The sequence below is a fragment of the Lonchura striata genome, chromosome 2, assembly GCF_046129695.1.
Source record: "Lonchura striata isolate bLonStr1 chromosome 2, bLonStr1.mat, whole genome shotgun sequence".
NCBI lineage: Eukaryota > Metazoa > Chordata > Aves > Passeriformes > Estrildidae > Lonchura > Lonchura striata.
Window position 1 is genome coordinate 70,437,146 of NC_134604.1, and position 136,844 is coordinate 70,573,989.

Genomic DNA, 136,844 nt, shown 5'->3' on the forward strand with positions numbered 1-136,844 from the left:
TCAAATGACAGCGAGGGGGATACAAGGGCACTCAGGTGGAGGAAAGGGCTCTGTGACTTTTTCAGCAAGACGAAGTTTCTTCCCATAAGCCACACGCCGCAAGTTCGTATTACAGAAACACCTAGACCGAAAAACCATTTTAAAAGGGCCTTGAGTTTAACTGGAGAACGTGTAGGACAGGTACCAGCCGGCAGAGCCCCGGTGCGGGGAGTCAGGCGCTGGTGAGCCGGGAAGCGGGGCAGACCGGGGAGCGCCGAGAGCCCGGGGCAGAGGCGCCGGCAGGCTGAGGGGCAGCCGGAGCCCGGAGCTCCGCCTCGCCCCGCCTCGCCCCGCCTGCTGCCGCCGCTCCTCCCCTCGGCGCGGACGCGCGGAGGTCGCGGCCGAGCGGGGCTCGCTCCGCGGGCCGCGCTGCGCTCCGCCATGCTGGGCGGCTGCCGGCGGGCGCTGCCCGCGGCGCTGGGCCGGGCGCTGCGGGGCCGGGCGGCGGGGCAGGGCGGCCGGGCCGTCAGCACCAGCTGGTGCCCCGTGGGCTCCGCGTTCGATGCGAGGCAGCGGCAGCAGCAGCCGCTGCGCGGCGGTGCGGCGGGCAGGGACACGGTGAGCGGGGACGGGAGGCCGGGCCTGCTGCGGCAGGAGCCCTGGTCGCCGCCAGCGTCGTGCTTTGTTCTGCTTGTCTGAACTGTTGTAAGGGAGTTTTTTGGGGGCAGTTTTTCTCTTGTGTGTATTTTTTTTTTTTTTAAATAAGTGTTTATACTGGTTCTAGCAAACCCAAACATTGTGGCTTTCGGACACAGAAGCGTTTGACAGTGCGTGGGAACGCTTTGAGCCTCAGTGGTGCCCATAGGTCCCTGAAGTGGGGTTGCCCCTGCATTCCCCCTCCCCTGGCAGCCTCAGCGCTCCCCGGCCGTGCCGCTGCCGTGCCGCTGCCGTGCCGCTGCCGTGCCGGTGCCGTGCCGGTGCCGCTGCCGTGCCGCTGCCGTGCCGCTGCCGCTGCCGTGCCGCTGCCGTGCCGCTGCCGCGCCGCTGCCGCGCCGCTGCCGTGCCCCTGCCGTGCCGCTGCCGCGCCGGTGCCGCTGCCGTGCCGCTGCCGTGCCGCTGCCTCCCGCGGTGCTTCCGCAGCAGCCGCGCTGCTCACATCCGCCTGCCTGGGCGGTGTACTTGGTTGTCTTACCTGTGGCGAAAAGAGGATTTCTTTGCTGATCTGATCACTGTTGGGTTTTCTGACGCGTGTATTTTTAGGATGAGTCAGGGATGTTCGTTGATGTGTGTCCAGGGAATCAGCAGGCTCCCGGAGAGGGTAAGGTAGCACAGTGCATACAGAATAGGTGCAGCTGTAAAATCCAGGTGTTTGTCTGCTGACTCAGCTATTCCTGCCATGGTGCCCAGCCTGGCTGAGCTGTTGAATTTCGGGTTTTAGAGAGGACAGATCTCCGTTTATAATCTTGGCACTTGTTTGGGAAACCTTTCTTCAGGTTCTCATGCCTGTGCGAGTACACTGGTGTGAGTTTTGCTTCAGAAAATAATCCTCGCTTCAGGAAATATTGTCCATTTGACTGGTCTAGGGAATGTGTTCCAGGTCATTCACTTGGCCCACTCTTCTTTTGGAATAGAGGTGCGTATTTCAGGCTCACAAAGAGGCTGTGCCAGGTAGGATGTAAATGCTGAGACCACGTGAAGACAGAAATGTTTCAGCCATGCAGCCAATGACATTAAAGAACAGAGAGAACTACACCAGGCTTCATTTTTTGGTGATTTTTAATTTTTTTATGCTAAACCTGATATCATATGTAAGAGGAGTTCTGCAGCTAATTTATCTCTAAGAAGAAATACATCCTGGCCACAGAGCACTACATGTGCAGGAAGAGCTTGCTTGGGAGGATGGGTGATGATGTAGGACAGCAGAAAGACCTGGAGCTCCCAGGGATATTGCGGGACACTGCATCGTCTGGCTGAGGATCTGAGTGAAAGGGCAGTCTCGAGCATTTTACACAGCAAACATTATTCAAGAGTGCTGTGATACAAGTATATTTATATTTGTATGCACATGTGTAAAAATATAAAAGTACCTTTTTCAGTGTTCACTTCAGTCCTGTTCCTCTTCCCAAATAATAAATTGAAACATGGGAAGTGTGAAGAAAGGTTTTCTTTTGTTGCCGAAAACGAAGTTGGTTTTAGTGACAGTGACAGAAAATAGGACAAAGCAAACCAAAATGTTCCCAATGTGTACTTGAAGGGTAGCTTTTGCTTCAGAATATAAACTTGGACAGATGAGCTGTCAATTTGTAGTTTTTTATTTGAATAAATACTAGCAAGCTGCAAACCTGCAGCTGACTGCAGTAATACAAAGAGTTTGCAGGAAGTGGATTATAAAATGACTGGACTGCAGATTTGAAAATGCAGATTGTGGTTTTTAGGTACTGAGGTTGAATTTGGAAGGGATAGATTTTGTGTGAAATCACATACCTTTCACTGTTTGATGCTGTAGTCAGGGAGTGAGGAGATGCTCACGTTGTAGTTGGGCAGTTGCAAAGGGAGTGTAGTGCTTGAAGAGATTTTGCTTTTAACGTAAATGAAATTAAGGAATTACTAGGATAAGGTTTTTCACGCAGGGGGTGGTTGGGCATTGGAGCAGGCTCCCCAGGGAAGTGGTCACAGCACCAGCCTGACAGAGCTCAAGAAGAGTTTGGAGAGTGCTGTCAGACACACAGTGTGACTTGGGGAGGGTGCTGTGCAGGGCCAGGAATTGGAATTCGGTGATCCTTATGGGTCCTTTCTTCATGTGGAATAAAACACAAAGTTTTTCCAAACAGTGTTAATATGATAATATAAAAGCAAATCTTTAATTGAAAGCCTTCATGTTGCACAATTGGTGATATGTACACGTGATACTGTAGTTCTACATTTTTATAAGGTTAGTTGGTTAGTATATCTATCAAATATTGTCCAATTAGAAGAGCATCTGGTTTAGATAATCTCCCCTCTGGGTTTAGCCCCTTTGGAGCTCCCCCCTGAGCTCCCCTGATCTTCTAACTGCATTTTTTTATGTTTATGATACATGGTGCAAAATAAAGTGTCCTTGCTAAACTAGCAGGCAAGACTAAACAGAATTTCAAGAATGCATCAGTAGGAGTTTGTCAACTGTGAGAAAGAGAGCTGGGAAAGTACTAGAAGTTTTAACTATGTATTAACAGTCTATAAAGCTACAAATACATGAGGAATAAATAAAACCCAAAAATCTTTAGGCATCACTTCCAATTCAGGGGATTTTGTGATTCTTTGAAATAATTTTTCTGTTGTAGGTCTGTACTGTGGAACTTCTCTATCTGCTAGCATTAGTGATTTTGTTTCATCAGTGGTAGAACCTCTCTGTCTCTTCCACAGATGCAGAACATAAGTGCCATCTGCATTTACCCGGCACAAATAAGTGTGTTTACCTTGTCCTGTGGGACAGGGCCAGGCTTCATAGGAACTTCAGGACTCCACAAGCATTTTCAGTTATTGTTGATTATTCCTTTGAGGTCTGCTTCCAGTATTGGTGGCTCATTTAGTAAGCGTGAAACAACTGTCCTGTTGCCTGCAATCTCTTGATACCTGGTGCTGCTGTCCAGTGAAGTGCTGCAGTGTACTAGCTGGGGTCATTTTGGTAAAATTCTGTAGTGATAATTCAGTCTTGAACCAAAGGTGCAGAAATCAAGGAGGGCTATAGTGATGTGTTTTCACTGTGTTTTGCACTGCAGGGTCTGTTTGGTGTTCCAGAACTGAGCTGTCCAGAAGGATTTCAAGAAGCACAGGACAAAGCATTGCAAGAATCAGAACAGCTTGTCCAGAAGGCATGTTCAACACCACCTGGGCCTGAGACAGTAATGATCTTTGATCAGCTTTCAGATAGCCTGTGCAGAGTAGCAGACTTGGTATGTTATTTCTTTTTATTTTTGCATAAATGCTTTTAAACTGTGTGAGCTTACACTATGTTCCATTTTATGATTTTCTACAGTGCAGTAATAGCAGTGTAGAAATAGATCAGGCCCATGAAGTTTTGTGTTAAGACAGAAAATAAAATTAATTGACAGTGAATTACAAAGGCTTTTACCAAATGATAGCAAAGTACAAATCCTGTCAACTGTCCTGTTATTTTTAAGACAGATACAAAAATAGTGTAGAAGCCACAAGAAGAAAAACAACAGTGAAATCATACTGGTGCTTCTGCTGCAATATTAATACATAAGCTCTCCAGCATCACTTATATTGTGGAAAAGAGGGTTTTGATTTCAGAGTTAAAGTTGGTGTGGCAATGCACATGTTTTGAGTTATGATCATTTATAGGTGAAGGTCCATAAAGAACTTCCAGAGTAAGGGCAGCATTATCACTTTTTTATTAACACAAGAAAAAGGCAGCAATTTTTTAGATTGTAGTTTTTGTCGTCCACAGATTTAGATACTTGGTCTGATATTCTGCATCACTAAACTTTAAGTTTGTTAGAGCATTTCATATTGCTCTCTGGAAGTTTGCCCAAAGTATATCTTTTATCAAAGCATCATTCTTTGGTTGGAGGAAGCAGAACCAACCTTCATACTGAAATCAGTTCTTAGTTTTTTGAGGCCACATAGATTTTCACATTTGAATGTCTCAGTGTGTTTTCAATTCTCCAATCTTGTTTCTTATTCTTTTGTAGATTTAAGACATCTTTTGTGCACGTTTTCATTCTGAAAGTACTTAAAAGATGTGTCATTAGTTCTTATGTTTTGTATAGACTATGCCTAATTCTGCTTAATCAATCAATATCTAAGTAAACATTAATGTCAGAATTCAATGACCATAGTTTTGTATAAGTTTGCTGAGCTAAAATTATCTCCTTTGTACTATATTCAGGTTTTTTATGTTCATAGATGCACAGCTTGCAGAACTGTCTGGAAGTTATTTGGTGATTGTTATCTGTTGTTAAGAATTTTTGATATCTGTCATTCAGCACCTTTTCTGTCAGTATTATACAGGATTTTAAAAAGGAATTCTAAGAAGTAAAAATTTTAAGTGTGTAACATTTCTAAGGTTGCCTTTTCAATGGAAATGCAATAATATTTTATACTGTCTGCTTGTTGCATGTACTTCCTCAAAAATCATGCTTAATATCTTCAATATAGTCCTAGAATTATATAAACTCCCGATATTTTAAGTCTTATAATTTCAATGCTAAAACCACCCTGAATTCATGTTGGCAGTTGTGGAAGCCCCTGGCTCCCCAGCCCCTTCTAGCATACTTCTAGCCTTATGAACCCCCTGAAGGATTTGGAGATTTACAAAAAAATCAGTGTTTCTTCCTATTAGGAAATATGCTTTCTTCTTAACTATAAAATTTAGTTTTAAAAATCTTTTTTAATAACATTCAAATATGTTGGAGTAGGTCTGTATTTATAAGGCCTCTAAGATACACACTGCTTAAAACGTTTTAAGAAGGATGTGAATTAATAACTTTTTTTGGAAGGACACAAGGCACTGTGCGGTTTAATAATTGTCAGCAAAGTTTTACAGTCAGCTTTATATTTTAGATCAAAAAAAAGGCAAATGCTACAAAATGATTGCTTAGAACTTTAGAAATAAATGTTAATATAAATGGAACTGCTTGAATGCAATTTATTTATAAGCTGAGAGGTTTTTTATTTGTCTTTTTGCCTCACTATTTTCTTCTTCCACTGTATCAGGCTGATTTTGTAAAAGTTGCCCATCCTGACTTTGCATTCAGAGAGGCTGCTGAAGAAGCTTGCAGGAACATTGGTACTATGGTAGAGAAGTATGTTTTCTTTTTTTCTCTTCTTTTTTTTCTGTTTCCATATGCAGTTTTAAAAATTACTGTATGATCATCTATGAAAACAGCAATCAACAAAAAATATTCATGCATGGGAACAAAGTGTCAGTCTTCTGTTACAGATATTTAAGGGTTTAGTGTTGTTACGGTATCTCATGAAAGTTTTTTCTGTTTTAGTTGCAGTTTATGACTCCCATGTCACTGAAACCCATCAAAGGCTCAAGTGACATTTTTCTAGGACTTGTGACAATTCTCTAGTGATTGTTAAGTTTATGTACAAAATGCTTGAAAGTGGATTTCTCAGGACTTTGATTAAGCATACCATATATAACAATATGACTTTAATATCTGAATACCACTTCAGGTATAAAATTAGTAGAAAGAGGAAATTGCTCATATATTATCTTGAGAGGCTCATAAACTGTTGTGTGCATGTGTTTCCTTGTCCACCATATCTCACCTGGGAGTGCAGGATAACATGCCAGCAGATCCGATGGACACAGTGTTGTCTGTGTGGGGACAGTGCTTGGTGTGTGGAAATGTTCTGGGGATGATAAGCTCTTAGTCTAGCCCAGTGGCAGTCAGCAGCACATTTATCTGATGGCAATCTTGAGCACAGGTTTTCCTTTAATGGAGTCCTTTCAAAGTAAAGATTAGAAAACTGTTCTCCCACCTCTATGTTCTCACCATGATTATCTTTGTTCATAAAAAAATAAGCAGTCAGTGTTAGATTTGCTCATATTGCCACAAAATACTGTCCAAAAGTATTTTTCTGTCACATGCACAAGACTTGTTTCCATGCTGGTTTGTCTACACATGCTCTGTATAGAAATTTTCTACATTTCAGCTGTGATTGTGAACCAGAAAGCACTTTGAAAATACAGACTTTGACTTTTACTGCTGTTTTCACTAAATACTGCCTTTGAATGAGTAATACCAAGAAACTGAAATATTAGTCTGTTGTTGATGCATGATTCTTTTACCCTGTGTCTTTTCAGATTAAATACAGATGTTGAACTGTGCCAGAGTCTGAGACGTCTGCTAGCTGATGAAACTGTAATGAGTTCCTTAGATCCAGAAACCAGGTACTTATTAATGCTTATAGATCTTTATAGATTATAAATAGGATCTTGTAGACTTATATTTTTAGATGGTTTATATTGTTCCTTAATGTACTTATATTTTGTGTTTTCTTAAATAAATAAATGTAACTTTTGGAAAACAAACCCCATCTCCATTAGTAATTTATTAGTTACTACCAAATTACCTGCACAGGAGTTAGGAATTTTGTAGTTGTGTAATCTTGGAGAATGTGACTATAGAGAACAATATATATTTATGCTGAATAACTGAGATATTTAAACACCAAAAAAATGAAAACGTAAGATTTTTCTTCAATAATACTCTTTTGATTAAAATTATATATTGTACTCTGGTGTATATATCAATGTTCTTAGGAATAAAATTAGGAACAGACTATATAACTTGATTTCACTTTATAGAAGTTTATTTATATTTTTCAAAATCAGATTAGCAGTATATTTATTGAAAGCTTACTTTATGATTGCTGTAATAGTTTCTGTTAGCTGTTTATGCAGTTACAGTTTTGAATTATTTATTCATTGACATGGTTAGACAAGCTTAATGTGTAAATTATTTCCTTCCTTTTTACCATGGTCAAGGATGTTAGATTTGGAAAGGTATTTTTCTGATGATAGATTAAATGAAGTGTGAAAGGAAATTAAAATGGTAATTTGCACAAATTGTTTGAACATCTAGATTAAGGCACTGAAATTATTCTGAACGATATTTTCAAAGCCGATGACTAAACTAAGAACAAAGGACAAATTGTTTCTCACTGAGTAAATTGTTAAGGACCTAAAACATAGGAAATCTTTGTCCCTAATAAAAATATTGATATAACTGTGATGTTAATCTCTGTGAAAGACATGGAACATAAATAGCTACTAAAGGCAAGATCTGTTAAGAAATGCTGCTTACTATCAAATGAGGCTGTTTTAACAGGGATTTACTGTATTTTTAGGCGAGTGGCAGAACTTTTTATGTTTGATTTTGAGATCAGTGGCATTCATTTGGATGAAGAAAAGGTAATTTCTGGCTAAAATGTATGAACAGAAATTTGTCTGTCTACAAAAGACCAGATAATGAAACATGTGGGATGTAAAATCACGTGATTCTGGGTCAGTTTGTCCTCTGTGGAATTTTGTTGCCTTAGAAGTGATTAGTTTTGTCTATTTAAAATCACTTCTAAAGGTAGTTTTTAGATAGTTGGTTGTTCTTCCTAGTTTGGACCTCATAATTCCTTTCTGTTCTGAGGAGTTATAAGCAAGTCCTGGGATCCTATTTTTGTTCTTTGGTGGCTGCATCAGATATTTAAAATAGCTACTCAGTGATCAGAACAACATATTTACAAAGAGCAAAAAGCGGCACTCTGTGCACTTTGATGACATGTTAATCAAGTGGAGTGTGTTAGAAGGGTTCATGTGCGTGTCCAGGCAGTCCTGGGGTGCTCACATAACCAGAAGTTGTAAATCTTGTTCAAAATTGAGTATCTGGGCATGGTCTGATTGCCTGTCTTGGAGTTTTTATATACTTTTGCAGTAGTTAGTGATGGATTTTTCAAACCTAGCAGCTTACACCATACTTGGTGGTATGGATGATTTGTCCGTAGTTTATGTCACTGTATGAAGTTAATTCCTTGTTTATCTGAGTCATCCCCTCCAAAAAGATCTGTGCAAAAGGTCTTCTATCAGATTGATCTATAGTGTTTTTGAAGATCATGGTTTTGGTGGTGTTTTGTGACCTAAAAAACGGTTATAGAATATATTTTTACAATTAACTTTGTCCAAAGAACAGCCCTGGAACTTCAGCTCTGGGGTTTATGTCTGATTTGACTATTGGTTCTATGGTTTTTCATCTCCTTTCAGTTACAATGTCACTTACTTTTGCATATTTTCCTCTTCCTCCCCTGCCTATCCCACTTTTCTTGCTTGCTGCTCAGTGTTTCTTTTAAATTCTCATTTAAGACTTTAGAAACCCTTCCTGTTGTAAGTTGAAGTTTATTTCTGCTACAAAGACTTCCTGCTTTTTAAAATAAAACTCAAATATATATTTTCAGGAGAAAGGGGGAGAATGGGAGGACAGAGATCATACTGTGTCTTTCTTTGGACTTTAAAGTTATGTTTTATCTGTACCCTCAGCCTTTTTTCTTTTGAGCTGTGGACCCAGAGACAATAAGAGACCATACTCTACTAATGTGAGCAAGTTCACTGAAGCACATCTTGCATGATTAAGTGTATGAAATACTGCGATGATGATAAAACTCTAAATCACAAACTCCTAAGAGAAGGATTGAAATACTTTAAATAGTTAACAGTTTCCAGGAAACAGCACAATACAAACAGGAAAAAAGAGAATTTTATTCTCTATCTGTTTTAGGGTATCTCTCTAAAAGATGCTTCTTTTTTTTTATTCAATGTTTTACATAGCAATCAGTTACAAGTTGGAAAAAGCTTATGTAATTTCTACTTGAACACCACTATACATTTTCATACTACAGAAATGTGGGCATTTCTTTGAAATTTCAGTGCTTTATCAGCATCGGATCTTGTTGACTTGCCCTGCATTATGACTGTTGATTTTGTAGGTATAATCTTAAGTGTTGTATTTTCTGCTTCATATTTGAAAGAGTCCTTTAAGATTCAAAAACCTTGAGTTCTGCTTATAATCTGTCTGAAGATATTGTTTTGTGCTTTTATTTTTCTTACAGCGTAAAAAGGCAGTTGACCTCAATGTCAGAATATTGGATTTATGTAACGAATTTCTGATAGGAACTCACGTTCCCAACAAGATTGACAAACATGTTTTGCCAGAGCATATTCGGTATAATTTCACAGCTGAAGGCAATTACCTACGAGTTGCTGGTCTACATGCTGATTGTCCTGATGATCTGGTTTGTATTCCCTGACTTTGGCATCCTTTATATCAGAAGTGCATATTGGTAATTTGACTGGTTAGTGAGGCACATTTGTGTGGTTTTTGATTATGCTGTAATCACTAACAAGGAAAAAAATTGGTAGAATGTCATCAGTGGGGTATTTGATAGTAGCAGGTATGAAATAATCACTCTGCAGATCCTGAATGGCTGGAAGAAGAGGAGGGGCAGAATCCAGACTGAGAGATGAGATTATAGCCCTGCTCTTCAGGAGTTTCTTCAACAGAGGCCACCAAGCTGGGCAGTAACTGGAGTGCTTGCACTGTTAGGAAGAGCAGAGGGATTTGGGCTTGTTCACCCGTAGCAGAGGTGGTTTGGGGTGCCCTTGACAGCACCCTGCCAGTACCTGTCATGGAGAAATAGAGCCATGCTCTTCAGCATGGTGCCCGACAGGAGAACAATTGTCAAAAGGCACAGGTTGTGATGGGAAATGTCTCCCATGTGTGCAGAGTTTTAGGACCAGACTGGAAAAAGCTTTGTGTGACTTGTCTTAGCTCTTAGCTGTCTCTGCTTTGGTTGGATTAGAGACCTCATAAAATCCCATCCAGCCTGAATTATCCTGAAAAGAACCCTTTAGTTATAGTTAATGTTGTTTTTCTAAAAAATAATTTAGAATTAAAAATTTAAAGTTAATTTAGACTCATTGAAAAGTGGCAATGGCTTCCTAGACTTTTAGATAAAATTCCAAGATCAGGAGCATATTAAAACATTCCAGGGTTCTTTCCTCACTATGTATAGAGAAGCTTAGTTCAGATGAAGGCAAGCATAAGTTGTTGATGGATTCCTTGAGTTTATTCCATATGTAGAAATAAAATTATATGTAATTGGTTTGTGAAACATTTTATTAAATTTTATGAGTCTTCAGGTAGGTTTTTTCTTTTAGAGCTATGGAGAGACCCAAACTTATTAAAAATATGAGAAAGGAGAAAGTTTGTGGGCAAATGGGCAGACTAATAGTTTTCTACTATGAAAGAAATAAGGCTTTTCTCTTCCTCTCTTTTTTCTCCCTGACCCTGTCTCTTTTCCTTGTCAGATCCTACTATAAGCAAACTGAACTGATATGCAGAGAACAACTTGGGTTTGTTTTCAGAAGTTTTAATGAGTTAAGACAGCCCACAGAGTGGTCTGAAAAGCACAGATGTTGGCAGAAAGAGGGAGGTGATGAGAGACTGTTGACAGGAGTAGAGAACAGGACCCTTTTTGGCAGTCTTGATCAGTTAGGTTGTCTCATTGCATTTCTTCATTCCACTTTCAATAGGTAAGAGAGCTGTAATTCTCAGGCAGTTGTAATTACTATTTTTAAAAGGCTTTAGGCGTTTTCCCACCAATATCAGTGAAATACAGCTGTTGAGCCAGATCTTCAGTTGCATCACTTGTTTCTGTTAAAAATTACTCTGTAGCAATGTGACTTTTTTTTTTTCTTGTATTAGGTGCGAGAAGCAGCTTACAAGATTTTTCTCCACTCAAACTCCCAGCAGCTGGCTCGATTGGAGGAGTTGCTTGCGAGCAGAAACAGCCTGGCACAGTTGGTTGGCTATGACACCTTTGCCCACAGGGCTCTTCAGGGAACAATGGCCAAAAATCCAGGTAATAAGGCATGTATGGAAGGACATGTTGAGAAGTCAAACGTGTAACATATGAGATCAAAGGCTGTTGGTTTCTTTAGCTCAGTTTACACGTACTTTTTATAGTGAAGGGTTTTATTGCAGTTGCATTTTACTGTATGCCATACTCAGTGGTCACTGTAAATAACAGTACTCACTGAGGAGGATCTGGTGTTTTAGTTCAGAATTGATGCTCACTCCTTAGATTATGAAGGTTTCATTATCTCAGCACATGACAAAGTTATTGGAGTACTAAATGCTCTTGAAATAATATCAATGGGGTAGTTTGTTAAAAAATCTAATGGAATTTTTGTTTGGAATATTCTCATGGAAATTTAGCATCCTTTAGGGAAGAATAATTTTAGTATTTTTTCCTTCCTTATAGAAACAGTAAGACAATTTCTGGAGAAGCTTTCTGAGCAGTTGTCTAAAAGGTATGTCTTTTTCACTGAGGTTTTTTTTTTTTTTTTTTAACCATACTCTTTATTTCAAGAATAGAGGGACTTGTGCAGTAATAAGTTAGTCATGCTGCTTATTATGTGCTCTGATGAAACAAAAACCAAGAGTTCCCCAAAATATTAAGAGAAAGAGAAAGCTGTGTGCTTAGAATAAATTCTGTGTTTGTGATCAGAGAACACCCAGGACTGAATGCAAGAAGTGCAGTTAACAGCAAACAAGAAAACCAAGTTGAAGTGTAGAACACCTCTCCTGGTCTTCTTGCCATATGCATAACTCCATATATTTTGCATCTATCTGTCCTTCTTGTCACCCTGAACTCCACACAGCACAAAACAGTTTCATCACTGGGTGTAAATGTGGTGTATTGTAAGAATGAAAATGCTTTTGAGCTGTACAACCACAGGAAGAGGGACTGAATTTGAAAGTACCTGAATGTCAGAAGCAGAGTGAAAAGGTTTTTCTACTGTTGTATATGGGCCTGTCATTTTATATAGTACTATAAATCTCTGATGATGGACATTTTATTAGGATACAATATTATCATGTACTGTTCACTGCTCAAAAATATTTTTATTAATGTTTTTATAATAAAAATATCTTTCAGAACTCAAAAAGACTTTGAAATGATGACAAAAATGAAAATGAAGCTCAATCCCCACAATTCAGTAAGTTACATTTCCATATATGATTGTCTGTTTTGTTTCTTTTGAAAAAATATAGTATAAGGTAATCATGTTCTGCAATTACTTCTACTTTAGTGTACAAAATGTAGTAGAATTAGAAACATGCTCTCTTCTGGCCTCAAATGCTCTCTGACTACTTAGTTGCTGTATTAAAACCAAATACTGAATATGAGAGAGCTGTTGGTTTATATGAGGTTATACTGAGATAACCAAAACATAAAGCAGTGAAAGGGAGTATCACTTTGCTTTGAATTAATTGACTCATTTGGTAAATAAAGGCTTTACTTTAGGTTAGATTTAAGCCCAGTTAAGACTGTATCTTAATGCTGTACACAGCTAGATTTATCTTTTTATTTGAACCAAGTGTATTTCTTCAAATCTGGTATGAAGTCCTATCACATAGTTGAATAAGGAGACCAATCTTCAAGAAATGTTAAAGAAGTTTTCAGTTTAAAAAGTTATCATATGTTATATGATGCTATTTTTGGTTTGAGCCCTGTTTCACATTACTTTTCAAAATTCTGTGACTTACTGAAACTGCAAAAATATGCAAGTGAAACAAAACTTTTACTTAGGGTTCAGTTGTTGTCTGTTATTGTACTTATAAGCTGGAATTCTCTTTCAGATGCTGATGCCATGGGATCACCCCTATTACAGTGGAGTCCTTCGTGCTGAGAGGTAAGCTCCTTATGTTCCTGATTGTAATGTAAATGTATGTCCTTGAAATAAAGACAAAGAAGGTCCTTAACATAAACAGAATTTCTTTTTCTGAAGATGTACCTCATTATGAAAAAATAAATACTATCTGGTGGGAGAGTTGTTTGTAACATTTTTTAGTTACTGCTGGAATGCCTGTACAAGTTTTTGTCTCCTGTGTTGTTTTGCAGAGAAGTATTGGTCCTCTTTGAAGATAAAAGAGGATGAAGCAGTTTGAGAACAGATAGAAAATCCTTATTCTTGCTTTGTTTTTAGTTCTTAGCTGGGCTGTAGTAATGTTTAAAAATAAATTTTGAGCACTAAACAACTTCATATTTTAACTTCATTGTGCTTCTTAGTGAATGTCCAACTTCATCCTCTCTTGCAGACTTGAACTAGGAACTTCTTCTGTAAATCTTTACTGTTTATGGATAGAATTCATTCTTTCTTGCAAAGACTGGGAAATAAATTCTTTACACAGACTTAAATAGTGCACAGGGCCTTTGCACATAATGAGATGTCAGTTCTGAAAGATGTAAGCCCTGCATGTTGCCTTTATTAGATCAGCAGCAGTGACCTTTGAGGTTTCTGTTGGAAAAGATAATTGAAAGACATGCTGTTCTCCCAAGGAGGTTTAGAAAAAAAAATCTTCTTCACTGCAGATTTACAGTTTTTTTGGTTTTTAAACAAACATAGACTGGATGTATCTGATTAAAACAGTAGTTTACTCTGGGTTAGAAAACTGTGGTAGTATAGACATGGCATGAAAGGATTGGGCAGCTGGCCTGGTTGTTTTCAGAATTGGTGTGTGCCATAAGGGTTAGAGCATTAAGGTGTAGAAGGTGCTGTGTTTGTTACTTCTCCTGGAAGAGTGTCTTCTGATGGGGAATGTCCTTAGTCTTACTGGTCTTATGGTCCTTCTTAGATCTCCTCATGAAGCTAACCATCTCATGACTGAGTTGCTGATGATCACAAGTAGATTATTCTGCTCTTTTTGGTATTAGAAAGAAAAATATTTCCTTTCCCTGGGGGGCTTTGTAAGAGACCCAATTAAGTTACTTTAAAAATTGCATGGTGTCTTTGTGAAGGAAGAGCAGGTAAAACAGAGCTAGACATTGGCAGTGTACCTTTGCTATTTTTTTTTGTATTCAGGCACCAAGTCTGGAAGTTGGATCAGTGTGAAGAGTTTCCTGAATCTGTGTAGGGCTTCCCTGATTACAATCCAGGATTGGGGCCCTATGTTTTTCTCCCTCCAGCTTGGGTAGGACTATTTGTTTCTGGCAGATATAGAAGACGGGGGAAAAAAGTAATTTTCCTTTCCATTGTGTACAGAGCTGCTTTTCTTTAACACAAGAGTGTAGAACTTTCACAGTCCTGTTTTCTGGATAGTTGCCTGTCTTTGGAAAAAGTGTTTGATCTAACTGCCTGAACAAGGCTTTACATTTATTCTGCTCATATTGTGAGTGGTTAACAGGGTACTGGACACTGGGTAGTCAGCTCTGAAAAGTAAAACTTACTTCTCCTCTGAATAGTGACAGGGACTGCTCTATGAGTGAAACTCGGCAGGAGTCAGAGTATTCATACAGCAGCTAGAGGATGGGAATATACTTCGTCATGTTTGTACCCTAAATGCCCTGTTACCCGAGTAAGAATCTCCTATCCTTTTTCTTGTATTTGTACTTACTTGTTTGACCACATCCCTTCTTGAATGCCCTGTGCATGCTATGGTATGTTCAGTTCAGCACTTTTGTAACTGAAAGATGAGAACTGTATCTGTCACACAAACCTTCATGCTTGGCTGGAGTTTGTTGGCTATTGCTTTTTGGCTATTTGTTGTTACTCTTTTCCTAACTGAGCCAATTCTCTCATAGTATTAAATTATTCATCTAAGGAAAAGTGATATTTTTCTTGGTTGGTTTTTTCCATGGGAAATGATGGAATTTTTTTTTTTAATATTTTCTTTTTTTTTAATTTATAGGCTGAATAATTTAATTTTACTTCTATTTTATTTTGCATTTTTTCATCTTGGAATCACGAAATATGTTTTCAAACAAGATGCACTCACCTATAATGCATTTCTCCTGTTCTTTGTTTAGTCTTATATTTTTTTTGTTCTCCAAGGGTTTCTTTCTTTTGGAAGAAATTTACTTTTAGCTTTAGGTCTTTAACAAAAATGTCAAGGTTGTATTTGTAGTTCTGTGCACAGAGCATGGCTTATGTATTTCTCATGTTTTGGGACTCAATAGTAGTTTGTGTGGTGGGTTTTTGTATTAGGAATTTCTCTTCTGCTTAATAAAACATTTGTGTTGAAATGGAATATATGCTTTTAAGTATTCCTTTTGGACTACTGTTGTCACTGTGGCTCAGCTGAAGTACAGAGCCATAGTTTCCTAGGTACATAGGATGCATAAGAACACATTGTTAGGTACATAAGATGCAGACTGTCTTTACAGATGTAGGTATAAAGAAGGAGACTATGGAGATTCAGTTCTTGATTAAGTAACTCAGCACTAGGGGGTGCAAGAAATATTTGATGGGATGGTGTGTCTGCTGAAAAATGGGTACTGTTCTTAGTTTGGCCTATTCAGCCATTCTTCTTTAGTCCTCCAGATTCTGACCAGCTACATCTCAAATTAAACTCATGACATATTTTTAGTGTTCCTATTTTATATTTGCAGTATGTTGTGTATTTTAAATGTATTTCTGTATTTTATCTTCTAAATAACAATTAGTCTTTACTGTAGCAGGATTAAATAAACAAATCCTTCACCGGGTTTCTAATAACTAGTTTTAAGATGTTTACTTCTGAAGGATGCAGGATGCCCTCATACGTTTGGACTGTAGAATTTTGATGTTATTTGCTGTCGCATTGGGATGGTTTTTGTCACTTCTTTCCACGGCGTTGCCGACCGTTGCTGCTGTTCTGGCCCTTGAACAGCAGGAGGCGCTCCAGACTCAAGCCACAGAGTTGCGGCTGCTCTAAGCCCAGCCACAACAATTTTGTTTCTGTCAGCTTTCACCAAGTCTTTTCCCTGGAAACTTGATCCTACTTCAAAAGTGTAAGCCTCCCGTTGATGGGAACAGGATATTTTACTATTTTTTTTTCTCCTAGACTATGTTAAGTAGCCTCTCTGTCTTTAAAACTACACTTAAGACAGTGTGATGTTTTTGTAGCTATAGTTAAAGAGGCAGGGAAAAATAAATGTCAGTATAAATGTACTTTTAAGAGAAACAGGAGACAAAAGTCTGAAATTCATGGTAGTAGTGTCTTAAAAGAAGATAGAGTAATTAAGAGAACCTCAAGAATTTTGGCAGGGTAAGGGTAATAAACCAGTGAATGCTAGAACATGCTTCAGCGTCTAACAAGAAGATGTCTAATATGTATATTATAAAAATAATAATGTTGCATTTTAGTGCAGACAAGTACCCAAGTGTTAATTAAATTGCATGAATTCTCAGTAAGTGCAGCTGTAATTCTCAAGGCCCTGATCTTGCAAAGATGTGGGAGTCTTGCTGACTTCTTCCAGGTCACAGAAAAAAAACACAAAAGAAAATCACAGCAAAATGCTGTGATAGACTTTTTGAGGTCAGCCATTTGCCTTGAAGGTAGGATTTGGTGTGCTTAGTCACTTATGACAAAGGTGCAGAATTGTTCTTGAGAACCATCAGCAATGAGTTTTGTGTACTTGGTATTGACTTCTGTTTCCTTAACCTGTGGTTCTTGTCAGGCTGGGTTGACTTCACTGGCTATAATTCACTATTACGTTTTTTGCCAAAATGTCCCAGATTTTATTCCACTTGAAACTGTGATGTGCTTGCGGAGTACTGACTCTGTGCTAGTCCCTTGCTTTGGGACTGCAGAAGGAAATAAGACCAGCCTTGAGGATGGCAGATGAATGCAAAAATAAGTTTGTTTCCTGATGTGTAGGAAAGAGAAGTCACCATGACAGCTGCAGGCATTTTGTAGAAATTAGGAATAAATCAACTCCTTTCTTGTTGGGACTGTATATAGTTTGCTGGCTTCAGGGTTTTTTTCAGAGGGGTACCAAGGTAGGAAAATGTGACTGGATGTTTCACAAGTTCCTAAAAGCCACAATTAATGTTGAGGTTTGTAAAAGAAACTTGTTTGTGACTGCTCTTTGTAAAATTATTTTTATTTTTATGAAAGACTATTCTCTCTTGGGAATGCCATATGGAAATATAGCCCAGATCCTTTGCAGAACATGTGAGATAACTGTCACACTGTTCAATTTGAAAGCTGAAGTGGAAACATAATGCAAAATATAACTAGGAAGCCTTTCAACCAAAGTGCTCAGAGAGGAGGACAACTTTCTGTAACAAACTTTGTAAGAAAGGTAAGGTGTGCCTTCTGTTAAATCAACTAATGTAGGTCTAGAAAGTCCACTTTAACTTACCAGTCACTAAAATTAGTGGATTAAGCTTTTTGGAGGTAAACCTGAAAGTTATTGAAGAGCATTGCTGTAAAGCAGAATTCAACTTTCAATAATTATTTCTTTATTCAAAATGCTGTGGAAGAACAATGAAGTTGTTGATTTGAAAACTAAATCAAATCTAAAAGTTGTGTGCAGTGTTGATACCAATATTCTAAAGTACCCCTTGACCTCCTCCAAGATATTGTAGGAAGTACAATTAACAGAAAGAAAAAAAGGAATGTTAAATTCAGGTGCTATCTTATGGTTGATGAGAGTACAAAGGTATTCTGTTATTATTATTATTGTTATTATTTTTAAGAAATCCAGAGTCTTCTATAAATCATGGTTCAGAGCCTCCCTTTAGGTAAAGAATTAAGTTTCGTAGTCTGGCATGTAGTGAAAATTGGAAGGGGTTTTCCTTGTCTTGATCTCTTCAAGTTAACCTGAGGGGTTCATCTCACTTTTATCTTCACTAACAAGATCTTTTCAAGTTTCTTTGAAAGTTTTGACAGGATCTGTTTTATTAGAGATAGTTAACTTTGTAGTCTGTATTTCTGTGGATGTCAACAGGATAATAATTTTTCTCACAAAAACCCCCAGAGAGGTCAGGATATATCAGGGACTACATATAATAGCCACCGATAAGAATTTTTGCCTGGCAGCTAATTTGCAATTGTTAAGTGTCTGAATGCTTGTGTTCTGAAGAACAGTGATCCTGATTCAAATATCCCTTATGTTCAATTTTATAACAAGCATTCTTAATAGAATAGATGAAAGTCATGTTGCACAAAACAGTCTTAGCCTCGTTCCACAGACACAGCTTAAATTAAAGTGATTTTAAGAGTCTGCATTTTATTTAGACTCAGTGAAGTCATACAAGCTTAGAAATAATTATTTATAATCACATATTACATCTTTGTTTCTCACAGGAGCACAGTCTTTTTGTTTGAAGCCTGCTGTTCTTGAAGAATAACCAAACCTCATTGTGTCAGTTAACTTCTTTTTATAATTGTTTTTTTTAATTGGCTTGGCTACTTTGCTTCTCTTAAAAATACTGTTGGGCTGCAAACTGTGAAAGTAAAGTGCCTGGATTTCTTAAATGTAGTTTATCCTTTAATAAGAAGTAGGTATTTACATTAAAGAAACTACAGTTTTCTTTGATATTTCTGCTTTTGTTAGGAGGCTACTGAGATTTTTGTTTGTAAAGTTATGTAGCTCACATTCTGACATAGAGTATGTGAGAAAATTTTCATTCTTTCCTGGGCTTTGTTATAAATATAAATGCTTTGGCATTTGAAATCAGATGTTCAGAGTGAATTAAGTTACTGGAATCTGCAAAATGAATACAGAGAATACCTATTATGTTCAAGTTTGTGTCTCAGTTTTTTGCAGTTTTTGACAGATAAGCATGAGAGTTATGCAATTCTACAGGAGAAACAAAGGGACCTCTTTGAGCCTTGATTTTTTATCTTTCTTAAGTCAAAGCAGCTTAACTGAAAGTTTGGCACAGAAGAAAATACTCTTTTCCACCGTAGAGGAGTTCATGTATATATTTGTTGATGCTGTTACTGATTTGTGCAGGGCGAATGTGTGTTGGTGTCCACTTCTTTTTACATAAATGTTATATTTCCTACATCAAAACTAAATGCAACCTTTAAAATGAAATTATTAATATCTAGGCACATACAAAATCCTTGATTTCAGGAAGTCTTCTTTTAGATTAATCATTGTATTTTCTGATGGGTGTGTGTATGTCTGTAATGGATAGCAGTTTTGATATTTCCTTTTCCTGTTCTTCCAGAATTACATTCAAATCCTTTAAGTTTCACATAATGGCTTAAAAAAATTTATGTGCTCAAGTTCAAGGGTAGTTGGGAAAACCTTTTTATAGCAGTGCAAATTGAAAATACCAAAAATCAATCCATACCTGCATTTTTTTAACCGGGGATGCACTAGAGGAAATGACACATGGTAAGAAATCTTTTTGGCTGGAGTATATAGTTCTCTGCAAAGTTAACACTATCTGAGATCCTTCTATTTTGCCTGCATTTTCAAAGGCATATTCCCATAGAAAATACTGTGCTCTTCATCCTTTTGGTTTTCAACTAGACAACGTGCAGTCCAGTCAGGGAAGCCTAAGTTCCAGCAAGAAGCAAGAGCTCATAGCTGAGCTCTAGACTTGTGCTAGTTACCTCTAACTGGTACCTTATTAAGCTTGAAAGTGTCATAATACTTGTGTCCACCCTTCTTTCGTGACATGGGTATCCTAAGGCCCAGAACTCACATTTTAAGTAAAAGAGTATCCAGACAGGGTGTTTGATTCTTGCCCTGGCTTGCTTAGCTGCCCTGAATCCATTTTCTTCCTTAGGAAATGCTGTAACTGTGTTTGCCAGCTTTGGAGACAGCAGTACAGTGTTTTTCTGGTGATCTTACTCTGCCATGTGCAGAAGAGTCTGTCTGCTCTTCTGAGGCTGCAAATTACAGCATACAAGAAAACCTGTCTTCCAGCTCTCTCATTTAGTTATTGTCACTAAATGTTGTCTGTCTCCAGAACATTAACCTTTCTTCCTAGTAGCAGTAACCCTTAGCAGAACCCTTACTGGTAGCAGAGTGCCTGTTGCTGTAGTTCAGTGTGGGTCATAATTTCCTTTCTGATTTCTTTTCCCAAAAATATTTGAGTACACTTCCTGTTGGAGATAAACTCCTAAGTTGTCTGAATAAATGTGGAGGCCACTTAACAAAGAGTGTGCTCATAATGAAGCAGCTGCTTCTTGCAGTTTTATTTTAATATTTTACTATTTGTTTTAAATAGAAGGCACAAAGCTGTACAATTATTCAAGCTCACAATTGATAAAGCTTGAAAATTGTGCATAAAGTGATTCTTAGAATGGTTATTGCTTTAACATGTAGTATAATAAAAATAATTATATGTGCAGTAGGGTCATCAACATTTTTTAAAATGTAGATTTTGAAGATAGCTTGTTCTGGCTAGTGAGCATTTCAAGGGCAGGCTAAACTAAATCATTTTGGAAATTCTGCTCCTTTTTTATGTAGAATCACTCAGTATCAGTTAATTCATTGACTGAAGTTATACTTTCATTCTGTTGATTGAAAAATAATGTGCAGTGGAATCCCAGAATGACAAAATTGTCAGGGTTGAGAGAGACCTCTGGAGATAATCTAGTCCAACCCCTTGCCAAGGCAGGAATGCCTTGGTTTTGATAGGGTTTTGTTGGGAGGCTTTAGTCTGCATTTACAAATACACTTGGTTTCTTGTTTAAAAAAAGGGATCAAAGAAGCACCATACACCTGGGATAGAAGATGGGGAATTTTGAATTTTCCCTTTAGCTTCAGGAGATATTAATTTTACAGTCTTGGATCAACCCTCAAAACGGCTCTGCATCCTACACATACAAGTTTTGTCTTTGTTACTGCGCAATTTAAAATGCTAAAGGAGTGTATTGAGAGAAGTCTTAATCTTAAAGCTTTATGTAGTCTTTTACAAAATTTGGCCCAGGTCAGAGTGTGCTTTGAAGATATAACCTGAGACCCTTTAACAACATGAGAATTTTCTTTGAAAGGACTGAGGGAAGAGAAGTTTTGTTTGCTGTCACAATCACAGTCCCCATTGCTGCCAAAAGTTGAGCTACCATGTTTTTACATTGGTATGAATTTGAATGCCAAAATACTGTGCCTGGGAAATGTGTTCCTGTAGTCCCACTAACATCATGAAGCTGTCAGTAACTGAGATTGGGTAATCATTTGCTAGCTAACAGATGCTTTTTTTCTTGTCATCTGGAAACAATGAAGTTGCTAATGACTGCTACCATTTGAGTGTCTGAAATCAACCAAGAATCTTCAACAAGGGAGCATCTACTTTGTAAACTCTTCCAAATACTTTTCTACCTCCACCCATATGTCAGATTTAAGTTTTAGAGATGTAGTAGAGATTTCAGCATTTCCTGTTCTATTCATTGAGTATTTTTATTTTTGGGGAAGGTTCAAATCTTTCCATTTGTTCCCTTTTCCCCATTGTCATCTAATGTTACCTAGTGTTACACCTTTTATTTTTCAGTGAGTAGCATTCAGCCTTGAAGGTGGGGGCTCAGAAAATAGTCAGTCATATGCTTGCTCTTGCCACTGAAAGGCAAGATCATTTATCAGTAATAATTCCAGGAACTGAGGTTTTAGTTATAGAACATCAGTTTCAGATATCTGAGGTTTTGGCATATTGCTGTTCCTAAGTAAGCCCAAAGAGAAAGTTTTCCTGGAATCAGTGCAAGTTTGGGGTTAGGTTTTCTTCACTTAGGTTGTACTTAATTTGTGAAGATAAAGTTCATGTATGGAGGTAGGACCAAATTCAAAACTTGGGAATTGAATCAGTCTTTTGGTGTCTGGAATGATTCCTGCTTAGCGGTATAGACTGGTATTTAGGCAAAGATTTTTGAAGATGTATTACACACTTTTTGGAGGAATAGCTTTTTTGTTTCACTACCCAGTACTCACTTTGAAGTATTTTGGTTATTATAATCTGATTGTAATAATTGCACTATATTATGGGTTTTAACCCCTTTTTGCATAACTCCTAGGACATTGGCTAGCAAACAGTGGATGCCAGATAACTCAAAGTATAATAATCTCTGCTGATTGCTGCCAGGTGTGTCCAGAAGTAAGTTAAGTATTGAGTCTGGGGCATACAACACTAGTGGTATTTGAGGGTTTTTCAAAATCTTCAGCTTTGATTTTTTTTTTTTTTTCATGCTGGTGTAATAGGCAAGGCAGAAATGGACAATTGAGATCAGAAGTAGAAACATTTTCATTTTGACATTCTGTATAAAAAAATGCTGTTTTTCAAAACTTTTTTCAATTTTCCATTGGCAAGAAGAACATTAACACACATCTTTCATTAAATGTGGGAGAGATTTGATCCTGGCAATGTTCTACCAGAAGGGATTGACATTAACTTTGTGTAGTTTCTATTAAAGTGATTGTTTAGTCAGGACCTCATTGTACTCAAAATGTCAAGATTGTGACATCTTCAAACATTAGCCAGAGTAGAGGGCTATTTCCTCTGGGGAGTCTGCCTTGAGGTATAATAGTCTGGTACTGCTATTTTTCTGGGGGCTTGGATAAGTATCATGCTTTTTTCAAAGGACAAAACTATTTCAGACTGACTTCCTATAACCACCTTACCCCCTCTCCTCATTTTGGACAGTGACAGTATATTACAAAGTATTTATCAGAAAGCCTTCTTCCCATACTTTTCATCCTGGGGTGGGGTCATGGGGACATTGTGCATGTTAAAGGAGTGCTGAGAATGAGAAGTAGGCATTAATCTTCTCCCTGCAATATATTAGTGCCAGCTGATCTACCCATGAAGAAATATTATTGCTTTGTCCCTCTAGTACATATCTGTGTATTTTACTGAAATGAAATGAAACTTAGTTTCAGAGGTTGTTTTTTTCCACCCCTCGAACAAACACATTTATCCAGTATTTCAGCTGGATGTGGTAATCCTTTGTGATTAGTATGAAACATTGCCTTCCTCTGATAAAGCTGGAATCTATCTCATGCTGCAGCTGTGTGGTCTTAGTCCTAGGTTCCATATGACATCTTCACAAAATAATTGGAGTTGGAAATTTTCTCTGGCGGTCATCTGTTCCAGCCCCCTGCTAAAGTAGAGTCTCCTAGAGCTCAGTGTCCACGATCATGTCCAGGCAGCTTTTCAGTGTCTCCAAGTTGCAAGACTTCGTAGCCTCTAAGGATAACCTGTGCCACTGCTTGCTAATCCTCACTGGTAAAACATGTTTGCTTATGTTAAGATGCAACATCTCATGTTTCATTTTGTGCCCATTGCCTCTGGTCCTGTCACTGGGCAGCACTGAGAAGAGCCTGTCTCTGTTGTCTTTGCATGCTCGCTTCAGGAATTTGTACTCCTTATTAAGATCCTTCTGAGCTTTCTCTTTCCCAGGCCGAACAATGTGGCTGTGTCTCTTTTCCTGATGAGCTGAGCACTGGGCACAGCACTTCAACACTGGACACAGTGCTGAGTAGAGTGGAAGGGTCACCTCCCCAAGCCTGCTGGCCATGCTCTTCCTATTGCACTCAGGTTGCCAGTCACCTTCTTTGTGGCAAGGGTTCCTTGCTGGCTCATGTTTAACTTGTCTACCAGGACCCCCAGGTCCCTGTCTGCACAACTCCTTTCTTGCTGGGTCTGGGTGTTCCCCAGCACATACTGGTGCCTGGGGTTGTTCTCCCCAGCTGCAGTGGAGAACTTTTTGAACTTCTTGAAGTTTCTGTCAGCTCATTTATCCTGTGAGCATGTAAACGTCCCGCTGGATGGAAGAAAGACCCTCTGACATATCAGCCATTCCTCCCAGTTTGGATGATAATTCAGTGTTATCTGCCAATGACTAGACAGGACAGGACTGGACCTAGTACTGACCCCTGGAGCACATTGCTAGTCCTTGGCCTCCAAGCAGCCATTGTGGCACTGATCACCCTCTGGGCCCTGCCATTCAGCCAGTTTTCTGTCTGCTCTTCCAGCCCATACATTGACAGCTTCTCTGTGATGGCTTTATGGGCTCACTCAAGTCCAAGGAGGTGATATGCACTGCTCTCCCCTTTTCTGCCAGGCCAGTTATTTCGTCATATTGGGTTATCAAGTTATTTAAGCATGGCTTGCCTTTGCTGACTCTATACTGACTGCACCTGGTGACTTTCTTGTCTTTCATATACTTGGAAAGGGTTTACAGGGTTAGCTGATCCGTCAACAAAAAAATTATGCTCTTAATTTTGAGCAGTCTCTACACCTTTTGATTTTTCTTATTTCTTGTGAAAAAGTTATCTAATTTCATGAAGTGTTTTCAAGGGGCTGTTCTTTAATTTCTTAGTATTTTACTGTTGGGAGTAACATGTTTTAATTTCCTTCAGCTGTGAAAATCTGATGTTTTGTTATGAATGTGAGCTGTTGGTAGTGTTAAATTTTGATTTGCTGAAGTGTGTGTTTGTAGTACTCTGTCATATGTTTCTTTCTTGAAATACTTTGTATGCTTGTCTCTCTTCTCTCACTGGGCAGGGAGGAAATAGCACAGGAATCCTGGATGATACTGGATTTCTGAGGGGTAGGAGGGTGTGCAGGCTTTGCAAATACGCATAGATTTGGCAGGACTGATTGAAATGCACTTGGCAAAAAAGCCCTGCAAAGAGCCCTTGTGCAGTGAAGCCACTTGAGCTTGTCCGTGGTGTGTATTGAGACAGTTCTTTTGTAGATATTAGTTAAAGAAGCAATTCTTTGAATTACAAATGGAAAACTCAGCTTACTATTCATAGTGGCATGTAGGATGATAGTACAAAATTTTAAAGTGATATGACAAAAACCAGTTCTAAACTATTGTGGAGGTTGTTATGATTTGCTCTCAAAGAAGGATTGTTTTAACAGCTCTTGTAGTCTGTATGGAGGGAGAGCTTCAGAGGAGAATCAGGAGGTCTGAAGCACTTGGTGTTGTGTTCCAGTTTTCATGGTAACAGTCTGGCCAGAACACAATCACTGGACAATTTAATGAAAGTGTGGAGACATCTGAGACTTACCTGCTAAAGCTTTGCAAAAAGAGCCACTGTTGAAAGTATTGCAATTCTTAGGAATTACTGAGTTAAAAATTCTTAGGATATTCAACACAGACCCTTTATGTCAAAGTGGACAGGGGAGCTCTGTGTGTCAATCAGTGTCCTTTGTATCTGAATTTCTGTGGCTTATATGAAAATTACCTCATCTTTTCTGCTTTCTTTAAGAGACTTGCTTTCAGTCTTTTTATCTAACTTGATCTAAAGCGATTTATATCATGCTTATTTCCTTGGGTGTAACGACTTTTTGAGTAAGAAGGAATATGTGTACATGGAAGCATGCATTGTATGAATTTAAGTGTGAAATTCTTGAAAAATTGTGTCAGTGTGGTAGAGGCAAAATCTGCTTTATTTTCTATGTTCTAGTATAGTTTAAAATAGAATGGAATACACTGACTTTCTTGCATTTGTGGTGTGAAAATAAGCAAAGTCTTGTACCTGACCATATTGTGGCTTAGAGGAGTAACCACACCCTGCTGTGTCTCACAGCTCAGTGATGCTCATCAGTGAATTGGAGCTGCAGTTGTCAGCAGCACTTTGGCAAATGAAGTATCCCTAGGGGGCTTCTTTTTCAGGTCTTCTCTGGGGGAGTGGGAAGGAAGGAAGGGTAGATATGTAGGTAGGGACTAGCTGGTTCTGTTCACAGCTGGTCTGTGACTAAGCCTTTTGATCCCAGGTCTTAAAATAGCATGGTTCTCATCTTTGGTGTCAAGCTATAGTAGTCTAGCTGATGCATGTTTAAATTTCAGTGACTGAGATTGTCTAGACTTAAACAGTCTTTGCTCTCAGACACTAGAAAATGGTATAAAATAACACTTGGGCTTTGTATGTGAAATGAGGCAAGAGTATTTTTTGCCATTTGGGGTGCACACATAACTATAAGCAGATTCCATTTCTGATTTTACTATTGCCTCAAAAGAGTTGTGTGGTGCTAATCAGCTTCTGAAAGGTGTAATTTTGCAAAGCATTTATTTGCTTGATACACTTGTAGTGTGTTTACTTTTTAGAGTCAGTCTCAGGGAGTGTAAACCCTTCTACAGACTGCATACATCACTGAACTACTTTTTGAATTTTTTGTTCATTCTGTTTATGTGCATGCATGCAGATGTATGGTTTCTTCCTCTCTATGAGTGTCTTCTGTACTACAGCATCTTGGACATTATTGGTTGAGGTTAGGCTCAAGAAGCTATGTTGGCCATATTTGAAATCCGTGTCGCATACTGAAATTTCCAGGTGGCTTGCAGCTGTAAGATATTTTCTGCATGGTTCAAGAGAGTCCCCAGAGCTTGAGGTGTAATTTTTGTGTGGGAGGTGATTGTGTGTACTTGGTGTTTCTGTTGCTGCAGTGAAAGGCAAGATTGCAGAGTCAGCAGTGCTTACCAGTGGGTTTCCTGCCCTGGCTGGGGATTTGGCTTACACCACAGCCAAAGCCATCTTGTTTTTCTGATCAGTCACACAATGCAGCCTTGGCATGGGAAAGGCACTTGAGTGCCAGCAGCCTCTTGAGTATCAAAAGCCACTGCTTGGCCACCCATCATGTTGCTGTGGTCTGTTTAGGCTACATGTTGACCATATTTCTAAAAATCATAGTCAACATCTGTTGAATTTGGTATCCAGATTTGAATGTAAGAAAAATTGAGGTACTGCAAAGCATTGTGTCTGTAACTTGGTTTCACTATTTGAAAAATAAAGCCAGATATGCTCACTGAGGGTCTTTGGGCTGAGCTGGTATATTTTGTGGCATTCTGTAGCTTGAAGGTGAGTACTGTAGTTTATGTAGCTCTGCTGACTGACTGGTTTGGGATTCTTGTATTCCCTTAGGTACAACATTGATCCTGGCTTGTACTGTCCATTTTTCTCTCTTGGGGCGTGCATGGAAGGTTTGAACTCTTTGTTCAGTCAGCTCCTAGGGATCTCTCTCTATGCTGAACAGACAAAGAGAGGAGAGATATGGTCTGAAGATGTTCGAAAGTTGGTAAGTATTCTTGTTCCCAGCCTCTGAAACCAAAGGGAAGATAAACAAGATAGTGTGTTCCTGTGAGCTATGAATCAAACTTTAAAAGAAAATAACTTGGATACCTATCAAAAACATGAACTAGTTGTCTAATTTTAGTTGAAGTTAGACCTCAATAGCATTATCATCTCTTTAAGTGCCTTTTGGATGTTTGGTATTTTATATCCTTAATAAGAGCTCTGTGTCAAGGATGCCTGAATCAAAACCAGTTTCTGTTTGGAGATTATTGTTGCATCTTTCTGAATGGGCCCTGTTAATTTTAGTTTCAATTTGTAGATAACCATAGATGACTAGAATGCTGGAGATGTGTGTCCTAGCTGTCATGTGTCTTTACCTCTTTTTTTTTTACTCTTTAAGTCATCTTTGCTTTGAGATTGATTTTTACTTTAATTTTTCTGCCCTCTTTTTAGGGGAGGGTGGAAATTAAAACTTGGGCAGTAACTTACTCATCAGGTTACCAAGTTCCTATTTATTCATTGCCACGTTTTCTGCACTGCTCTTATATCCTCAGCCTCCAGCAAGAGATGCTGTTCTTTATGTACTGTGGGTCAATTTATAATTACTTCTTACTCTTTCTTTTATTTCCTTGGTAAATCAGCTTCTATTTGTCATTTGTGGGCTTTTTTAACACAGAAAGTACTTTTAATACTAATCTGTGACTGGCTAGTTTTGAGTGAAATGCAGAAATGTCTGTAGTTTGAGATACAAGATATGAATTTTGTCCATGTATTTATTTTCAATTAAAATTAAGAACAGATTTTATATTAATTATTCCCAGTTTGTTTGTTATTTCTTCATTATAAGTCTTGGGATTTGAATATTAGGTCTTCAGTTTGCATGTTATCAGTGCTTTCACTATGGAAATGATATTCTTTTTTTCTTCAGGCAGTTGTTCATGAAACTGAAGGTTTGCTAGGGTACATCTATTGTGACTTCTTCCAGCGACCTGATAAACCACATCAGGTAACATTTATGATCTGACTTCAGCTTGGGTTTTATATAAGTAATGACTATAGCATTAATGCTATTTGTGTTCAATATAAATTCAGTAAAACTTGCCTCATTTTAAAATAAATTTAAACAGGGAATGTGTGTAACTTCATGTGTGGATTCAGGTAAAATATTTTTTAGTGCAAGCTTTTATTAAAAAAAAACACCCCATAGGCTGAATTCAGACTCTTTGTGGTACAGAATAACAGGTGTTATGAAGTGTTTAGAGAACTCTGTTTAGAGAAATGGTTGATATTTAAACATTTGTTTTCTGGCCTACTATTTACAAGTAGAAACAATCTCACATTTATACTTTCTAATCTTTACACTCAACTAATTTTTATTCTAAATTCTCTTTAAAAATGTAGACATTTCTAAGTGGTGTGGCTCAGTCACTACCTAGTGCCACTATATTTGTAATAGGATGCAGTACAGTAGACACTTCACTCAGCAGAAGCATCTGCATATTACCACCTTTCATGAGGTGATGTATGGACAATCTTTAAATCTACATTAGTTCAATATGTAACTCTGTTTTGCTAGTATTTCACAATATACTAGTAGTTCTGTGTAGTATATTTGAGAAAGAAGTTGCTGCTGAAGGTGGAGGAGAGACTTTAATCTGTACATTATGGATTTGACACATTAGTAAATTCTTGTCACTGGTGATACTTGTTAGAAAGTTTGAATGGTGTTGATAATTCTAAAACATAAATAATTTTATTTTCTAAAAGCAACACAGCCTTTCCTTTATGGAATAAAGTAATTACTTTATGAATTTGAAGTCTATAGTAAGGATGGAGAAACAGTGTTGTCAAATGGCAGCACTGAATTCTACTCATCTAACTGATGATATGTTCAGATTTGATTTAACAGTTTAGTTTAATTTAATCATTATTTTAGTATCATTGATACAATGACATTGGCTGTCCATGTTTGCTTTTACCTTGAAAAGGACTGTCACTTTACAGTTCGAGGAGGCAGGCTAAAGGAAAATGGAGAGTACCAGCTACCTGTAGTTGTTCTTATGCTGAGCCTTCCCAATTCAGCAAGGGGTGCACCAACACTACTAAGTCCTGGCATGATGGAGAATCTCTTCCATGAAATGGGACATGCTATGCATTCTATGCTGGGAAGAACTCGGTACCAGCATGTCACTGGTAAGAAAGTTATAGTAATAAAGTGATTTTTTTGTTTTAGTCAAATGTTTAATTTCCAGAAGAAAGGAGTAGATTAAAAAAACAATTAAAAATGGACAGAACAAAACAAAAGAATAAAAGGAGTATGAATCAAAAATGGTTGTCATGTTAATAGTTCTATACTGTTGATGATTTAACAATACATTATCAGATCTGCATATATTATGTAGAACTCAACCAAACAACACTTGAATATTCTTTTTCTAATAAGAATTAGGTGTTTGTATCTCTTCTTTATGTACTGTTGATTTTTATTCTGTTGGTGGTATCCACTCTTTCAAGTTTGTCTTATGTGGAGTTTATAATCATTGGAATAGTTGGAGGTTGGGAAATAGGTTGTACCTACTGTAAAACCACATGGAATCCTGGGTTGGAAATTACTTAGGAAAATGAACAAAGGAAAATTAGTGAATTAGGTCTTTCAGAGAGTAGTGAGGGTATTGGCTGGCAGATCTCTGGCTTCTATTACCTTCTGCAGCTGTGCCAAAGAGGTCAAAGACCCATGTTGGCTAAGGCTGCTTGGTATGCTACTTTTTTAACCTGTGGACAGCTTGGTACATTCTTTTCCATAATAATGTGCTGGAACTCTCAAGTGCAGTAGACATTTACGTATTAAAAAAAAACAAACTATGAAACAGGTGAAATTATGAATCCCTTGTCTGAAAAATTATTTTTTAATATATTTTACCATTTTTATGCTAATGATACAAAGGGGTGTTAATGTTAAGTTAATGTTTTATCAGTAGATACCTTTGCACCCAGTAGCAAAATACTCTTTTTTTTAAGTTGTCCATTTAAAGTTAATGTTGGCTGAACTATTTTATAAGTCTGTCATTACTGGACATAGTTAAAACAGATGAACACTGCATAATTCCTTCAGTATAAGTTCTGTATAGTCTTTGGGACAGCTAAGGGCTCTTTCCTACTCCTTCCACTCATATAGCCTTGCTCATCTTGAGCTACAGAAATACTTATATGCCCAAAATAGCTGCTTTGGTGTGAATTCTCCTCTTGTGCTGAATCATGTGTTTCTGCATGTCAGACTCTTGAAGGGGCAGGAAGTGGCTAATTGTGAGGCTCAGATTTTCCAGGAGTCCCTGTGTATGGTTTCTGTGTTGCCTTAGCTCCAGGCAGTCCTGCATCCCAGGGGATTTCACTCCAGATCTAGTATTGCAAAAGCAGCATTGGAGGTTGGAGGTCAGTGGTGTTGTTTCTGCAGAGAATCCTTTTTTAATGGATTTGGAATGTGTAAAAATCAAAGGGCTTGTCCCAGGGATGTCTGTTAGGGGCTGTCTGCTCACATGGAACATGAGGGTGGTGAAGTATCGAAACAGGCTATTGTAAGCACAAAAAAATTTGACATTCTAGTTGAGATGAGCTGAGTAATTTGGCATCTTTCCTGCTCTCTCTTGCCTTACTTTTCTTTAATTCAGAACTACACAGTACAGATCATGCATTTTCAGAATACAAGGAGAATTTTTGCTACCAAACGGATTTTTCAGCAGTGGTGGACAAAAAAACCACAGTTTTATGTATCAATGCAGAAGTCCATATAGCTAATGTGTCTGTGAAAAGGTTCAGGGTGATTTGAAATTACATCAGAGCTATATCTAACAGCAGTAAGTATTAGAATGGTAAAGGTACTGGTGAAAGTGTTTGGGCATGTTCATTTTGCATGTCTAGTCTGAAGGTGAATTCAAACTGCAGCAGGTACAGAGAACTAGAATGCATAGTTTCTTAGACTTTATCTTGCCTTTGGATAATGATGGCTCAGAGAGAATACAGTTTCTCTTAATTTAGTAGGTAAAAACTAGTATGATAAATGCTATTTATAAAGAGCAGTATCAGTCTGAATCACTGAATGTAAACAGATTATAAGTTAAGATTAAAAATTAGAGAACATTTGTAGAGGTCAAAGGAGTGATTTTAAAAACCAATCTTCAAATAAAAGTAAAAGCAGACTGGGATTTAAGACTGATTCTGAATGTTGACATTGTCTCTGGCTGACAGGGATAGATGTGTTGACCCAGTGGGTCCACTGTGAAAGCAACAACTTTTCATTGTTAACATTATAGAAATTAGAAATTCAGCTTTGATTTGGCAATGTGTTATGCTTTTTAATAACTTCCATTGGGTAAGCTGCTGATAAAGATTAGAGTAAATAAGGTTTTTGGGAAAGTGCTTTTTGAAAATAGTAACAGCTGAGGTATTACCTCATTGCACTTACATAGAACTTGTCTTGAATCTGCAAGCGTGTTCCTTGAATGAATGACTTGGTATCATAAAACAAGGTTAATATAAAGCATAAGTAAGCTCAGCAAACAGATGGAAGCTAAAACTTGTAACTGTGAATGGGATTAAGGCAGAGTATTATTTACATTGTAGTTTAATTTAAGTTTAGGACACTTAAAGATTTGGTGTTTCATGTAGGGCCAGTTTGGCTACAGTCTGGTTTAGTTTAAAAAGGGTGTGATCCAGAGCTTTATAAGGTGCCTCACCCAGCTGTTCAAATATTTTGTTTTACTTTGTGATTTATAGTAAAATGTGTAGGATTATAATGAAGCTTTTCTGGCAGTATGTACAATAATGGAAATAAAATATTGACTTAATAAATAAAAGAACATTAAAGTTCACCAAAAGTCCAAACTAAAAGTTGCAAAACCTTTTGGGAAGAGTTAACTATTTGTTAGTGAAAATAGCAGATGCTAATGTGTACAATTATTCTACCTCTAGGAACCAGATGTGCTACTGATTTTGCTGAAGTTCCCTCAATTCTGATGGAGTACTTTGCAAATGACTATCGAGTGGTTAACCAGTTTGCAAGGCATTATAAAACAGGACAGGTAGGGAAAAATGTAAAATTTTGAAAATAGGAGTAAATGTATGTAGGAAAAGAATCATCTTTATATGTGTTATTAATGGATAATGTTTAAAGTAGAAATAAGCAATGGATAAAGTTATTTTAGTATTACAATTTCAGTTATTAAAAAATAATGTTAATACTGTCATTGCAAAAAAAGATAAATGTGATCTGTGGAAGAATACTAGATTCTTACAGCCTAGGTTCCAATTGCATATTTAAAACTTCCAGCCTTGTTTTTTCCTACAAGGTATAGTAGGTGAACAACTTCTGTGTGCATCAAGTTGATTGGAATTATTTAATATAATGACAGGTAAGTTACAACAAAAATAGCATTTGCTATTGAACTCTCTTAAGTCTGTCTTAAAATAAAGCTCAGGTAGCCAATCATGGATGTGAATGGAAATGATCTGCAGTGGTTCAAAATTTCCATTTTTAGCACAGTGTAGGGCAGTGAGTGAAATATTTTGTGATGAAAAACATACTGCTCTATTTAGGATTATATTGGTATTAGGTTCTGTCAGTCATGAATTTTTGCATTAAAACTCTGGTGCCGTTTGTACATAAAGTTATTCTTTATCAGTCCATTGCAGGATCTGCTTTCTGTGGGGTGTTTGGAAAGCAGTGCTTTTTGTAGCCAGGTGACTTTTAGTAGTCACTTTAAGAATGGTAATAGAAAATTATTTATATTTACACAGACATTTCAAAAATTCCTCCTTAGTTGTGTAGTGTTATACTTAATTGGAGGTTTTTATCCAATACTAAGCATTCAGTGCATTTCAGTATTATGGGAGTAGAATTATGTTTGCCTCCATTGAATAGTTAGTAAAATGTTTAACTTCTATTTTAATAGATACTGTCTGAAAAATTTGCTCTGTAGTTTTTTCTTTTTTTTAATAGTTTTTATTTTTTCCCTTTTTTCTTTCTTTTTTTATCTTTTTAAAATTATATATATATTTTTTTTTTTTTTTTTTTTTTGCAAGAGAGCAATACTTTTTGCAGAATTTATTGCACTAAGAAAGGTCTCTTTGAAATCTGGGACTTAAACTCAGTTCAAGAGTGTTGATCATTTATCTGTTTGAATCCGCATACAGAAATATGACTTTCTAATGTTCTCTATAAAGTTCATGTAGTGTTTAAACAGCATGGAGTTAATCTGATTGCATATGAGTTCAGAGAATGAGCTTCACTAAAACATCTGAAAGAGATTTGTGGAGCATTATTTATGGCTTTGTATTTTCAAAATGACTTGACAAATCTAAAACATGTTTAGTTTCAGTGCAAAAGCTAAGAACCAGACACTCTGTCCCATTTGGCATTTCCATAAACTACTTCTGTTTATTGGTGATGAAATCTTCCCCTTTCAGAGAGCAATTGAGAAAGGTTTTATGTAAAAATCCAGTCTTGAAGAGGGCAGGAATGGATTATGCTGGAATATGAGAAGAGGAGCCTGAAACTGCTCTGTGGCTTTTGAGAGCGTTAGATGGCTTTCTTTTAATTGCTTTTTCAAAATTTTAGAATGCATTTTTAAGCCATTATCCAACATATATAAATCTGCTTTTGCTTATTTGGTTCATCTAAGCTGATTTTAACTCTGATATCATATTTCTGTGTTTATCATTTAAATATAAATAGATTGAAGTAATCTTTTCTGTTGTGTCTATGTTATGAAGTACTTTGACTTGAAAATCCCATCTCTCTTACATTTTCAACTTCACAAAGATCTTTTTGGGGCTTAATTTCTCTGCTTGTTCCCTGATGAATTCTTCTGTTGTGCAAATCGGAAACTTGATTTTTTATTTTTGTTTCTCCAGTTTTTGATTTATTTGGAAAAAAAAAGTCTACTTTAACCCTTTTTCAAGGGGGAAGTAAGGAAGGTGGTCAAAAAAGGTAAAACATGAAAATTGTGAAACCATTGAATCAATATGTTGTTGCTGTTCTCAATAAGAGAAGTTCCATTAATTTTCTTCTTATCGATTAAGAGAATGAGCTTTTCTATGCTAGAAGGCTGCTAGAAAGCTTTTTTCTGCACCAGCTACACCAGCTGAACTCTGCTGGATGTTGGCAGAAGGTGAACTTGCTACTGACCCAGTTTGTGTTGAAGGCAATGTAGATAATTTGACAAAGCATCCTTCTTTTGTTGTTGCTGCATCTACACTCTATTTTTTGCATGTAAACTTCAGGTGGTATGGTTTCTAATACTCCTACTGAACCTAATTGCATCAGAAAAACTTGCCAGTGTGATCTCATCTTACATTAGCCATTTCTATAAAAGTCAGTTTTAGAAGGACTAATCTTTGAGGATCTGCACTTACAATCAGTGCTTACACTTGTGGGAAGAGGAGGGGAAAGAGGTGCTTTGATTATTAAAACATGTGAACGGTTGAAAATTCTATTTCAGTAGCATTGCAGGAAAATAAATTGATGGGCAGACCTTCAAAGATGAGAGTTATTTAGATGTAGATCATGAGGTTCTGGCCCAAAATATCTTGAAGTTTATAGAAAGCTTGTCTCTGCCTTCTCCCCCTTTTGAAAGGTTGTGCTGTTGAATGTTGAGCAGTGACAAAGCTTGCAAGCTCTTCTGTCAAAAGGAGCAGTTCTTTTTAACTTAGTTGAAAAAACTGGCCAGTACAAATCTAATTGTTTCAAGAAAATAGCAAGCCCAGTTTTCCTTTCATCTGAAAGATGACTCAAACCAAAAAATCCTTGAGAAAAAATGAATAAATAGAGAGGACTGTAATAATTAGTAACTAAAGTTGGATTAGTCAGGTAAGCTCATGAAATCAAGCCATACCAAAATGAGGGCATTACAGTGCTTAAGCAGACAGTCTGGTGCATGAGTGCCATTCTGTATCACTGGGTTTTTGTTTAATTTCATTTGTAAAGTGCAGAGATATGTGGTAGGTCTGAGCTAAATAATTTTAAGCTTATGACTTTGGAGCCTTTCTTGAACAAAGGCCAGTGTTTCAGCCATTCAAATTTGAACTGAGTTAATTTTTCACAGAGATGGAATTACAAAGCCAGTATTATATTAGCATGATTACAAGAATAAGCCCACAGATAGTACAGTTGTAATGTGTTGCAATTACTACACAACGGTAAGGAGTTAAGCATGCTTTGGGACACAAGGAATTCTTTTCTTTTAGCCACCCTGAAAAACATGCTGAAAAATTCATTCCAAGATCTTAAAGTTACTTAATGGAGAAGGTTAGAATAGTGGACCTCAAAGAAAGGCATGTAGTGTTTAAATTTAAAAAATGGAGTGGTTATTCAATGACATAGTTTCAGGCAAAGCTCTATGAAGTCTTTCTTTTAGAAGGAAGATGACAGTCTCATTCTGGTTTTATCAGAGAGTTAATCTTTCAGGAGAAGTAAGAATGTTGATGCCTTTTAAAAATTCATTCAGCTGCTTATTAAGCGACTGCGTGAGATTGTAATGGAGCAAGGAGGAATAGTTTCTACTGCCTGAAACAATATGTGCTCCAGTTCAACATATCTGTGTGCATGACATTCACAGAAGCATACCTTGGAGTGGAGCTGTGATCTTTGAAGAACCCTCTGGAGTCACATTTTGCTTCCCTGAAATCTTAAGTATTAAGATGCCAAAGGTGTTTTGGGAAAAATAACAGACTTCTTTATCAATTTAAATTCTTTCCATTTAATCTAATTTTGGCAATGTTTTCTGGTGCCAAATTATGCTTGGCTTGTGAATTCTGATCATAACACAATCTTTGAGCCAGGTTATTAACACCGATAGATTTAAGAAAGACATAAATGTTTTTTCCTCTTTGCCTTTTTGTCAACATGTGTAGTCATAAGAATGACTTGTACTTTCTTAATTTTAATCTGCTCAAACAGTAGAGTTTGCCCTTCAATGCAGTCAGTAGACTGGCATTATTTGTTTGACATTCATATGGCTGCAAAAAAAGTTAACAGCAATTTATTTGACACTCTTGGTAAAATTACCTGTGTTTTACTCAGTGTCAAGAACTTCCTCTTGCCATCATTTAATATGGAAGAAATATAAAATTGAAATACCATTGTGTGGTAAGAGTTGGTTTGAGCTTACTGGTAGGAGAGCTCTTTAACACTCTTTTATGACAACTTTGTAAAATATACATGCTGTTGCTGAACTTTTGGTTGTTCAGGTCTTTAACACTGACAAATTACAGTTTAAGAATTTCTATCCAGTTTTCTCATACTTTGCTCTATTTGACATAAGATGCCCCTAGAAGAAAGTTTTGTTTAATTCCATGTTGTACTAGTTCATTAAGAAAAAAACAAAGCCTGCAAAAAGCTGCCAAAACTTGCTGATAGGTTTTGTGCTTAACAAAATCTGTTCAAAATTCTATAGGTTTCCTTGTTGAAACCATGTTACTGAAAATCCAGATGCACTTCAGTTTCGAGATGAAAGGGCATTGAAGGATGCCATACTTGTGTAAGAGAATGAGGCAGAGACATTCATAGAACAGGGAGAATAATTGTCCAATCAAAATACTTTAACCAATTGTAACTCTTTTTCTACTTTACTTTCTGCCTTATTAAATTCTCTGGTTATATACCATGCTTGACCTAACTAACTTTTGACTTGGAGAAGAGGTTGCAAGCCTTAGCAAGTACTCCATAAAGCAGCTGTACAAGCAGAGAATTCTTCTTACCTGCTTCAACTTTGAGATTTTGGAGTCAACTGATAAAATTTTCTTCACTTAGGTGTAACTTCTCTAGAGCTGGGTTTTTATTCTGTGAACATTGTTTGTCTGGAATTCATATAATTTGCAAAGACTCTAAACATATGACTCTGCCATATCTGTAGACTTTCTTGGATTATTTCTTGACTGCTTCAACACACTGTAAAAGCATAGTTATGATTTTAGTGTCAAGTTTAATACCTAGCATCTTTGTAACATAGAGATGCTAGGTATTAAACATAACTCTATACACATTGTACAACTTATAGTACCTTTTTTAATTTTGTAGCAAGAATATAGTTATTTTAACCATATTTCATTTGTTGGGTTAAGGAAGCTGCTAGGGGAAAAACCAAAAATATTTGTTAGGAAAAACATTTCTTGAAAAGCTTCAGCAAGTAGTGGAAGAAGCATAAGGTCAAGCATTCATAGACAGATTTCTTAAAAATGTGGCATTAAAAAGTCTTTGGATGTATTTTCAGACATCTGGATTAAAAGGTTTTCTTATAATTACTTGAAAAGTGTTTCTGACTTTTCAGTATGTGGTGGCACGGATAATTTTATTGCCATAGATGTGGAATAAATTTAACTTTGTTAAAAATTTTAAAGGGTAGGTATTTAGTGTTCAGTACAGCTAAATATTTTTATGTGGATTAGGGTAGAAGGTCTGATGCTGTCTCAGTTGAAGTTATGAAAACCCAGTATTATTAAGCTCGGTATTATGAGTTATATGATGTGGGAGGGCTTTAACTGCCCCAGTCTGTTCTTTATGTCTAAAAATAGTAATAACATCTTTAACAGGCATATAAGGGAATGTGGAATCAGTTTATAGAAAAACAAACAGCTTTTTGCTTAGTGATTTCCCTATTGCTATGTGGATTAATGCTGATATCTTAATTGGCCATTTAATGCTTTGCTGGGCAAATATTTCCTTCCTCAGTGCAAAGAACTTCAAATGTCTTCTATTACCACCATGGATTTTTTTGTATCTTCAGGCTCTTCTAGTAATTAGCTATTTAAACACAATTTACAAATAAACAACAAGTCTAAATGTGACCTGTTTTTTTTTTTCCAAGCCGCTACCAAAAAACATGGTGTCTAGACTATGTGAGTCCAAAAAGGTGTGTGCTGCAGCTGATATGCAACTCCAGGTATGTGTTTTGCATTCTAGTTTCTACTCACTGTTCAGCACTTATGAAACCTATTTTTGTTCTTATAATTTGACCAAAATTTTTATTTTAATGTAGATGTGTTATCTAAGTGTATGAAAGTTAATTTAAAATTATTAATTTTTATATTACTTTTTTATATTTGTTTTTCTGAACATATTCTGTGTTGCCTGCTTAAACCTAGATGTTTATATCTATAGGAAAATATAATGAAAACCACAGCTTTTGAAAATGGTTGGATTATCAGAATTCCCAGATGTAGTTTAAGATCAAATTCTTCAGTTAATGGAATAATTTAAGGAGAACTTGAAGTAGAGGAATATTATGTACCTTGGATCATTAAAATATAGTAGGACTGAGAGATAGAGGCTACCATAGTAAAATCAAACCAGCACATCTATTTACTAGAATGTGATTTGAGCTCCTTGTCTTCTGCAGCTCCAGATGAAAGTGGCCATTTGTCACATCAAAATTGCTGGCTGAGCTGTAAGGATCTAAGACTTCTCTCTCACAGTGTTAGGAGAAATAACTAAATTCATAAACCTTTATTTTCTGTGGGTAGATGTGATTGATTAGTCATTTCTATAAATGATCAGTGATGGAAGGAAAGGAAATCAGATTTCTATCTAAAATGGTATTTGGCCTTTTTCAGTCCTGCAACAGTAATTCTCAGATGTGTAGAGTAGCATTAGCATCCAGCCAAGTTTTTTTTTTTATAGTAATCATTTGGCTGCTCTTAGTGTGCTACAAGTTCTTGCTGTTTGATTGTGTTTTCTTATTTGTTTTGTCTTAAGACCAAAGCATATAGTTTTTCCTCCTACAATTAACCTGGTGTTTAGGTGAGATAACTCTGCTAGTACCTTAGTGAAGGTTAGTTACTGATATGTGGAAAGAAACAAATTTACACATCTTTGGTATTTCATCCTTTGAGAAGTGGCTAAATGATCACAGCCCTGTCTATAAACATGAGCTGGGCTGGTTAACTGAAGTTGATCTGAAAGAGAAACTTCAATATTTGCAGTTTTCTCTGTGCAGTTACATAGAAGACTTTAATCAGAAGTCTGGGCTGAGGACTTGTAAGTTGTATATATGTCATTACACTAGTCAAAGCCAGACTGAACACTGTTTTCAGTGTATACATGTATTTTTCGTTGGTTAAACTTAATGGACTTTTGAATTGTGCTTTCAGCGCAGTGCTGGTTGTCAGCAGCCAGTGTTGGCTGGGCAGGTACTACTTGTGGCTATACCTCTGTGACATGAGAATATAACTGCACTGTCTCTACAGGTCTGATTTTAAAATGCACACTGCTGGCTTTGAAAGAGTCTCATACAGAGGTCTGATAATCCAGGAAGAATGTGGGCAGGAATATAAATAATTAATACAGGAGGTTTTTATTGAGCAAAAAAATTCTGGATTGAAATAAAATTTATATGCTTAATCGTGGACTTTTATTCATGAGGGCAATGCATATGTACAGATTAGTAACCACCAAAGCGTTGATCAAGTCTGTTGACATGCACCCATTCTCTTCTGATGTCTCTGTCCATAATATCAATCTGACAGATTTCTTTCACTTTTTATATGTATTTGCTATGATCTTGTCAAGGTTTGAGACCAAGTTGACATTGTGGAGGCTAAATGGACTTGGATATTGAGCAATATGTCACAGATATATTCACAAGTGATATGGCCTCCCTGTTCTGTGGTGCAGGAGAGGGTATTCCAAAAGGAGAAGTCATTGCATCACTTGCTTGTGGTGAGGCTGTGAATGCCCTGCTGTTGTTGGCCCTCAGCTGCTCCTGGGGCCTCTTTAGAGTCTGTCTTGGAGTCATTCCACACCCTCTGTCTCAAGAACACCCACTTTTGGTGGGCTCAAGTTCCCATGGGTGCCTAATGATTGACTGGTGCTGGCAGTGGTACAGTGATTTAGCAGGCTGCTTGCCATAAAATTTTTCTTGTGGAAATTAAGTTAAACTAGTTCCAACACATTCCAGATGACCACAATGCCATGCTGAATAATATTATTCATTTCCTACTTTCAGCACTATGTTTTTGGAGATGCCAGGTGTAAAACCTGCAGAAGTGTGCATTCATTTCAAGGAGACAAATTGGCAGAGCTGTTCTGTTGAATAATTAAAAAAAACATCCCAGAGAAGTTGACTACATGGCAAATACAAAGCTGATACCTTCCATTTTAGAAGTGCATATTGCAAGTCATGCAGATTAAAAAGTATAATAATTAATTGAAGCAAAATCTATTTTAATTTGCAAATGTGAAAATATATATGTACTGCTAGCTGTATACCTGAAAATACTGTGAATGATTATTCTAATACTGTTCCTTCAGACTTTGCAAAGTCTATATTCTGTATTGATGGCTAGATGCTATGTGAGCTATATTTGACCTCTAAAAGTAGAAAAAATGTTAACAAATATTCCAGCAGTGTGGAAAACACCTAGAGGTTCTTCTATGGCCTGTTCAGAAAGTAAGTCTATTGGCACATGAAAGTGAGAAATACTACTGCTTTTTCATAACTATAATACCTCTGAATTTTCTTTTAGGTCGTGTAATCAGTTACTCAGAAGGAAAGATAGGAGAAACCCCTACATCTTCTCCTAAGGCTTTTGCCAGGCAGATTGAATCCCAGTCTTTCAGTCAATAGTAACTTCACTGGAAAATGCCTAAATGTGTGCATATTAATGCTGTTAAGCAGACAAGGAGCTAGAAAGAACTGGAATCAAGTGAAACTAATAAATACCAATGTAAGTGCAAAATAGAGAGACAGTATGAAGATTAACAAGTATTGGATGGCATTTTTATATTTTTAAGTCTTTTGAGAAATGTGTTTTACTGAAATTAGAAATCATCTTCTCTCAACTGCTTGATATTAAGTATTAGTTTGCTCCTCACCAGTATCACCTAAAATCCTGTGGTCCTGGGATGTGTTTACCTTTCCCATTTCAAAGGCTTGTGTAAACACACAGAACTGTGGTTTGTAGATGGAAATGCATGTGGGTATAAAGTTCATCCAAGTTTATTTTCAGGGATGGTTTTTTTAACCATGCTGTCCAGGTGGCCTGGCTCATAGCTTTCTTCCCACACTGTACATGTGCCAGGATCAAGGGAGAGCTTATAGCTGACTTCAGTGACTCATTTCCTTGTCACCACATTGTTCTTTGGGCAGAACATTTCACTGGCCTTCAGTTGACATTTCCCCACTTCCTAGCTATGAGTTTGGCTTTTGCTCCTTGACCACAAACGACTTCACTCCAAATTTTACTATAGAGAAGGTCCCCTGTAGTGCAGATGCAGTTCCCCCACCTTGTGAAGAACACTGAAGAGCGATTGCAGACTGGTCCAAAGAAAGATGGGAGATAGAAAAAAGAGGATCAAAGCTGTGCTGAAGCTTGGCACTAAAGTCTCTTGTCAGATGCTGAAGTTCCTCATGTTTGATTTGGGTTTTGTAGACAGGAGAGGGGAAGTAGTGTGAAATGACTACTGCAGAGTTAAAAAGTTCTAAGGTGACAGGAGAAAGTGAGCTTTTTAGGATATTACATCAGGTAATTTTCAGGTCTATTCATGGTACTTACTGTGGCCATCCTTGCTGTCATAAACCTGTAGTTTTTGTTAAACTGTGTAAAAAAATTAATGGGATCCTAGTGACTAGGAATGCAAAGCCATTGTAAAGCTGCTTTCTCTTGCATAAATAAGAATGAAAAAGTATTTTTGCAGTGTTGTGTAGATTTCTCTTAATATTTTCTTAATAATTTTAGTCTGAACAGATGCTTGCTGGCTACTCTGCATTTGTAGATGGACAATGTTGGGTGCTACAGGTCTTGTTCAGTGTTGCTACCTGGGACATAAAACTTGCAGTATCATTAATGGGTGATTGTTCAAATTGAGTCTTACTGCCCTCTCTTCTCCTCATTAGCCATGGCAGGAAATCTAGGAGTAGCTCCTGCAAGTCATGGTTTATTCACCCCTCTGCTTATAACCCTCAGTTTTTCTTGGGAAAAAAAATCAGTGTGCACATTTGTTATTTGCCAAGAGAGACTGTCAAAGCATTTATCAGAATTCTTTATGTTAGAAGACAGCTTATTCAAACAGAAGGATTATACTCCTTTAGAAACAGCCACAATTTTGGTGAATCTACATGTTGTATCGAGAACAAATAAAAAGATTCTGAATTCTGATAAATTATTAAAGAGTAGAATTATTTGTACTAGAATTCCATAATAAAGAATCTTTTCAAAGGTTCAAGGGGTTGTGTTATTTAGGTAACATAAAACATACAAAAAACTTTTTTTTCCATAAAATTTCATGGTTATAGTCCCTGGAACAGTGTGTTTATTATCATTGGGGATGGTAATGCACCCTGGGAGTGTGACTGGGCCTGAATCTCTAGGTAAATTATTTACTTCATTCAATCCTTGCAAAAAGCTTATTGAGGCTCCTTATTGTCAGCTTTCCTATGAAGTGTGCCGACCATAGGATGGCCTGACCTCTTCCCTTAAGCATCTGGAGCCACCAAACTTCTTAAAAATATCTTGTGTTGTACAGCAGTGGGTGTCATCTGTCTTCCTTGCACTGCCACAAAATAGGAAATCTTCATACTAAAAAAAAAGGCTGCAATAATTTCTTCTGTCCATTCCTGTTTCATGTTGTTTGTTACAGTACCAGAGACTCCGCTTTGCTCTCTTTGCTTGGAAAGTCTTTTAAATTGTGCTGCTTTCCTGCTTTCCGAACACCTCAGTTATTTGGTCATGCATCTGCATTCTTTTGTAGTTCACATGCACAAAAATTGCTTATGGAGCAGCTCGTACTTCTGGCAAAGTACCCTCCTGGTGCAGTGTTCTGTGAGCTAACCTTACACAATTTATTGCTCTGATGGTGAAAGCTAAAATAAGGATCAGCCTTAGTACTACACTGTTGCAGGGCTCTAGCAGAAACTCAGTAGCATCAGCAGCTCTGTGTAGTGGGCATGGTGCTTTTAGGTCAAGGCTGGACTTCATAATCTTGGGGGCCTTTTCCAACCTCATTGATTCTGTAATATTCTTAACAGAATTCTTATGTTCACTGCCTAAGCCATAATTTGCCCCTGCAGGGATGAAGTGTTCTCATGGCTGCATGTACATGTCTTGAAATAGCTTATTTTGCAGTGTCCACTTAAATAACTTTAAAATAAATAACTTAAAAATATGAGTTTTTTATTAAATCTATTTAAAAATACTTTTCTTGAAAAGGGGAAGTGCTGGAGGGCCTTAGGGACAGATCTTAATTTATTTAAAAGGTGAAGACAGTTTGGTACTCCCAGTGTGCTGAGTGACGTAAACATGGATTTATGAAAGGTCATGATGGTGGTGGTTGGTGTATTCCAAAAACCTGTTTCTCTCCTTGTATAACATTAGTATGTTATACTAATTATAGAAGATTTCCAAACCATATATATTTAAACTATTCCACCTCCCTAGTCCATCTCTCATGTTCTTTACTTTGTCTTTTTTGGTTTTCCTATGTCAATAACATGTGCCAAAGACAAATGTATTTCCTCTCTTCAGGTTTTTTATGCTGTCTTGGACCAAATCTACCATGGTAAACACCCTCTAAAAAAGTCAACCACAGAAATTTTAAAGGAAACACAGGAGAAAGTTTATGGATTGCCATATGTACCCAATACGGTAAGTAGCAACAGAATAACTGTATAAACTGCACCTTTTCTTTGATAGACTAATATTACCCCTTCCTCTCCCCAACCCGACCCTTGCCCTGCACACTCGTGTATTTACTTCTGCACTGTTATATTGAAAGGGTTTTCTTTCTTTCACTCACTTTATTCAGCGAGTAGGGATGTTTTTGTGCAAGTGTAGTCTTTTAATGATGAACTTCATTACCTTGCCTTTATTTTCTTAGTAAAGAAGTCACTGGAAACAATATATTGGAAAGAGGGTTTATTTGAGCTTTTCAAAGGCTGCTTATAAAAGGCAGTGTAACACTTGTGCTTCACATTGGTGTATGTATGCTGTCAGCATGAGAGTGTGAAACAGGAAACAGAAGTGTGTTCTTCTCACTGTATTCCTGTGAACTTTGTCATGTCATTTATGCTTTCATGTGTTATCTGAAAGTGGAGAAGTCTGGAGTTCTACTGATCTTCATCACAACATGCATTTGTTCTGTATGTCATGTGACAGCCAAAAGTGTAGTTTGTATGTGGCAGCCATGGGATTTCCTATGTGAAGCTGAATTCCTGCCTGGAGCCTGGCCCCCCACCGTTTGACACTGTGGTCAGAATACTCAAATGCTTTTGCTGTTTCACAGGAAATGTACTTTTCTCATTCATTTCCTCATCATAGCTGTACTGCCCCTGCTCACACTTCTAAAAGAGTGTAGCATCTTGCAGTGAGGCTGTGATCATTTTGAAGTGGGACAGCAGGTTTTGTCTTGGAACTTAATCCCAGCAAAATATACTGTGAACTTCTGAATAGTCAGAAAGTCTGTGTTTATATTTATTAAATGTAAAATTACTGTCAAGAACTGTAAAACAGTTTAAATTTCAGTAAAACATTGTGAAAAATTGCATTAGAATAACATTAGTACTCTGTAGAGTATTTAATGTCTGTAGTTTGTCTTGCTGTCCTTTGCTGTTCCTCCTTCCAAACTTGAGACATGTTCACATATTTAATTTGTAATCCAGATAAAAAAAAACAAAAGCCTTGAAGTAAAGGTTGGGAATTTTAAGTGAGGAGAATATATTTCTTCCTTTGATTTGATTTCAGAGCTAGACATTGAAGTACAGTAGTAGGGACCAGTTTTTTAGTTTGGTTTTTATTCTGTCTGTTATTGGCTAGGTATTTATAGACCTGGCAGAGAAACAAAGTGTTTTGATTAATGATTTATGTGTTCTCTCTTCCATTATGTATTGTTAAGTCACGCTTCTATATCTTAAATTAGTGGTGTTGGATTAAGAGTATGCCTTCCTCAGTGAAGATCTTCACTGCATTAATGTGATTTTTCTGTAGCAGCATTGTCTGTCAGGACTGCAAGCATCCATTATTATCTCTTCCTGATGAACCCTAATTCTCTTACTGCTCTTGACAGGCAAGTTAACTCAGTAAATATCCTCTCAATGTACTTGGTTGGGCTTCAATCTTATTGTGCAGACTTATTTTCTGGAGTAGAGCCACAGCGTATGTCTTTAGCAGATGAATTTCTGTCATTCTCGGGCACAGATAATAGGAGAGCTCAGATAATAGGACAGTTTGCATGTGTCTTTTTGTTACAGTGCTTTCAAAATGACACATATAGACTACACCTAGTAAGTGACTGCTGCTGCACCTATGGGGTGTACCTGTATAAGGTAAACCTAAGCATCACGTGTTACGTGCCAACAGTAGGAGGGATAGTGCAAAAAAACGTCCTGTTGGAAGATGATGGAAATACAAGTCATGTTGAGATCTATATTTGCCATTCAAACAGATTTTGCAGGCACTGGGGCAGCAGGCATTGCACACAGCAGTGTTTGCATTTGGCTGCATTGACGCAGATGGGTGCAGGAGTTGGTGCCACATGCAAGGCAGGAAGGAAGTCAGATGGAAACATGGAGAAACAGCACCCCACTAGACTTTGTTTGAATAATGCAAATCTCAATTTCTGGCTGGCCATTGCTTATCTGTTCAAAAGTATACGGAGTGTACTGCTGGCTTCTGGAGGATAAAATTCCACTGGGATTTCATTGCTCTGTTACTGAATCCAGAAGCTAATGATTGCCAGGCAGGGGGCAAGGAAATATATCTGTCTGTTTTTGTAGTGTCTGGCAGTTTTGTTGCCAGAGGACATTAGTGTTACTCAGTTCGGAAAGTGAGTAGCAATTTTGTACAGGCTGGATTCTTGAGTTCTTGAGATACATTTAAAAAGCAACCAGTCTTCTTTCTGATTATTCCAGGTAAGCAAGATAAACAAAATAGTAGTGACCATACTTTTTCCAGCCATTCCTTCCTGAATATACATTGTGTCAAAATCTGTGCACTGTGGGGAATTCAGTACTATGCTTTTGCTCCAGACTTTTGTTCAAATCATGGCTTATTTCTTATCTCTTGTGAAGTCAGTTTTCATTAATTATGGCCTGCCTTGCAGTTGATGGTCTCTCCTGGTCTCTTTTACATTTGTCCCCAGGATGCCCAGAGAAGCTTTTGAAAATGTATCAGGTGACCCTTTGATCAATCTGAGACATGATCAAAGTTTTTCCCCATAATCTGTTGCTTAGTCCCCTCATGTCCCCCAAGTTCAGACTTGAAAAGTACTTTCCTTTGAGATAGTCATCAGAACTTAATGATATGCCATTGCTAGTCCTTCACCAAGCATAATAATTCCTATCTCCTACTGGGGGCTAGGTTTAATATTGCAACAGAAAATGACACACAGGGTAAACAGACTCTGCAATGATAGTGTAGTTTGCAGCCTCCTGCAGTTGCAGAAAGAGCTCTCAATAATGAAGTAGTACTACAATAAGCACCACCTGCCCAGATCATCATACCTGTATTTTCTTTGTGAAGTTTGAGTTATTGATTCTTATTTTCAGAAAATTATGGACTTAGATATTAATTGTCTGTCCATTGATGTAACCTTTTCTAATTTGGAATTCTGGTGGGAGATGGTTTGACTGTGACTGTGAGGAAAAGTGGTTTTGAAGAGTGAAGCACAAGGACTTCTGATAGGCTTTTCTTCAGAAACAGCTGAATTTCAAGTGTGGTACTTGAATACAAAGTGCAATGATGGAATTAACCCACACACATCATTATAATTCAATTTGATAGGAGGCAACATGTTGGTATGTAGGGTGCCTTTGATATTTTTTGGAACACTGAATAATATGCTGTATGCCTTTTTATTTTAACATATTAAAAATACATATTACTTCAGAAGGACCACCTTTACTGATATCCTAAAGTGTGCACCAGGTTACAGGTTTAATTATATAGTTTTGTCCAGAGTGCAAGTTTCTTTGGCAGCATGGCCTATTGTTGCTAGTGTTTGGAAAGCCCAAAACAACTGTGAGACCAAAAATGTTAGCTAGTCAAGTTTGCCAACAGAAGACAAGGCAGGTATTGTGAGAGATACCCTAGAGCAAAGATGTGTATGAAAATGGTGTATCACCAATGTGGTTGTTAGTCTGTCTTCTTCCTGCAGCTGGGAGGACTCTGCCCAGACAGGGATCCTGACCTTGGAAGGCTCCACCTAGGTACTTGTCTTAACTTGCTATGGTTGAGTCTGTCATGTTTCTGACAAAGGAAATCAATGGATGAGATGCAACCTAACATTTGGAGTGCTTGCTCAGGGAGACTGTCAGGCACTATGGGAAGATGTTGCTTGCCATGGGAGCTGAAAACACAAGTTTTTCATTAACAGGGAACATGCAGAGGCATGGATGTTTGGTCAGCTGAGAAGAAGTTGATGTCAATAGGCAGAACTGGCTTCTCTACAGAGAGAAAATAGTTTTTGCATCACACATGGTTGTCATGAGCCAAAGCCTTCTGTTTTGTTGTTGAAGAAAATCTGTGTGGCAGAGAGTGTAGTTTTAACAGGCTTATTCCTCAGCCTACTGAGGGCTGGTTGGCAATTCGGGTGAAGTATCTTGTTACAGAATTTGCCATCTGTGTCCTTGTGGCGTCTGTTGTATTAGAATTCCTTGCTGGATTCTTGGAGTGGCTACTAATGTGCAGTTATATATAACTCTGTTTTTGTATAACATTTCATGTGAATATGAGTAATGTATATAAAAAGAATAAATAGTCAGATTGAGCAAGCAATAAGGCAGCTGGCTTAAAGTAAATAAGAGATAACTTTTAACCTCTGATGGTAAAAGTGGTTTTGAATTCTGAAAACTTAAGTGGTGAACATAAATCTTAAACTTATTGATAAGGAAGGCTAAGTAGTGGACACCTATTAAATTTTAAACTTCACTTCATATTTATTCTGTCTAGAACCTTCCAAAATTCATTTTAGATTTATTAGGCTAAACTGTGATGTAACCTAAGAACCTAAGCAAAACTGAAAGCCAGATTAAAGAAAATGTAAAAAAACCCAGTTAAAAGGTAGAATGGGTGCTATTGGCAAGTGCTTTTAAAAAAAAATAATTCTAGGTGGCAGAAGAGGGAATAAAATTGATGGTGCTAATCCATAAGACACTAAAAAGAACTCAGTGGGAGAAAAAGCCTGTATATCTGACTGTCTGAGAAAGGGAAGTTATTAGAAAAGTAAAAGCCATATAAAAGTGTGAAAAACAGAATGCATGGTAAGTTCTAATGAGCCAGAAGTAAAACTGTGGAAGTTTCAAGCAGCTTAGAAACCAAACCCAGCAATAATAATTAAAAACAATGCATCAAAAAGAGGAAGGCTGCCAGATATTTGCTGGAACTGGAACATAGCTAAGTATGATGATTCAAAAGACATTATGTAGTTATCCAAGAGACTGAACCAAGGATACAAACCATCCTGATGCAAAAAAGATTTGGCAGTAAAGGACCAAGCCCTTTAAAAACTTTATGAAGATAATAAAAAGTAGAAATCATTATATGACTGGAGGTAATTACTTAAAGAATGCAAGAATTCAGAACAAAAAAGGCTAGTTTCTCTACTTGCAATTGGCTGAGTTGCCAATTGCAAGTAGAGAAAGTAATAGAATTCCAGAATTACTCAAGAAGAGGAGAGTGGGAGAAAGAGCAACAATAAATGTCAGAGAAAGCAGTGGTATTCTATTCTACCTCAACATTTTTTGAACAATAAGTGAATTTTGATTAGGTAAGTAATACATGCAATTTTTGAGATAGATTAAAACAGTAGTGAGATTACAGAATAAAATAGAATAATATATTAGATGTAATCAGATTGTCAGAATATTTAAGCTTGTCAGAACAGTCAATGACTTGGAGGAATTATCACTCAAAAACACATGAAAAACTACTAGTGTTATGATAACTGATCTTATGAAAGGAGAAGAACTTGGGAACTGTAGACTGATTAATTGCTCAGATTTTGTCACTCAACAAGTACTAGAAGCAATTATTAAGCAGCTCCAAAGTACCTTGAGAACAGTCAAGTGAGCAAAATAACCCCAGTTTTGTTAAGAACTGCCTCTTGATTGATCTTGGAAACAGGATGTAAGTAATTGATAGCATAACTCTATGCATAATAAGCTTTCTAACAGTTGCAAACCGTAATTGTACAACCAAACTGTGTATTTGTGGCAGAATCAACACACAGAAAACATGCTGACAAAGCAGGTGGAAGCTTAGTTTCAGACAGGGATATTTTAAGTGGGCATCACCAGGAACCTGTCCAGATTGGAAACATGTACTATGAGAAAAGTTAAGGAAATCCAGTGTTGGGCTAGCAAAGAGAAATTTATATAAGCACACATGAATGGTATTGAAAACCTTTATGAAAAAATTATTTGGAATTGAGGCTGTGATTATTTGTTTCTTATTAATGAGAAAATAGTGGGAGGGGAAAATTATGTAATTTATAGCAAATGTGACTATGGGTAGTATCTAATCTTTTAAAGTATTGTTAATTTTTTCCCTCATTTGTTGAAGAGGTAATCAGACACCCAGCATGTCTTGCATCTCTCTTATAGGCAGTTTTAAAAAAACCACTGTTGTAGATCACAGAGACATAAGTTTCATTGTAAAGCTAGAGAGCCTTCATAGAGGAGGATGGCTTTTCCACTTCTCCCTCTGCAGTCACTTGAAAGGTACTGATGTTGTTCTTATTGCACTTTTTTGAGTTTTCAAGAGAGATGAAGTCATATGTTATTATTCAACCCCTTGAAGTTTGTGTAACCCCTTCAAGGTAATTTTTTACCTTGCCATGTTGGAAACTAAAGTTGTTTATACAGAGTGCAAGTCCCTGGATTAGTTTTCATATGAGCCTTTTCAAAAGTATACTGTAAAATCAAGTTGAAGAGTCTGGGTCTGAGGAAAAGATTAATAAAGGAGTGCACAGTGAACTCTGGGGAAGTGATAGTTCTATAAATAATTAATAGCTAAAAGCCATTTCAAGAAGATTGGTGCCCTGCTGAGGTCAGTATTAAAGTAGATGCTGTGACTTTCAAAAGCTCTTAAAGTCACCTTTCAAGGTTTGTTTAGGTTTCTGTCTTTGTGGAGTTGAGTTCATTTTATGATAAAGAAAATGCTGATAGCAAATACTGTGAAGATTTGTTTTCCAGTGGTTGTATGACACTATTCACTGGGCAACTATCTACAGCAGTAGAGTGTTTACAGATATCATAAGATATGAAGCACTTTTAAGGAAATTCTTTTGCCAAGTGTTAGCCCCATGAAACTCAAACATACTTTAGTGATAGCATTTGCCATATTTACCATGTGGTAGACCATGTTAAGGAGCAGTGCAAGAAGTAGTTACATACATCTCCTGTTAAAATTCTGAATATATTTAGATGTATTGTACATATATATGAAAGCATAGATAGCTTTATCCAGTTTGATGTACTTCTGTTTTCATGGCTCACATGTTCTTTTTCCCCCCTGAGATTGCACTACTGGAGCTATATTTGACAGTGATAGATACAACTACCTCATTGCCATAAACACAGCCTAGAGAGTCTGAAATGAAATTCTCTTCAAGTGCAGTGGTGGACTGTCCTTTCTATGAAAAGTCAAAACAGAAAGGAAAAGACAGAGGAACTATTAGCACCCTTACTTCACAGGAGATGGCTGAGATGGGGTGAATGCAATTTCTTTAAATTCACACTGCACTTGTGGCAGATTAAGGATTAGAGTCATGATCATTTCTAAATGACTCTAGTAAAAGATAGTAAATAAACAGTACTGTAAACAGGTAGTGATTTAATCTTCCAGTGTTTGTTCAGATACTTTACTTGATTAAGTTGCACTTGAAAATATATTTTGCAGTTACCGTGTTGCTTAAAGTATTTCTTGTTTATTGTAAGCAATGGTTATTTTAAGCAATGTGCTTGATGTTTATTTTAAAATAATAGGTCAATACTTAAAATTAGGTTTAATTGGAAAAGTAGTGTAAAATATTAGGGCTTCAGTGCAAGTCTGTACCCAAAGGAAACAGTGACCTGATTCTGTTTATCTCAGGCTTATGAATTTAAAGCTTAGGCAATAATAGAAAGTGATAGTTATAATTGAAGAAGGGGAATTGCATGTGTATGTATATCTGTGTAGAGTTGCATGGTATGACATGAAAATTTGTTTAGAAATTATATGTTTTCAAATTTTTTATATTTTACTTCAAAGACTAGCTATAATGTTTACAAATAACACTTGTCCAAATAAGATCAGTTAAAGGACACAATAAAGACTCCATTTTCATTTTTCTGTTTCTTTTAAAGATTTGAAGCAAAGCAAATCATACATACAGATTTTTTATGTCAGTGTTCTTTATTATGACCCACATCTTCTTCCCTCAGCACACTTCTGTGGAGAAGAGGATATAGACTAAATAGTTTTTAATGATTTTGCTATAAGCAGCTCAAATTCATGAATAGTTTATAAATAAAAAGGAAATATTTTTCTTTAAGCAATTCAAAGACCATATGGTATGTATCTAGAATCACCTAAGTGGTTAATTGCATGTTAAATTCCTTTCCTCTTCCTTAGTGTAAACAACTGCAAAAATATTTACATTTCCTGCCTTGCTAGATTTATTTATCATTTTATAATAAAAACACGGAAGTGTTATAAATTGAAATCTTAATCTCTTGCTTTACTCAATTTCTGAAATGTCAACGGTGTCTCTGGTTTGGTTTACTTTGTGTTCTCTCCATTCCTAACACAGAAATGCACAGCACTGGAAAACTGAAGAGTACTGATCTTAGGCAAGTTAGAGGTGCGGCACAAGATGAGGTTTCTTGAAATTAATTTTCTGTTATTCTAAGCAAGATTAGAAACTGCAGGAAAGAAAGTGGTTCTTTATTGCATTTTATTATTATTGTGAAACTGAAGAATAATGATGTTATTCTATAAAACTTAGAGGGGTTGAGGTCAAAAATGCAGATTGTAAGTTGACTGAGCAAGCTGCTGCTGACCTATGGAGAGAGTTGTTTCTACAGTCAGACAGTGCTACAGCTTTTCTCTAAAGGTAGCTGCTGGCACAAACAGTTTGCAAACTCTGCACTCTGATACTCATTAAACCATTTCAAAGCACTGGCCAAAGTGTGCTTATCTGCATGGCAGAGCAGCGTTGTCCTGGATTTCCACTGGTGCTGATAAACCTCGGCCTCAGCAGAGGGAATAGCCTGTGCTGATTCCCACTGACCGCCCTTCTCTCCTGGCTCTCAGGAACCAAAGCCTGCAGCCTCCCCTTGCCCCACCAGAGTTATCCACCCCTGCTGACAGCTAAATTCAAGGGCTTGAGCAGCAATAATGTCAAGTGAGTGCCAGACACAAGGGCTTCTCCACCCAGTAGTCCCTGAAGGAGATAAGTTGGCTGCTCCTTTGTTGGGTTTCCTGCCAATATAAGATTTTAATTAAGAAGGGGGAGGGCACCAGATATCATCTCCATGAAATATTGTTCTTCATGGAAACAATTCAACAATTTGCTCATTGATGTAATTATTGTAGCACGGTTTTTGTGATTAGAAGTCTTAAATGACAAAAGTACTCCCCTTAATTTAGTATTGGGTGTTTTCAGGTTCTCACTTGTGTTTTTTGTCTTAAGATGCAAAGCAAAATAGACATAAATGTCCTTGAAAGTACCTAAAGTTACAGCAGAAACTGCTGGAAGAACGTCCAATCAATAGACAAGTATTTCTGTAGGATTTGTTTTCAAAGATGTAGTAGGATTTTGTAGCACTGATTGCTGATGAAATTAGTGAAACCCTCCAGAACCGTGTTTACCCACTCAACCAAAAGCTAGCTTAGTATATATTAAGGTACCTACAGATTTCTTCCAATTTTGTCTTTTTGCCATCACATATAAAACTTTTTATCAGGTTATTTTTTGTGACAATATTAACAATTCTAAATTTAAAATTCAAATAATTGAATCCTAAAGTAATGTAGCCTGCAAAATAGTTTGGTTTAACTGATCCTACTATATTGTTAACGTGAATGAAGGGGCTTAACTTTTGAATAGAAGATGGAAGGTGTAGTAAATTATTCAAATTTCTCCTAAAGCAGTAATCCTATCCTCTCAAAAGATAACCGGTTAAATATTTCTGTCCTCTACTATAAAGGAGGTCTATGTCACTAGTTTGGGCAAGACACATAGTTTAAGGTAGCTAAAGTAAAATGAACTGAATTTTACCCTAAGAATATATTCTACAAGGACTTCAAAAAAAGTCCTGATAAGGTGTGAGAATCAAAAGTATCAGGAAGGTATTTTTGTTTTTACATGATGGGATGAAAAGCCATTGCACATGGAATTTTGGAAATTATTCAGACATGGTTATAAGAAAAGATTGATAATGTTGATGGAAAAAAACCCTGTTTAATAACAGCAGTGGATCAGTCACACACCTTTATTGCAGTCTGTTGTGCTGAATAAAAAGCAGGCATGAACATGACCTGTGGATGGCATATTATCATAACCCATGGGCAATGCTGTAAAGTGCACTGTTTTATAAACTGCTGGAATGGGTTCATGGAACTTTTTGAAGTAAGCAATTACTTGCAGTCTTCATTAACTTTCTAGCTGCTTACCAAAAATGTAACATTTAATAAGGAGAGTGCTCTAGTTCTACATGTCTAGCCTTTACCTTGTCCAAAAGGGAATTTGATATGTCCTTTTTTCTTTTAATGAAGAAATGACTCCTTGTTGGAAATGACACAAGAAATCAAGTCATCATATAGCTGAATTTTTTAAAATGGAGAAATGGAGTTTTATGCTACAAGGTCATTAATTTAGTTTTAAATATTTGTGATAATTTTTAATGTCTCTTTTTTTTGGTGATAAATACTTTAAAATGTTATTTGTGATAATCACCCCAATGAGAGAGAGTGTCTTTGTATTCATCATAGACCTTTTTAATGGAGCAGCCTATATATTCTTGTGGTTTTTGACCATGTTATTGCCTAGGTCATAATCTCTGTATGAAGTAGGAGGAGAGGAAGAAATTTTTTTATGTGGGCAGGTAGCTCCTTGTGAATGAAGCTAGAGGATGGGTGTTCTAATGTTTAAATATATTTTTATAGGTAGCTAAGTCCAGTCTTGAAAAGTTAATTGTTAGGAGAAAACAGAATCAGAAATGTACTTGAATAATGTAATGGGTTCTAGGTAATATTGAAGATTGGGAGTTCCAGATCAGGAACTTTGTGTGAGGACTGGGACAAAAGTTTTGACAGGAAATTATGACATGATAGAGTTATTCATGCTCTAGAGTGGAGAAAATCTGATTTAAAAAATAATTAAATTCAGGCTTCAAATTTCAGTAGGGAATAGTGGGAAAACATTCTTAGTTTCAGTTGGACTCATCCTCCATTTCTGTTTCTTGTTTTAGATACTGTCCTGCTCCAAATGAATTTTTAAAATTTCCACTTCCTCATATTTTCAAGCCTCTCCAGATGTAGTGAGGGAGATGAGTAGTGTCATTCCTTGGTCTTTCTGTACTTTCCTTTTCCCTTATGAACAGAAACAATGTGACATTTGTTAGTAAAGCTTAGCAAAGACAAGGTCAAACAAAATTGAGCAGGGCGTACTGAGGCCATTTTAGGTGCAGACTTTGAAATCAAGCTTTTGGTCTTGGACAGATTGCTGAGAAGTTGTTCTTTTCTCCTTGCTTCATTGTGATGCAGAGTTTCAACAAACCAAATAAATGGAATAGTTGATCAACCTGGAAATGCAGATTATCTGATTTAGGTGCAGACCATTAAATGCTGAGAGCATTTGAGTGAACAGTGTAATCTGAGGTTTCAAGGAAGACATACTGCCTTAGTTACAGCTTACATGATTATCAAAGTAATTCCTTTCTGATGGGGGAGGTAGAAATATCCTTCACTATGCCAAACACCTGGAAATTATTTCTGTTTGTAGCCTAAAAACCATTTCTAAGTATGTGAAACCAATTCATCGGTAAAGTTTTCCACATTCCAGAGAGTAGAAACTTCTAATCATAACTTAAAAAACTTATTATAAAAGAAACTGACATGCTTTCCTGCTCAGTCTTCTAAAAATGTAGTCTCTCTGCTCTGTTTCAAAATGTGCTTTTAGTTTAATGATTATGGTTATAATTAAGGGACTAGTTAGAAAAAACTACAGCTATAAAGTATAAACAAGGCAACCAAAGTACCTTTCAAAGCAAAGAGGAGACTGTGTCTGAGATGGATGTTGTAACACACTTGCATTACAATGAGATACAGTACGGTGCTTTACCTTAAAGAGAAAAAAAAAATTATTTTAAAGTATTTGTACCATGCATCAAGACTCATTGGAAAATTGAAGACTGGAGATCTTTTTCCATCTCATTTAACCTTGCTACTTGTACTTTAGTTGTTGTGTAGGTCACCAGTACAGGCTCAAGTGCTCACCCATGGCAAATTCCATTTGTTTGGGGCATCTGCCTTAGGGTGGAGGTAACTATCTTGTAAAAAGTAGTTTTTGAATGGCTGAACTACAGCTAGCTTTGAGAACTTTATTTGTACATGTTGCTCAGGAAAGGTAGCATAGCTAGCAACTTGTTCAAACTGATTTAGATTATGAGGTATCGTTTGTTCCCTTTTCTTTTAAGAAAAAAAAAGACTAAGTAAAAACCAAATACTTACTTTTTTCCTCCCTTTCAGTTGGTCTTTTTTTTTAGAATACACATATATCTTTTTGGGTAATGGAGAATAAGGTAATAATCAGGACTTTCTTGAATAAAGAAGTATAGTTTATTTCAGCTGTAAAAAAGGAGTTTGTTAATTACCGTGTGCTGAAGAGTCACAAAGACAAATAGTTTTGGAAAATTATATATGTCCTTTCACTTTTTTGTTAGACTTCATCAGAATTTCAGCCATTTACTATAGGATAAGAACCAGCATCTCAGAGCCCATGGATTTAAATTTAAAACATCTCTTACACTACGTTATTGTTTATCTTTTAGTACTTCTTTGAAACTCTATTTTTTATAGTACCTGCAAAAATCATGACGACAGACATATCACAAGAATGTTAAGAGTTTCAACTTTGGATAGGAGGGCAAATAAGATAGGGCACTTGTTTTCTCCATGGAGTTTCCTCAGAGCCAAAGGGCAAAGGAAGTTTCATACTCCTTCCTTTCTACAGTTGTCCATTCTCATTTCAAAAGCTTTGCCCGAATCTGTTGGGAAACACCATTTCAGTTTGGATCTACTTGCTTTACACATCACACTGGAGAGGTGATGAAATTTTCATCCCTGGAGACCTTAGATAGAGCCCTGAGAAATCTCTTCAAAGCTGGCTTTGCTTTGAGTGAGGATTGGACCAGGTAGCTTTTGGAGTCTGTCACAATTTAAATTATTCTGTTGCAGTCAGGAAAATAAAAAGAAATAAGTGTTTTGATTTCTGTGAAGATAATGCTGATAGTTTGGATTTTCTTTGCTAAGAAATCATAAGGAAACAGTCAACACTAAACAGCATTAAACAAAAGTCTATCCTCACTTGAATGAGTCACTATGCGAAGTAAAAGTCCATAAATGAATAGCTATATAATTGTGGACTATAATCTGCTATATATACACACATTTAAAAATGTGCAGACAAATATGTGAATTATGATGTTGCATGTGGATGGAAGTTGTGTACCTCTAAGATGATTACTACATGGAAAGATGTATTTTTTATAGTATTAAACACAAATCACTTTTGCCATTTTGTTTCTGACAAAAGTTATAAATTGAACTTTTCTGAGTGTAAGACTGCACTTACCCACATGAAAAATTATAAAATATTGTGTTACTTATAACAAGGTAATTGTGGATTTTGTTCAATACCAGTAGAACTACACAGCTATTATCAAATATGAGTAATTTCTTTTCTCCCCTTCTGATCCCCTTCTGTTATATATAGTTTCCATCCTGATGATCAGTGTATTAGATGTACAGCATTTAGATTGAAAAATGCTGCTTCTGATAAAGGATTGTTCATTCTGGAATTTATTTCTGATGGCTATTTTTTTTTACTTTATTTTTTGTTTGTCATTAATAGGATCAGGTTTCTTCCATCATACATAAGAAAATGTTGAACAATATAAAGAATTCAAAAGATAACATGGGGTTTGGATTCTTTTTATTTTTTACAGGCCTGGCAGCTGCGATTCAGTCACCTCGTGGGCTACGGTGCCAAATACTACTCCTACCTCATGTCCAGGGCTGTTGCTTCTATGGTGTGGAAACAGTGCTTTGCTCAGAACCCATTTGATAGGTAAAAACACAGAAATCTTAAATAGAATGAAATGCTAGTTGCTTCTGAAAAACATGAAACAAACTAGGTTTGGGCTTTTTTGACACAAATTAGTTTTTAGTCCTTTTCTTGATTCTAAGAGGACTACAAAGCAGGAAATAACTATGGAGATACACACACACATATATATATACACGCACACACATGTATATGTGTGTATATGTATATACACTTTGGGTCATGTTCATTGGTGCAAAAAAATTGTGTTGGTGTTGTAGAATACAGGTGTGTCAGTTGGAAGGCACTGAAATCCCTATTTAGATGTAATTAGAGAGCTTGAAATTCATAGATGCCTAATGACTTGTAATTTTCTATTGAAATCAAAGCAACTGTGGGTATTAAACAAGCTTCATGTCACCAACTTCAAAGCTCAGTAGAGCTATCCTAGTCATTTTGCTTTGTGAAATTACAAAAGCAAATTGTGAGGTCACAGATTGTAAGCATTCTTACATCTATGTTGAATGTTCAGGACCTTGTAGAAGAGAAACTTTTACCTTTGGCACAATGAAGCCTGAAATGTTGTTTGCAAATTAACTTCTATAAGTACCAACACACACTCATATGAATAAAATTTGTCTAGTTCGGTTCCTCATAGTGGGGCTTTTAAAATGTAATTTGATTTTGAGGAGCCAGCATGGCATTGGCCATTGTTTTGGGGTGGAAAATTTAATTTGGTTTCTGTCTGAGTTCTGTGGAAATGCTAGAAGCAAACTTGAGTGAAGGCTGGACAGGTTGTGTTTGCAGATGGCTCTAACACCTGTGTTTCTCCAGGGCAATGGGAGAGCGCTATCGTAGAGAGATGCTGGCACACGGCGGTGGAAAGGAGCCCATGCTGATGGTGCAAGGTAGGAAATAAATTATATCTCTTCTATTCCCCTGCAAAAGGAAGGAACTTCAACTAACTGCATTTCTCAACTTGGTGTTTTTACTTTTAATTATGATGTTCACTAGATTTATGAAAGAAAAATTCAAGTGGACTGGTCATCACCTTTTTATCATAGTCAGTAGAACTCCTTGTGGAGTACACACAGCTGGGCTGAAGTGTTGAAAGATTTGTATTACAAGGCTGACTAAAGAATTCAGAATAAACTTCAAGGAAGATAGATTACATCATTTATTGGATACAATAAAGTAGTAACTTTTCCATACATGGAATTCATAAAATCTCTGGTTATTTTGTAGAGAAGTTGAACTTGTTTTGGCCACATCATTTCTGTGTCATCAAAATATCTTTGGCTGTATCAGTACTTCGAGTGTACATTTTCGTGAAATGCAGCTCTGACAGCTATAATAAACATAATTCATTATTCATGTCACTACCAATATTTACCTTTGGAATCTAGAAAATAGCTTTTAAAAATCATTCATACCCATAGCAAAAATACTCTGTGTGTTCATAACTTAAAAAATAATGCCAGGAGAATGAAACAAGTTTGAGAAACGGTTGACTTTATCTCAAATCTATGAAATCAGGGTAAAGCCTTGCCTCTATAATGTTGCAGAATTCACACCAAACATTATTTTTGCTGTTCCTTAGGTGAGCACTTGCTACATCTTTCAATTTTCTCTGAAATTCTTAGTATTAAGAATGAATATTAATTCACTGGCCTCTGTTCACTCCATTTTAGCAGACTGGAACTTGTGGGACTTTTTTCTACAGATAAGGAAGACAGTGGTACATGTCTGTATTTCATCATGAGATTGGCACGGTTTCATGACTGGAGCATTTCAGTTCTTTGACCTATCTGTTTATATTTGAGGCCATGACCTCTGCTGTCCTTAGACTCATCATATATTAAGCAACTATATATTCTTTAGGTTGTCTATTTACGTTTCTGATTTACAAGGTTACTTTTCATTCAGTATGACTACCCAAACTTACTTCTCTTTACTGTTCTTGAAGAGTTTGTGTTTGTAATCTTGAAAAACTGTAGCCCAGAACTGTGGATTAAGAATTTGCAAGACAGGAATGTGCATCTCTGCAAGCATATCCAATTTTTACTTTGTAAGTCATATGGTGGAGAAAGAAAAAATGTTTTTAAACACCAGATACACTTATGATCTCTTTCTGGGATATACTCTTTATTTTACTGAACATGGGATTTTCCTGAAATGTTCTGGAAGCTATGTTGAAGTTGCTGGCAGTATGCTTCCATGAATCAAATACTATTTAAATGAAGTTTCAAAATTCATCTGTGGATGGTGTTACAGAAAAACTGTGGAAGTAAAACTATCTTTCCCCCTTGCATGTGATAGGATCTTGTGGGAAAGAGTGTCAAAGGGCTCACTGAGGTCCAAGCAGGTGGTGTGCGCTTCTCTCCTCTTTTCTGCCAGACCAGTTATTTCATCTATAAAATTATCAAGTTATTTAATCATGCCTTTGGTGAATCCATGGTGACTATTCCTGATTATTTTGCTGTTCATAAGTCTGAAAACAGTTTCCAGGATTAGCTGGTCCAGAACCTTTCTAGGGACTGAAGTGAGACTGACCAGCCTCAGTTCCTCGGGTTCTGCTGCTTGCTCTTCCTGAAGATAGACATGACTTTTACTTTTTTCCAGTCTTACAGTACGTCTCCTGTTTTAATACATTGCTGAGAGTTTCCTAGCAATGCCATCTGCTAGCTCCCTTAGCACTGAGGGGTACATCCTGCCAGGGCCTATGGGCTTTTTTATGCCCAGTTTTCTTAAGTGTACCATGATCTAATCCTCTTCCATCAAAGATACACCTTCTTTGCTTCAGATTATCTCCCTGGCCACTTTTGTATTCTGAATTTCACTTTTACACTGTTTATTCAGAAATCCTAACTGATATTCAGGATCGTAAAAATAACCAGTGTTTATCAGCAGATTCTTTGTGCGTATCATGATGTTCATTTGTACACAGTAAAAGTAAGAAACCTAACAAACATGCTTGAACGACTCCCTGAAGAATGAAATCAGGGTGACTCAGGTGTTTTGACAAGACAATAACTTGATTGCTGATTTGGAATTATTGAAAGCTAAATCATAGAACACACCTGATGAAAAAAGTTATATTTGTACTTGATTTGTCTGTATTTCTTACAAAAAATGAGAATGTATGGAGAAAAGTAGGAATAATCCAATTTGTTTAGGTTTAATGAGCTGATTCCTCTTGCTGCTTTTTTCATTATCAGTATTTCAGACTACTTGATTTCCGTCTCCTGTTGGTTTCCATCGGTTGCAAAACTCTGCTCTCATAGCAAATAACAAAACATATCTGATTAAAGACAGATTCCACTTTAAAGCTTGTTGATTTTACTCCTCTTCAGAGAAACAGTCCAGAATCTGTGCTAACTAGTGCCCTATTTCATAAAAGTTCTTTAGGTTGTTATTTCAGGTGGTTTTTATATGGGCTTGCACATGTCTGGCTTTCGGATGCACATCTGCAGCCTCACCCTTGAAGTGTTTCCATACCTCATTAGGAAGTTAGCCATGTTCATTGGCTGTTTGATAGCAGGTTACTTCACAAGCACATTTCATTTATGCAGTTTCTTTGTTATGATTTTCTTCTCAGAAGCTTTCTATTGTTTTTCCTTTGTGTTTGGATATGACCCGAGCTTTTCATCTTTTTCCAATATGATTCCATAGATGTACTGATTAGGAAAGATAAAGGATCTGACCTGTGGAGCTGCTCACAAGGTTCCTGTTTGAACTAGTCTTTAATTAGGAAACACAATATACTTTTTGTTGTTGTTGTTTGCATTTGATTCTCTTGGTATTTGTTTCCTTTAAAAAAAACCAAAATCATAGAGGTTTTTTGAAAACTTTTTAAACATTTTCTGAAATGACCCATTTTATCTTACCCCTTTGATATTCAATGAAATACAGAAATAGTCAAAATATGTATATCAGAAGCAATTAAAAATCAGTGGATGGTGTTTTGTCCAAGAGGCTTAATTTTTCCTTAGAGAAAAAATATGTTTTGAGAAGAACTTGATTCCTCTGACATTTTGTGTTGACTATATGACTCTTGCAGATTTTCTGCTTCCTAGGACTACATGGCATTAGGGATTGCAGATTTCTTTAAAGTTATATAACCCAGGTGTCCCTTCCAGGTCCAGTTGTGTCTGGTTACAGGTCTGAACAAGATTTAGGTGTGCGCCATTCCTCCCTCTCTCCCTTTGCACTCTCTGACTGGAAAGAAACCCAGATGCATAGGCAGAAAGTGAATTGCAGTGTGAAAACTACTGGGTTGGATGTTTTGGGAGCTAAGAGCATGGAACATATCCTGGAGTGCACTTCTGCTGCCTTGGTGCAGTCACATTGCATGTGGGGTTTCTGAAGAAGTCCTTGTGAGGTTGTGTTCTGGTTTTATTGATGCTGTGTTGCATTGCAGACAGTCATACTCAGCTCTGTGCCCACATAGTAACCAAACCAACTGACTGTATTTATATAAACACCCATTTGCTCCAATGCTGTTTGAAAATTTGCTTTTCCGTGCCTCAGATCATACTTCATGGAGTAATTAGAAATTGAAGAGGCTGAAAAAATCTTCATAATGATTGTACATCTCTTTGAAAGTGTAAGAAGTATGCATAAATCCTAGAAGGTGATGTGAACAGCAACATATGTTAGCTCAAACTACATGGATCCAAAATAATTAGTGTTCCAGGGGGCCAGAGGCCAAATTTTGCCACAGGCTTTGTTCTTCTCTCAATTTTCAGTGATTGTAGGTTATAGCTAACCATCTCTCAAAAGGGTGTGGTTAACCACAGTGCTGTAATGTGAAAGAAACTTCAAAGCAGTGAAGATAAGCTATGCAGTTGCCTTAGGCTTGGGAGAGACTGAGCTGAAATAGGAGTTGGGCTGAACGTATTAAAATACACTCCTAAATTTAAAAACTGCAACCATCAGACCTTGTGGACATCTTACTAAATCATTTAGACTGAAGTGCTGAGTACTTACACTATATCAAGGCTGATCTTGCTTTGATATATTTTAATGGGGTTTGAAGAGAGACATGACCACTCTTTAGCACATCAGTGTAGAGTAAGAGGTTAAAACACAGAAATACCATCATTGCCTGTTTCTTTTGGAGCTGCCTTACTCTAAAATCTGTAGTTATTTATTTAATGAGGGCATGATCATTTCACTGCAGTAGGAGTTCTTTAGCAATGACCTCAGTTACTCTTCATCCCTTCTATGCAAAATCAAAGTCTTCTGGTGTCTGCTTTTGATGTCAGTGTTGGGAAAATAGGAGTGCACTAAACTACTAATGCAAAAAACCTGAAATCTGTTTATATTGTCAAAAGCTGGAACTACTGGATCGGAGGTCAGTTGACATCACCATTGCCAGAATGATTTTGGAATCTCCTACATATTTAAAGCAAACTTGGTTGTAATAAATAAATACAATTTGTAACAAGTTTTGAGTGATATTTGAGAAGACTGTATTCAGCTGCGCTAAAATACATCCAAGTATACTGTAATTAATTCTATTTCCCTTATTCATTTTGTAAGATTGAGGGTTGGAATGTTTTTGTTATGATTTGCCATTTTTATGTAAGAGGGGAAATTAAATCTCCTTGAAGATAACTCCAGCTTCAGTTTCTTCTCTTCTGCCTATCATTATACTATTGGCTCTTGGATTTTTCCAGTGTATTGATAATAGGCAGAGTAATTGTTAGTGTGTCAAAGAATTGGCTGAACATCATCCAGACTGGCTGTTTTTTATAAAGTCAGTATTGGAAGAGGAGTTTTATATAATGGGGCTAATGGGTTATGTCTATTATGACCATCTTTATGTAACAACTGTGCAGTATTTTAGTCATCTCTCCATACCGATGATATCTGGTGAAAAATGAATGACATATGTTCTGGTGGGCTGCTATCCCTCTCACCTTCTTAAGGCACTCTCTCCTCTTCTGTGAAAACAGAAAATATCAGGTTAACTGGAATTTTTCCAAGGCTGTTAGGGAGCAAATATGTATGTTCCCCAGCCAGGAACTGGAGAGAGGGAGTCTGCAAGAGGCCATGTCTCTCTGGGGAGCTCAGATCAGTAGCTGGGTATCTGCACACATCTGTTTCTCAGCCCAGCACATAGCAAGCCATTTTTCATTGTGACCTACAAATAATTCCACCATGATTTTTCTAACATTAGAGTAGATGACAAGTTTACCAAGTACTTGGAAATACTAATTCTGTTCTCTTTCATTTTGAAAATAGCTTGATGCAAACTTATTTTAACGGCATTTTAGTCAATCTGTATATAGTGTGAGATTTGTTTTCCTTTTAGTGCTTGCTATTAATCTACTGGGCCATGGCAGTTTGTGTTGACACTTGTAACATGTGTTTAAATCAGACTGAAATGGAATTCTGTAACGTCTTAGCGAGAAAATTCATTTTGGCTGCTCACTTCAATTTACTTTGAGCTGGCCTGTTTCCTGATCGGTTTTGAATCATTGTGTCATAGTAAAAGATTATAGTATTTTAGCAGCATGCAATTATAATTTCCACCAAAAGCAAATATTGTTGAGGATGTGAAAGAATATAAATTTATGTTCAGTAGGTACACTGATCAGAAAGGGTAGAACAAGGTTATATTTACATTGGCATATGCCAGAAAGATCACTTCAAAGAAATACAAAGATTAAATTTTACATTATTTGGCAGTTGTGCTGTTGGATTTTTTTTGTTGTTTTGGTTTGGTTTGTTGTTTTTTTTTTTTTCCTGGTACAAGTTATGCAGTAAATTTTCATGTGCAGTCTTGAAAATGTTAATAACAGTGAAAAGACCAACTGAATGTGATGTTAAGTACAAAGAAACATCTGGAAATAATTTAAAGGATAAATAAATAATATAAAGGGTGGCATGCATCTCATGCCATCTAAAAATTCAGATTCTGGAGAGGAAGGGGTGTAATTTTTAGCTTCTCTGTTTATAGAATTACCTGATGAAGTACTTGGGCATGATTCTAATTCTAATTCATTATGCCAATTTTCATGTCTGTTATCATGTAGCTAAGTGCTACAGGTAACAGATGCAGTAATTTAAATTCTTAAGAAAAGGTAAGTCCTAGTACTGTAAAAAAAGAAAAGCAAAATTAGAACTGCATTATGCTAAAAATGCTTTTGTTTATGTCTTGTGCCTTGTCAAAAATTCCAGCTATAGCTGTATTTTATTTAATGCTAAATTAAAATGGTTCTAAGGTGTGTGTAATGCTTTGAGAAAATATAGTTTTTTTCTGGCTTGGTCAGAACTGAGACTTAGCAGATAAGGATTTATATACCTGCTCAATCACTAATTTGTTTCAGTCATTAAGGAATGACTGAGTCTGCGGTTACATTGCTTTAAAACAGATATGATTCCCTGCTTAAAGAAAGTCTTAATGACAAAACTCATTTAACATCCTTGAAACCTGTCAATTCTGTGACAATGCATAACAGGTATCTTGAAGAAATTAAATAATCCTTCTGCACTGTAATTTTACTTTTTTCTTGACAAAGAAATCTGATAGCTGTTTCTGTTATATAGCAACATTCAAAGTTAGTTAGCAGTAAGTGCTATCACTGACAAAGCTGTCAAGGTCATAGCATCCTGATGAAAAGTGTCTTGTCTTGCTTTTTTGTAGGTATGCTGCAGAAATCACTTTCAGTTGAAGATTTTGTGGATGCCCTTGTTTCAGACTTAGACCATGACTTTGAAACATTTATCATGGACTCATAACAGCAGAACTGAATTATTTTAGGGAAGATTGTGTATGTCTTCATAATTGTGGATAAAATATTGTTGTGACTGTCTTTGCTTTTTGGTGAACACTTTTAGAGTTTGACTGTTCATGTTGGTGGAATGGTAATAAATACTTTCATTAGATCACCTGGTTGAATTTATGACAATGACTGTTTTCCATTGCATAGGAGATTAAGCATGAATATGGGATTCAAATTCTCTAGCATGGTCTGTTAGAAAATGTTATCTTGTTGGAAGAGAGTAAATGGGAATTGCACTCATCTTTGGGGGTGACTGGAGAGGTTTGAAAGATCTTTTGGTACATGCATTGATTCACTATTAGGGTTTACCTCTTAATATTATGGTCCAGAACTGCTCACAAAGGTCTTTCTCACGTGCTTATGGATTTTCTTTAACTTTGTTTAACCATATATTTTGTAGGAGTCCTGCATTGGTGAAGAGCAAATTGTGTTTGAAACAAAGGGAAAATTAGAAAGAAAGAAACTAGGAGCTGTATTTGATATAGGGAAGAGAAAGATGAGAGAGGTAAATCTGTGGTCCTGCTGGTCTGTAATGGAAAATTTTAGGTGAGGGAGAAAGAGATATGTTGCAACACATAAAAGAGACAAAGGAGTAAAATAGATACCCTACAGATGATCTGGTCCCTGCATGTTTGTTCACAGAGAGTTTCCTTTTAATGATGAATGGACGAGTTTGGGGAGCTGTTTAAAGTACATTTTGGGTGCATTTTGGAAGGGAAACAATTCAGAACAAAATTTTTTTCCAGGATAGGCTGGAGCAGTTTGGTATGGTTGCATATTATATAGCGGATGATGAACAAAGGGAATGTTATCAATGGGTTTTTCTTCTTCCCTCTAAATAAATTATGAAATGGTATTTGAAGGTGTTTTCAGGGGAAAAAAACCCAACCACTAAACAAACAAAAAAACCTTCCAAAAAACTAAAAAAACACAAACAAAAAAAAAAAAAAACACAAAAAAAACCTGGTGATTTTTTTTCTGTAGGAGTGGCCTTGTGTAGAGGTCCTCTGTAAGTTGTTAGAAAACATATTTTAAGTGTTCTGCTCAGTGGAAATACTGTGAAAGAAGCAAGAGAGGAAGAAAACCAAAGCTAAGAGATGTGGACAAATAACAGAGAGAAGCAAGTAAAGATAAAAGAACTCAGCCAGAAAAAGTGGGTGTTCAGGAAGGGATAAATAAGCATGAGAGATGATGGGATTATTTACCTTCTTTTTAGCAGAATCTGTGCAAAAGGGTATTGTTTGATATTTTACCCTATTTTTCTTCACTGCCATGCTTTTTTGCAAGGTGGAAGTTGCCTTGTTGAGTAGCACTGTCATTCTGGTGGAGCTGGGTTTAGACAATTTTAGATGCTTTGGTTAAACCGTAGTGCATTTTCAGACTTGTACCACAGCTAGGCTTATTTCTTGTACCACTCACTGATTCCTCTGTGTGTCTGCAGTTGGTCCCTGAGAGGAAAGAATTAATGGTTTTGCTTAGCAAACTAGGTGGGCATTTTGCTGCAAGTAAAGTCATTAAAAAACCCACAAAGTAAATGTCAGTTTAGGTGTGAGTAAAACCACATTGTGAAGACGGGAAGGCCTGTAAAGTATACAATAGCTGATGAATGTAAATTTAAGAATCCATAGTGGGGTATTTAATGGAAGTGTATTTCAAAGGGAATTCAAGGGTGTTGCTAAGGGAGCCTCTCATTGTTTGTTGCCTGGGTTTTGTACTGGAACAAACTAGCGATTATGTTTATCTGGAGCTGGCACATGTTGAAAGATTCATTGTGACAAAAAGAACTGAGCAAACGGAAATCCTCGTGCTGACATGGCTCTGGAAGCGCTGCGGTAAAGAAAATAAAGCATCATAATTGGCGGAATAAGCAGAGCATTTACAATTACGAGGTTGCCCCTGCATTTTAATTTGAAAGAAATTCAAGTGATATTGGATTTAGCGTATAGATACTCTTTCAAACTATATGGAGTAGTCACATTGCTTTATGCTCATGGCTGCTCTTACTTCCTTAATTCACATCTCATTTAATCCTTCTACAAAGAACAGTCTTTTCAAGGTTTTATCAGAGTGGCATTAGACAATATCTTCCTAATATGAAATCAGATATCAACAAAGAAAGGAAGAAATCTGGCCTTTTGTCAGAGCATGGTGGCTTGCAGCTTATTGCTGAGATTTATAACTCGTGAGATGTCTAACAAAGATGAGAGCTGGTAGAAAAATAAATACATCTCAGAATGACAGCTTCAGGTTCTTTTATGAAGAAGCTCTGTTGACTTCACTGATTTTTTTAATGAAATAACCTTTGAGGATTGAACAGTAGACATGATTAAGCCCCTAGGGAACATATTATATACCACCACCATGAGGCTTACTACAGAAGGGGAAATATTATTCTAAATTTTTTCTCTTTTTTTGATAGTTTCTAAAAATGCTTCCAGCTGTTCAAATGTCTGATGCTTTTTCCTTTTTTTTTCTCCCCTGCTTTTCAAGAGACTTTTATTTTCCAGCAAATAATGTGTATTCTCAGTAACACAAGACCTCTCTTGTGACCAGCAGTGTAGCTCTTCATAAATGTAAAAACCACTGTAATCCTTTTCCAGCATTCCATGCTTTCCCACTGGGGCTGCTGAACCAGCTATCCAAAAGTTTGCTTTATAATACTGTAACTCAGCATCATGCTTTTAATCTGAAATTTTACAATGTTTTGGATTTTAGCTGCTATGGAAAATAAGTAGTGAATATCTTCAGAAGAAATTATACCCTTATGCAATCCTGAAATAATAACGCATAATTATAACACATCAGAAGAGCACAGGTGGATTACATTTGAAAGTCTGAGGTGTGAACTTTGCTGCTTTTGTTTTTTTTTTTAATGTTTGATGTGATTATTTTTCTGATTCACTTAGGATAGACTGCAGTATTGTGTAATAATTGCTTTCAGATGACATAAATACAGCGGGTGCTGGATGAAGTTCTCTAAACCCTGAAGAAGATAACAGGAGGAAAAGGAAACAGTTAAGAAGTCAGGGAAGAGAAGGGAAATCAGACAGAGAAGAATTGAATATAGATTAGAAACCCACCCATGGTAATGGGTTGATACAGAAGCAAAAATACCTTCCTGAATTAAAAGCTTGGGCAGAGAAAAAGAGAGCTTTCTTTGCACAGCAGTAAGTCTGAAATGGAAATTACAGCACTGCCAGTAACAGAAAAGGCAGAGGTGTTAAAAAATACTTCTGCTTTGTGTGTCACTGGAATGCCAGATGGAAGAATGCATATCATATGCTGATAAAAGCTTTTCTGCAGATGTTAAATAGCTGCTTGTACAGCGAGTCAGAATCTAAATCATTGTGTAAAAATAAAAAAATTAATTTCTGTCAAAGTAAGAGACTTTACTATTATAGATGGCATTAAGATGGAAATGAAGAGATTATTGTAATAATATTTTTTTTTATATTAAAGCAATATTGTTGGCTTAGAAAATATGCATCTTAGTCTATCAGAGGAATTAATGTAATGATGATACAGAAGCATAAATTTGAAAGATTGAACATTGATCTGAAAATAAGTGTTTAACAAGAGCTGGTAGCTAAAATTAGACAAAGTTGCACCTGATTTCTAGTTTATATATTGGCAGCAGGGACAACATATGAGAAGAGCTGGGGTTGACTGATCAGCACCAGAAATGTACATCAGAACTGGACTGTTTTCTGAAAAGCCTGCCCTAATTCAGAGAAGCTCTGTAGCCTACACCAGGGCAGAGCCACCTTTTGTGGTCCAACAAGCTGTGAGTGAGCAGAGTGTCTTTAGAAGGAGGTTTTTCCACAAGGGTAGCAAGTCCATGCTTGCTGGATAACTGTCCTACTGGCGCCTTCCCCTTGTCTTCCATGGAGAGCTGGAAAAGCAGTGCCAACCAAAGCACCTCCTCTGCTTGCTGTGAAGTGGGAGACACTGTGTGTCTGCTATTTCATATTGCTTCTGGGCAAAGTATTGGAGATTTTGTGTTCTCAGAGTCAGGGATTTATCTGTGTGCTCTGATGAACAAGTTCAGATTGGCACTTTGCCCCAGCAGGTTTGCATTGTACCAAAAGGAGAATATTTCATTAAAATTAGAAAGAATTCAAGAGTTAAAGAACTTGAGAATTGAAGATGCACAATAGCAGAAGGCAAGCGCATGGTTTTCCATGGGAGAAGGACCGTGGGAGAGCAGCTAGTGTGCTCGGGGAGGAGAGGGAAGGAGATAAAAGATAAGGAAGTATAAATCAGCACCAGTAGGGCTGTCTGTCGGTGCTTCTGATCTTCCCTGGGCTGAGATTTGTTTATTTTCAAGTCCACTGCGGCCGCTCCTCAACAGCTGGCATGTGGAGCTGCAGGGGTGTAGGAAATCATTACGACTTCTTGTTTGGAGGTGGTATCCAGAAAACTTCTTGTAGACAAACTACTAAAACCAGAAGCAAAGTGGTGATACAGATCTGACAGGATGACTGGTTGGTGCTCTGCTGCTGTGTAGATTAAAAATCACAGAGGGAAGGGAGTGGGATGCCTCTTGCTGGCAGTTGCCAAAAAGCCAGTAAGTGGCTGAAACTTGCCATTCTGGCAGCATTCTTTATGAGAAGAAACAGACATCTTCAAAATGGAGTATATCCTACCAGTCTAAGGATGGGGTTGAACCAGCTCTTTTATGTGCCTTTTGTTGCTCCAGTAACTAGAGAGAGAGAGTACAGATGGCTGGAATAGAAGTGTCAGGAACCCTGGTTTCTGTTCAGAACACCTCAAAGCACTGGACTTTTTTTTTTTTTAATGTCACAATTTTTCAATTGTCAGATGCCACCATTTTTTACTTTAGCTGCCTGTCATACATGACCGAGTTCACTGTTCATTAACAGCATCACGTAGTACAATACCAGAATAGCCACAGAAGATGCTCTTAATTAATCTTCAGGACATCTTGGGTTCTGTGAAGTGCCTTTTGGCCCTTGTCCCTCTGACTTCTTATGATCCTTTCACTTCACTCCTTAGGCACCTCTAGATGCCCCCATCTCCACCTGCTCTTACAGCTGCACTGGGACATGACCTAGATGGTAGGAGGAGGCGAGGGATGCTTTGGGCTGTGACTGACCCATGGGTTGTGATCATGTCAGAAAAAAAGCAAAATGGCAGCATGGCAGGTTCTTCCCACCCTGTCCACAGCTGCTGCTGCCCGTTCAGTCTGGAGACTGTATCGTGCTCTAGCAGCATTTCTCATCTGCCTTCCCTGTGCTGTGGGAAGGCTGGACCTTGGAGAAATGCCCTGAATGTGACCCACTAAGAAGGTGAAGCGTTGCCAAGCTGAGCCAAGTTGGGATGGATGAGTCCCTTTAGGTTGCAGGCCACAGGACAGCAGCTCTCAATACACTGCAAGCAGCTGCTCCTCATGAATAATTTGTCAGGTAGGTGTTTGAAAATGCTTGTCTCTTGGTCAGAAGCCAGTGTTTGGCTGATGTTTGCAGTGGCCCTTAAACTCATCAAGCTCCTCTGGCATACTCACAGCAGATTAGCAGGGCAGTTGTTCAAAATAACCTGTTCATTAATGGTGCTCTTCAGAAGTAGCCACAAGGCTCAATCACAGCCTACTTTCAGTATTTAAAATACATATGAAATAAAAAACATAAGATCAGAAGGGCTTGCTGATTCCACTTAGTGCACTCTCCTACCAGCCCCACTTTTCTTTCTCACAAAGATGGAATCCAATTAACTCACCTTGCAGCTTCCTGCACAGAGACAAATCCTCATCTCACATATCTTTCTGTAGCTCAAATGAAGTTATTAAAGACTTGTGTTATTTATACCTGTTGAATGTTTTTCCCCAAGGTCATTTGACAGCATCCCAGCTCCTGGGTTGCTGAGCTGCAGCATCTGCTGTGGGCAGCCACGGGCTGTGTGGAGGCGGCTGAGTGACAGCCTGGAAGCAGAGGGTGTCTTCAGCTTTGGGCAGCTGATAGGGCTGGAGCCCACAAGTGCCTGCATTTCTTGACGTGGATGTTAGAAATGAAAAAGGCATTAAAAGTGCCTTGTATGCCTTGGCTTGCAATACTTCTGACATGCAGATGTGCTCAGTTGTCTGCAATTCATTTCCAAGGAGAATATGGTTGTAACAAAATCATTTTATAAGAGAGCCCTGGGGGAACACAAGCGATAGAGCAGCTTTTATAACATACTAAAACTTCTATAAAACTAATTATATGCGTTATCAAAATGATTCATGCTAGCCAGAGTAAATCCTACTCATTACAAATGAGAGTTGAAGTGACAGTTAATATTTGCACAAATATATTGCCTTTTCTCCCTGTGCTGTCACAGGGAGGTTGAGCAAGGAATTCCCCAAGAACTGGAGGTGCCACTGCAAGAAAGAGGCAGTGCCAGTGGGGCCCGTGGCACCTCAGCTGACGGTGACAAGGTAAGTTCTGATCACACCTGATTCCTCACCATTGTGGCAAATTCTCTTATCTCCTGTGAGTTTATATTGTTGTCTTGCCCTGAAGCCTGCTCAACAAACGTGTCCCTCATGCATGGAGAAGTGCCCTGTGTCTGTTGGTATTGCTCTCTTTGAAACTCTTTAACATTGAAGGTCTTTTGCAAAACGGTGCTGAATTGCTGGCTGTGTTTTCCCTAAGTAGGGATTTAGATAACTTGTTCTACTTAATCAAATTAGCTATCTTTGATTTAATCTGGTGTTTAAGCCAAATTCCTGAGACAAAGAGGTTTTAATAGTCTGTTCAGTTTGTAATCTCTGTTTTCCAAGAAAATCAGCTTTTATTTATTTTTTTTGTTTGTTTCTGACAGGCTCAAATGTACATTAAAAACTGATGTAGGCTGGCTGAGTACAGGGAAATAGCTAATTTGACATTGTTTCTTCCTTTGTGAGCTATCCCATTCCCCAATGTCTTTCCCTCAGTTTGTCAGAAGTGTCTGTCAGCTGGTCTGGCATCTCTGCCTCCCTGGCTACAGCCTGTATTTTTTTTCTTCTTCCCTGATTCATGTTTGTTTCTCATCCCATCTTTCAACTCCAGCTTTTTCTCCTTATTTGAAAAAAAAAAAATTGCAAATTCAAGTGTGTCAGTAAAAGCAACAACCCCCCATTTTTAGAACGCTCTCTGCCTGTGCCAGCTGAGACCTCTGCAGATTCCAGTCACCACACCCTATGGAAAAGGTCACTTCAGAAGTGCAGGACTTGCTGGAGCAAACAGGAGCCTTGAGCTTTGCTCTTCCTTTTCCCTTATTCACCTGGGGTTTTTGGCTGGAGCAGAGAGGCTGTGCACCTCTTATCAACATCTGGACTGGGGAAGGTGACCCTCAGCTCACACTGTGTTCAGCTGGAAGTTTACAGTATTTGAATTACAGTTCCAGGTCTGAGTTCCACACTCAGACCAGTGAGGTGGGATCAGCTAGCAAAGGAGGAGGTAATTAAAGGCCATTACAGCAGGCTGGTCCCAGGGTGAAGCTGCTCAGGCGGGCACTCAAGTCACAGCTCAGCTGCCTGGCTGAACCCTGGGCTCGGGAAGCTCCTTCTTATGGGTTGGTTTGAACTGAAATGTGTACGGCACAGCTGTGCTCATTCAAAAAGAAATTCACAAAGTTCTAAAGAGGGAATTTATACCTTGCTGTGAGGCCTGCCAATAAAATGTTGAGATTTTTTATTTTGACTGGAAACATGTAAATCACCTGAATACCTTACTTAGACTTAAAAACTGCTTTCAGAAGTGTTCATAGAGAGAGAGCCCACTGTCGCTGTCTTCACACAATCCCAGATGGCATGATACAAATTTACTCTTCTAGGATCTGTTTTGTACAGCCTGCTTTCCATCTAGATTTTCTTCCCCTTTGGCAGTGCTGATGAATATGTGTCACTTTCCCATGGCTTCTACTCCTCAGTGCGCTGCCAGCCATGCCAGCTCTCTGTGTTGTTTGGAATCCCCCTCCTTGTCCTGTTCAGCCTGAGACTTCACTTTTGCTTAATTAAAGCAAAAAAGGAGCAAAATATCCCCATCCAGAAGAACACTGGAAGAACTTACACATGGTAGTGGCAACATCTTCAGACAGTCCTAAATCTGAGCTTCCACACACCACAAACTGATGGATTAATTGCAGACAGAAGTACCTTTTTCAGCTGCTGGAGGTCCATGAGTAATGCTAAGAAAAAGGCTCACTCATTGATGCCAGTTTGCAGTTTCCCACTCCATCACCTAATAAAGAACTGGAGACAAGTAGGCCAAGTGCAAGCACTCCTTTGTGGCCACACGTCACAGCATGGCAGGACATGGCAGTGGTACATATGTACATGTTTCCTGTGTAAAAACCATTCACCCACTGGAAGACTTTTGAGCAAACAACGACAAAACACTTTGCAAAAGCAAAGGGAGGGCAGATGCCAGGATAACACAGGATTGCTCCTGCTGCAGGGACAGACAGAGGACTGCTGTGAGCCATGGCCATGGCATTGCTTCTGTCTTCACAGGGGGCAGGTGAGGAGCTGCAGAGGGACTGGATCAGCCAGAGCTGAAGGGGCTCCTGAAAGTCCCTATTTTAGGGCACTGTAGTTTTTTTTTTCCTGTAGAAGTGTAAAGATTGTAACAACATAATATAAAAAATATATAATTTTGTCATTTACAGTGTACTTGTTCACCGTCAGTAGCTGGGGAGGTTGAAGAGATGAGCACCCCACAAGTGGGGTGCTGCCAGTGAGCCTGCAGGCAGTGGGTGTTTCCCTGCCCAGGCATCCTCTCCCGGTGCCCATGAGGACTCTTGCCTGTTTTGGCCAAAATTAGATTGGATTCTTTCTTCCACTTCTTCCATCTGGCTGTTCTTAAGTTTTTGAAGTGTTTTAAAACATTAGTGTTAAAATAATTTCTGTTTAACTGAGATGTGATTTGGGCTGATTAATAATTAGTAGTTCTAAGCAGGAGACTAATTTAACTGTGTCATCCTTTCTGCTGTAAGTCCTTTGCTCTTTGGTGCTGTTTTCCACCAGCCTAAAAGCACAGGAGGGAATGCCCTGCTGTGTCTTAGCTAACGGGTCAGCCCAACCTGCTTTGACTCACCCATTTAGGAAAGTGAGGTGAATACCAGGTGTGCAAAGTAGATCTGATATGAAGGATTATTTGTTTTGCTGTAGTATTTCATGGTAAGATTATCTCAGGGTAGAGAAAGTGAATGTTCCAGGCCAAAAAAGAGGGCAGCTTTGTGTTCCTAGTCAGTTTAAACCATCACACTTCCCAGCTGACCCGTCTAATCTTTTCTACAGATAATTTTTTTGCAGCACCTGAGGGTAAGTCCTGTTAATCAGCAATTTTAAAATATTGGGATGGATAGCTCTAACTCCCTGCTGTGACCAGCTCTTGTCCCTAATTTTCATGGAGGGTTCTTGCAGAAAAATCCCAATCAGGGCGTGTGCTTAAAAATCACCATTTTAAGCACTTTATGATTCTCTTCCATTTCAGAAGCAGCTGTTCACAGATAGGAATCCAACCAAATAAATCCTTGGGTAGACTGGCTTTGAATTTGAGCTCTCTGCCTTTGTAAAGGCAAGCTTTACCTTGTGCATGTGTTACATCTTCCTAATTAATTGATTTAAACCCCCAATTCTATTTTCCAGTGGCAAGGGAAGATCAGACCAGGCAGTTGAGGAGAATGGGAAATGCAGGTCTGGAGGAAGGCAGGCAAACAAGTACCTGACAATTGCAGCAGTGATAAATAAGGCAGACAGCCATAAAACAGGAGAGGGGATAAGAGAGAGAGAGACATTCCTTTCCTGAGTGGAAAGAGTCTTCAGTGTGTTACTATTTCTGACACGGGGCAGGGGATGGGGAGGACAAATCCTCCTGTGTCAAGAAAAAAGGGGTAAATGCAGCATGTCTTCTTCACAAACTGGATATCTTATGGAGACTTAGAAGATAAAATGTCTGGTATGCTTGAGGGGCAGGGTAATTCTAGAGAATACAAGAGTTTTCTTTCCTACTTGTTTTCCCATGCAGCCCAGGGTTATTTAGCTAAACTTTTAATACACAAGTAGGAAGTTGTGTATTAAATCATTTGCTGAATGATTCTCCAGTACAACTTTCATGCATTTTTTTTCTCCTGTTTCTTCCCCCCCACACCCCTTTTTGTTTTCTTTTGTTTGAACTACCCATAGACAGTGGTTCCAATAGCAGACTTTTAAAGAATGGGTTTTTGGTGTGGGTTGGGGTTGATCTGGTCAAAGATGTGGTTGTTTTGCTTTTTTTCCCTGGCCTGGTTGCCAGCCCAGAGGACAGAGCAGCAGTAGCAGCATGAAGCAGTAGCTGATTCCAGGGCCATTAAGATTCTGGTGGCATTAGGATATCTGCCTTGTTTTGGTTTTTATTCACGAGAAAATGTAATGCAAGTTAAGCAAAATCTGAATACAGTCTTTTTTTTGTTTTGTCCAAAACCTGAGGTAATTAGGAAAAGAACAGAGATTGTCAGGCATTTAAACCCTCCAGCTCTCACAGCATGGAGTGTGACAAGGCTGAACTGAAAGCCAACTTCTCTTCCCTGAGATCAGGTAAGAACCACAGGGGTATCCTCAGAGGAGCTGCAGCAGCTGTAGACCTTGGACTGGATGAAAAGCAAACATCAGAAAGCAGATCCAAGGAAGCCTTGAATCCAAAACTTCGAGTTGTTTTTGTTTCACCCCCTCAGCTAACAGATGATAATTGAGTTTTACTTACCTCTCTCAGCTGTTGCAGTTACTACGCTGATACATGTGCAGAAGGTGCAGTATTGCATCTTTGGGGATTTTTGGGCTTCCAAGCACTTTAAAGCTTATGTCTGCCCCTCTAGACTTGCAGAGGGAAATCAGCTGCAAGAATGTGTGCTGGAAATGCCAGCACTGCTCCCTGTTCTCCCCTGCCTCCTGCAGCTGTTGCTGCTGCCCCCACTGCCCAGAGTCCCCTCGCTGCAGAAAGGCAACTAAAAGGTTTCTTCTCTAGGAAAAGAAAGCATCTGGGCTATAAATGCCACAAGCCCTCCTCAGTGACACTCTGTGTATTAGGAAACATCATCTGTCACTCAGATATTTTCCAGGACTTGCTTCTACAGCACTTGCCAACACCTTGAGTAAACTCCAGTGCTGTCTATTTGTTGTTGAAAGCTGCAGGAGATGTAATTTATGGCATTCTTGAGCTCTTCCCTGCAGATCCCACAGCTTCTCTCATTGTATTAATGAGAAGGCTGAACCCACAGGGCTTGCTTCTATTAACCCATCAATACAATAGGCATTTTATCACCTAAAGGATTTAGAGTGTCTTCTGCCTGAGTCCATCTGTTTTGACAGTTTCAAAACAGTGTATGAAGATAACTTTGAGGTTGTTCTTGACCATAAAAAAATAATTGGTCCTCCTTTAGTAAGCAACAGATCCTCCAAGGTTTAAAGTATATTTAAAGGTATATTTAAATTGAGGATTTCATTAGACTGAGGGTTTAACATGGAGTAGCTGCACAAACCTTCCCACAGAAAACTTCCTTATGTAAATTTTCACAGCATTTTGTCAAAGTGTATAGATTTTTTCGATCAATAATTTTTTTGTCTCTTTTTAGTCCCAAAATATCAAAAAAGTGTGATGAATTTTGACAAAATGCAAGTGTTATTTGCTAGAATATTATGAATCTGTTTTGGTATGACACTCAGAAAGATATTCGCATTCTTGCACTGGTGCTGTGTCCCCTTAGCTTTAGTTGTTGAACATCCTTAGGGAAAAGGTTTAATAAAGCTGAAACTGATAAAGGAACACAACCTCTGTTGTATCTAACAACATAAATCAACACCAGGTTGGTCAGAAACTTTCTTTTTTCTCTTGCAACAGAGAGACAACAAATGGCTAAACAAATGGCCAAGCTGATACTTGCTGCTGAATTTCTTCATGCTAAACTCAGCTTTGCTGGAATCAAGATCAATATGCAAGAAAGCACATTTGCAAGGTATGGACAAAACTGGCATGGTAAATGCTGTTACTCTGCTGATTCCAGATCTGCCTCATTTTGCTTTGGGCTGCTGCAGAGTTTAGGTGTGTTTAAGTGAATGTGAAATTAGAGAAGTAAGGTGGCTGTAGACTAGTGCTTTACTTTGGCTTTTACAATATGTTTTGCAATGGAATGGCTGCTTTTGATCTTTCTTTTCTTTTTTGGTGCACTAAAAGCTAGATATTATTTTCTCATTCCTATTTTAATAGCAAATAACCTCTACTGCTGCCATTTTGTTAAATATTGGTCTGTGGAACACCTATTGTGTGCAACTTTCTCCCCTGCCTAAGGCTCCCATATTGGCCTGTGAAATGTCTATGGTGCTTGGAGACCTGGGCTGAAAGGCATTTTAAAAAGCTGAAACAGAATCTTTAGTATTTTTTTTTTATGTTCTCAGTTCATTTTGTAATCTATGCCACATGCAGAATAAATGCTTGGGTGGTGTGTGTACAGGCCTCCTCTGAATTGGTCCACAGTGTTCTGTAATTTCTTCAAGTTTAAGGATTTAGGAATAAAATTACTAACTGACCTGGACAATGCCCTGCCTCAGGTCATGTGCAAGGTGACAAGTTAATTATTTTGCACACATTCTGTATTTATATATGTTTATTGTCATGTTCCAATGAACTGTGTGATACAAATCTGGGGCAAATCAAAATGGTCTCTGGAATTCCAAGGTTTAATATTTTTTTCTAACTTGTAAATCAGTGCTCTCCCTTAAACTGTTGGTTACAACCATATTTTGATATATTAGCTGCTATACTTCAGAGAATTTTTGCATGTGAAATAGCATGTGAATTATCCATCCATAAACTGAGGCTGAAACTTGGGTAAAAGAAATGGAAAACTCCACAAAGGCTCAGGGAAAGCACTTTCTAAAAGCTGCTTTCTCTTTTTGTCTACTTTTCCACCAATGCTTTAGAAAAATGTCATTTATAACCTTTTGAACAAGCCAAATCTCTTTTTGTCAGATCAATCAAAAAAAAAAAAAATTCCAACTCTGGTAAGGATTTAGAAAATCAAATTATGGGAAAAGCCCCTTGGTCCTACTCGGCTGACCCTGCTGTTGAAACTGTGGTGCTGTGTAGAAGCCTCAGTGTGCCCCCAATCTGCCACCTTCTCCTTCAGTTGGCTATTAGAAAACATTTCCTCTAATCCCATCATTCAGTGCTGTTGTGGAAACCAGCAGGCTCCCCAGCAAATCCACCCACGATTATTTTTGGACTATTGAAAGCGCCACCTTATCGGACATAATCGAAATGGCTCATGTGCTGCTATGTGAAGAGCAAGTGGGTTTTACCATCACTCAGGCCAAAACTAAATATGGATTAAATTGCACCCTGCCAGCACAAAGTGTGTATTGTGTGGCTCTGTTCTGCAGTGCCCAGCCTCTGCTTGCTCCATGCCTGATAGAACACTGCACCCTCCTTCAATCCCCCCTTTTTATAAGGGCAAAACAAAGCAGCAGTGTCTGCGCTGGAATGTGCTGCAGGTACTGATCTAAACCTCCATCACCAGAGACAGTGAGAGGATTAATTTAATGCATGGAGGTTGTTGCTTGGAGGGACTTCATAGGAATGCAAACCAAAGGCCCTCAAAGAGCCCACAACAAAGGGAAAAGCCATGTGATCTCAAACTCCTGGTAGGATGAGGAGGACTGGATTAAGGGCTTGTCTACCTTGTAGAAAAGGCAGGAAATACTGTTGTACTGAATAGGAATGCAAGCAGGGAAAAGATTTTGGGGTGGGTGGATTTTTTTGTAGACCTTCTGGAAAGCTTGGATGGAAAATTGCAGCCTTGTTAATGACATTTATATGTTAATGACATTTATATACTAATTGATATGAGCAAACATTATGCAAATTTTGTGGTCATGTATGTCATGTGTTCTCAGTTGTACTTAGTTTCCAGATAGAGTAAATATCTGATTTTCAATTCCTGTTTATTGATTATATTTTAAAATTTTTTTGCTGGGGGCACTCCATTGCAATCCTGGCAGTGCTGAGAGTCATGAAGATCCTTGTCTTGGCACAAAGTGACCTCCCAGACATGCCATGTGCTGCTGTGCAGACTTGCAGACCTCCAAGTGAACTCCAAGGACACTCAGGTGGGCTGGGCATGTGGCAGTCAGAGCAGAAAACAAGGAGAAGACTGCTCAGAAATGCAGCACATGGACACAGAGGTAATAAAAAGTCCTCGCTATTCTGGGCAGGAGATCCCCAGTTAAACTCTGGATTATGTACTTCAAAGAATGTAGAAATAACAGCATTACATCAAGAAGAACCAATGTGAAATTTGCTCAACTAAACCAGAGACAGGGACAGAGCAGCTTTTGAGTCTCCCCCAAATTTCCCCCCAAAAATCACACACTCCAGCACAAGCACCCTGGTTTTATGTTATCTGCAATCCCGATCTGGATTCAGTTTCCAGTTACTGCTTATGGCTTTATCATAAGAACCAATTTTATGCAATTATCAAATCTCTCTTTCTTCTCAGTCTTCTGCCATTCCTTTTTTTATCATTTAAATTGGGGCCATGACTCCAATCTTGCTTCAGAAATACAGCTAGTCTCATTATTTGCTTATCTGTCTTGTCTGAAACAACCAAGTGGTGTGGAGCACCAGGTTCTCTTCTCTAAGACATTGTAAAGACAGCAATCTGACTTTTTTCCTCCATCTCTTTTTTCCCCCCTCATTTTTTGGGAAGCAGAATTTTTAAGCAGTTTTGAAGCACTATGTATTTAAGGATTGATGTTAATTTACTGCTTCTTCACGGTCCTCCTGCTTGAAGAATGATGTTACTGCTAAACTGCAAACATCTCAAGACAAAGACACACCAAATTCTACCATAACCTTAATACAATTACCCCATTATGGAATTCTAAAAGAATTAGAAGAATTCATCACTAAATTTGTACAGAAAGCTATTATTAATTTGAGGTCAACAAACCAAGACTGGTTCACATAACATTTTATTCACAAGTAGAAAAAGTATTACAAAACAATTTATACAAGGTTTTAATTTACATTTGTTAAAGGAGTATTTAAAACAGCACTGTTAAGTCCCTAGACATGACATGTGAGCAGTCTAAATGCAGTGATAGTGGATGTTTTCTATTGGCATGTACAACATTGCTTGCCACAGGCAATATACAAAAGACCAATTTGGTTAAATTAAGGAAAAAAGTATATACAAAATATACACATACATCTAAAAAACACTCTCTTCATTTTTTCCTCCCAATTTGCTATCAAGCTTTCACTCATTAAAAAAAAATCTTTCTCTAGGGTTGCTGAATAAAAAAATTATACAAAGTTTAAATTCCAATGAGAAAACACACTGTGGCAGATGCTTGCAAAATTTTTGAACATTGCTTTTTCAATAACTGTTATTAGTGAAAAGTTAAATCTCTATATGTTCTGGAAATATTTTGCCATATACTGAAATGCACATTGGATTTTTTTTCTATTTACAAAGTATATACAGAGGAGCACACATCTCTTCATGCACATGTAGTGAAAAATAATGTTTTGTAACTTCTTAAATGTATGAAAGTATACAAAGAAATTATTCAAAACTACTCATATTTAAATATATATGTGAAAGTATTTATCTGAGTAATTGTACTGTATAACTGCTTATTATTCCATCAGTGACCAAAAGGTGGTATCTACTACTTAAAACACCAAACCCAACAACAGCAAAGAAATCACTTGGGTAGCTTGTTCAGTTTGGCTTGAATTTGGGAAGTGTTGTTCATGGCTTTTGCACAAATGAATTGTCTCATTGGTGAAGAGCTGGAGTGTCTCTCTGCCATGGCTGCCTGTTCTGTTTTTAGCTATCTTTGTGCAGGTCCAACCTTCTTGTGTGTGCTTTAAAGCAAAAGTCTTTTTCCATAATGGATTCTGAATATTGTCTCAACCTTTCCATTGCCACACAAACCATGTGTGGAAAGATGAGTAATATTTATTGCCAATTTGTTGGCATCTGCTTTGCTGATTGCTTTGCTTTAGTCAAGGCACATTGGGTACTTTAAGGAATAATTGCTAGAGTTCATCACAGACAAGTATGAGCCTGTTGAGTGTCATGAATCAGTGGAGGTTATTGTCATTATCCACAAAGCAAAAACTATTTTAGGGATGAAAATGCTGAAAAAAAATATTAAGGGGTGTGATAAAGCAAACCACTTCTTATGTTTTGTGTGGAAAATTTGAATTGACAGTAAGAATTACAGTAAGAAGAACAGAGGGTCTTGATTCAAGGTGACTCCTAAAAGACAAAATTAGTTCACCACAGAGCTTGACCCTTAAAAATAATGCATTAATAGAAAATCTTGGTAACAGTCTCACTGCATAAATACTTTCATGGCATACCTGCTATAGTCTGACATTTTGATTTGACAGTTGATTATAATTATTTCAACATTCAAAATTATAAGCTATAACAAGAAGTGCTTTATTCCAATACTTAGACTACTAATTAAATGTCCTTATCTATATGTCTGACCTTCATGAAACTAAATCTAATTTAAAGCTAATCTCCTGATACACTTAACAGAACAATGCCACCTCCCAAAAATGTAATAATTAGATGGAGGGGACTTCAACCACACATACTGTAACATGCTAATTCTCTAACTCCCCAAACTAGCTTATTGACTATAATGTAATACATAACAAAAGCTTCAGTTTATTAATAGGTGATCCTTTTATAAACATAAATGGATTTTTTTTTCATCCTTCAATAGCAAGAATACTATTTAAAATTAGAACCAGCAGAAAAAAAAAAAAATCCTAATGCATGCACAAATCTGCAGGCAGAGTAACTGGCACCATGTTGTCCCACATCTTCTGACATCTATAGCCATATTTGAGACCTCCCCCCCTTAAACAAACTGAAATATTTTTACTTCTTACTGTATTTACATATACTATTAAGCTCACTCCATTAGATGTTTTGAGACTCTGAGGAATTAAAAATAAAGATTGAAAAGGTCATAAATCCACTTTCAGGGTCTTCACAGGATGCTTCTTTAAGTTTAACTTCACAGCTGTTACAGCTCAGACACAACTGCTCAGAAGGTGTGAAATGATGCCATTTTTTTTCCAGATGGATTGGAAACCATGGAACACTGAAGACCAGAGTATGTTTGATGAGAATCAGCAGGGGAGTGTAAGGCAAGCATTCAGCTTTACTGCTGAGAGAAACAGCTCCAGTCCCTAAAACAAAGAGAGAAAAGAGTGGTTACATAAATTTGTAAGAAACCTATATGCACTTCTGTATTTGACTAAACAATAAAAGAGTAGAGGTATACTTACTGCCTGCTGTAAAATTCACCTACACCTGAAGATTAAACGTGTATGAAAACCCACAGTAAAAAGCTTAGACTTGTGTGTACATATATAAAATATGCTATATTCTGATTTTATGTTATTCTTTCAAAATATAACAATAAAACATTGACCTATGCAAGACTGTAATACATCCTCAGGCAGTACAAAGACCATCCTTGCCTCAAAATATTTCAAAAAGACAGGAAAGATGAAGAGCAGATGGGAAAAAAAAACTATAGACTGTGATGAAATAATTGTTTTGGAGTTTTACAGTGAGCCAGTGTTTGTTCTCAAAATACATCTCAAGTAAGTCTAGTCTTGATCCTGTCCTGTGAACACTACTGAAATTTCTTTGCCAAAAATGCACACATAATGATGCACTGTAGAGCCTGAATGGGGAGAAATTGTACAAAATTATCAGTAGGGTCGGTCTATCATAGGAAAAAAAAAGAAGAAAAACTTAACCTTCCTGAAGACCTTGATTATTAAAATGTATACAGAAATCTCAGTAGTAATAGAGGACAGTAGACTACTATCAAAGCATACAGGATTTTGAGATGCTAGAAAAGCTGTCTCCATACACATAGGAATCAATAAGAAAATTTACAGTTCATATACCATAACAAGTATAGTGAAATAAAAGCTAATTTTTGTAGCCATATTTTGAAATCCTGTGGTTCTTTTGAGCTAAGAAAATTCTTAAATAATATTAATTGCATGCCTCTGAAGTTGATGCATGGTTTGGTGGGAAAACACCCACAAATTTATGATTTTTAAAATCTTGTTAATATGGAAATGCATTCTCTTAAAACTGCTGGGAACTAGCAGTGTTGAGATCTGAAGTTGTATCCATGTCACTGTCCTCTCCTACACACAGCTACAGAATACGACTGTCACCAAATGATATTGGGCACACACAAAAATAAAACTGTCAGTGCTGCTATCTGACACATGGGCAGGTAGTGCCCAGCATTGTTACAGACAAAACTTTACACTGTAAATAATACATTGAGAGAAACATGTGCCACCTGGATAAGGCTGATGTTATCACTGACACAGTAGATGTTCAGGGTGACAAGTTCCATTGAAGTCAATGGCAAAACTATTCTTGATTTAACAGTCAGATCCCTTCCCTTTCCCCCTCTTGACAATGTCACCTAAACAATTAAGGCCGGATTTACAAAGAAACTACTGCTCTTGCATACTTTTCAGAATATGTGTGGTTTTTACTAAATACTACTTTCTACTTCATATTTAGGAATAATACAAAAGTGTTAATGCAAATCAAATGGAAGCGGATCAAAGGAATGCAGTTTTACTTCTGCAGATGGCCCAAAATTTTAATAATTACAGATAGCATAATTTTCTTAATTAAGTTTGGTGCATTATTAATATTAGTGGCAACTTCTTGTGTTCCTGCCTCTGAGTTCATGCACAGGAGACTGTTTCTTTCAGCCACAACCTGCATAAGCCTGGAGTAACAACACCACTTGCCATCAGAACACAGGCCATAATTTGGGATCCTTTCACAGATTAGTTACTTGAGGCCCCGGATTACTTCCAAAAGTAGAAAATTCCATTTTAAAAATAGGGAGCACAGCTAATATTCAAAAAGATATAATGATGAAGCAGCAGCAGTGTGACTTTTTGCAACAGCTCCATTGTTACATAGTTGAGACAATTGTTTATCACGTCTTTGCACTTTGACCTCAGACCTGTATTTTCTCTGAGCTTTTATAGATAAAGTTGCACTTTATAGACTAACTTATGTTTTATCTGATGACATGGGAATATAAATGGCATTATAAGGCATTTGAGATTCTCGTGTTTCTAGTACTACTGCAATGACTCTACAGAAAGGCTTTGTAAATATTTTTAGATGAACATTGTATGTCTTTTATGCTTTATTTGCAATAAGCAAAGCCAATTCCTCAGTTCTCATTCATAAACAAAGGCTAGCCTCACACGATGATTTGGTCACAAGACTATTGAACTGAATTTTTCTTTTGAAATTTAATGAAAAAAATTATCCTTGATAAAAGCTGACTGATGTACAGATTTACTCCTGTGTTCTGAATAATATTTCAACACCACAGTTTACGTAATTACACCTTTCAAATGTAGTTAATGGTTTAAAAACGTGAAACTGCTGGATCTCTTGTAGAGGTTTAATTTATTTCAGCAATAGCTAGGTGTAACCTATGGAGAAATATAACCCTAGAACTTCTTGCAATTTTATATTTATCTAGCTCTACATGCCTGGAGCACTTATTCTCATTCCTTTGTAGTTATGTTTTTTACCTCTTTGTCAGTCCGTAGAGTCATTTGTTGTTCCATTACACTTTGTCTTTGGCTGGCCCTCAGCAGTCACCGAGTTCTGAAGTGATGAAACTTCTGTGCATGTTCTGTGTTCGGAGATTTCAAAGGACTTTGCAACATTTCCATCAAGAGACTTAGCTGAAATAAGTACTTCACTTGGTTCCTGGTTATTATCCAATTCAACAGCGGCTGCATTTTCAGTCTCAGGGCTGCAGGATTTTGTAGATCCTTCAGCCAGTTCTGAATATGATTCACAGATAGAAATGCTGTCACAACAAGCTGAGTTTTGCATAAGAGGCCAAGCATCTGGAATGTCTCCACAAGTAGAGTGTGAAAGAGAACCAAGGAAAGCAGGAATCATTTCTCCAACAGAATCAGAAGCTCTGCAGAAGGATTAAAAGGCACATGGTTTACAGAGCATTCCAGAAAATATTATCAGAATTTTAATTACTGATCATTTGTAATTATAGGTATTTCAAGAAGGTTTAATAGAGTTACATTAATACTCTAGAGACATCCTGTACAAACTAATTCTATTGAGAAGGAATACAGTTTGTTCCTTGTCTGGAAATGACAAAAGGCCTGGTGAACACTACTTTGGACAGTGAATCCAGGATTCCACAGAACATGAACTACAGTTGGGGTTGTTTAGGGTCAGAAATATAACAAAAATATTATAGTAGTATTCAGATATAAACACTGTCACAAAGAAGAAGGATTTTTTTTTTTTCTCACTGCATTGATAGGGGAGTATTAAGACAAGATGTAACAGGCTTGAAGTGCAGCAACAAAGGTGGTTGGGCAGTCTAGCATCTTCAACACCAGGGGAGGGGTTTGGTTTTTCTTCTCCCCCAAACTGTAGATAGACAAAAAACTAATGGAAGTAAAAGTAAAATGGCTTCAGACTGGAAGAATGGAATGGGCAACAAGGCTTCTTGAAACTTCATGTTTGCTTTAAACCTGTTAAGGCATTCACTTTAGATTTTTCAGTTTGTTATGTCTAGCCTTCAAAATGTGAAATAAGGACATAATGTTAAAGTAGAGTAAGAATTATTTTTATTTTATGGAAAATGGAAGAAAGTAGAAGTGGAAACTCAGTATTATCTACCTCAAGTTTATTTAAAGTGCATCATAATAGTGACATGTGCCAAACGCTGTTGAAAGTCCAGTAGTGTTTTTCACTATATATACACCAAAATAAGTATTAACAAAACCAGGAAGTTACACCAATATGTTTTACTTCCAAAAATCTTCTACAGATTTTTAAAAATGCAAAGGCTATATTAAGTCTGATATGCAGTGTGACAAAACTTGTCCCATATCAACATGCCTAGAACAATTTTTAAGAAGCCTTACTCATTTCCAAAACATGATGCTTTAATAGCTTTGATATACACACAAAGAATTTGCAGAGATGAGGCCAAAAGTCAGGACATTGCACCACAATTGAAGGAAATACATTATTCTGGTAAAGGAAATTGGCACAAGCTCCATTTCTACTGGAAGGAACCACAGGATCTTTGATGTCCACATAGCATGGATATTACAGTTATTTTTAAAGCCTTAACCAAAAGATTCCTCAAAAAGTACACAACTCTCAATTTGTCAGCCTCAGTGGTATACAAGGATGACTCAAGCTTGTTGGTATTTAAACAAGTTGTTATAGAAGATTTAGATATTTGTACTTAGGTCGCTAAGTCACCTTGCACAAACAATACTTATGAAGAAGCTGCCTCTACATTTTTAGTAACATGTGGCCATAAGAACAAAACAGCTGAAGACCAGTTTAAACCTTATATGGAAAATCATTCTAGCTAAAAGAAATAAATACATCCTGTATTAAAATCTGTAACCGGGAAACTCTGAAGGACACCATAAATTTTATATATTTAGCTCGTGGCCCTGCTGTAAAAATAACTACTACTATACTTATACTCAGCTGACTGGGAGAAAATAAAAGTTAAAACCTGCTAGAAATTCAGAAATAACAGATATTTCAAATCTTGCCATCCTAAAGTGTTTCTTAAAAAAAAATCTTCATGCCACTTGTGAGCTGCACTTCAATCCCCCCAGATTCATGGGTTTATGCAGCAACTTGCTAACCATTAGCAGAAGAGGGGGTGGCCAAAGCCTATAAGGTACCACAGAGTAGAAGGAACATTATCTGCTTGTGAGAGAAGCCACTTCTTCAGAGAAACCCATGGATCAAATCAGTATTTACTAAGTAATACTTAATTTTTTCACCATAAACCTATTCTTGCACAATCTATTCTTACACTGTCATCTTGGGATGATATGGGTACAGCTCATCAAAATCCCTCATTCCACTTCAAGCAGCTGTTATGTCTGTATAAATATTAATTTGACTGCATAAAAAATACTTCATGTTTAATACACATTTGCAAATCTAAGTTACCTTTCATTGAGCGTGGTCTGTGAGTGGAAAGCACAACTGTGACTGCTGTGCTCCATGCTACAGGTTTCATCACAGCACAGTGAGGGAATCAAGTGAACTGGTCCTAAGGAATGAAAATTAATTTTAGTAGTGTTTAAACTATCAAAGCTCTGTATAAACTTAGTCTCTGATTTTTTCAAATTTGAGTATTATTTTGCTAGTTACATTATAATACATGGATTGAGGAAATGTTTTTACAGCAAGAGATTTCTTGCTGTAAAAACATTTTTAAAAAATCTTTATTCTTTTAAAATTGAAATTTTTATAAAAGCCAGGTCTTTCCTCTAGTAGTGACATAGAAGCCAGTCATGAGTACCTATTTTTAAAATTAATTTTCTTCTCAGTTGAATACACATAAGTGGAAGCATTCTGAGTAAAGCTATCAGGATGATATTTAAGCCAGTGCTTTTGTGTTAAACTTTGTGTTTCTTAATTATTATTATTATTATTTCTTATTGCCTTATTATTGTTTCTTAATGTCGTAACTGCATTTTTTATGACATGACTTCAAAAAAATGACAATTATTTAATTATCCAGGTTGTTAATGTCCTTTAGCATTCATATCACATTCTTAGATACTCTCTGGTAAATCCTTCACACTAATTTAAGTCTCAAAGCCATATGCAGTGCTATTTTTATCAGAAATAAATGAGATAGACATTTTAATTTTTTTTTCAAGTGAAGTTACTAAAATGAATACAGGAAGAAACAAAAAGCCCCAATAGCTACTTAAAAATCCTTTCTGCTTATTAAGAAATTAACCTAGGACAAAGGATAGTTTGACAGTGTTAGCTCTGGAGTTGAATTGTCACAACTCAAGTGTTAGATAAAATAAAGTCACCTTTCAGTAGACATAACATACCACATGTCTGTGATGCACTTCTTTGGCACTGGCAACATGTTCTGTGGTCATATTCACTTAGCCGTGGTCTATCAAAACATGATAATTCAGAGCCGTTGTAGTGAATGTCTTGTGATCTCAGAGACCCTGGGAATAAAGTGAATAGAAATCTATGTCAGTAAGTGTTACCCTCTTTCCTCCTCAGAGCTCTCTATCTTTACAAAATGTGTAATTTTCATGCTATAAAGTATGTCCATACATTTTCCAGTTGAAAGATCCATAGTGACCGTGTGGCTTCCAATAATGTAAACAATGGCTTTTGCAACAAAGCCTAGAACAGCTGGTTTAACTACAGCCTCTTCTAGGAAGACATCTGCTCTCATTTTGATGATTTGAGAGTATATCTTATTCACTGTTACATTTTTGCAGTGGTTAATGATTCTCCATGATTCCCATCTGAAATTTTCCAGAGTCAGCTTTCAGCCACTGGGATTTTGTTTATATTATCTCAAAGAGCTTTATATTAACAGCAGACTACCTTTAATCTCTATAACTGTAGGCCAAGAGAAACAAATTACTGCACTTCACTAAATGAAGTCTGAATTCAGTGTAATTCGTGTCAGAATTTTTCAAAACTCATGTCTAAAGCAAATTCTAGGTTAGGAACAATTCTTACAATGCCTCTGTAAATTTCCGCTTGTGCTGAGAGCAGCAGTAAGGTCAATTCATCCTAGAGAGTGTTCTTGTTTGGCATCCAGGGTTCATTAGATGCTATAAACACATTTTAATAAAAGTTTTATAATGGGAATTAAGAGTGCTTTTCACTTTCTTCTTTCTTAATTTAAATTAAGAGGCAGAAAAATGTTTACTATAAACAAATTACATTGATGAGCTGTTAAGGATTTAAAATAAATTTACAAATCTGTCTCAGGCATTTAATTCATCTTGAATATGCCCATAAAACCAAAACTGTTAAGGACAAATCTCTCATCTACACTGGTCATTATCTGGCCATTCATTATCTGGATGACCTAATCTGTATTTCACAATAGCATTTGATGCACTGAAATACCAAACTGGTATTTCCACATTGACATTGCAACTCTTTAATGTCCCATCATGAATAGTCCAAATGTATCTGTGCAGCATCTAGCAGAGTATGACATGGGATTGATGCAATTGGAGTATTTCTGGGCATTTACACAGCATTTTCTCAATAGCAGCTGAAATTCCCACACTGAGCTGACAAACGTGGATGGAGTCCTGGACTCTGCTACATTGACCATCTCAATGCTCAACTTGCTTAAAAGATGTAGACATTTAATTTCCTTACCTACAGAGAGATCTGCCAAACTAATACCACTCTATAAATATCACCAAGAAACAGGAAAAATTTGAAACTCACAGCTTGGTTTCTTCTCCATGAACTGCCTCTTGCAATAGATAACACAAAGGATGAGAAGAGCCAAGAGCACTGTTGCAAGTGCACTGCAGATAACAGCTGCCAGAGCAGTGTCTCGAGGGCTGGAAGCAGTTGAAGGGATCTTCACAAGATTCACCTTGGTAGTACCTGAAATATAATTAAATAATAGTTAAGGCAGACTGCAGACATTTCCAGAAAATAATCATGTAAATGAAAGTCTGGGAAAAAGAGGTGTGTGGCACAGGAAAAAAAAAAAGAGAATGTTTTTTTAAAATAGGAAAATGTCTTTATTTGTGCAACATTAGTTGCATATATAGATAGATATGATCATCGGCACCTTCAGTATGAAAAGGAATCTTAGAAAAGATATATTGCAAAATGTGCCATAATGAGCGAAGATGCACACAAACACATTTAGACTGTCCATGAGAATGGAATCAGATCCTCACCATGGAAACAAAGACATTTGAATGTTTAATGCCACATGAATTTAATATGGAGAACATTTCCTAGTGCAGAGTTGAGAGAGTGATCCACTAGAGGGAGGCACAAATACATGAACTTCCCTTAATAAGGAAATGTTTGGGCACTGAGACACCCACAGAAGTTCAAATGCTGTCAAAATTATCATCCTGCTTTGTTGCATATGTCATGATATCATGGTCACTTCCAAGATCAAACCCAGAATTTCAACTCTGCAAACTTTTTCTTCGGTGATTTTTTTTTTTTTAATACTAGATAATATCTCTAGTCAACATTAAACAGATCAACTTTATACCCAAATTAGTGAAGACTTAAGCAATGTTTCCAGCTACAAATGTTTTTATCTTTAAGTGGAAAGTGAAAAATAATTTTAAAGGATGAAAATTTTAACTACAACTGTTGAAACTGTCTTAAATTATGTATTTTAAAATTAAATTATTTTTTAAGCAACCTATGAATTTTGACAGCCCATCTATTTCAATCAATTGTGAAGTCTTCCTAAATTCAATAAGAAAAAATGAATAAAACATAGAGTACCTCTATGACAGCAAAATTTTAAGAAACCACAAACCATATTTTACTAACTTTCAAAAATAAATTACTGTGCCTATTTATCCCAGAAGATATTTGGTTAAAACCTAAAGACTATAATAACCTAAGAAATGGTCCATGCAGTCGTAAGTCTAAATTTTGAGATAAATGTCTGCCAGAGTATGTTAAAACCTCTAATCAAATTGTACATAAATACAATTGTGCAATATCATTACTGCAATTTCATAATGTCAGGAGAGAACCTCCTAGCCTAGCTAGTGGAATTGTATTACTCAGGAATAATTTTCTGGAATAGCTGTGGTATTTCCTCTACACACATCAAACATAGGCACCAAAGAGGTTGTGATACCATATTGCTTTGTTATAATACCTATAGGGATTGAAAAAACCGAGGAATTTTGAAAAATTTACTTAATTCTAAGACTTTAGACCACTTAACACCAAAGAAAACACTCTATTCTATGAAATAAAGAATCCAGAAAATTAAAGAAATAATGCACCAAATGTATTAAATAAAAACAGTTTTTGTAGCTTATAGTATCATGTAGTTGCTAGTAAATAGGGTAATATAAAAAGGTGGAGAGATCAGATCATGGCCATTATACAGAAGAAAGAAAGTTTCATTGTTCATTTCCTGATTTCAGCATGAAGAGAAATAAGTGTTGCTGCATTTACATTTGCTTAAATTTTTCCATTTACATTCAATTTGTACTATTATGTTCCACTGTCACATCAAAATCTGAAGAGCAAATTCATAGCAGATCTTTTTTACATGCCTTCAACTTGCCAAATTGTAGAGTGGAGCAACTGGAGAAAGTACAACAGAGAAGCCACAAAAATGACTGAGGAACTGGAGATTCTCTCTCCTGTGATCAAAGTTTGAGAGAGCTGGGATGCCTCAAGCTCAAGAAGGGTCAGGGGAACCTCATCAGTTTGTAGAAATCCTTGGAGGGAATGTGCAGAGAGGACAGAGCCATGCTAGTTTCTCAGTCATAGCTAAGTTCTATGGCCTCTTTTCCAAATGTCCAATGTTACTTTTAAAGAAAATGCAATAAGTGTCATAATTATTTTGTCATAACTTGAATGCTCTTGGCAGGAGCACCTCAATCTCCCACAGAAAAAAAAAAAACTTTTCATTCAGTGTCTAGGATATTGCAGCTGTAATTTTAAGTTTATAGTTTTAGCAGACTGAAGAAATTTCTGCATGAAGTTCCAGGATATCTGTGAGAAGCAGCAAATATATATAAAATCCTTTCTATATAGCAAGGTGTGCTGGTTTTAGTGTGAAGATCCGACTGTGCTTTGGTATCAGGTTTTCAATTTTAGTTAGCTGCCTGATCTAGTCTTTAGAAGATTAAAGATAGACTGGACAAGCATTTAAAAAACAGACAATAAAAAAACTGATCTGAACATCTTCAAATATTTTTATATCATTACATCTATTTTTATTAATGTACTTAAGAGCACTAAATAGTTCTTCACAATTTGCAGAAAAAAAGAATTATCAATTTTGAAGGGAAAAAAGAAAAAGCACAGGAGATGAAGCTTCTATATTTTTGTCTCTATTCATTTGCTTAAAAATACATCTATTTTCAAGTATGGTTACATATTATGTATTCTAGGAAAATATAAATTATGTATTTCTTTAATGTCCATCAGCAATATTCTAACTGGAAATACAGTGATTTCATTCTAAATAGGGATGGCAAAACGTATATTTTTTTTAGCCACCTAGCTATTTAAGATTTATTTTGTTGATTTTTTTTTTTTTTCACTTGAGAAAGCAATTTTCTATTCCTGAGAATGCCTACCACTCATCTTCACCTTCAAAGAACTTCTTGGAATAGCTACGCTGAGCAGTCCATTGTAGTCTAGCTCTAATTATAATGATAGAGATCTTCCCTGCAGAGACCAACATTTCAGAAGCGGATTGCTATTGTAGAAGTGGCCCGTTGGGCATTGCTGAACTCTGCTTTCAGTGTTACTCAGACATGTATTCATTTTCATAAACTCTTTTCACAGAATTAATGGTCCCGCTTCAGTAAAGCAAGGAGTTGCATTTTAAATTTAAACTTGTACTTACATCTATTAGATGATTACATGATTAAATTTAAATATGCAATTAAACACTTTGTGAACTGGATGGGATACATTCAGAAAGGAGGGAGGAGGTGTACACTGTTTTCTGATTGTGGAAAGCATGTGCATATTATCCATATTTTATTCAAGAAATTGATTTTCTTTTTTAAGACTTAGTTCTAACATATTCTGAAAATGTGCTAATGTTGAAGAATTACCCAAAGTGTCTCCTGCATAATTTTGAGCAGTAAACCTAAATACACATTCTTTCCTTAATTTACCAATATTACATTATAATGGCAGTATATGCAGAGGTGTGGTCCTTAAAAGCAAGTAAAGTTTCTGTGAATCCAAGTCAGTTCAACAGCAGTAACTCTAATATGGAACACATGAATCCCAGCTGTATCACTAAAATTTCTGCCAATAAACAGAATAAACAGAATAACTGAATTTTCTGCCTCTTATACCAAACAACAAGAGACAGGGCAAAATGTAAAAATACTTTCTTTGCCACTGATTTTATGTTTATTTTCTCCAACTTTTTCTTTTTCAGAACCATGATTAATTACAGTCGCTACTGGAATCAGCAAACCTAAAAGAAAGCTTTTTTTGGTACAACCATGTGAAAACAGAACTTGCAACACTGTATGTTTCTTCCATGGATACAGGAAACATATACTAACTAGTAAAGTTGAGGAGAATAAAATGTAGAATATTATGTTTGGGTTTCTTTCTTAACATGTCAAGTCAATGCTAACAAGAAGAGAGTTTACTCAAAATAACAAAGCTAATCCAAACGGCACTTAAAAGCAATAACATGGTAGCATTGTACAGAGTACCATCTGTTATTATCAGGATAGGAAGTAAGATGCAAAGGTTAAAATTTTTTATTCCTGGAATATGGGTATTCCTGGTCAAAGGGGGGAAAGAATATTTGCCTATTACAAAAACTGCTTTCCCATGACCTTTGCGTTGAATGGCCCAACTCAGTGGTATCAACCTTAATTTGACAAGAATTAAGGGCTCAGACATACCCTCAAGTTATGTAATTTTACAAGCTGCTGCCTGTCAACTGCACTGCAGTGGCTATCTGTGTGTGTGCCCTTGATCCATGGAAAAGGCAAGCCAATGTAAGGCCATGTGGCTCACTTTGAAATTCCTTCATAAAAGAAAAAAAAAAAAAAGAAGTGAAGATGTTTATATTCATGTAAAAGTTAGAAGGCGGTATGTTTACCTAGCCCCAAATAAGCAAAAGGATGTATTCTATATCCTTATATATTATATAGACAATTCAGATACTATATGTACAAGATCTGTATATATAGATTAAATATGTATGTTTTATATACTATTGAGCATCAACATAAATGGAAAGCAAGTTTCTTTGAATATATCTTTGAGTCTTTACAAAGCAGCAGATTGGCTCCCTTCTCCTGATCTTTCAAGTAGGAGGTAAGAAACTTTATTAAACATTACTGTTGGAGACTGTGGTAAACACTGGGGATGAAGTCTCCCAACATCTGTAAAAAGACAGCCTCTTGCATGCACAGCCTACACCCAAAAGTTCATCATGTCAAACCACATTTTTCAAATGTGCTCCAAGTGCTGACTATAATTTTTTTCTTTTAGTTTGTTTTATTTTGCTGGTTTTGTTATTTTTTTAATAAATGTACCAAAAAGCCCTAAGGGAGAAAATGACTATTCAAGTATTTATCCATTGTTTGGAAATTCTGAGAAATATGCTTATAAATTAAAATCTTTGAAATTTGATTTATTCATTTCCAAGACCATTTCTCTTGCACTGTGTATTTTCATGAACTCCAGCTGCTGACAGCCTTTTATGTTTAAAATAGTAGAACAATTGCACTGTGTATGTGAATTTAAAATATATGTGAACTCCACAGTACTGGATACACACCATAATGTCTATAAGGCATAGTCAACCTCTGCTATACATTTTTCTTTTAGCAATTCAGAGATGTGAAATCTTGGTATTACCATGGTGATCTAAATCAAGCCACTGTATAGGCACAAAAGTAACATTGTTTAATACACAAAACTTCCAACTTCAAGAATTGTCTAGCCATGTGAATATAAAAACCCATGAGAGTAACAGCCCAGACCACTGCTACCCTCAAATAACCTGAAAACACCCGAGTAAGCAGAAAAATACTCAGAGGAAGTGCGATGAAATCCTGACACCACTGAACTACACATTCTACCTCCCAACATAACTGGTTATTAATAAGAAAAGACAGATCTCTCCTCCATAACCTGGAAACACCCAAGTCTGTCTTCCTGTTAATGACTGTGGTGGTATCAACAATTTCCTTTCTGACTTTTGCTTCTAGAAGTCAACTTTACATCACTGACAGTTGAGGGTGGGCAACACCTATTTTCTTGAAAATGTAACTTCTTTTTTAGGTGCTTTCCTATGTTAAAACAATGTCCCATAAAGCTTATGTCAGAATATATCAGATTGCTAGATACAGCAGAAAATCTGTTTTCTTACATCACCTCTAACTTGTACTTTTAACCACATTCTTTGCAATATATGTTCTGTGAAACAGAACACGCTATTTTAGGCTATTCTCTTGTTCAAATCCAACTCTAAAATGTATCCATCCCACACAGGCTATGAAAGCTGTTTCATCTTTTCAACAGAAAATGAAAGCATGAAGTATCTTTTTTTATTTTTGTACTTTGTATTCTGTATATGCAGTCCTATTTAATCTTTAGGACTATCCAGTTAGAAAACAAAAACATCCCTGTGCAGAATTTGAGTCAGTTTAGTCTGTTTATGACAGCTTCTGCTCTATTCAGTCTCTGTACACACTCTGTTGCTCTCAGTCCCAAAACACTTAGACAGGACACTGCCCACATAAGCAGAGGTGGAGTTTGCATAGCTGAAAAGCAAACCATGTTCATGGGAGCAACTACTGCCATCACCCATTTGCTAAGGGAGGAGAGGGGGGCCATGAACCCTTCAGAATCTACCTGTATATTCACAGTTAAATGACAATGGCACGCATGTAAACAGAAGAGTAAGCATGTCTGAAGGGTGTCTCTTTAGCCAACAGAGAATAACCCACTTTCATTAATCAAAAGTGTGATTGAAGATTGTGAATCCCATGCATACAGGTTACAGATCTGTTACAAAAGGTTCAAACAAGCTCTTAAAGCTGCTGTGTGATGAGGTTGGATTGGTGCATAGATGGTTTTCAGTAGATTGAAATACTATTGTGGAAAGCTCTGTCCTGTGACCACGACTGAGGGCTGGTAGAGCAGCTAAGCCTGCCCCTGGGCAGGGAACATACATGCTCTTCTATATACATCTATGTAGTTATTTGTAGGAATCCCAGTAAAGCAAAAAATTACATGTAAATCAGTCATAAAAGAGCCTTTGTCCCCCTCTGATTCAACCAGAAGTAATTTCTAACACTTTACTTTCTATCCCAAATATTTCCCTCCTTGTCCTGGCTCAGCTGTGGTAACACAGGGAGTAAAGCAAAAGATTTCATCATGATTGCAAGCCTGTGCCCTAAGTTTGTTGACACAAATTTACATAAGCATCACTATGCAATATATATTGCACATGTCTATGCAATACATTTTCAAGAACTATGGCTTTTGTCCTTGCTTTAAAAATGCTTTGTAAAGGTAACAGTACTCAAGCTACGTCACTTCTGTTTGCAAAATAGCAGAGTATACTGTGATACAATTAATTCATAAAGTTTCTAAAGCTTTAGAAAATAGTGATTTTATATTCAAAAACAAATATATGAATAAGTGATACATTAAGAAAAATATTGAATTGAATATGAAATTCGGTGCCGGAATAATTTCTGTATTTTGGTCAAAAAGCAGCTTCTTGAATTGGCCAAATAACTTATCTTGTCCAGAGAGCTAGATGTTTCAGCAGCTACCAGAAAATTCAATAAAGTTTTAGTACCTTTCCATTGTTGCCTCCTGACCTAAAATTAAAATCTGAAATAACTGGGAAAGGAAAATGAAATCTTGACAGTTAGAAACATCTTCACTCTTCAAACTCTGTAATGTACTAATATTTTTTGTTACTAAATATGAAAAATATAAATGCTAAGGAAATTCTTCTAAGTATTAGAAATCCCATGCAGAAAGAGCCTAGTTATTAGATGTGATCAACAAAAAATCAGTACTCAAAAGATCTGGAGAGACATATGTGTGTGCAAGCATGTTCAACACTGGACTATTTATTACATTAAAATTTAAAAAGGTTATTTACAAATTGAGAGAACATATGAGAAATAAAATACAGAAGACTCACAACTTTCAGATTGCAGATAATTCAGGGTAATCTAAAAATCAATACACATAAAATATTGATGCCATTGTATTTTGGTATCCATTTTGAAAAGTGACAAAGGGACAAGGCCTAAGTATGCAAAAATTAAGCTGTAAAATCTGTTATTTTAAAATCCAAATCTATATGGGAAGCTAAAGGCCTCCCTATATAGTGTGAAGAAAAGGTTAAATACAGAAGAGAATCTGAAATATCTGTCATATGAGTAACATAGTTCCTTATGTCATCATGCTCAGCCTATAGATTCAGAAACCTAGAGAAGGATAATGTACTTTGCTCTTCCCATAAATTACTCAGAGGCAGAGAGGAGCCTCCACTTCTCTTAAAACTCTATGGGGAAAAAGAATCTATGATCTTATTTTAAAATTAAATTAAGAGACAAATCAGAAGCATGGCTTTATAATGCCTTTCAGATGCAACTCTTGAAAGAGGAGGTAATGGAGTTTCTGCCTTCTGAGAAAGCTTAAGAGCTCTTTGCCAAAATGTATGAAATGAAGACCCTCCTACCACCTTCATGGAGATTGTTTTAGCCACTAGGCTAGAAGGTGAGCTAGGTAAAATCTTATTTCTCCTCTCCAGTTGAATTTGCCCAGCTGTAAAGCTTTGTAAGAAGGAGTAAGGGCCCCTCTTTGCACAGCCGACAGTCACGTGATATGTAGACTGGAACAAAATTAAATAAACTAGACTTAGGCTTGCTCAGCATGTATATTTTTCCTGTTTACAATTAGGTTTAAATATCACTAAGTTACCTTAAATTCTCCACACAAGGCACATGTTGGGGAGAGAGATAAGTGCACTAGGGAAAACAAAAAGTATGTTTATGTAATTAAGACAGTTTCATAATACTCTGCTGAGCTACAATTCTGAATTAAGGTTAAGAGTTGCATAACCAATGCTACTAGTATTTTTAAAGTTTTTAACTTTGCAATCCCAAGATCTTTTAAACCCACTTTTTTTAGGGGCTAAGTAACACGAAATACATGGAATTAAATATAAATTTTCAGAATTCTGTAACATAGAGATTAACACCTTTAGAAGTTGGCCATGCATCCCCAGCTTGTTGTATTACTGCAAAAATCATAAATGGTGTCATTTACTGCAAAGAAATTACCTACAGTTCATCACTGTGCATGCCCATGCAAACTGTATTACAAATGAAAAAGCTGTAGCTTTCACATCAGAAATAACAATAGCTTATGAAAAGCAGTTATTAATTCACCACTTAAAGCTGTGAGGATAAAGTCAAGTTATACAGAACAAAAAGCTGCTATGTACCAGGATCCTTGCTTTCTTACATTACTTAATCTGAAACATAACATCTTTCCTCTTTAACAGAAGTCAGTAGGAAGTAGCCATAGAATACAGAAGACATTCTAAAAGGTTATCTTTGAAAAGTCAAGCTCTGCAAGTGAGATTCATCTGACCAAAGCAAAGATCTGCTTTGCAGGGAATCACCTGAATTTTCTCTACAGGGGATGGGGATGGCTGGAGGAGTGTGTGGGTACGAGAAAGGCTCTTTTAGGTTGTAATTAGTCTGATTTGTTTTAAACACCACCCTTGATCTCTACATTGAGTATAGAGTGAACTTCAGATCATCATCTCACAGATGTCGTCATTGCACATACTCACAGTCAAGAACGTGGCATCCTAGTCTAGTTTTGTCAAGAATCAGTGAAGGGTTTTGAGGGCCTTTGACTTCCTCTGTTTCAGTTTAACAGATGTTAAACATTTTTATACCTCTTCCATTGTAAAGATAAAAGTCAGTCACAACTGCAAAATCTGTAACAACTTTACAGTAGCAGAACACCAGAAAAGTCCAGCATTATTTAATACCTTACATTCTGCATGGAATATAAAAGAATGTATGTAGAAAATAAAGTGAGACTTACAGAATTCTAGGTTTTGCCTATCCTGTGCTTTAAATGAACAAAGGCCTAGTAGGAAATAATATGCAACAATGTAAATACAACCTGTATTAGAGTAACTATGTATGAGGGAATCTCATGGTTGCAGGCCTCAATTCTGGCATATTCTAACTTTAGCAAGTTCTCTTAGAATATGGGCTTTGGTTTGTAAGGCACATTTTATCAAAAGTAAAAAAATATTTTTCTAAATTTTTTGTTTGCATTTTTACTTATATAGCAGGAGTGAAAAAATTACACTAAAAAGTAATATTCCTTCTTAAAATTAATTAAACAGAAAAAATAGTAAGATCAGGTTTTAGGGAGTCAAACACAATTATTCAGCAGTTTTAATCTAATCTGATATTGGCATCTAGATGAAATTCATAACTATAGAAGTCTGAAGGTCTGAAGACAAAGCCAGACCCAGCTAGTCACCTTAGGCTCTCTCTCTAAACAAAGCCAGGAATCGAATCTCCTGAGAAGTACTTATTCTGAAAAGGCTTGAAAGACTGCTTAGTGTTAGTCACTGAAGCTTACCTTATCTGGCTTGCCTGAGAATTAGGTACCTAATTCTCACCTCTGATTGGGAGCTTGGGCTGGCAACTTCAGTGCCAAGCATTAACTTTTAGATGCCCAAATTAGGGTGCACTAATTACATGTTAAATTTCCACATGCAGACAGGGCAACTACAAATCACATTCAGTAATATGCACATAGAATCATACCACTGGACTGAAATTGAACTTTACTAAAACTGGTGGACACAACACTTCAGTTAAAAAAGCTCTGACAAAGATCTCAGGCTTTTAGGAAATAGTCACGGACTATACCTCAAAGGCACATGTCACTGCCCAAAATAACATGTGAGATTATTTTATGATCTCTGTAAAAGAGGAGTTTGGCAGTACACTGCTTTAGCACAAGGGAAACAGTAAGAGTGAGAATGTGTGAGGTCTATCACCCAAAAAATTAAAGGTGAGCAAAGTAGAGGACAATAATTTGAAGGATCCAAGTGATCTGTAGGAGCATTATGCCCTTCTATAAGGCTTCTCCAAGCTCATGAGGTGTAGAGCTTTATATGAGGTTTATAATGAGTCATTATTGCTAAAGTCCTCAGCACCCAACTCTTGTTATAAGGCTATTGCATTTTTTCCTATTTCCAATGCATTGCAGTCCTCCAGGCAATTCCAGTCCTCTGGTGTGGTATTTCAGTGTTCTTTTGCTTGACAATGATTTTCTCAATAGAGAGTTGGCAGTATGGAAAGTTTGAGCCTAGATGGATTCCATGTTTTCTTCTGTATTTTCTTAAAAACAAGAAATTTAAGTGTAACACAGCCAAATAATTTTGTAGCTGAGCAACTTAGAATCATTGAATCCTTAGAAGTTGAGAAGGATCTTCAAGATCATCGAGTCAAATAGTACCTACCAACACCAAGTAGAATAAAAGCCCCAACACAATACTCTGCACTTGTTTAGCAGTATTTTATATTCACATGCCAGCCACAGCCTGGACTCTGTACCCAAAGTCACAGCAGTCAGCATGGATTTATACCAGAGGTACCAAAGCTCAGTGCTTCTGAAGTGGTGCTAATGCAAGCATTCCCTTTGTGATTATGAGAGATCAATTTGAACCAGTATTTTCAGTCTGAATGCAGCTTAAAAGCATGATATTAAATTAATATATTTTAAACAGTCTAATGCTTCTGTAGTTGGAAATTGTCTAAAAAATACTGAAAAGCTGTAACATCTACTTTTTTTCAGATTGCCCCTAAAAACAATAAAATAAAAGTTAACTGAAATAAATGTTTTGCAACTTTACTGCAATGCATGCAATCTTGGAATAATTTTGAATAACCTAATGGCCAAGTTAAATAAGAAACTTGCAAATCCACTCCATACAGAAAATAGGTAATTGCTTATAGCTACTGCAAGCCTGGGCTGAAGGACTACCCACATTAGTAAGTGCACATAAGAAAAAAAACATAGGAAATAGTACTTATTCACTACAGGTCACAGATTAGCCCCTTCTCTGTAACTCAGGAATTTCAAGCTCACTTTAATCTAGTGTAATTGAGCTAACCAGCTCTTACATTAAAAAGTAATGATTAAGTTAAATTTCTTGCAGACTTTCTGTACCTAAAACAAACATGCAGTATGCCTCTGGCAAAGAAGGATACTAATTATAGGATTGACTCATAAGATGAAAGGTTGCACAAGTTACTACTAGAAACTGAAGTATGGTAAGCTGCTTTGAAAAAACACATTGAAATTCCCATAGTCTGCAGTTGAGAATTTAGTGTTCTAACTGTACTTAACAATGTCAGGAAACAAAACTAAATATGTTTGCAAACTGCTTGTTCATATTTTAGATGAACAAGTTAGAAGTGAATAGTGATTACTTCATCATTCTGTAATAAGGATTTTTTAAATGTAATAAAGAAGTGAGCTCTACAATGAATTTTTATTACATGAACGATGCAAAATTAAGTATTTTTGGTCATACTTAACTTTCTTTTTTCATACTAAACATGGTCTTACAATGGGTATTCAAGAATTCATTGCTTGACTTTACTCTTAATGCAACAATTCCCTAATTTAACAGGAATCATAAAAGAAACACATCTCCAAGGCTTCAGACATCTCTGAGAAAGGATATGCAAGTTCAAAAGTAATTTTGCATTTCCAGCTGCACTTTCACTGCCATTAGCAGATAGGGTTGCCAGCTGTGAGTTAGAACAAAGATACAAAATATGCCCTTATGTGTTGCCATGAACTGATCAGATAAAACCTTCTGAACACCAGATGGGTACTGCTTGTGTGAACTTCTATTATCAGCTGCATGAGCTGTGATGTGAATTCATTAAATAAATGAAATATGATTCAATTTATTTTAAAAACCACATGTTGACATTTCTACTTTCATTTTAAGATATACACTTTCCATCATATTCTAGCATGAAACAAGGAAAGTATTTTCAAAGAACACTGTGGAATACTGTATTCTCTCCAAAATACATTAATACATATCCTGGTAGATAAAAATGGATTACATATAATTAGTGCAATTCTCATGCTGAAACTAGACAGCCAAGGCCACTCTGAGAAATTCAGCTTGGTCAAACTTCACATCAACTTCATCTACTTTAAGTTTTACTGGATTATGACCATATATATTTTTTTTATATTACATTTCCAGAGATTATGAACAAGTAATGTTAAAAAAAGACATTTATATTCCTAATTTATTCAGAGACTTCCATCTGTATTTTGGAACCATTTACATTATATTTGCTCACCTGAAAGAATTTTTTATATTGCTAACACCTTACTAAGTAGGGACTGCTAATACTAATCTAGATTTTATATTAGATAGATGGTTTTCTTAAAGTTTCAAACTTTAGTATTAAAACTTTTCCATTCTTTCCCCCAATCATAATAAATGAACAGTTTCAAGAGGTTCAGAAATTATAATTTGTTTTCCATTATTTTCTTTTCTGTACATTTTCTGCCATCAACAGATGTGGCTGGAGTTTATGCCACAACCTTATTATCTCAGTAAGTGCATTACTGTGGGTCTCTCTTCACTACTCATTCATTTGTTTTTGTAAAATCTGAAAATTCTTTGTTTGAGATCTCTGTTACTCTGTCAGCACAGACAGGAAATAGTCATTGTGGTCAAAAGAATTAAAAAGGGATAAATGACAACAATATAGATACACTGTGTTCACCTAGGAAAGCAAACTGAAAAAACCCACAATTCTATTATTATCTTTAAAACTTTACAATAACACTTAAATTTACAATTCTGAAATTATTTTTAGCAGACAAAAATGACAACTGGCACACCTATGGGCCACAGGCAACATTCGCCACGCTTAAATACATAATAGTTAAAAGCAATGGAAGGCAAATTCCCTGGTCTCAGAAATCTAGCCTTCTGTGGCAAGGAAGGAAAAAACAGTTTTCCCCAAAGAATACAAAACTGGCAGGAAGGAAAATTCTTGTACAGATACAGAGATTAATGTGATGCAGGCATTAAAGAAATTATCCACGTCCTCAATAATAACCACCAAGTGCTCTGATAGGTGTTCAGTCAACAAAGCCAACTCGGTTCTTAACTCAGAACTTAAAAGAGTGCTGTAGAATGACAGGAGATGACTGAGCAAGAAAGCCTTTTGTACCTGCAGCAGTATCTGTGAGAGACAATCAGCACTGTGTGGGACACAAGCTCATCAGTTCTGAAGAGAAAACCTTATGGCTGCATCCCACTTGTGTTACATCACAAGCCTGTACAAAGTAACAGCAGGAAAGGACTAGGAAAGCACTAGGCTTTTCCAGTTTGGTATTTTTCCTCTGTTGCACAAGCTACAGCATTCTTTCATATATAGAAGGCCTTCAGTATGGAACTTTTTACCTATATTTCGATCCAGAAGAATGTGTCACAATCCATCTCACACAGCCCTAATTATGGAAACCTGTGCGAAATCAATCTAACAAACCATGTTTTGTCAAAAGAAAAATCACATACTATAATTACCATATGTAGTTAAAGGAAAGGTTTAACATTTTTCTGGGAAATTGACACACAGAAAAGGCAGATTCAAAGCAAGTTCTCTAAAGCCTCCAGAAAGAAATACCACCAATACATGTGCATTAAAATCCAAATTGTGTTTGGCTTTGTACTTCTACTGTAAACTCTGTTACTGAACCATACCCTGGTCTTGCATACTCCACAGAAATATTTATTTGTGTATCAAGGATATTTTGTCTTTTTATGCAGAAAATATTTGCATTTCAGAAGCGTAAATACAATTATAATGACGGAAAGACATGAGGACAATACATTTCTGAATTAAAAGGGGCTAAACCCACACCAGTTAACACAGAAGAATGCCTTCTAGTGATGCTTTTGTGTAGATTCATTCCCTGATGTAGAGGATTACTCATTATAGTGCATGAAAAAGTGCATTAAACCCTTGCAAAGCCTCCACAGTGTCATATTCAGCTTTTTAAGTTTTCATTGAATATTATCCACAGACCTCCTTTATGACTTTCTGGTCAGTTTCAATGCATCTAATAATATGTAGTAACAATCATAACAGAGGACTGCCCACTATTTGAAATTAAAGAGCAGAATAATTGAAAGTCTGACCCAATCTCCTGTACTTTACACACATAAAGCAGGAAGTTAGGAATAGAGTTGAGTTGATTAGTCAGATAATAATTTAAATGGAAATTCACCAATTTGTAGCCTGAACTTTACTTCAAAAACACAACTCAAATTCTTATTTGTTTGAACAATTTGTACTCAAAAAAAGAACAGTCTTATTGGTATACTTTCATCAGGATATCCAAACAGGAAACAGAGCATATATGCTTTTCCCCTCATTTTGAAAAGCTGCGAGTAGTAAATTAGATTCTATTATTTAACCATGACTGGGTTGCAGTCAGAATGTGAAAATTATAAACAGTGTAATTATCTCAGCAAGAGATCTTAGAGCCATTGAGCTGCATTGCAACTTGCTAATTTGAGAAGTCATGAAACCAGCATCACAAACAGGCCCAGGCCCTGCAGTGCCAAGCAGGCAGCACCTGGGCAGCATCCCCAGTGCTGGGAACACACCTGGGACAGAACACACTGGTGATGCAAGAACCCACGAGGAACGGCGCGGAGCAACACACAGTCAGTACACAAGATAAGGGAACAATTCTGCACTCAAAGAAGTCACCAAGAAAAGGACACACAGCCATTATCCCAACCTGCTCTGCTGAGTTTGCCATCACAAGGCACCACAGAACAGACTGTTCAGAGATGAGCAACAGAGCAATTAGCTCGTAGATCCTCGTGGCTTCGGTGGCAACTCTGCGCGTAACTGCTCAGTATTGAAAAACTCTTTGGATGACCACTGAAGGGTGCAGAGAAATTTGGAGGTGCCTCCTTAAATTCCAATTCCATTACCTCTTGGACCAGCTGTGATAGAGAAAGGGGTCTGTATTGTCCAGCTATATACCTGTTCAGAGCATCCTGCCCAGTCCATGCATATGTACTTCCTTCCAGGGCAGTCACAGCAAAGCAGATCAATCAAACCTTTTGGCCTAAACTAAAAGTGCAATGTGTCCAAGCCTCCTGGACACAGTAGTGTTAACAAGCTACATAATGAAGCACTTCCATACATATAGGCACAGAAATGAGAGCTACATGCAAGGAAAAAGAACATGATTAAATTGCAATGTATTTGAATTTCCTCTCCACTAAGTAACACTTCAGAACTATTTAAACTCATTTTAGTGGTAATACCTCTGTTTTTAAAATAAAGAAAAATCTGCCCTCAATTTTTTAACAACTTTTTTTAGAAGTGGAGCCCAACATGTGAAGTAAATTCAGAACAGCAAGAAAAGGAGCTGTTTTACTCCAAGGTATACATGAACCCCAATGGGTCAGAAACAATTCAACTACCAAGGACAATGATTTAAAAACATTTAGGTTTCCTAGCTTAACTCTCTTTATGATGAGTGAAAGAAATAAAATAGTAATATAACTTTTTAAGACATTAATAGCAATTCTCATCTCTCTTAAACACCTCATGGAATTTGTTTCAGACTTCCTGAAGATAAGTTACTCTATCATCAGGTCACATATGGAAAATATCAGACTGACTTATTTTACAAAAGTCTCCATTTCAGTTTTGAAATAATGGGAAGGCAATGTCTTTGTAATAAAATAGTATTGATATTTATAACCTAATGATGCTATTATCTATACTTAAATTAGCTGTCACTGCTTATGAATGTTGTGAAAGGTTTATGCAATATTCCAGCTGCTTTCTATCACAGTGTTCACAATGGCAAAGAGGACTATGAGAGATGCTGTTAAGTAACCTCAAATCAGAACAAATACTGAAATAAGAAGGGGATATATGTTGGAACAAAACCAAATAATTAAGAATAATTTTACTTGCTATATAGTTTCAGATGCCATTTGCCTCATGCACATAAAAGCAGCCTTCCTTGAAAGGCTGCTTTGCATTAGTAATACAAAGTTTACTGTACAAAGCAACCAAATAAAATTACAGAAAAGCTGAATTGATGGGAAAACATTATGTGGAGTCTGACAGCTTTAAAATCACAAAATTCTGTAAACAGAAAGAAGAAAGTGACACAAATAAATTAAAAATCCACTATATAAACAGTGGAACTAATGTGAAATTGTCATCCAAAAATTACTCTCAAGATAAAAATTTATGTATTTATGTTTAATGAAATAATAGAAAAAGTTTCAGCAAAGCTGAGACAGTGGGATTTTTTTTCTGTTTTACCATTAGTGAAAGTATTTTATGGAATACACATGTAGCCTGCAAGCTTCCAGCTCCCCTCTTATAAAACAATGTAAGTTATAACCCCATGGACTGAAATTTCTAGCTTTTTATCTTCTTTGTTCTGATGTTTAGTCCTTGCATTCCCCAATACCCATTACACTCACATGAAAGTTTACAAAGTCACAGATCCTAATCTTGTTAATGTAAATAAGTAGATCTTACTTTTCCAACACCATCTACTTTCAACACCAGCAAGAAGGAAATAACACCAGATTTTATTCCTTCTATAGTACTTTTCATTAGTGAAACAACATACCTTGTAAATTTGAAGAGTGACACTTAGCTCTAAGACCCTTATAATTTAGTTCCCAGAAAAAAACAATACTGTAAACCTACAGGAAATAACTAATAAAAAAATCTACACAAGAAAACTGTAAAGGGAGCTTTGTGATCAATCTTAATTAAGGCGGTCGAAATGTCATAGGGATTCCTTAAAGGAACAAAATTTAAAGTAGTTAAGGTATGGATGGCTCATGAAAATGTAATGTTTTCACATTTAATGAAATTTTAAATGTATTCTGTCTCAACCAGCCTTTTATTCCTCACCTTAGTAAAAAACTGTTTCTTTTCTACTTTGAGACATTGTTTATAATTTAAGTCAATATGGTTCATCGTGAAAAAAAGTAGCAATTTTAGACCTGACTGCCAGTTTATTTCAAATGCACATGATGTTACAATCAAACTGCAGATATGTCCACTGCTGTGACTTACTCAACAAAACATTTCTGCTTCATTGAAGCAAAGAATGTGTTTATTTCCTGGAACATGTAGAGGCTGGTTTCCCAAGCTCCACATGGAATGGCATCCCTCCCCCATCCTGTCCCCCCCAGATTCCCATGCTCCTTGATCTATGCCATGAAGACAAGCAGAAATAATTATGGAGAAGGAAGAATGAATTTGGCTGGACAATCTGTGCGATTTTTCATTATGTAAAAAATCAGTATTTTTATAAATCTAACAGTGTGGTTACTAGAGGGAAAAGTCTGTTCTTTTGGTGGCCGATTGGCTGTAAAATACTCTTTTGTATTAATCTCCTAGGTGGTAATTTTTTCATTGCCTTGACTCTCTCAATTTATTCCAAATTAACTGTTTGTACAGCCAAATTCTACATTAAATTTTCACATAAAAGGGGAATATCACTGATTTTTGAATGATACAGAAAAGAACATTAATGTGGAAGTTCTAGGAAGTATTTTTGTAATACATCTCAAAAAAGTTCCATGTCACAGGCTCTTCTGCTTAGTAGAAAGCCTGTCCAGAAACTAAACGATTCTTGTGACTCTAGGGCTTTTCCGCATTTTGAGTTGAACAATACAAAAGGAAACACTTGTAAGAATATCTGACATAATAATTCTCTTGCTTCAATTTTAATCTACCATCTTCTTATGACTGAAAGACAGTAAGTATGATTTCTAATGGTGGGGTTTTTTTGTTTATTTGCTAAGACAGACTAGCTGACAACATAATGGTTGTTCCAAGAAAGCAATGGTATCTTTGGAAAATGTGCTCAGTACCTGAATCATTCTCACATCTCTCCTTAATTTGTGCCACCACAAGTGTTGTGAGGTCAACGAGCTCATTAGATTTAAAAATAATCTTAAGAAGGGAGTTATTCTTGAAGTTATTCTATGAAGAGATTCTTTTCTATCACAGATAGATTCACAGTCTAGCTTACTGAGCAGTTTCAGTAACAGTTTAAGCATAGCCATAGGGAAAGCAAAACAGTGGCCTGAGCAGACAGGAGAGTGAACTCTGCAAATCTAAATTGGTAGTAAGAAAAAAGAATCACTGAACCATATCAATGTTACTGTTTCAACACTTTTGGACAGTGTATATTACCTTCTATTTCAGAATTTACATATTTGATATATTCTAATTCCACTCTAATTCCCAATTCAAAGAATATTCTGTCATTCAGATGAGAAGGAAAAAAAAAAGTCTTCAGGTAAGGAAAAATGTCTTCAGTTTACAAAATGAGCATAAATCAGAATTTTAAAAACATGCTTTCATTTCTAATGTTTAGATGCTGACCAAATGCATAAGATTGGTCTGTACAGTTTATTTACCTGAACTAAATAAATTAAAATATAACTATATAATTGTGTATTTAATTTTCTGACATTTTAAAAACACACATAAGTCATTGTGTCCCCCTTTAAAGTTTGCACAAAGGTGATAGCAATTCTCCTGGTCTCTAATACTCTCTTTACTTGTTCATTATAGAATCCTTTCAACTTTGCCTCCAGCAATTCACAAACTCATTTTTTCATGAGTAAATATTTAAACCAGATCTGTTTTAAAATGTCTACAGAAAGGAGATAAAAGCAAGTATTTAGATTTATAGCAAACTGGGTAATAATCAACTGCTACTAGAAAGAATTTGATCCATGTCTCAGCTTTAACATGAACCTGTAGTCCAGGTAGGGGGCTGTGAGCCTTTGTGCCCTTATGGTAATGTTCTTATGCAAACAAAAGATTGCCACACACCTTGGAGGACAATTAATTCATTGAAACAGGACATTTAAACTTTTCCTTTTCATCTGTAACATAAGAGCTAGCTGCACTAATATTTGACTTTCTGTTTCACAGTGGAAAGAGAGAAGGATAAGAAAGGCAGAGAATTAGAACTTGGTTCTCTGATCATTGAGAGCTTGTCCCACACACTTAATGGTCTGTCTCCACTTAGCTTCAAGTAATGCAGTCTTAACTATCAAAATATATCCATTTTTGAAATAGACCACTAATATTTTCAGCATTAAATGGAAAATGTTCCACACATTATTTATGTATCCTTACAGAATCATATTTTTTTACTTGGACCTAAATTTCCCCCTATTTGATGCTAAGTAAAACCCAAAAGTACTTCAGTTCATTTAGCTACTGTTGTAGGAAAAACTTATTGGGCTGCTTGAGGAAGGCATATACACTTTCCAAAACTGATGTAGCTGCTGTCAGAACCTAAAGAATCAACAAAAATTCTGAACAAAAGTCTTCTGAAAACCACAGCAACATATGGCAACTGTACTTCATGTAGCATTTGTCATTTAGGATTTTAATGGGCAGTTACTATGCAAATAGCAAACCTTTTAATGATTTCAAACCTTTTATTATTGCTTCTGTAAAAGCTATAAATACTTGCCAATTTTCACAACTTTGCTGTTACCACTTCTGCAATTGAGCCAAAGGTGGTGTGCCAGCCATGAGAGTAGGGAATGAAAATGTGTCTAATCTGGATTTACCACTTCAGCTTGTGCCAGAGAAAATGCTCTTTTCCATGGGGTTGCCTGTTGTCCATTTAAAATGAGTAATAGCTTCCTAATGGTTCACTTCAGGATCTAAGCTCAGGCTCAATTACAAAAGCCAAATCACTATAAACTAAAAAATCTGAGTTATTTCAGAAGACTTGGCAGCAGTTCTTTCATCACCTTTCCAAAATATTAATTTGTGACTTTGAAAAATATTATATACACAAGTCACTAATTACAGTCAAAGCCAAATGATAAAGGAGATAATTTCTTCTTCCTGGTCTTCAATTATGCTAGAGAACAGAATTCATGTTTGAAGATCACACTTTCTTAGAAGGGAACAAACAAGAAAAATAGGAAAAAAATGTGTTAAATGAGATTGACATTTCACTAACTTTCTTTTTTGCAGATAAAAAAAGAGTAAAAACAGTTAAAGGGGATAATACTGAATTTTCCCAGTTGAAGAAATTAAAATACATACATATATGAAATGGCCTGTCTATACTCTGTCTAGAAATAACTTCTGCAACTCATTGAATTTGAGTGATTTACTTCAGTAAGTTGAGATCAGCATTTCATTCTTGGCATCAAATCCGACAGTGTTTGATATGAAGAACATTCTTTCTAAACACTCTAAGATATTGTCTAGACTACAAAAATAGTTGCACATTTTTGAATTTACTTTCTAGACTAATGTTATACATGGGCATGAGTTACTGATACAAACATTAAAACTTATTTGACTTATTCTCTGATTTACCAGCTTTGAGTATTGCAGTCCTTAAAAAGTAAAAGTTTTTATAGCTGCAGAAAATGTTTGAAAATCTGGTTTTGAAGTTTATTACCCAAAAGGCACTAAAACTAGGATGGAAACAAAAGAAGAAAGTTTGGTTTATTTGAAAAAAAGACTATGTAAGCAATTTATGAAATGCTGAAGAAGAATTATTTCATTGAAGTTAATATAATATAAAAGTATTAAAAAGTATGGGTTTAATGCACAATAGTATACTCTTGGTTCTATTTTAATTTTACACAATTAAAAAAATATTTATAAGAAACTGTGTGTATTTATTAAAGTAGCATAAAGTATTTCAGGAACCTGATAATCTATTCTTTCTATAAAAAAATGTTCCCATTTGAACTAGGGAGAAAAAAACTCCTAAAACATAACTTCCCAGTCACAGAAACAAAGAAGTAAACCCAAGATTTTCCACATAATTATCTTTAATGACATGTATTTTTTATTTTATAAAATAGACAGCAATACTCACAAAAAGAATAGCTCACTCTTTTCATTGAATTAAAATCATGATGCAATGTAGACCACCAACAGTCTTGGAAGAAGTGGTAACAAGACTTGTGCTACAGAATAAAGAGATCCTCTCCTTTTGAAGAGATACTAATTCTCTCATTGGCAAAAACAAATAGAGAAACCAATTACTTCCTTTTAACAGTATACAAGAATATAAATTTGTTATCTATATTGTTCTCTCTCACTGTAACCTTAGTATAAAAGTTTTTCTAAAGGTATCAACAAATACTTTTTTGGGTGTCAGGAAAAGATACTACCCTACCTGATAGTTGTCAGAGGGTCTGGGAAGATTGCTTTTCTTTTGGCATTAACAGAGTAATTTAAAAAATTATAAGAAAAGACCAGAAGTGGAGTCAAGACTCCTTGATCATGTGGTGTGACAGGAATGTTTATCTGCAAGGGACTGGTTATTTGTGGGAACTTTGAAATAATAGTACTGGACCTGCTGAAATGCATGAACAAAATCATATACTAACATAAGAAAATGAGTTTTAAAAAGAGTTTGTAACTGTGACTGTAATTTTTTTTTTTTGCCAGACTCTGAAGTTAAAAGAGAAAACACTCTAAAGGAAAAAAAGCACTTACAGTGAGGCTCATAGGGAGGAGGAGGATCACCACAAGGAACACATTCCATGTCTTGAAAGCCTCCAAGCTTAGTCTTCCTATAAAATCTAGAAGATAAAAGAATGTGAAAAATTAGTTAATTGAAACCAGTTACTATTCCTCTCAAAATAATTCAGGTGTTTTAACAAAATCTTCTATAATTGCAAGTTTTGTCCATCTGAGTCTCAATACAAACAATCTGGAAATAAAAAAAAAGTAAAAAAAAATACAGTAGCAATTAATTAATAGTACAAGATAAATAAAAAATAAATCGAGGAAAATATCTAGATCTGGTAGTCCAAATGCATGGTCACTGTAATCTTATATTCACAGAAGAAATAAACAGTTCTGGAGATTTTGGACAGAAATCAATATCTCATTTTCCACATATATCACAACACACATGACACGCATTAAGAACTTACCTTATGCAAGCTTAGTTACATGCCTAAAAAATAAAAGTGAAATGATTGATTTATATATTACAAGGTAATTATCACCTCTAAAAATATATAGCAGGCTGTATATCAGTGACATTTTATTTAAAGACCCTTCAAGAACTTTACTCCTTAGTTTATGTTTGAAGAGCATACTGCCTATAGTGACTGGCAAAACCCTACATTCCTAATTAGGGAACAAGAGTAGCACCAAAGAAAAAGCAGAACCTTAGAATGCTGTATTTCAAATTTTTATGTATGAAATCCTCTAAAGAACTTACTCACAGCTCCTAATCAAATAGGTCTGTCTGTCTTTCAACCACTCATTAGTACTAAAACAGAATCAGCAGCAGTGGCCTTTTCAACATGAGTACATGAATTTTTTCTGCAGTGGTAGTGGCACATTAAATAAAAGGTACTAACTCTACTGATGTTATATTCCTAACACTGCAAATGCCATTAAAGTATGAAGCTTTTATCAGCTAAAGCAAACAGTTTTCCAACTGCTCAAGAAACTCCTGCTTTAACAATGTGAACAGAAACAGATCCATAGGCTGCAAGACTGAAGGGGTCAGTGTGATCATTTACACTGGACAAACTGTGTTAATATTTGTTTTTAGCTGACATGCTCACTGTGGTGTTTTGGAGCTGAACAACAGAGAATGGCATGTTGGAAGCCCATGCAAAAAAGAAATAAATAAGACTGCTGAGAGGTAAAACATCAGTTAAGCTATTTGGTTAGGCTAGCTGTATCCTCCACTTGCTGGGCAGCATCTAAACTAAAGGACAGGTATGAGTGGTGGTGTGTTTTAAAGTTCTGTTATCCAAAACATCCAGACCAGATGTCCCATGATTGCCCTTGCTATGGCCATTACTCCCTCTCTCCTCTGTTTCCAGCTTTGCTGCCAGAAAACTCAGGCTGTGGAAGCAGCTCTCATTTTAAAACATACTCAATACACCTATCTAGGATGCATTCTAGACTGGAATACTGAGAAGAATTCCCAGGCCCTCCAGTTTAGCTTTACCTTTAATTCATGTCCTAATGTGGCTTCTTTTTTTTTAACTTTCCCATCTTCCAAAATTCATCTTATATTGTTTACAGAATAAGAAAATCTCACTGCTGACAACCAAGTAAGCCCTACAATACATATATATTAATATGCCATAAGAGCATAAATCAATTTATCATGTGGCTACAAGTAGTATCAAAAGTTATTGTGAGTAACATCTATAATGCCTGGGGCTGCACCTTCTTGTACAGTAACTTAAGCTAAGATTAGCTACCAAACCTTTACTAAGTGCTTTTAAATGAAGATATTTCACCTCTGGCTTGACAAGGAATAATGGCAGAAGCTTCAGCAGTGTTCAGGCATTTGATAGTTAGTATTAAAATATATATATATAAAATAAAATAAAACAGCTGAAATATAGATACTAAACAAATGTATGAACTTTTAAGCATGTCTGAAATATATACTCTGAAAATATAAAGGCTGTTACAATTGCAAATCAGTTCTCATACTCTACTCCTGTCAGTTAAATTGCCAGTTCAAAAAAGAAACAAAAATGTCTTTTTACAAATTCATGGCAGGTGTTTATAATATCAGAACTTGGCAACAATGTAAAGAATAGCCTTTTAGAGATCTTAAGATTTAATACTACAAACAGAGAAAATTAGCGACAGAGTTTTGGGATGACAGGACAACAAACAAAACACAGCTCTTGATTTGTAACAGCAGTTTCAGCAAACAATTCTTTCAGAATAATTTATGATTCTCAGCTAGGATCATGCTTTATGAATTTTGAAGAAAAGAAAGGTGAAAGAAATTTCAGACAGTAAACCACAGCCACTGCTTTTAATCTCAGAATATATGTGCATAAGAATTATTAGGCATCGACCTAAGGAGGGGAAAAATGCAGGCAAATAATGTGATATTTTTTAAAGAAGATAGCAGTGTATGTTTTCAAATGTTTACATGTTTTTAACAATGAACTAAATCACCAGTAACACTGTTTGAGGTATTTTGCTCAGGTGCTGTACAGACAATACTCTCATAGACCACGTAGGTAATTATCAAACCATTTTTGTGGATAATTATTACTGTAATTCAGAAATTATGTGCTCAGATAGTACAGTAATGCCAAGATTAGAACACAGGACCTTCATACATACACAAGGGGCACCAACATTTATCCAGAAAACATGAACAAGCAATTTTAATGTAAATTAGGTTAGAATTTGTTCAAGTCTCATCTTCAGAAATGGTCTTACCCTGGTAAACAGTCCCCACATAGAGCATTGCTGGTGGCAGAACAGTTGGCCTTCTGGAAGCGGTTAACCGAGGCACAATCCAGACAAGGCTTGCACTTCTGAAAGCCCCAGTCTTCCTTGAATCTGTTTGGCCTGCATGTCATGCACTGTGCATCCTCCCCATATCCAAAGCCGCATTCCTGCAGGGATTAACAAGCAATAGCAAGCTATTCAGTCACTGAAAGCGTGAACAAGAAGAGAATGCCAGGATAAAATGAAGACCTGGTGTAATTATTACTGAGAGTAGGTCTTTCTCGAGACAAAAGCCAGCCTTTCAGCAAGTTCAAATGTGTCTTCCACTGCTAATAATCTCCCTTACTTCTATAAGTAATACTTAGTCATCCACTTTATTCATGAAACCACTGTGTATTTGAATGATAAAGGGCTTCAAGGACTCCCACAGTTTCATTATTACTAGCTTATGGTAGAATTATTGAGCTGTCTGTTTTTTAATTAGGTCACTCATGTGAAAGCAAAGAAATTGGGACAAGTGAAGTATGAAGGCACTTACTCAGTTACAAAAACAGCAAAGAAGCACTTTGATATTAAGGTTCATAGCTAAGGTGAACAAAGTTAATTGCCAAAGAGAGTGCACTGATCTTCAAAAGCTTAGGACCTCTGTTACCAAATAAACCAGAACTAGTTAATGACTGTCAGCTAGGCACAAAATGTTGCTTAGCCACTAAGAATCTCAAAAACTCAACCCACTACAGTTCAAACAGTTCTCAAACTGTTGGAAAAGTTTAATAGATCTGCAGATCACAGGGAGGCACAATATTTTACTATACAAGTAACATCATTTTGGTTGGTTATTTCTGCCAAATGTAGAAATTTAAAGGCATTATTTCCATTCATTTGAAAAAGGGTGCCTAGTACAATGGACAAGCTGCAAAGATAAACACCAAGCCATATGTAAAAGTTTGGGGACTGAATCCAATGAACTGAGTACCCAGAACTATCAATCAACTTCTTAGGAGTTATCAAGTTACTATTCCCTCTTATCATCCAAATATCCTATCAAATTTGCTCAGTACTTTGAAGCTCAGTTTGATGCATTAGTGACACACTACAAAACTGCAAGAGGATACAACAAATTGCCAGAAGGAACTAATTAGGAAAGGCACTTATGGGGACCTCGAGTATGTATGTTCTGTGGAAGAATAGGGGATCTTCCCAGTGGGAAAGCTGCAGGAAGTCTTCAACTAGGGCAACTTCAGAGGATGTTTCCACCGGTTCAATGTATATAAACATGCATGATGCATGTGTTTGATGCATATAAAAAACTTTTCCCAAAGTCACTAACCTAACCAAATATGCTGCTGCTAAAAAAAAAAAAAAGCTTTTAAACTTTAGAAACACTCTCAAGATTCTCCAAGATCCAACACACTTGGATTCTCCAAGGCTTTATGCTGAGAAATCATCTGTGGGAAAAACTTCGTGAGCAAGCTGACCAATAGGCATTTTATAGTGCCTCCAACCTGAAATGAAAAATTAACAATAAATAATTTCAGACAAATTTTAAGGACATTCTAAGAATTTTTAGTTTTCCTTTATGTTAAGAATAAACTTTACTTGCTGAAGAACAAGCCTTCAAGTATGCAGAAAATGAACAATATATGAAAGCAATTACAAAAAGACACTAAGAATAATCTTCTTCATCTGTCTCTTGATCCACTAACTTATGCAATAATTTTTAGTTTTTGTTTTGCTTTCTTTTAGCTGAAATGTAGTTTATTACTACTGAGTACTTTTCAGCTCAAGGAGCAGACAGGCAAATCATTGCAGTTAGTAACAAAACAAAAAAACTTCCTACAGTTTCATGCACTGTGTAGTACAGTACTCCTGTGATATACTGGAACCATATTAAAGCTGGTGGGCAAAAAGCTTTTAAAAAATATAAAAATATTTTCTTTTTTTTTTACTTACTTCAGATATAGAACATTTTATACCGAATTGACAAGTTTCTACTAGGAATCAATGCCAAAGTTGTGTCAGTTGTAGCTGTACCTTCCTGTGTTAATTTTTACACTCCATTTCATTTATGCAATTGTAAGACTGTATACAAAGATACATGATTACCACCAGGGACTGGAACCAGACAAACTTGTGCGAGATTTTGCTCTCTCTAAGTCTAAAAAAACTTTTTCATTGAATATCATTTATCTTTAACACAGTCTTTCTAAATACCTACTCTTTCTAGTTAGCTTATCAAAATAGTAGCATTATGGAATATATTATACCACTCAGTTAAACCATTTATATTTGGATCTTTTGATAAATCACTTGGAATCAGTCCCTCCCAAGTCCTATCAAACCTTCAAATATAAGGCTTGAATTAACTTAATTATAAGTTTTCCTTTCCAGACTACCTTTGAAGCTTTGGATCAAAAAACAAGCAGGAAATAAAAGTTAGAATTAAATGCTTTCACTCACTGGTCCAAACTACCAGAGCTAAGTAAATTGTCTCTAGATCAGATCTGCTTTGCTATAGCTGGATGTATGGACACATCCTAGTGATCCTTTGCATCATGGAATGGTTTACTTTAAAGCTATATAAAAATGGTGGATGCAACATAAAGAAATCTTCTGCCCAAGGGATTTAAAGTCTCCCATCTTTTCAAAGATGGTTTCTAAGTTCTTGCCAGGAATTCCACAGATACTAATTCTTAACAACTAAGACTTTATGTATGTGCTTTTTATGTTCATGTAATATTTGAGATAGTTAACTGCCTGGCAGGTGCAAATAAATATTTAAGCTTGTAAACCAGGCAGAACTTCAAAAATATCTGTACTCATAATTAACCACATTCCCCAAACTGAAGGACATGATTTAGATTATGGATTCAAACCCTCTGAAATCTTGGATTTTATAATTTAGCAGTCCAGCAAAGATACAAACAATTGACTGTTCATCTTTTATCAGAGCATGTGCAAAACTGATGTGCACCAGTTTTCTCCGGGTTCGATTTACAAAGCTGTCAAGTTATATGGCTGATGAGATCTGAATAGTTCCCAACTCCTCCTCACCCTCTCCATCCTCCCACTCTTAACTTTAAAAGAGAGCTCATCTCTTGTGACATTTGACCTTAGGACTGCAGAAAAGAGAAATAAATTTTTGAATATCGATAAGCTAGATTTAAAAAAATAATTATTTTTGTGCCAGAAATAAAACAGCACAAATATATGCTGTCTTTTTTTTTTTTTTTTGCTGTTGCAAAGCTTTTTGTGAAGAACAGTTAGCACACTCCTCCTTTTCCCTTTTCAATTAATGAAAATTTTCTCTCTCAAAACATACACAGTACAAGCCATAAAAACTTAAACACTTCTTTAGAAAACGGAATTCAAGTTAATGACAAAAAAATCTTCGGAATTCAAATGCACCTCAATTTTCTTGATATCTACACAGCTCTCACTATTCCAGTAATGTGCCATCTCTTGACCTTTAACTTACGTATCCTCCAGAACAACTCTGCTCAGAAGTGTTTCACTGAGGTATCAAGTGGGGTGACTGGCCTAAGGAATCTGCAGCAAACTAGTTAATCAAACTCATAATTTTGTTTCCAGCTAAAAATATTAAAAGCACAGAATAATGCAGACACCTCTTCAAGAACCACCAGGCCACTGTTAAAGTTTTCTTTCACTATGTACTACCCAAACACTGATCCAGACAGAACAACCATAAGTCGAGCAGACTATAAAGGGTACTGGAGTTAAGTGGTATGGTTTTTCCCTAGAAGCTGAATCCAACACAGACAGCAAATGAAAAGTAAATTAGATTTTAAACATTATTTCAATTAAAATAACCTCAAATTTCATTTAAAAAAATGCTTTCAGGCATCATTAAGATCGTAATCTGCAAATACATTTTAAGATTGTTTCTAGTTCCACTGATTATCCACAAACTATGTAAATCCCTAGACAACACAGCCAAAGCAGTTCCACTTATGTCATGATGATTACAAGAATACTTGGTATTCTCAAGAAAAAGTCCTCTAGGCATTAAGACACTTAATTGGTGTCGGGTCATGTAACAGGCTGTGGCACTACACTGGTGCTGGGAAATGAAGCTTTTCCTAATACCTTTGAGTACATGGCTTTTTTAAATAGCACACAGTTTTAGCTTCCCAAAGTACCACAGCTTCATCTAGAATGCAATAATGAGCTGGATCTATCAGCAGAAGTCTCCGAGCAGGACAGGCTGCAACAGCATGCTGCAAACATCAGACTTAGCTGCTGTGTCAAAGTGCACAGCTAGGGTCAGAAAAGTTTCATTCTCAGTGAAGATGATTTGACATGCCTACAAGCAGCTGCTTCAGTTTCCAGAAACACATGCTGGCACTCCTGAGCTGAGATCTGGCAGGCTTCCTCACAAGCAGCTCTCTTGCTTTGAAAATGTGAGAGTGACTGCTAAACATGGCAGCAGCGGCTCTTGGTGGCTTCACTGCGACAACACATCAGTGGCAGCACAGCGCTCTGGTACATCCAGGAGAAGCTCCAAACAGTACCTGCCTGTTTAATTCACAATTCCTTTTTCTGAGACAACATGCAGGTCTCCTCTTTCTTCACCATGTGCCTGGCACAAGGAAGCGAGCTGGGATACACAGCCCCACCTCAGCAACCATCAAGCTGCCTCTGACCCAGCAGCTCCCTGTACAGCAGCTGTCTCTCAGTGACAGTATTTATCATGGCCTACTTGATGGCAGTGCTGGCTTCAGACACTCTCACCTCTTGCTTTCTATTCCTTCCTTGACATATATTGTCCTCAGTGCACAGGCTCAGCTCATAACTGTAAAAAATGATGGTGAAAGGACTGGAAGGACTTTCATTTCCATACTAGAATATTTTTAAGACAAAGGTTGAAACACAAACTATGTCATTTTTTTTCAGCATTATTTGTGATTTGTATAAATTTCAATAATATATAAAGCTTGATTTATTTCAGAAACATATATAAGATAGGATGAAAGGCTGTTACTATCAAACCAAACCAATGACTATTCAGCCACTGGCAAACTGAAGCCATTTAAAGAATAAAAGATATCAAATGATTTGTGCTTAACTATGTGATGCTTTGCTATCTTCTAAATGAATGAGAAATGCAGTAATGCTGTGCCACACGAAGCAAACACTTCCTTCTGAATCAATACAACTATTTCAGTCTCCCACCCTAGAATAAAGTACTGCTAATAAAAAAGAAAGAAAAAAACAAGAAACCTAACAAAACCCGCCCCCCCAAAAAAAAAAAAAAAAAAAAAAACCCAACCTGAAACAAAGACTGCACACACTGAAAACTAAACTAAACTAATTCAGTGATTCAAAGGCTTCACAAACATTACCAAAGACATGTTTATGAGAAGAAAAGGCCATACAGAGATTTTTTTTAATTAACAAATATAAGCAAAAAAACATGGGAGGCAGCTTTCACTCTCTTCCCCATCAATTCTATTGATAAAAGAACAAAGCTTCCTTTCTTCAGATGGCAATATGTTAAAGGTACTTAATAAAAATACAATTAACATAAGTGATCAATGGATTTTAGTTCTAAGCTAATATAACATTGCAGCATTGTTGTTAGAACAGTATCTAGGCAAAGGAAAAGCTGAAGGTCATACTATTTCTTTCTTACTTGAAGGAAAAAAAAATTACTTTCAAAATATTTTTGAAAAAGAGAGCACCATTAAGCTGGGACAGAAAAAGCTGAAAAGAATGGTCTAGATTCAGAATTAGTTATATGAAATAAGGCCAGGTTTTTTGCTGGTTTTGTTTTGTTTCATGCTATCAAAGGTGTCTGAAGTTTCTTACCTATACAATAAGGTCAATCCAATAGACAGCACTGGTTTGCAACCAAAATTAAAAGACTCATCACTGAATCCCAGAACAGCCAGATTAGATGAACCTTGAAAGAACATCTCAATCAAACTTTCATGGGTCTGGGACCTGAGCTGATCTGAGATGATCTAGCACCCTGTCCAGTTGCATCCCAATTGCTTAAAACACTCAGGGGGAGCTGAATCAAAAACCCCACCACTAACATTGCATTTTACTATATACTTAGACACACAATAATGCTCACACATGCAGCAGTATATCTAGTTTTAACTATGAGTTCTAAATATTTAATAGGAAAACTGACACATTATTTAGAAACTGTTATTAAACTATAGCATTATTATATCATTGCTTTCTCGCATGTAAAAAAACCAAGCAAACAAAACTTATCCTGGGCTGCAAATTACTTCAAGTGTATCATTAAATGCCTCTTCCCTTTGTGTTCTGACCTTTGACTGTACATATTTGTTGCTTCAAGCTGTAGTTCTACATGACTACTTTCAACCACATTTCAGTTACAGACACATCCTTCACTATGATTCACAGAGAATTGTACCTCTATTTATAAAGGAAATTATATTATTCCACTCATTTAGGTTTAAGCAAAATCTATTATTTCATTTATAGTATAGAAGAAAAAGTATTTTTGAAAGTCTATTACTGTCTGTGACAAGTAATAGATAATGTCTGTGACTGCTTACATAGTGAAATTAACTAAGCCTTGCATTCATATTTTCAAAAACACCAAACTAGTCCTAAGAATCAGGACTATCAGACTGTAAACAAAAATAGGTGAATCAAGACCATAATTTCAATAGTGTACTATTGCAAGCTATGGTCTTGTTGGTTTAGTTTAGTATTTCTTTATTAAATTGAGTGTAATTACTGACGGCCTTAGCTTTCATGCTTTTGGGTTTCATTTGCCAGCTAGATAAGTCTAGTATCTGACTATATAAATGCACATAGTATTGGCCCACTGTTATAAAGTGCCATACTTACAAGTGCCTTTATAAATTAAAACATCCTCTAGAACATCTCAGTTCTCAAATTTAAGACCAATCTGAAAAAATCCAAATTAAACCACATCCATATCGTAAGTCATGTCTAAATCTCTGCTTCAACAGCATTGCTTGTATGACTAAGCCTTAACTAATACTTCCCAACATACAAAGGGATTCCCACTAAAGTGTGAAACTAAGTATTTCTGTTAATGCACTGAACACTCACCACAGGCGGTCAAGAGATAGAGAAAAGGCGTCATTCAATTTCAGTAAATCCCTTCAAATCACACTCAAGCCACAATACTTAACTTGTGCTTTTTTCAGAGCTGAGCATAATAGGAACTACAGAGCCACAAACTGAAAGGTTCCTTTTTCCCCTGCAGCTTGAACCCACATACACGCCAAACTTAGTAATAGTTCATGTTTAAAAATTTTCAAAATAAACATTTCAAATTCCCTTAAACACCCTAAATTCCACCTTCACCATCCTTTTCACACTATCAGTGGAAGAGCAAGGCAGTTTGCCCTTCTGCATGCACAGGGCGTGCTCTTTCTGGCCCCACCTCACAGCTATGGATCTGGCTGCACTGTAATGGAAGGTCACAGCTTCACACTCCCACAATGGACAAGAGATAGGTTTAGAGCTGGACGCTGAAGAAAGGGTTTTACACATGCATGAGTCTTGGTAGGTCTGCTCACCCTTGCTGACACCACCCTGCACTCTTCTTTGCCTCACCATCCTCACGTCTCTGGCAGGACACACTTGAGCCCTCAAGACATCCAATCTCCCAAGACACAGATCTCATTTTGTTGCCTCTTTCACCTCCAGTAACTGAGTTAATGAATCCCAACAGATTCCACCCCTCCAGCTATGTCTTCCTTCATTGTTCTCTATTCCTGCTCATGCACAGCACCTACTTTCACTGGACTGAAAACAAGATCCCCCTTGTGACTTGCATTTACACTTGGAATTTTTTTGAAAATTTTGCCAAGTGAACTTTCTAGTTCTACTGAATCCCAGCCAGCATTCATCTCTGTTGATTCATTTCCTCTATCCTAAAATCCTTGTAATTCAAAAACTTTTATGGGGATTTTCTTTTAGAAGAGATGCAATTGTTAAAAGAGCAAAATGCAATTATGTAAGATTCACAACAGTATTTCCTTCTCCATGATATCAAAAGAACTTCTGACATGCTTTCTAAATATTATCATGTATTTTTCTGGCCTCAGCTTTTTCAATTACTTTACATGGCATAAAGAAAAGAATAGGTTTATATCATTTTTAATGAATTGTAAAACAAAGAAATTGAGCCTGACTTGAATCTGACTTCCTAAAGTGCTCCAACCACAGACCTAGGGAAAACAGAACAATCACCTATCTCCCTTCTGTTCTAAGGAAATATATTAGCTCTCATTTGAATCCTATTCCATATTTATGTACTTATGACCTTTTTATTATAAACCATTCTGTTAAGACAAGAATTCATATATAAAATATTTACACTTTGTCACCTAAAATCCAGAACCAATTGTGAACATCAGCACTGTAAAAATTAAGCCCCTCCATGTCAGCAGTCTGTACCAATCAATGGTTTTAAATTAATTTTTCACATTGTCTTCTATGGAGTAAGGTTATACAGTCTTAACTCCCTGTAGTTTTTTCCCCCTTTGTAGTTTTTCCCCTCCTTTGTTGCACTAATTTGAGAGCCCATCCAGATGTACTGCCTACTTTATTAGTGGCATCATTTTCTGAACTGAGAATTTTATATTATATGAAATAGATAACATGGTTCTTGAAAAACTGCAGAAGGCGCAAATGCCAAAACAGTACATATTTTCATGTAAGTACAGATATCCATCATGTTAGATCAAATTCATAAATGCTCTTATCAGAAGTAAAGTAAATTCAAAAAAGCATGATTTTCTTACCTTTGAGAGTTCCATTCCAGGCCCACATTGTTTGCAGAGGATACAGTTTCCAGTCTGGTCCCTAAATTCTTGCTCTCTGCAGTCTCCAGTCTCACAAATTACCTTACTTAGCTAAACCAAAAAACCAAAAAAAGGCAAATTAATCAAAATCTATTAAATCTGAGAAATAAATCCATGTTTAAAATAACTTTCTGAATAACTAACTATCCTTAGTTCTACAGCAAGCCAGAGTTAAGTACACTGAGCAGGCAATGTAATTGTGTGCTGTGCTACATTCTGTCCATAAACCAAATACACCAAGCACCTAAACCATGTACACAGCACACTGGAGTAAGAGATGGCCACCTCTGAAGTGAAGCAGTATCACCTCCACAGCACTATATTCACCTGTATTTTCTGTTCTAGTCCAATCCTACATCCATGAAGAGGCTCACAAGGTAAAATTTTGTGGATGAGGAGCAGCCAGAAATTATATGAATCAGTGGACCAAGCTTAGGCTCAAATCAATAAAATGTGTAAGCATTGTCTGTGTACAGCATTTGAAGATCTTTAGTGTTAGCAATAATGTGTAAAACAAAATACAGTTTCTGTGTTCACTACAAATTTTTCAACATGGGGGAAAAATATTAATCTTTAACTTACCAAATACACTAGTAAAATGACAAACACCTTCAGTTTATCACCTCTTTGTAATCCTTTAGCATCCATTTCTTGTGATTAAATTTTTCTCCCTAGAAAGATATATAAGAAAAAAATTCATTATATTTACATTGTTTAAATTGCAGAAGTCATGTGCCCATCGTACTTCATGACACTTGGCATGTCAAAATACAATCGGTCAATGCCATTAACATTTTCAAATGGATTCCTGAAAGCTGCTAAACAACAAAACACATGCTTTAAAAATCATATGCCTTTTGAAGACAAGACAATAAACACAAAGTTTATATAGTTTTAAATCTCAAATGAAGGGATTGCTGTCAATCCAGATTAGAGAACATCAGCATTTATTAATCTAACATCCCTAACATATGTTTCTTGCTTGTTAAACACTCAACTAAGTACGTGATCAACAGACAAAAATAAATTTCTTCAAATACACTTTTTTTATAATTTAAGAGTAGAAACTGACAAATGAAAAGATGGAACCCAAAACAAAAGGAAAACATCTGAGAAAAACATTAAGAACAGTTGGAAAATGCTTTCCAATGTGGAACTACTACAAGCATAAAATGTTTTCAAAAAATACAACCAGAATGAACATAAACTATAATTAACACATAATTTCACATTTCATTTCATGAAGACCCTAGTTAATAAATTCTAATCAATAAGGATAAAGGATACTTCAGTGTCACTATTGATATTTTTTAAGATAAGCTGTGTTTTGAAGTGTAAAAAGAGCAAAACTCTACTAGAAAGAACAGAGCAGGTAGAGATGTGTCAAACAGCACTCCATGGGAAAGCCAAAATGACATTTTTATGGTTATTTCTCACTTAGTGATGGTAATGGTCTATGGATCAATGACAATTACCAGATTAAATGCATGTCAACATGGGTAAAAAAGAAGACATACTCTCAGGGAATACAAATACAGATATAGTATTTGACATAGGTTTCTTTTCTAAGTCTGAGAAAAAAAAATTTTAAGGCAAGAAATATTAAATGGAAAAATCTTAGAAATAATTCTGGATGGCCAATACACAACTTCATGTAAAAAGTACTGTAGAACAACTAGAAAAATGAAAAAGGAGAGTCAACAAATATTACAAATTCTGAAGTCATGAGAAGCTGACAATTCTAATGCTGAAAAAAATTAGGTATGCACGAAGAAAACAATTTCTAGTAATAACAAAGAGCAAACAGTGGACAGGCACAGTAAAAATACAATTAAGGGAACTCAGAAATTCCAAGAAACGTTTCTCATCTGTTTTCAGAAACATACAAAATGGGTAAATACACACACCATACATTATATATCTTCTGGTCAACAGGTAACCAAATATCTTCTAAGTGAAACCAGATTAGATAAGAGATAAATTGTGAGACTGCACCTCAGTAACCTTGAAACAAGTATCAAGAAAGTCTTAATTTTGATTCTGTTCAATTTTGCTCTTCATTCCCTTTGGAATGCTACAGAAATTCAAGAATAATATATGGAGAAATTAAAATAGCTAAGAATCATAGTACAATAAACAACTCTACACTGCATTACAGAAAAGCAGTCCTGTAAAACAAGCTTGACTTCACTTGATTCAGAGAAGACAAGATAGCAAAGCTAAAAGTCTAAGAGTTAAATTAAATAATGATTTAAAGAATCATGATGAAATTAATGGGATTTGGGAGAAAAATCCCCATTAACTTCTTTATTTCATGTAATACTGTTTAGTAGAAAAAATAAATACTTAATGTGCTTTCTTAATTGCTACAGGACTTAAAATTTCACAGAAGTGTGAGAGGGAAATAAAGGTGTAAATATAATTTCTTAGATTTGAATGTCAAGTAATTACGCCAAGTCATATGTATTCTTAAATAATTAAATATAGCTAAATCATAACACAGTTCTAATGCAATTATGACCATCTATAGAATACTACCAAAAACTTCAAAACAAGGATTTTTCCTGAGGTTAAATGTAAGTTTCATTTTAAGTTTCACTATTTACTTTTGCTTCTGAAAATAGATGTGTAACATATCTAAATGAAACTGTCAAGTGTAATAATTGTATATTTTTCTGTCAAGCTTCACATAGACTTTTCAATACAAAAAGTACCGGTGAGATGTAATAAGCCTAATGATCTAAAATATGGAGCTGTTATGTAATCTAAGAAGTCTATTTTTTCTGTGCAAGCTACCTGAAGCATGGAAAATATTAAGCAAATTAAGAACAGCCAAATTAACTGCCCTTCAGACTAATTATCTGCAATAAAACTATATTAGATTAATTTAATTCAGGTATATTGACCCCTATACCTTTTCGCCAATATGTAATAACTTGAAGATTTAATATTGTTAAAAGATCAGTATATATACAACTTGTCAAAATCAATACTGAAACAAAGCTGATTACGTATTTTCATCTTTTAGTATTCTGGAGTCACAATGGAACAAAAATCAAATGCCAGTACAGAACAAAAAGCAGTAATAAAAATCTTGGTGGTCATGCTAACGTCTTGTATTTCAGTTCTGGGATTGCCCTGTTATAAGATGATTTTCTTATAGCAAGTACCTCAAAGACTTTTAGAACATAAAAACCACAAGGCAAACCATCCTGTACCACAGTACATTTTGTTCACTTAGGTGAAATTTGATTGCTGCTGAAAATCTACTGCCTTTGTAACAGTCGTGGCAAGTCTAATCACCAGGAGTTCCACAACCCAAAGTAAATTTTCAAAGTGAAGCATTTCATAAATGGCATCAAACTATCAAGGACTTCTCCAACTCATCCTACACTTGACTAAGGTTCAGTTTTTGACTGAACATTACAAGTTTCATGAGATCTTATAGCGTTAGGCCTATGATATATCTTCTATATAATAAGTCTTCTATAATCAACAAAGATTCCAAAAGAAACTTGCAGGTCTATGGACCTTAAACTTCCGAGCATTTCAGCAGCACCAAAACACATTTAAATAATTTCAACAGACATGTGTGTATGAATGCCTGTGGTACTCCATCATGCCATCATTTTGCCCATTGTCACCACTCCTGCCGAAACAACACCGAAGACTCTATACTGACTAACATGTGAGAAAGAAATGAGACAGTGTAAAAGAAATAACAATTGTTAAGAGGACAAATAAAATGTTTCTTTCATTACAACATTTTGATAAAAATAATTGAAAGGCACCTTAATAACTCATTGTATTGAATGCAAGTCCCAAAGGAGAGATAACTGTGTCAGCTGCATGTTTCATGTTCCATTCTCCAGTTTGATAAATTCCTGCTTAAAAAGCAGAGACTGCAACACTTAATAATAGGTCGCCATTGGGCAAATTTCTTCTCTCATGATATCAAGTGGCATTACACTGATGTCTGTTGGACACCAGCCATTCACCTTGAAAGCCATGCTTTCAAGCAAGAAGTTATTAGAAGCTTTTTGCCTCTAAAACATTTGCGAGTAAACAGAGGTTCCATAAAGACTATTTGCTCTTGTCCAGATACTGTTATTTAAAATGCCAAGTTCAGTTATACTCAAATTTATTAGAAGAAAGAAACCTGTAGAGTTTTTTGAGGTCACTAAATGATTCCAAATACATCTTATTCAGCTAACAGTAATATGGTTACCTGAAATACTCAGGGAAAAGGAATCATTATTGATAATGTACTGAACTCAGGATAGGGAACTTGCATTAGGAAATGGAGTTGCATAATTTTAAGGTCATCTGAGGCCTACTAAGCATATGCATAAAGAGGGCAATATCAAACAATAAATTAGAAGCATGTAATAAATGTATTGTGGAAGTAAGAACTTCCAGCCTTTTAGGGTTCTAGAATCCATGGCCCTCTAAAATTTACTCTTACATTTACCAGCTTGCTTGAATAGTAGTCATCATTTTATTTCAAAGTCCGTATCAGTATAATACTTGTTTTTTCTCTCCAAAGAACTTCAAGTTGCACCGTGAAAGGCATGCCACCTCAAAAATCAAAGCAGCATGACTATATTATGGCTGACTAACAGGTTTCTCAGACAGGGAAGCATCAAAACTTTGAAGTCAATATCATCCATCTTCCAAGGGAAATTTTAGAAATGGTGAAGAGTCTCAACTTCACATTGACTTAACTTGAAGGTGTGAATTCCCAGTTAATTTACAACCAGGTCTTTGAAATTCCTCTTATTTGATACTTTTACTTGATGACCCTTTTCACACACTTTATAACACTGGCAGAGTACTCTGAGAAGTTCTGGGTAAGAAAGAGGGATGACAATATAACCATCTTCTCTTGCCAACAGAGGTCTCTGGTATCCAACAAACAGGGTCTCAGCTCCTTTCTAACCACCTACTTCCCACCCGCAGCTGTCAACTGCACGCAATAAAACAAGGAGTGGCAGATGGCTTTAGCAGAGTCAGTGCCCCAGGGGCACGAAACAAGAGAAGGGAAAGTACTCATGCTGCTGCAATGACAAAGCCAAAGCCAGAGCAAGTCAGAGACAAGAACTTCCACTACAGCACTGCACATTGTTATTTTCTGTCTCACAGGTCTAGAACACCTTCCCTTTGCACCCTGCCCACAACCCTTGTAATCTTTCCCTTTGTGAAGTAAACGAGGTCTTGTCTGACAACATTTGCTCCAACTTTTCCAAGAAATGTGGGGGGAAAAAAACTCCATACTGTCAGCTAGGGCATCACATTCATCACATGAAATATCACGTTGAAAAGATGTGTATTTTACCAACCTGACACACATGAAATGTACATTAGGTCGCTATGGATTTATTTCTAATTTTGTAAAGACAGAGGTAGCAGATTAAAGTTAGAACCTTGGTGGTGATTGAAAACATTTAGATGTATTTTAGGGGCTGGGGGGATGCAAAGGAGTCAGGGCCACAAGACACAGGGGCTGGGGGGATGCAAAGGAGTCAGGGCCACAAGACACGGCCAGGAAATATTTGTGCTGCTTCTGAGTACCACACACTTCAAGCTATGTTAATTGAAGTATTAGTCTTTACAGGAATAACGGTGATAAAGCAGCTTATCGTTTGTATTCTTCAACACATCCAGCTTATCATTAATTAGATATTAGAGTGAAATATTGTAACAAAGGTGCAATGTGGCAACATTTTTCCTACACATAAACAAAGCTTTCTAGAGGATCAGAGCCTGTGATTCACACAAGAACTCCCACACTCACCAAAGCTGATGAGCCTACTCACACAACATCAAAACTGTGGCAAAAAAAATGTTGCTCCTTCTGTTTAATACATCTCACCCATTGCAAGTTCTAGGAGACACTGGTTTGCTAGATGAAAGTTCAGTGTCAAGATGCACTTGTATTTTTGTACTCAAATATGTGAATAAGTAATACATTGAGAATGCCAGTATTATATTAATACTTCATTTACACCAAAATATACTAATAGTTCTTTTTCAAAGTAATTTTTAGGGATCATGAACTATAAAGCATTGGGCTGGTTAATACAGTTAATACACTTTTCAATGGCACAATGCCAATATGCTACATTTATCCAGCCAGCCCTGAGCAGTGTTGGATGGCATGCAATGTCTTAAAAACCACAGACATGAGCTACTTTCATTCACACCATTCTCTTTTACTAGGATTGCAAGTTGTTGAAAGTGAGAAAAAGCTACATATTACCTCCTTAACCAACATTTTAAGCATCTTACTAGTAAACTAAAAAGAAGCTTACTTCTAGGTCTAAAAGAACCAAAAAACCCCCAACAAACCAACCAACCAAATCCAGCAACAACAACAACAAAAAAAAACCACTCAAAAACCCCCAACCCTTTTCTCTTATGGCAACAAGCTCCCAGGTAACATACCTAAGTAACTCGTTTTACACGTGATGGTGAAGGTGTGCTTGAAAGAGATAATGCGGTAGTTAAGAAACATACTACAGACTGAATCAATTTGCTTCTTATATTAAATGCTACTGGATCACTTTATACACTTGATAAAATCATCCATCTAAAGCAGTTGTAAATATAAAGGTGGTAAATAAGTATTTAGACTTTTCACAAACATCAGGTAAAGCTTTTGGTCCAAGGTCAGATTAAATGGGGACAGCCATCAGGAAAGTCAAACAATCAAAACCTTTTAAATAAACCGAACTGTAATTGGAGCTTTTAAACCTCTTACCAGCCAAAAGAAAAAGTTGGGAGCTCCTATTCCTTCAACTCCAGCTCTAATACTGTTTGAAGCAGCTTATTTATGCAGCAGACACGAGAAGCGCTTGTGCACATGAAAGCCCGGCTTTCAAGGGCTTTTTGTTCGCCGCACTCCGGGGCGTGGAGCAGCCACTCCAGGGCTGTGGAGACCTGCAGAACCCAGCAGCAGCCGCGGCTCCGTGCCGCGCCGTGCCCCGCGCACCCACCGCGGGACGCCGCGGGGGCGGCTGGCAGCGGCGGAGCGGGGCGGCCGCGGGAGGCGGGGCCCGGCCGAGCCCGCCCCGCGCCCGCAGCCTGCGCGCCCGCGGAGCTCGCCGCCGCCACCGCCCTCGCCGCGGGCCCCGGCGGCGGGCACCCGGCGGCGGCAGCGGTGCCGGCGGGGCCCGGGCAGCCCGCAGAGCCCCGGCGGTGGCGGGGCAGCCGCCGCTTCCCCTCGGCCGCCCCGATCCGCGGCCCGGCTGTCGCACGCACCCACCTGCCCGCCGGCCCAGGAGCGCTCGCCCCGCAGCGCCCCCGCCGCTCCCGCCGCCGCCTCCCCGCGGCGGCCGCCCCGTCACCCCGGCAACGCCGCGCCCGCCCCGCCCCGGCCCGTCAGCTGAGCGAGGGCGGCCAATGGGATATGGGAGGGATGGGTGGATGGATGGATGGATGGATGGATGGATGGATGGATGGATGGATGGATGGATGGATGGATGGATGGATGGATGGATGGATGGATGGATGGATGGATGGATGGATGGGTGGATGGGTGGATGGATGGATGTGTGGGTGGATGTGTGGGTGGATGTGTGGGTGGATGGATGGGTGGATGGATGGGTGGATGGATGGATGGATGGATGGATGGGTGGATGGGTGGATGGGTGGATGGATGGATGGATGGATGTGTGGGTGGATGTGTGGGTGGATGTGTGGGTGGATGGATGGATGGGTGGATGGGTGGATGGATGGATGGGTGGATGGATGGATGGATGGATGGATGGATGGATGGATGGATGGATGGATGGATGGATGGATGGATGGATGGGTGGATGGATGGATGGGTGGGTGGATGTGTGGGTGGATGGATGGGTGGGTGGATGGGTGAGTGGATGGATGGATGGATGGATGGATGGTGTGAGTGGGGTGTGTGCCTGCTACCACTGGTGTGAAGCCAGGGTGAATCACAAGTGAGGGGCTGATGTCCCTTTTATCCCACCAGGAGGACAGGATAGCAGGGCACTCCTGTGCCCACCTCTGCTTCCAGATGCTGCCTGGCACTGGGACTGCAGCCCTGGCATTGCTGATCCCTCTCAGAGCTCAGGCTTGTGGTTGCTGGGCTGTTCTAAAGGTACTGGCCCTTGGCCACTCTTCAGGTGAGTGTACAATGAGTCCTTGTAATTCAGCAAAGCCCTTTCCACCTCTCCTGCCCAAAAAACATTTCAGTGGCTTTCTGACAACACACTGCAAATTCTCCTTTCTGCCAGCCCTCCTTTCCAAAGTACTTGAGTAGCTTTTTCTTCCTGCTAACTCAGAGCCTGAAATATTTTATCCATTCTGCAGGTAATAAGTTACCCAACTGTAAGCACAGTGTCTATATCAAATGCAAGTATCCATGGAGAAATGAAGAAATCCAGCCCTTCACAGATAGTAAATTTTTCATAGTCACAAAGTTGGGTGTTACTGTGACTTACTGTGACACAAATTAGGAGGTTTTCTGAAGTTAGTGATTCTCCAAGACTGAGGAAACTAATCTTGGAGACCTTGGTAAAAATACTGTTGCTGCAGGGATTTCAGGTCATTAGTTTTATTTCTAATGATTCACTTACAGTCTAGGCAACTGTAGAGACACGCAATGAACTGGGTTAGGCTCTGAAAAAATGAACAAATTATTATACTGGGAGGTAAAGCATTTTCAAATAAACAGAATTTTTGGAGCTCCGCACCAACAAAGTTTGAATATCACCAGCCACAGGGCTTCTCTAAAAACAAGGAGTGCTTATTGAAATCCAGCAAACTGTATGAAAAGAGAGAGATTATTGCTGCAAAACTAGTTGTTTTTAATTATAAAACCCAAACAACTCAGAATGAACAGTGATTTCCATGTAATTCTCTTCTAAAGGGCCGTCAAAGCAAAGCATTGCTTCAGGACCCTTGCCAGGAGGAGCTCTGCAAGAGGCTGGAATTTCAGTGAGGAATTGGCATACTGCAGTGCAACAGCAGCACATCTGTTGTGAATAGCAGCTGCTGCACAGCACTGAGCATTGTACACAGTCTCACTATTTACAGACAATCTGTTGTATCTTATCTGTTTTCTGGAGCCACCAGTGAAATTATTGCATGAGTTTTTCTTAGTAGAATCATTATGTATGTTTCAGATACTTGTTTTAAAGCAGTATAGTTAGACAAAGTTATTAAAATATCTCAGAGTTCTTGAAGTGTTGACTAAACACTCAGGATTACCATATAAAGAAACATTTAGACTTTCATCAGGCAGTGGGTTACTATGCTAATGAACTCAGAGCAATGTGTTGTCTGTAACACTGAAATGTAAACGTTTAAGTCCTTGTTGTAGCATGTAAAATCTTTCCTTTGAATGTAAAATGGATGAACTAGTTCCATTCATCATTGAAAGGTGTTGAAAATTGTAGTGTTGACTTTGTTTTAAATCATGATGCTTCTCAGGAAATTGAAGAAGTTAATTGTTACAACTAGTACAGAGATTCTCACTACAACAGAGAAAGCAAAAAAGAAATACTTGGAAAGCAATTTCAGCTGACCCCTTTGATAAGGCTAAGTTGCATGACATATCTGATGTGGAAGCAGAAATTGTACAGAAATAGGAAGTTGTTATCTCCATATCTCAAATGCTAACACAGTTCCCCCAGTCAACTGTGAGATAGATCTACTCTTGTTATGACAGCTGTTGGAAACTGATGTCAGTATAACTGTGCAATGTCTTTTGATAATCTTAACTATTACAAACCTTAAAATATGTTTGTGATGTTATCTAAGGCACACTGTTTGAAAATGGCTCTATTTATAATCAGAAATTGCTCAAGCTATTTTAATAAATAAATCATATACTTGGGAGTTTCCTAGTTAGATCAACTTGAAAAAGCATTGTGAACTTTTTGTTTCTGAAGGCTTAAGCCTGAGGATTAATTAATGTTTATACAGCTCTTAGTAAAAGCAAAGTTACTAGTGCCAAGAATTATTACTATTTAATCTTTAAAAGTCAGATCAATGACAGGCTAAGCTGTCAGAGAACTGCTATTTAAAACAATAAAGTTGCTGAAAATTCTCTTCCCACCATGCTTGAATGTGTTCTAGTGTGCTTTCATTTCAGCTGCACTTACATACAGACAAGCAAAGATATTTTTCAGCTCAATTGGGTTGACGCCCATCTTTGTTTAAATATCTGGGGAGATTACCTAAAAACCTAGGGACTTCTTACAAAATTAAAAAACTTTGTTTCTTAAATGCATTTTCAGGGCCTAAATGTTGAGAATAATTATCTATACAAATCCTACTCAACAGTGTAATCTATCTGATTAACCAGTGTTCCTTCTGTGTGCAACTTCACCCATTTGTGTGATAGGTCAGACCCTTATAGTGATAGTTTAATTGCGTTAGACTTGCACAGCTATTTTGACTTCTGAGAAAAAAGACTCCTTGTGTTATTTTTTAAAATTTACTTCCCTTTCTACTTTACACCAAGCAGAGGTAAAGTTTAGAAACAATTTTCCTCAGAAAATAAATGTACATATTGGAAAACAAGCAACAAGCAAGAGGGGACTGGAAAGGAATAGATGCTCATCAGTGAAGCATAGAATTGATAAATAAAGCCATGTTTTCAGGGTTATAGGAATGTATTTTAGTACATCATTGTTACTTGGGGAGAAATACTAAATTTTGCTTAGGCTACTACTTAAATGATATTCTTTCTTGACATCTTCTTACACATATTATTTATACAGTGCTAATTACTTTCCTTATAATATAATTGACTTGTTAAGTAAGAATATGAGTTAATTGGTGGCATAGAAAACCAAGTAATTCCAAGTCAGGCCTAGTTAATCTGTGTCTGGCATATTATCTCTTGCTATTCAGTAAATTGAAGTTTTATATTTACAAATATTGTTTTAATTAGAAGAAACTTTGCAGACTGACTAATGAAAGCTATCTACATTTATCTGGAAGTGTTGATAACTTGATCTTACTCAGATGCAAGCAGACTGTAAAATTTTGGGTTTGCATGTTGCACTATAGTGCATACTGGACTATGAACATCTTGAAGGTCCTGTGGACTGGTAGACATCTCAAAGAATAATGTTCAGGTGATGCTTGACAGCTATGATTTATGCTGACTTTTAGTTGAAATTTGTTAATAAATGTATTTAATATTTTTATACACTTAAATTTAGACTTAAGACTATATAAGTCAGTATTACTAACCACCATTAAGACTGGATCTTCAAAGACCTCAGTGTCTGGAATGTTTGCAAGTCTGGTCCCAGTTATGGGTTCTAAGTTCTTCTGAAAATCTACATTATATTTAAATACTACCAAAGGATTTTGAGTCTTATTTTAACAGCCTGAGCCCAGCTGCAGGCATAGAACACTCATGGATTTGGCCCAAAATCACACAAATATCTGGCCCTTTAAAACTGAAAATGTGTGAATAATCCTAAACCTTCAAAAGATTGTTCCCTTATAATGAATTTCTGGAGTAGATGTCTTAGAATTTCTTCAACACAATACTTCTCACAAATATGAGTTTGAGGAACAGAATACAAAACACTGTGAGTGGAAATTGCATCACGAAAATGCAGCAAAACTTCTACAAAGCTCAGCAAAACTAGCTGTCGATTTCTTAAATGTATTTATTAAAATGCCTTAGAGGAAACTTCTATCATCAGATTAGAAGATTACTTTTATTTTCAATATTTCATATGGTACAGCTGAACTATAATCTCTTCAATCTGAAAATAAAACCATTTCCTTTTGTGCATAAGGATGTTATGCTTATAAATTTAGTTCCAATAAGTTGTCGAAGTGGAGACTTTTCTTCATCTCAAGTATGGAACTATTAGGCTTAAAAGTGTTCTCTGAAGAAGACACAGTTTAATAAATGCACTGAGAGCAAACAAAGTATTACCGTGTGTAGGAGATATGGTTGGTCTTTCCTTAGAAAATAAGTACTCCCCTGAGTATTCAAATATAAATTTACAAAACCATAGATGGTATGAGTAAGCAGTGCAACTCAAAATGTTAGGTACCCCCAAAGCATTGAAAAATACTGGGTTTGCTTCAGTTTTTCTGTCTATTATTCTAGATAGCCTGTCCTATATAAAATTCTGCCCGAGAGCTGCAAACAAAATGCTGCATAAATTACATACGATCTTTTGAACTTTGTACACACAATGATGTGTAGTATTATTGGTTATGTGAACTTTATAATTCCTTAAATTCTTGCAACACAAGAACTGAAAAACAACCCCAAAATTCAGTACCTGTTATCTGATGAAGTTTTCCAGTGCCAGTTTCTGCAGCTTAATTTCACACTGCCGGAGCTTCTGTATTAAATGCTTTTACCTCCTTAAAAAAAAAAAAAAAAAAAAAAAAAAGAAAAAAAAAAAGAAAAGAAAAAAAAAAGAAAAGAAAAAAAAGTATGTCAGCACAAGCCCAGACGAAACTCCAAATCCGGGAAAATAAAATTAACCATGCAGATCAAAGGCAGACGAGCAGTGAGACCAAATGCCTGTAATCTGATCAGTGATCAGTTGCCGTACATCAAAGGCAGTGCTTTGGCGAGGAAAAAGAGCTCCTTTTCCAGCAGGTAGCTGCACTCAAACTGCTTTTCCGTGCTCCGCACTGGCTCTTTTCCCCCTTTCCTTGCTTGTGCTGGGAGAATGCACACGATTCTGAAATTCTTGGGGTTGAGTGGCTGGATCTGTAGCTTTTGAGTTCCCAAGCTGTGTTGTGGATTGTGTGTTGGAAGCTTTCCCCAGTGCCAGCGGGTTCCGCTTTATCCCTTTCATCTCGCTGAGCTGCAGATCCCATGACATCATTCAATGCTGTGGGACTGGTTAGAGAGCTGTAATACAGCCTGTGGGGGAATGCAGCTAAAGAGCAGCAAGAGTTTGCATGATTTCTAATCAGGTTAGTCCATTGTAACAAACCCAAGGCTCACTTCAAAGTCTTCACTGTGTTTAAGTTTCCTCTCGAGAAGGGAGAATAGTGTAGCTAGAAAATTTTCTTTAAAAGATTATTTATAATTTTGTCTGCAAAAGGAAATTACAATCTTTCATAAAGTTCTGAAAGTCAGACATGTAGGTCAGTTTGCTAGGCATTGTAACACATGAGAGAAAACTACTTTTGTTCACCTCTTTGTTGAGATTTGGAGCAGAGAAAATGGTGCATTTTGCATGCTGGCATTGGATTTTTGCACTGGCAAAACCAGGCACAATAGAGCATGCTCTTAGTCCCTGGCTCACGTCCTCCCTGCTGCTTACTGTGTGGCCTTTTGCAAACCATTTTATTTGAGCCTGATTCATCTGTGGCTCATGATTCTTTTACATAAATGAGCTGTGAAGCTGCCATAAGTAACTCACATAAATGTTTTTCAGTGTAAAGGCATTTTTTAGCTAGAGTAGATTTGAAATTGTCACCATTGTGCTTCGGCAGAGGAAGGCTTTTGGGGTCATGAAAGAATATGGACAGACATTCTCTGTGCTGCTGCAGGTCATAGCTCTGAGATTGCTGGAGGGTCCTGTGTCACCCTGGCGAGCAGGGGAATCCTCAAGGCTGCTGTGACTTTCTCCCTTGCAGTGCAGAGAAAAGGCAGAAGAAATGTACCACTGAA

The 136,844-nt window shown here is 36.9% G+C and overlaps 2 protein-coding genes across 4 annotated transcripts; one reads left to right on the plus strand and one right to left on the minus strand.

The window, feature by feature from the left end:
- The first annotated feature begins 420 nt into the window (after positions 1 to 420).
- MIPEP (mitochondrial intermediate peptidase) lies at positions 421 to 65,470 on the plus strand. Its single transcript, XM_021530635.3, has 19 exons — positions 421 to 597; positions 3,738 to 3,911; positions 5,698 to 5,786; positions 6,800 to 6,886; positions 7,846 to 7,909; positions 9,592 to 9,774; positions 11,247 to 11,403; positions 11,806 to 11,854; positions 12,484 to 12,544; positions 13,188 to 13,240; positions 27,136 to 27,289; positions 28,214 to 28,291; positions 29,274 to 29,478; positions 32,251 to 32,360; positions 38,142 to 38,216; positions 43,795 to 43,914; positions 57,474 to 57,595; positions 58,406 to 58,479; positions 65,226 to 65,470. The coding sequence occupies exons 1-19, from the start codon at positions 421 to 423 to the stop codon at positions 65,318 to 65,320; spliced, it is 2,127 nt and encodes a 708-aa protein (XP_021386310.2). The 3' UTR covers positions 65,321 to 65,470.
- Positions 65,471 to 80,329: 14,859 nt separating this feature from the next.
- On the minus strand, positions 80,330 to 136,054 carry TNFRSF19 (TNF receptor superfamily member 19). 3 transcript variants are annotated; one of them, XM_021530631.3, is made up of 11 exons: positions 135,772 to 136,054; positions 135,493 to 135,577; positions 123,794 to 123,882; positions 123,152 to 123,262; positions 114,354 to 114,532; positions 111,627 to 111,712; positions 89,731 to 89,895; positions 88,347 to 88,472; positions 87,445 to 87,547; positions 85,011 to 85,411; positions 80,330 to 82,595 (listed from the first exon to the last, which is right to left on the minus strand). In XM_021530631.3, the coding sequence occupies exons 3-10, from the start codon at positions 123,857 to 123,859 to the stop codon at positions 85,018 to 85,020; spliced, it is 1,230 nt and encodes a 409-aa protein (XP_021386306.2). In that variant the 5' UTR covers positions 123,860 to 123,882; positions 135,493 to 135,577; positions 135,772 to 136,054; the 3' UTR covers positions 80,330 to 82,595; positions 85,011 to 85,017. The 3 variants fall into 3 exon arrangements, with proteins under 3 accessions (XP_021386306.2, XP_077637586.1, XP_021386307.2); XM_077781460.1 differs by lacking the exons at positions 135,493 to 135,577; positions 135,772 to 136,054 and adding an exon at positions 130,476 to 130,529; XM_021530632.3 differs by lacking the exons at positions 135,493 to 135,577; positions 135,772 to 136,054 and adding an exon at positions 129,972 to 130,215.
- Positions 136,055 to 136,844: the final 790 nt, after the last annotated feature.

Excerpts from the sequence above, each read along its gene's own strand:
- MIPEP (XM_021530635.3), top strand. The coding sequence starts at position 421 with ATGCTGGGCGGCTGCCGGCGGGCGCTGCCCGCGGCGCTGGGCCGGGCG. Across the intron at positions 5,787-6,799 it reads ATTGGTACTATGGTAGAGAA|ATTAAATACAGATGTTGAAC; the intron begins GTATGTTTTCTT and ends GTGTCTTTTCAG. Across the intron at positions 11,855-12,483 it reads TCTGAGCAGTTGTCTAAAAG|AACTCAAAAAGACTTTGAAA; the intron begins GTATGTCTTTTT and ends AATATCTTTCAG.
- TNFRSF19 (XM_021530631.3), bottom strand. The coding sequence starts at position 123,859 with ATGGATGCTAAAGGATTACAAAGAGGTGATAAACTGAAGGTGTTTGTC. Across the intron at positions 123,263-123,793 it reads TCATTTTACTAGTGTATTTG|CTAAGTAAGGTAATTTGTGA; the intron begins GTAAGTTAAAGA and ends TTTTTGGTTTAG. Across the intron at positions 85,412-87,444 it reads CAGACCACGCTCAATGAAAG|AGCTTCTGATTCTGTTGGAG; the intron begins GTAACTTAGATT and ends ATCCTTCTGCAG.